The 103,578-nt window shown below is 46.6% G+C and overlaps 2 protein-coding genes across 2 annotated transcripts; one reads left to right on the forward strand and one right to left on the reverse strand.

The window, feature by feature from the left end:
- Nucleotides 1–215: 215 nt before the first annotated feature.
- Nucleotides 216–14,642, reverse strand: TGFB3 (transforming growth factor beta 3; the record flags this gene model as incomplete). The annotated part of the gene is made up of 7 exons (XM_082283084.1): nt 216–1,467; nt 3,742–3,895; nt 4,337–4,508; nt 5,301–5,408; nt 6,913–7,042; nt 8,357–8,520; nt 13,928–14,642. The coding sequence occupies 7 exons, from the start codon at nt 14,640–14,642 to the stop codon at nt 1,309–1,311; spliced, it is 1,602 nt and encodes a 533-aa protein (XP_082139210.1). The 3' UTR covers nt 216–1,308.
- Nucleotides 14,643–20,437: 5,795 nt separating this feature from the next.
- IFT43 (intraflagellar transport 43) lies at nt 20,438–63,852 on the forward strand (the record flags this gene model as incomplete). The annotated part of the gene is made up of 10 exons (XM_082282788.1): nt 20,438–20,491; nt 20,842–20,931; nt 26,735–26,764; nt 36,102–36,169; nt 48,563–48,595; nt 49,071–49,117; nt 61,007–61,079; nt 62,477–62,552; nt 62,897–62,959; nt 63,742–63,852. 10 exons carry the CDS (start codon nt 20,438–20,440, stop codon nt 63,850–63,852), a joined length of 645 nt encoding a protein of 214 aa, XP_082138914.1.
- Between the last annotated feature and the right edge of the window lie 39,726 nt (nt 63,853–103,578).

The following is a 103,578-nucleotide window of genomic DNA, read 5'->3' on the forward strand; positions in this document are numbered from 1 at the left end:
TTTAAACAGTATTGTTGAAAGTGTTTTATGTTTGAGGGGAGCTTTATATGAACCTGTCAAAAGTAGATGCCAGCAGTGATGTACATGTTTGAAGAACTAGGCTGGGATAGGGCACATATACACTGGCTACAGTTTGAGGTTAGTAAGAAATTTCCATTTTGGGATTTTCTTGCTGACCTAAATTCTATCTGTTCTTTTTAAGAAACATTTTGGAAAGGGTAAAAATTTTAGACTGAGTATGCCACAGCAGTAGCAGTTTAAAAACAGCAAATCATCTAACCCTCCAACAAACAACTTGCTTGTGAAAAAATTAGCATCTCCCCCCACCCCCCAAATATTTATTTTTTACAAAGTTTTTGAGATTACTATTTTTTAAGTCTTGGCAGGTGAGACCAAGTTCAGGTCATCGCAGAACAGGTGCAGAACATCCCAAGGCACCTCACAAACCACAAGAGCCCAGAGGTCCTCAGGGTGTGTCAGATCACAAATGAATAGGCCCAATATTCAGGTACCCACAGATGCTCCTGCCCTGACCCCGAAACTCTCTTAGAAACTCCAGGAAGAGTAAAAGAGCTGAATGGAGACATCAGTCCCTCTGCAAATGGATTCAGCACCCTTTTTCTTTGTATTTGCCCACCCTTGGTAGGCTGACTGGGAGCCTTGCAGTTTGCATTTGGAAACCAATAGCCAGGATCTGTCAACTGAACTTAAGAGGTTTGGCAGACACAGTTTCAGCTGCAGGATTCCTGGAGCACAGCTTTGAGGAGCAAAAGTCTAAGTGTGTCTCTGAGCATTTCTTCTCTTAGCAGCTTCCCTGCTTGGTGCATTTTCCTTCTCTAAGGAAACTTTCAAAAATTCCTCCTACAGGGAAAACCTTTAATACTTCAGGCTAATGGGGAGGGCTGAGGTCTTAAGATAGCTAAAGCAAGAATAGAAAACATCTCCCCTTTTCCATTCCCCCTTTCACCTGCTTTCTCATTCTCTTGCTTTCCCATCTCAACCACCCAGCATTCAAATACACAGCAGTTCTTCCACATTATCCTTTTCTTCCAACACCAACTGTCCAGACATTTTGGAGAGTGTGGCCTTTGTGTCACCACAGTAACTCCCAAAAGGAACATTACACTGCCAAGACGACCAAGGAGTGTTCCAGAAGAAATCCCCAAGGGCTGCCAGATTCTCAAAGTTTGGCACTCGGCCCTCAGCATGCGTAGTCTCTGACCCCCAGTTCTCTTTGTGTTAGCCTGGGAGCAGGAGAGTGGGTGCTGACAGTTTTTTTTCTTGGCTTTGGGTGGGCCAGGGGGCCTTTCAGCTGCACTTGCAGGATTTCACCACCATGTTGGAGAGCTGCTCCACTTTGGGGGTCCTCCCGACATAGTACAAGATAGTGAGTGGCTCCAGGTCCTGGGGAACACAGCAGGGCGAAGCAGATGCCTCAGGGTTCAGCGTGTTATACAAACCCAGCACCTGCAGGAACAAAGTAAATGTCGTTACAAGGTCAGGAATACATTTAAGTTGGTTGAGGACAGGAAGGGGCTGCCAAGTCAACAAGTCTCTAGGTGTTTGCACTGTGCTCATCAGAGGGTATTTCCCTGAGGTGAGTAATACTCCCCTATCACTTCCTGATCATGGCCTGCTTCTAAATGGTCTCACCTGTCCTGGCCTGACTCTTAGGAGTTTTTTGGGGTTTTTTTCTAATTGTAATACCCTTGCTCTCTGTGACTGATGCCTAAGGGTTGAAGGAGTGCAAGTAGTTGTCTCCTTTCATCTCTAATTTGGTACAGCAGTGTGTCACAATTTTTGCTTTTAACAAGGTTGGGTGTAACCAGCCTGAGGCCATGCTGTCTTGGATTCTATTAAAGAAACCAGAAGAAAGAATATCAGTGCTGCTTATTTCAACCAACATCTCCAGATAGCACTGGATGGATGCCAGTCCTCTCAAGTATCCACAATTCCCTCCCTGCTTTGAACTGTCTGATGCCTTCTCCCTTCACTCCATCCTCCAAGTCATTACACTATAATACTGGAGCCAGGACAGTGTCCTGTGGGACCCCACTGGATTCTTCCTCCCAGCTGGCCCCAGCCCACAGATGACTATACACTGCAGCCACGTAACCACTACAGAACAGTTGCCACATTTCTTGCCAGAGGTGACCACTTCTCAGCAGTGAGCATGATCTCACCTGCACTACTGTGGTCTCTTTAGTGCTTATCTGGTATAAATGACAGGGTCTGGCACATTGTATTTTAACTACTTTATAGTCTTTGGGGATAAGAGGTGCTAAGGATACATCCTGTTCTATCATCCAGATCCATGTAATCACAGTTGTTGTGGTACAAACTCTCTGGGATCCTAAGCAAAGTACCCCTGGCTGTACCACAGGGTATCATGTGCTCTGGGGCCACTACTCAACAGCAAGTTAGACAGGAGAGAAGTCTTCTTTTTGTCAGGTCTTTCCTAAGCAGTGCTGGCAAGCTGTCAGCAGCTGTATTGTTCTAAAGTTTTCTTCTATGACCTTAACGCTTGCTCATTTCCTTTCTTGCTTAAGATCATTAGGAGTCATTCTAAAGTCTCCTTTCTCTCACACTGATTCAGTCCAGTTACCTTCTAGAGAGCTTCTCAGGACAACCAGATGGTAAAGCTACATGCCCATTACCCTTTCAAAGCTGTTCATTCCCTTGCTTTGTCTTGTGCTTACTGCCCAGCATCTGTTCACTTCTTCATTCCCACAGATCAGCTGTTCCCACTGATATTAGTCCTTGAGCTTCAGTGAACCTTACTCCTATGCAGACTCTCAAGCTGTCAAGAAAATGTTAGCATCTTTTCTGAAATATTATCTTTACCAAGTTATTTATTCTTCAGCTGAATCTGCTTTTCCCACTAACTTTTTTAGTGAAATCTGAAGTTAATTTGGTAGTGAGCTGTTACATTATCTGGATTGCTGCCTTTTGTCTTCGGTGGGCAGAAGCACAGGATTTTCCTCCGCCTCTTCCTGCTTCCGCAGTGGACTGTCTGATCCTTTATCTGTCTTCTCCTCATGATACTTTTCCCATGCCTGTGCTATTCTATTACTTTTATTTCCTTCCACTCTAGCCAGGCTTAGACTGTATTCTTCCCAAAGACTCACCAGAGGTTATACCTAAGTTACCTAAAGATATTTGCTTTCTGCCAAGTTTTCACTCAAAAATCTCACTGCCTAGTAATTTCCTCCCTGCTGTAGTCAGGTAGGATTTATGCAGCTGTGAGAAAGGAGATCTTACAGAATGGGTATGTTCACTTCTGGAAATGGACATGGATTTCCCTACACTTTTAAGTTATAGCTGCCCCTTTAGGAGCAGTAGGCACATGCCATTGCACAACAGTTTTTCATGACAACCTGGCACAGAGTGTAGAAAAATCCTCTGTCCAGTGCAAACTGCAGGAGAAATTTACAAAGAAGGTAATAACCAAACTGATGTTTGATGTGAACAATTCAGTTAATACTATGGCTACTACCAGGTATACCCTAAAACCATCAGTCCTGCTGTTTCACATCTTACCCAAGAGACAACAGCATCTTTCTCATCAAGATTTGCCTGAAAGCACAGGCAGGTTTTTTTCTGCAGTTTCCTTGGAATGTTTTTCACAAATGCTGATCTGAGCTGCTTATGCTGCTTTGAAGAGACTGGATATTAATCAGACTTAGGGAGGAAGGGGGAATCACAGCCACAAGCCCTGGCAGGACAATATACTGGATGTACCGTGCTGTGAGTGGTGTCTGCGCTGCGAAGGTACGGACAAGGGCCTGAACAAAAGTTAGCGAAGTAGCCCTTTGGCTCGTGGACCCATTTCCAGCCAAGGTCCTGTCGGAAGTCAATGTACAGAGGACGCACACAGCAGTTCTCCTCCAGGTTCCTGAAACACAGCAGTGAAACACAGTGAATCTAAAGGGAGGCCTTACATGTGGTTCTGAGATGCAGCTTCCTGAGCAGGACTCGTACCAGCAGTGCCGGTAGGATGTGGTGGCTGTGTGTGCCAAATACCAGCAGCGGCACAGTGAGGCAGCAGTGGCAGCTCTCCCGCCGCCCCCGCGAGGCAGCACCCAGCTGCTCCAGCAACTGGCAGAGGGCTGCTGTGGGGCCCTGCCCAGCCTGCATTCCAGGAAGCCACTTGCGGGTCTCTTTGAACCAGTGGCTCTGCGAGATGCACACAGCAACTCTGCTGAACTGGCCAGTGGCCCTTCTGGCACCATGGTGACCCTCAACCCCCTTGGAGGGCTCTGCCTTTCCCAGTGGCAGGGAGTCTCGCCAGGCCCGCTCACCTCAGGCATAGGATCGGAGCAGGTTTCTCACTTACCGGAAACAGTAGTTGGTATCCAGGGCCCGTTTCTTCCTCTGGCTTCCCAACACAGGGCTCTCCAGTCGATGTGGGGGTAACATCATCAAGATGAGGTGGGGATTATGCAAATCTTTCTGCTTCTTCAGGCGTCCCAAGTCCCCACGACCATAGTCATCCTCACTGTCAATGCCTTCAGAAAAAGAGGATCCACAAAGAAGAAATCGGCATGGAAATGGAGGATGCAACAAGACCTTTCAATGCATTTAACACTCTCATGCTTGCTCTTGAACCAGGTTCAGGCACCATGTCCATTTACTACAGGACTTCTTCCCTCACAGGGACCCTTTTATTTCTAATGAATTTGACTGCCGCAGGCCTGAAATAGAGGGTTTCGGGCCACCTGTTTTACCATTTGCAAACTGCTGGTGGGGCCATTAATCCATCCCACTCACTCCTGGCTTGAGTCCCAGGACAGGCAGGAAGATGAATGGTTTAAAGAAGATGTCAGATAATTGGCACTCTGCAGAACAGCCTCAGAAATGGAGCCTGTGGGGGCCAGTGGCTGCTGCCCAGGGCTGCAAGCCAGGAGGTTCCTAATTCTTAGGCCAGCCAAGCCACTGACTCTCTGAGCCACCTCACACAGGATGCCTAACTTCCTTGTGTTTCAGTCACCCTAACTGGAAAGCAGAGCCTCTGTGGAAATCTGAGAAGGCATCAAGTTGAACTGCCCAGAGAGACACTGAAATATAAAATTATTCCTTTCTGCAGACACTCATGCAAACCCACCCAGCCTGCCCTTACTTCTTTTTGTAACCTATGTATATAGTGGATATACCCATATAATGAACATGCAAACCCAGATTTAAGACAAATGTTACACAATGTAAAATGCTCAAATACACAAAGCAAGACCTCATTTTTTCTTTAGATGCTTGAGGCTTTCCCTTCCCCAACAGCCTGCCCAAACCCAGCTCTTTATCACCTTTGAACTTGATCTCCAGGACTTCATGCAGATTCTCCAAGATGTCCCCGTTGGGCTGAAAAGTATGGCAAGGACAGTGTATGCTAATTTCCAGGCCAAGGTTGGACTCTGCAAAGAAGATGACTCTGTGAGAAACAGTCTTTCACAGCTGCTCCTGGCATAAGGAAGTTATAAGGAAGTTTTACAGATACTGTGTTAACTCCTAGACAGTGGGTTGGTCTCAAAGTCAGGGATGCTATCAAAGTTGAGGAACAGAAGCTGCCTTGGGAAGAATAGGAAGAAAAATCCACTAGTTTCACCTTTGCCAAAAGCCTTGCTCTTGCTAAAGTGAACATTCTGGAGAGGTAAGAAGGGTGCTGCTTGTTACTTTTTTTAAGGCTATTCAGCATCCAAAAGCATTTGTGAGCTTCAAGGAGCTCCCCTGGGAAAAAAAGTATTTTGAAAAGCTGGCCTTTGTTGTCTTTTAAATCAGTTTTGCCATCCTCAGTACCTATTATCTGGCTTCCACTTAGTGTCTGAAGGAGAAATCTGAAAAGAAGCAAGTTGGATATGGACAAGTAATTTCACTGGAAGCATTTTTCTCAGCAGCTGCAACCTCCTGTTTTGTTCAAGTGCTAGCAGTCTAAGTCACACAGACTTTCCAGAGGCAAGTCTACTTTCATAATAACTTCCTGGACCAGTCATGCTGTGTGGGCCTGACTAAAGGAACATAAAACTCTTATGAAAGCTCCTTTTTTATGTTGTGCCATGAATTAAAACATCTGGCTTCCTGGGGCATTGACAAGGTACCTAGCACCTTTTTTCCTCAGCACTATATATACTCTCTGATGTCTTGTCAGCTAGTGTGCCTGCCCAGAGCTTGCTGCAGTTCCAGCTCTGAACTTCAGCCATCAGGACACAATTTAGATTGCTTGAAATAGGAGGAGCCTGCAAGCTCACAGCTTACCCTTCCAGGGAGCAGCTGCTTGCCAGTACCTGCATTCCAGTCTTCAGTGGCACCTTCTATCTGTGAGGCCAATCCAGCCATCATGAGTCACGATGCCGTATGCTCCAGCTGTGAATGGGGTCAGTGTTCTTGCTGGGAACTGCCCCATAACTATCTGTTGGGCTGTCCAGTGGTGGTAGAGGTATGTCCTCTGCAGTGTTAAAGCTTCCATCTGTCTAGGTGTGTCAGCCTCTGGTATTTCCTCACCTTTATACCTGACAAGCTGTACACAGCTAAATAAACTAGGATCCTTGCTGCTTTTTCCCCTACTAGATTTGCTCTAATAGACATGAAAATTTAAACAAAATATTTGTCATTTTCTATGATCATTTAGACAAGCAGAGGGGTCCCTTCTGCACTTAGTGTAAAGAATTTCCTCCAGAGAATGAATCCTCATTCTGACTCAGCCCACCAAGCTACATGGTGGGGCCTCCAGGAAAGAGCCAGGAATCTAGCAAATGTCACACATTGAGGAAGCTCTCTGGAGGAAGGCTTGTTCTCAGACTGAAAGAACCTGTAGTCTGTGTGAACAGGGGAGTTCAAAGATTGACAGCTTTGAAAGATTGCTGTCAAAATTGACCCCATTTCTATGGGTGCCTTAATACCTGGTCCAGCTAAGACCCCTACCTCTGTGCAGAAGCCACTCACGCACAGTCTCGGTGACGTCGAAGGACAGCCACTCAGGGGAGCCCCGTGTCTGCACATTCCTGCCACTGAGGTACCGCTGCTTCGCTATGTGCTCATCTGGCCGAAGGATCTGTGTCAGAAGGAGCAATAGAAGAAATCAGCCAGTGCCATGCAGAAAGAGGGGATAGCTTTCAGTCTTTTCTTCTCCCACAGCTTGCTAAAAACTCATTCAGAAGGTTGGTCTTGGCAAGTGAGACACCCGGAATACCCTGGCTCAGGTGAGGACGACACACTTCACAACCAACTTGAACTCCAGAGATCTACACAATGCTTACTTCTATGTCCTCAGCAGCCTATCTCTCTCAGTTCAGAACTGTTTTGGGGCACACATCCAGAGGCAGAAGCTCACGGCAATTCATTTAATGGATGGGTTTGTTTTTGTATACACCTGTGAAATAAGGATTTGGATTTCAGAGTAGAACCACCAGTGGTAACTACAGCATCTTGCCACAAGTCACCTGCCCAGCAAGCCAATTTACTGAGTTCTCACTGTGGCATTTTCAAGTGTCCTACACTCTTCAACTTGTATCAAAACGCACCAGGGCTCTTCAGGTTTGGAGACCTTCTGCCTCTGCTCTGACATCTCTTCCCACTTCAGACAAACAATCACAGCACATTCAAGGTGTTCCTTCCTGCAGACCCCAGGTTGACTCCACAGACCACTGAACCTATGGAGAAGCTCTGAGATCACCTCCTTGTCAGTTGTGTCGTCTGGTGGAGAATTGCTCTGATCTCTGAGACTGGATTCCAGGACATCCTCAAGAGCTACCACCCAAAGACAATTTTAGCTGCACTCTTACGGAAAAGTGGACAGACATCAGCCTGTGGGAGTGTGATACCTGGATGCTAAACTGTATTGTTAGGTGGTCCAGTTCAGCCTATTACCACTTCCAAGCCAGAACCAGACCTTATTTTGTCAGAGTCCCTAGGTTCAAAGAAAACTCCAGAGAAGTACATGGATTAACAGGTGGCCTGAATTGTGCTTCTGGGGAGCTTCTGCTGAAGGGAACATTGAAAGGAAGCACTATTTTTCTGGTAAATCAATGACAAGACAGAGAGTTCCATCCATTGGATTAGCACCAACTGTACTGCAACAGTCAAAGGAATAAAACTGCCAAGGGTCCTACACATGCAGATGTGACAGAAGAGTCAAAGCTGCTCCACTGATGAGGGGCTCCCCTTCCAAGTGGGAAAAGGGTAGCACCACACTGTAAAGGGAAAGGAGGGTGACCGTATCACTGCATAAGGTGAAGAAACCTGGGTTGCAGCATGCACTTTCTTCTCTCTCTCTCTTCTCTGGCTCTGCACGTATCAGTTGAGACAACCATTAAGGAGTCAAGCTATTCTGGGCTGAGACACTGGGGAAGGTGATAACAATACTCACCTGGAAGAGCTCAATGCGTTGCTCACTGCGTTTGGAGCTTGGGTTGGGCACGCGCAGCACCCGAAACTCAGCTCGGAATAGGTTGGTGCTGTTCTTCTCTGCTGACGACACATTAAAGCGGAACACATTGGAGGTAACACCTTTTGGACAAATGCCCAACTCATCTAGGAGAAATAAGTATAGAAACACTGAGAACCACATCTCTGAGGGGCAGAATCTCCAATAAATATTGTTTGAGAAAGAGCTTTCCGGTAGAGACCTGTCATTCAAACATCTTGCCACCTGTGAAGCATGGCTATCTAGCTCAAGATAACACAGGAGAATTCACTCAAATTTGGTCTACACTGCAACATTTTGCAAACATTCCCACTACTGCCATTGTTATTTCAATGCCACAAGACAGAGAATCAGTAGAGATCAACCACAGTATGCTTATTATTATGTCTTCTAACTCTGCTCATCAGATGTTGCTAATACTCATGAGTTGGCCGCATCCAAAATGACAACCCCAGTCCAGGCAATGGGGCAACCTTACTTGCAGTTAGTGGGGCCTATTCCTAACAGCGAGGATGCTGTGATTCTGCTCATGATGGAGACATGAAGCCACATATGAAGTGATCCCATTACTGCTGAATCTTAGGTTTTACAAACCTTGACATTGCCTTCTAGAATGGAAGCCACCCAGTGTCAAAAAACACAAAGCACGAGGTGTTGAAGACTCTTTAAGGCAGTGACTATCCAATGTGTACTGAAAGAACTGGGGTTTAAAATTGGTTCTCACTCATGACCTGGGAAGGAATTCATTAATAGTACTGGGCCTGTGGAGATCACACACATGGGCAGGAAGTAATACAGCAATCTTCTGCTTCCATGTGTACCTGCTGAACAGAAAAACCCATTTCACAGATGCCTCAAAAGAGAGGAGGTAAAAGCTGTAAGGTACAAAACAGAGTCCTCAAGAGCAAATAACTCTTCAGTGTGACCATTCTGGTCTCAGGTAAATCTTTGTTGTTGCTGTTGTTTCTCTCCTATTGACTTGTTAGACTTCAAGGCTCTAGCATCATGAAAGCTTCCTGCAGACAAGACACAGCAGCTCTACATCCAGGTTTGTCTGCAGCCCTGCAGAGCCTCTCAGATGACCTCTGACTGTTGTCCAATGCAGCAGGAGGCTCTTATATCTGCTGATATTTAAGTTGCTTCTAAACAAACAAACAGAAAGAAACAGAAAGAAAAACTATCCCCTGTTCCCAGACACAGTTCCAGCCTGTGACAAATAAGCTAGAAGCCCTAGCTGGAACAACCTTCAAGTTACATTCCTGAAGTCCTGCGGGCCCCTCTTCTGATCCCACCATCACTATCTCCCCTGAGAAACAGCTTCTGAAGATAGGATAGTGTGAAACAGCACCTCAGCGCAGAGGTTCACCTCCCATGCCAGAATCTGATTTCAGCAACACTGATGTACGCTCATCAATGGAGATTAGGGTCTTCCCCTTGTGCTATACTCAATTTCAGCAAGCAGGACCCTGCCAGTTTTCAAGGATGTATTTTTAGGGTGCTGAAATTTTACTCAATAAGCTAACCAGATGCTCACATTGGGCTTTAATTGGAGGAGGTTTTGTCATTACTACTACTGAACAGAACAGCATTCCCATACAGGAAAGTCTCTAGCTGTTATTGAAGAGGTGGCTGTTCACAAATCCCAGGAGACCAGACCCCACTGCAGGCACGAACTCAGCCCAAAAACCCCGCAACACAAAGAGTACTTCCAGCCACACACAAATGCCTATTGTGGGGACTCCACCCCTGTGATCAATTCAAGGTTTGATGCTGCAGAAAAGTCCAGCAGAAAACTCATGTTCTCATTAAACCAAAGATCTCATTAAGTGCCCAAAGACACCTTCCTAGCTGAAGTCTAACACTGATTACTGTTCTGCGTCCTAGACCTAGGCAGATACTGTGTTTCAATAGCCCCCGAAGCCACTTTGCACGCCTAGCCCCATTAACAGTGCTGTTAACAGCCTGCCCTTTCATTTCAGACCTGACTGCCTGGCCATAAGGGGTGTCCCACTTAGCATCAGAAATGCCTTTTTGCATCAGACCACTGGTCAGTCTAGCTCAGTAAGTTTCCAACAGTACTGCTTTATCTGACAATCTATTTAGAGGCTGCAAATCTGGTCCTACAGCACAGTGCTGGTAAGAGACAACTAATGCTTTATCATATCCTTAATGTTTTTGGCTAAATTAGACAGCCGTGGTGGTAAGACATTACATCTATTGTATTTCACCTGCTGTCCCCACATTGCTTTCTACCTACTTCACCATCAAGGTGCTGGTCTTGGGAGACTTCCCCAGTGAAAACAGGAATAGCTCTTTTCCCTTCCCTAAAAGTTTCACGTTCCCTTTGCACCCTGGGAACAAGCCCTCTGTGATGCAGACATGGAGCTGTGTTCTGTGTTTCACTCTGAGCCCTGTGAGGCTGGAGCCTGTTTCTCATAGCAGGGGGTTCAGGATACAGGTTTCACTCTCAGGAAACTTGACAGCTTTGGGGCAAAGTACTTTTTTGCACAAGGTCACAGGCAGAGGCAGCAAGGGGATTTTTCAGGGAATTTGGTCCAGTCCCAGCTGAGGTGTGTTAATCACACTGGAATCCAGATCTGTTCACCACCAGCACAGAACAAAGCCTGGAGGCAATATTCCTTCGAGTTCTCCCAGTCCACAACTCTCAGTGGCAGTAACCAAGCCTGGAGACTGGGAATCTGTGGCACCCTGTGCACCCATGCCAGGCTATGTCTGGTATGACATATCCTCACAACTGGACCCTGCTATTACTGTGGAGTCCAGACAGCCCAAAGCTGTTCACTGCACCAATGATAACACCAGTAGCCTCTTTGTGTGGATAATGGGATACAGACATCAGGTTCTTTTGGGAGCTTCCACCTTCCTCCTACTGCTCTAAGTGAGGTGCAAGCTCACCACATGCTGCTGATGCAGCAGAAACAGCTGTTGTTTATGGCAAGCCCCAGGAAAGCTGATGGCTGTGCAGCTCAAGTTTGATGAGAAGGAAGGGCAGGCTGTCCGTGAGCAGGTATTGCCTCACTCTGTATTATACCCCTGAATCACCAAGGTTTTTCATGCCAAAGCTACATAACTTTAGAGAAAAAAGTTGATCCATCTGGAACTCTGCAGGTGGCAGGTTTGGAGGGAATAGATGTTTGGCTGTAGTGACCCATGACTTTAATTGCCTTGTCTCTCAAGCTGCCTTGGAAAATGGCATTTGTTTTTCCTCAGGAAGGTAAGAAAAAAAAAGCTATTTGCAGCACCACTGCAGATGCTCCCCAAGCTTGAACATAACCAAGTTGGTGGTTAAGGGAGTCTGATCCACCTGAGTTTTACAAGATCCCTGAAGTGAACGGCTGGTCAAAAGTGTGTTACTCTCTGAAAGAAAGTCCCTTTTAATTTAGGCAGCGTACCCGAGTCACAGGGGAAAAGACCATTCTGTGATTCACCAAGCAGCTCAGAAAAGGGATGGAGAACTTGGCTCTCCCCCCTGCTATTTTTGCTCCTCAGCTCTCCTCATGTTTGGGCTTGCATCTTTGAAAAGGATGGGTTCTGTGAGCCAATATGATGCTTGACTGGAGCTAGAACAGTTTGTGTGAGTGTGCACACATTTCAGACTTGTCTGTATCATCACTGCAGTTCCTTCAGTGGAGTAGTCCTCCCCTTCCTCCCCCCCTCCCCAGGAGACTGGCTTTGGCTCAGAGCATGCTCTTAGATCACCACCTGGCACAGTGACAGAGTCATGGGAAAGTTGAACACCAGCCACTTCTAAAGACACGGGGCCAAATTCAGCCATGGTGTAAGCGATGAAACTCCCCAGGTTTCAAAAAGAGCATGTCTCTTGACACCATAATCTGTCTGGAGCTAGTCTCTCCCAGTGGGACCAAATTTCAAAGTTCCCTCTTTCTCTGGGTGGTGGCATCTACACTGCCCGCTCCCAGACATTTAATCTCAGCACTACTTGGTCTTTTGAACCCACTCTCCCAGTGTCCAATGGGAACATGGGACAGGATCATTCATTTCCACAGGAATTTTCCCAAAGCCCCAATCCCTGCTCATCACTCCTTTTCACGCACTGTTTCTTCATTCCACTTTCCCCTCAATTTTAGCCAAATCCACACCCCTAACTTCATTTGCCACTGTGGTGCTTTATGTTTTCCCCATTTCCTTCCCCCAAAAATGCCACTGTATAGTGTGGCTGTACTATTTTGCAGACACTCGGTTTTCCCATATATGTTTACAATTTCACAAACGACACTTCAGCAGGTCAAAAATGCTGAAATACAGGTAACCTTTGCACTTTCTGTTCCTTGGATCTTGGTGTCTCCTGAGCTAAGAGCTGATCATATAACCATATGGAGTGCAGTCTGCCAGAGATTAAGTAAAATTTGTTGCATTACCATGCTGTAGTTTATTCCAGCTCATCATATGTCAAGATTAACATAAATCTGGCACAGTAACTGCATGCTGAGACTGCCTGCACCAAGTCACAGCTCCTCCCCAGAACTGCTGGTGTTCAAATCTTGTCCCCAGGACTGCACAACATCACAGGAGAACCCCCTGGAAAGTGGTATGACTTCTAATTCCAATCTTCCAATTCCACGGAACCCTAAACAAACCAAAATGACTGCTTGTGCCTACATGTGCTCAGCATCTGCAATCTGCTTTGGGTTCATGTCTGCTCAGTCTCTGTCTTTGCATCTGCTCAGCTTCTGCACCTGAATCTGTTTAGTGTCCACATCTGGGCCTGCTCATTATCTGCTCCACACCTGCTCAACATCTGTCACGTTTCCTCAATTGTTGTGTTCCCTTGGGGCTCCCTTTGGCATCACTGTCTGTTTTACACCTGCTCAGCATCCCTGTTTTCTTCCACTCGCTCTCTGAATGCTCACACTATCTGAGTAACACCTTCGTCAGTGTCCTCCAAGAAGCAGTCTCTTCAGCAAGTGCCTCTCCACCTTCTCTACTGCTGGTGCGGGGGCTGAATGGACCGGACAGGTTGCCTGTATCTCTGCGGCAGGCGCTGAAGCTTCAGCAGGGAGGAGGTGGTCTACCTGCTGTCACCCAAACACCAGACCTGCGCTGTCTCCCAGCCCGGTGCGCAGGATTCGCCCCGCCACCCGCACGGCTTCCCTTCCCCGCCTCGTCCCGATGCCAGGGCTCTAGGCACGGGCTTCTAGGCACAGGCTTGGCTCGCCGGGGACGGCCGGGGCCTGGGCCGATGCCGCTCCCGGACCCCGCCACCCACGGTCCCCGCTGCCAGCCGAGCCCCGCGCCGTCCCGCCGCCAGCCCGAACGCCCCCCGCCCCGCGGCTCCCGCTCGCCTCCGCACCCGAGCGCGGCCAGGAGACGCGCCCTCCGCCCGCCTCCGCCCCGCCGGGGAAGCGGCCCCTTCCGTGGGGGCCCGGCGCCCCTCGGGCCCGGCTGGCCGCCCCTCCCCCGCGCCGGGTATCCCGGGCAGTCTGCCCCGCGGGCGCGGCACCGCGGCCGGCACGGGGGGAGCCCCGCACTTACTGTGCTCGGGGAGGCCCTGGATCATGTCAAATTTATGAATCTCTTTGGCATAGTATTCGGATTCAGTGTTGTCCTGAGAGCAGCTCTCTTCCTTCTCCTCCTCCATCTCCTCCAGCAGCTCCCGAGTGCTGTTATAGAGGGCCAGGATCTGGTAGGGCACATGGGCCGGCCCCACGGTCTCCGGGGGGCTGGTGAGCCGCAGCTTGCTCAGGATCTGCCCTCGGATGGCCTCTACCCTCTTCTTCTTGATGTGGTCCAGGTCCAAGGTGGTGCAGGAGGACAGCGAGAGGCTCACGGTAGCGAAGCTCAGCAGGGAGAGCAGCACCAGAGCCCTTTGCACGTACATCTTCATGTGCGAGGGGGCGGCGGCGGGGGCCGCCGGGAGAGACCCCCGGGCGGCGGCGAGAAGGCGCGGGGGACCGGGCGGTGTGCTGGCGGCAGCCTCCCCAGAACCCGCAGGCTGAGGCTTGGCGAGGAGGTGCATGAACTCACTGCGCCGTGCGCGGCTCAGGACTTCCAGGAAGAGCTGGCAGCGCTCCGCAAGGAGAAGCGGCAGGCGCCGTGCCTCGCCGCGCCGCGCTCCTTCCCCATGCGCCGCCCCGCGCCCCGCGGAGCCGGGGGCGCCCCGCCGCGCCGCGCCGCCGCACGTGTCAGCGGCCCGCGCCGCCCCGCCGCCGCGGGGGGAGCGCCGCGCCCGCCCCTCTCGCTGCACCATTCATGCCCCCGCCGGGCCCCGCGCCCTACATCGCCCGGTGCCCGGCTCTCGGCGCCCGGGAGCGCGGCACCGCGGCGCTTCTCGCCCAGTCGGGAGCGCTGCCGCCGGGCCGTCCGCTGCGCCCGTGGGTTCCGCTGGCCGCCGTGCCCTGGTCCGCGCACCGACACCGCTCCGCACCGGCCCGCCCGCGCACACTGCCGCTCCCCCGGCTCCGACGGTGAAATTTTATACCTCCCTCCCATGACGTCCCCGGGACGGGGCTCGAGCGGGGGAGGGAGCTGCAAGCCCGGCCTTCGACCGCGCCAGCCCCGCGCTAATGGCTCCAGCAGCCGCACGGCCCCCGCCGCTTCCCCCTCCCCCCCCGCCCCCCCCACCCCCCCGCCGCCCCCCGCGCGCGCCCGGGTGCGGCTCGCCCCGCGCGCCCCGGGCCCGTCCGCGCGGGGCGGCCCCGCGCTCCCTCCGACGTGGCCGCCGCATCGCCCCGGCGGCGGCGCGCGGGCGCCCCCTGCTGGCGCCAACCGCCCGGCGGCGGGCGGGCCCTTCGCGGTGGTCCGGGCGGCGCGGGGAGGCCCCTCCCGCTTCCAGCTGCGAAATCCCATTAAAAGCCGCTAAAAATACCCCGAATACTTTCCTGGTGTGGTTTCTTTCCGAGGGAGGGAGGGGCTGGGCGTCGGAGTTCGGGCGCCGCGCTGCGGACGGGGGGCTGCGGCCGGACTGGCGGTCCCGCGGGCCGAAGGACGGTGGCGGCAGGGTCAGGGCGATGCCCCTCGGCCCTGGAGGCAGGTGGCAACGAGAGCTCTGGGCGGCGCCCGGTCACGGCAGCCCTCGCTGCGGTGAAAGGGCTGCGTCGGGCATCCGCTGCCCTCGGAGGGGGCCAGGGCCACAGGCGGGAGACAAAGCACCGGCCGTGGATGGGGTTATAATTCATAGCCCGGACCTGTTCGGGTCTCTCTCCCGGGGCGTGCCCTCACTATGGCCGCCCGTCACTCCGGCCTCCCACCTCAATGGCGCGGGCTGGGCCCGTGCCGGCTATCCCGAAGACCAGGGAGGGGTTCCCGGCCCGTGGAGCGAGCCCTTCTCTTGGCATCACCTGGGCCCTGCCCCCCAGCACCCAGCCCTTCTCCTGGGGCGAGTAGAGGGGCAGCCCCTGAGCTCTAGGCTCTTTGTGCCTTCCCAAGCCATGGCAGCTGCTCGCAGCACTGGCTGCGCTGCCGAAAGAGCCAGCCGACCCGCTGGGTTGGCGGTGTGTTGGAAAAGTGGGGCAGGGACAGCTCCTGCAGGACTGTGGACAAGGTGGGATCTGGGCAGAACTCTGTGGAAGCAAGTCCTGGATCTTCACGCTCTGGAAGAGGTGGGGCCGCAGCGGCATGTGGCCCCTTGGAGCGTTGGTGTCCAGCAACCGCAGGCAACAGTGCAGCTGGAGACATCTGGAAACACCGGGCACAGCTGCAGGGAGCTTTCCCTCACCTGCATGTTTAGGGGCCTTGGGCTGGGAGAGCACTGCAAGCTCTGAGGACAGCAGCTCACCCAAGTCACGGAGTGTGGAAGAGGTTGACAGGAAATCCATGGGGCAGCTGGGGTTGCTGGATGCCCTGTGAGCCATTTTGTGCAGCTCTGAGGAGATGTAAGGGTGAGCTGCTCACTGTTTGCTTGTGCTTTGCTTGGGGAAGAGGAATTGAGGCTTCTTTGATGGGGCAAAGATGTAACAAGACCTAATGGCTCCAAGATGATGTCAGACAAATTTTTACTTGAAGTAAGATGCAAATTCTGGCTGCTGATGTTAACTATCCATGAAATATTTTTATGTAGATTGGGATGGATGTATCTAGAGCTCCCCAGGCACTTCTGAAATGAATTTTGGATGGTTTTCCACACTGGGATCTCCTCTACCCTGCTGCCAGGTTGGAGGTCACACTAAATGCAGTAGAACTTATTGCTTTGGACTTCAGTAATCCACTTACTACAGTGCCGCATGGTGAGTTATTAGTTAAGATGGGGATAAGTACAGAAATTATAAGAAATTACGAGAGTTCCCCAGACGCTGGTCCTGGGCCCAGGTTTTATTATGATCTTGGCACGCCAAATGGATGTGCTGATGAAATTGGCTGCTTATTCAAAACTGGAGGCATTGTCATACAAGGGAGGACTGGGATATTCTATAGGAGAGGGTAGGCAATTTTGAAGGCTAATACAGGAGAAGTGGGATGAAATACAATAGTACAAAATGCAAGGTTATGTTGCTAATGGGTGAGATCAGACTTTTCTGTTACAAGTTGACAGTGGGGGCTTACTGCTTGGAAGCAATAGTGGAGAAGGATGTAGGTGTGGTGCTGGTTCCAGTATTGGGCCACTCACTTTCTGCCCCAAGTGTTGCTCTGTGGGTTTAAAAGAGTTGGGAATGCTCCATGGTCTGATGTGCTCTGGAAGCAATGCTGGTGGCTGTGAGCAGCAGTCATTAACAGGTTACACATCTTGTACATGCTAGAATCCAGCTAGGCTGAGGGAGAGCCTGACAGGACTACTGAACATGTGAGTATCGTAGGAAATGTTTCACACTTGGCGACTCTGGCTGGGGTTTGACAGTCTGAGCTGGGGCTGATGTAACACCAACAGCATCTGTTCTCATGGAGATCAAGACAGGCAAATGCATGGGCCTTCGCTGCTTTCAAAGCCCCTTCCACCTTCCACAGGGAAGAACCTCTTGTTTGAAGCTTTGCAATTGTTATGGGATTTTGTCCTGGGCCCTACAGAAATAAAAAATATTTGCAGTTGTTTCCCTACTCCAAAACCCCTCAGAGATGGGGTGGATACTTGGGAGGTGTGTGGAGAAAAAAAAACTGCAGAAAAATTAAACTGAGATGCTTGGAGCTGCCAGCATGCCACTAGTGTGGAGCAAGGCTACAGCAGCAGTCTTTGCTGAGTGCTTTGCTTCCCAGTGGAAGCTTAATATTTTAATGAATTGGCCCATATTAAAATCGTGAGTCTGGCTGGCTGGCTGCCTGATGTAAAGATTGAATGAGGAAGAAAGCGCAGTGCTGTGTCACTTGCTGCTACTGGAATTGCCTTGCATCCCATAAATCCTACTGCTGCCAAAGAGCTGCTTTAGAAAACCTTTGGCCACTCTGAATAAGGTGGTCATTGTGCTACCATGTGGGCTTCACACCATAGCTGTAGCTTTAACTACATGTGTGCCCTTGCTCTAAAGGGGGTCTAGGACCAGAAGCATATGGGAATGCTCAAGTGTGATTGCTTTCTCAGACTTTCTCATGGACAGGAGGATCAGACACAAGCTCTATTCATATGTCTGTCCAGTCAAGGACTAATCAACAGTAAACAGCACTAGTGGGGGACTCTGTTGGTCCTATTCTGCATGATCAGGTTTGTGTTGAAACCAGATGGAGAGAGTCCATGCCTAGATGTGAGAACTTGTCTGTGAAAGGAATGCTTGCTTAGTTCTTACTTGCTGTTCACTTGAGAGGGGGTGGCAGTAGTGTGATTTATATTGAGGGCAAAACCAAACAAGTAAGACAGACTGAGAGCTGAGAATACACCTGAAACTCAACACTGGGAAGGAGAAACCCTGGCACCACAGACCTGAACTGGACAGAAAGCAAGCACTGAAAACAGCTTTGGGCAACCACAGCAACAACAGACATTTGTCCTGGTACCTGGCTCCTTCTTGGCTGGTAGAGTGGAACCAGTCTAGGCCCAGGGTCAAATGCTGCCTGTGGTGTCACCAGTAGGACAGAGGAGAATTAAACTGTTCAGAAAAGGTGACCCCAATGCTTAAAGCGAGCAAAATCCACTTTAGCCACAAAATGAAATGACTGACAAAAACTCTTTTCCTCCTGTTGCCCTCCCCAAGCAGGCAAAACTGTGTCAGGGTAGGTGACAAACCCCATTGTAGTAAGTGGGGTCCAGAGGGACTTGAGGTAGGACAGATTTTAGGTTTCATTCTTTCTGCACATCTGCTCTTCAATTCTCATTGAGAATCTCTGAAATCAGAAGTCAAAATTCTGAGGCAAGGCTCAGTTCCCCAAGTCCTTACATGTTTTCTTTCTTGCACATGGACTACACCCTCCCTCAGCTGGCCTGAGATTTCTCTCCCTGGGGTAGGCAGCAAGCAGCAGAGTGTCTTGGGGGGAGCTGGAAAGTACAGGTGTAGTGTCTGGGATGGGGACCCAGGGGAATTATGAGAAGCTTGGAGGGGGCGTGCAGTTCCAAACAAGTGAATGCAGTGGTCACGTTGCCTCACAAGCTGTCTGTCCAGGGTGGCACCCTCTATGGCTCTGCCCTGCCTCTGGGAGTATCACCCTGCCAGCTACCTGTGTGGGAGCACAGCTGGCAGTGCACTCCTATCCAAGGATTCCTGCCCCAGGGATGCCTTCCTGTTTTAGCAGACATTGCTTTGGATGCTATCATGCACCTCTTAGGATGCTCTTTTTCTGAGCAAGAAGGTCAGTTGTAATTGTACTGCAACCCCAGAGCTACAGTCCCCTCTGTCTCCTGGTATCTGTGTAGCTGTGTTGTTGCAGCAGCTGTTTGGAGGAGTTGGTGAGAATTGGGAAATGCAGGGCCATATTCCTGTGGCCCTAGTGGCAAAGCATGGGGCTAGGTGCAAACTGCCCTACCTCATGAATGCTTGAATCTGCAATTGAAAGAGAAGAACAAAGTATATGGAAGATCATAATTTCATAAAGCCCTGCGAGCCTGGCTTCAAAAAAGGAAAATCATGTCTCACTTACTGAATTCCTAGAACATGTCAAGGTTTGTAAAGGGAGATAGTATCTTTTATTAGACCAATTGATATAGCTGGAAAAAACACACAAGCTTTCAGGCACAGAAATCCTTTTTGTGTGGTTTTTTCCAGCTGTATCAGTTGGTCTCATAAAAAGTTATTACCTCTGCCCACAAATCTTATTTCACTTAATCCTTAGATCATCACAGCACAAGTACGTGAACATGTCAGTAAGGAATGGAAAAAAGGAGAATTATTTGATACAATTTATTTAGATGACTTAAAGTTTCTCAGCCAAACCATGAGCTTCTACTAAAGCTAAGCAGATATGGAGTGAGAGCTGGTGCCTTTAGTAAAAAGTATTCCTGGGAGGCTTAAAAGTTTAGACTTAGAGTCAATTTTCATCATGGCAAAGTGTTAACAGTGTAGTTTGTGGTGTGGTACAGTTCTTTATTGTAGCAGCAGAAGAAATTATTTAGGCTAATGAAGATGGGTAAAGATTGTGAGGAATATGAGATAGCAGGAAAAAATATAGGCAAATGGACAAAGTACTGGAAAACTGAATGTTTATTAAACACGTGGAGCTAAAACCAGATCTATTTACAATTAATCTGTACATCTGTCCAGCCAAGAAACAGACTGGGGTCGTTTTATACAGCTCAGTGGAAATCTCCGCACAACTCACGGTTGAGAAGCATGTGTGTAATGATCGTTGTGCTTGTATTTGATCCTTGGTACTGCCTCCACCGTGGGCTTTGGGGACCCGCAGCTCCATCTGGAAAGCTGCGTTAGAGAGCCAGGGAGAACTGGGAAGAGCATCAGAAGCCATCAGGAGACTTTAGCAAAAGCCTTTATCAGGAGACAAATCTGTAAGGCTAGGATTATCTGCCTTAGTGGGAACTTAAAAAGTGTCTTCGGCAAAAAGCTGGAGAAGGCAGAGCGGTGCGGGGCTGCCGGTCGAGCCCGGCGGGGGCCGAGCCCGGCGGGGGCCGTGCCCGCGGTTGCCGGGGCGGCGGGGCGGGCTGTCTGCCGGAAGCACCGGCGGCCGCGGCGGCGGATGGAGGCTGAGCCGGAGCGAGCGGAGGCGCCGCGGCGGGGCGGCGTCGCCGGGGTGAGCGGGCCCGGGCCCAGCCTCTGCGAGCGGGGGCTCCGGGGCCTTGAGCCGCGGTCCGTTCGCGGCCCGGGGCGGGTGCGGGGCCGGCGGCCCGGCTGCCGTGCGGCGGAAGGGCCGAGCAGAGGGCCGCCGGTGGGGCCGAGCAGCTCGGCCGGGGCGGGCCGGCAGGCGGCTGCGGGGCTCACACCTGCGGCAAGGGATGCCTCTGCGCTGTGAGGGCACCGCGCCTCGCTGCGGGGCGGGGCGCGACGGCAGAGCCGTGCCTTGCGTTCTGCCGCCTGCAGTGAAACAGCTTTTGTCAGTAACTGTGTGTCCTCTGCTCCTTCGTGTTCCCCCCTGTACTACAGGTAATAAAGATGGGCCGTCGAGCCCGCCAAGACCTCTTTGGAGATGAAAATCTCAGCAGGAAGAATTCTCCGTCTGCTTCTCTTGGAGAGGTGGGTGTCCTGTCAGGATGACTTGTCTGTTATCCTGCTGGTGTCTCCAGTGAAGAATTATTAATTTCTTCTGAGATTCCTTCCTGCATGGTGTGTTTTGCGCTTTGAATTTTGTCCTTAGATTTGGGACTCGTGACTGCCCTGTCCCTTTCCTGGTGTTGCCCTTTGTATAATAGTTTCCACACAGGGTCCTATCTAGGGCTATGGCTTCTCATGTGTCAAGTGTGGGAAGTAGTATCATACAGGACTGGGGCCTGTCCCTCCTGTTCATGCATATCTTCCTGATATTTTAATTCCTAGAATTAAAATATGAGCAGGCACATAATTTTGTGACCAGTTTTGCCACCATCTATGGTAGCAAGTCAGAGTACAGGTAAATGGATGCCTTACTTTTGTGCTTTGCTTTGCTAGAGCCAGAGTATCTGACATGGTCTCTATCAAATTTGTGTAGTGAGGCTCTTTTTCCTTTCCTCTGTGCACGGCTACAAAGGTCATGCTAGGAGCCAGCTTTGCAGCATCTGAGACTTTTCCTTGTGGGTAATAATGTGCAAACTCAGCTCCCACTTGTCTTTGGAGGAAAACTTTGGTTCAGAGGCTGTTCTATCAGTACATCTTCAAATGGTAGAAGGGGGTCAGGAACCCCTCTTTCTCAGGAGAGTGAGGCAACATCCTCAAGATTCCAGAAATAGATCTGAACTGTTTCAATTCTTTTTTTTTTGCTTAGTGTTGCAGAATGCTGAAATTCTTCCTGGAAGCTTGCTCTTGGATGCTAGCATGGCTTCTCCACAGGCACCTCCTGCTAGAAGGAGCATCTCTCAAGAAATTACGTACCAGTTTTGCTCCCTGACACATACTAGATGGATAAACGGGTCATCAGACTTTGCTTGTTGACAGTGATATTTGCTTAAATGAGGTGATGCTTAACTTTTTGCAATGCCAGTCAATGGTCTCCAGCATGCCATATTCTTAGCTTCTTTAAACTGGAAACACATTCTGCTCTGCTGGCCACCCTGGCACCAACTCTGCTTCAGGCTACTCTGTTCAGAGCCCTGGGACCTTCTGTCTTGGAGTGAGTACTCCCTGATTCTCTGTGCAGTGACAAAGCTTTCCTATTACACTGAGTAGCTGTGTCCCAGACATCTTTGCCAACATGGTTGGGGGGCGATTTTTCCTTTGATACCCTGCAATGCTGTTGAAAAATAGCACTGCTACAGCTTAGCTTACCATAACACCTCATAGAGCAGGCTTTTTTTCTGGAGAAAGTATGCTCTTTTCTTTTGATAGGCATGACGGAGAATCATCTCCCACCTATGTATTCTCCCCTCGGGTATGCTGTAGGCATTCAGGATGGATTCTGTGAGGCAATGTGCAGAAGTCACAATTTAAGAAATAAAAGTAACTGTGGACCTCATAGGTAAAGAAAGTCTTAAAGAAACCAGGTGGTTTAAGGGCATGTAATCATTAGCTGGCCTCCAGATTAGGGTGGCTCGCTGTCAGATTGTTCTCTTGCTGGAACTGGCCATCCTAGTTCATGGGCAGATTCCCTGGTTTTAAAGAGACCAGGGCATTTTGTAGAGGTACAACTGATGGACTGTAACTTACTGCAGGTGTGCTTGTGCTTAGTGCTCATATCGCAGCCATTACAACAGCTGGGAAGAGATCACAGGGGCTCCAGGCCTTGGGCAACCCTGAAGAAGACTAAGGAATATTTACAGTGTTCTGTTTGAAAGCAGTGAGCTTTTCAGCAGCAGAAGGGTGAGGACTTCCACGCCTTACAACATTCAAATATGTTAGTACTGGGTCTTAACCACCAGAAAGAATAGTTTGTGTCAATAGTCTCCCTTCAGACAGATATTTGTTGTTAAATGTTTGTGTTAATCGAAAACCTTGGAGCTACTGGAAGAAAGACAAAATCCACTATAAATAACCCTCAGCCTTTTCCTTTGCTCCAAAATTGGAGGCTTTTTATACATGACCATATTTGTTACCAAAGTGAGCTTTTAACAGAACCAATATTGTTTTGTCCATCACCCTAGACTGGCAATCACCATTTACTTTTCTGGAAGCTTGGCCTTGGCTTGCTGTTAAGTGTTGGGGTCAGCTGTTAAAATGAATGTCTCATTCAGCCATCTAGTCACCTTGAAACTTTTGTAAGAAATCTTCCCAAAAGAAATGCAAAATTAAAAAAAACCCCAGTCCTTTTTAAATTTTTTTCCTGGAACTGGCAGTAGTGGAGTAGACCCTGTGTAATTAATTTCAGCATAGAAGGTTTTATTCTTATTACTAATGTTGAAGACAAAGATGTTTGTCTTAAACCTTTGCCATATTCAGACCCCTCATATGCAGTTTCACATTCAGGTTGGTGATTTTGGCTTCAGAGGTTCCTCAGAGTTTTAAAACTGGTTTAATTCACCTTTACTCTTTTTAATTTTTTTTTTTTTTAAATCCCATGCCAATCCACCCAGTTTCCACCCATTGCAAATTTCTGGTATGAGCATACCATTTGTGCTATTGTTCTGGTCTTTTCATGGCACGGAGAAGCATCCAGGAAGTGTTTTCCAGTCAGAGCAGCTTGCTTGAAGGAAGCAAAAAGTACCTCTCTATCCATGTTTCAATATTTGGGCTTATTACAAGGAAATTCACTTAGAGGGGTGAACAATTAATGTAATTTAAAAAATCTTTGTTTCAAAGTCAATAGGCAAATCATCTGACTTGGAGCATAGATCTTATCAGGTTACTGCTGCTCTCTGCTTGGCCTGGGCTCTCTCTTCCAAAAGAGACTCCAGTTGCTATATACAACAAATGTTGTTAAAACCCCCTTCCCCAGGGCATAGTTGTAATGTCTTGTGCCTTGTAGCCTAATACAGTTCCCCCACGCTCTATGAAAACACTATGATTAGTATTTTTTCAGTGCCTGTTGTGTGTATGTGTCTCCCACAAGAATATTCTTAACTACAGCAGCAAATCTGTAATTCCTCTGCCCAAATCTCTATTTGATAATTCCCATTCTGTGTGGAAGTACCTGCATTATCTTCGGATGTAGAAGGGGCTTGTGAAAGGTCACAAAGCTCACACTCTGCCATCTGACATGCAGAGCATTCCTGCCTTTTCAGAAGTACAAGTACTGACAAACAACACTGCAGCTGTGTGTTATTTCACCAGGCAAGAAGGAACATGATTATTTGCTGTAATTGGTGCAGTCGGCACCCTCCTGCAGCAAGGGCTGTGCGTGTTCAGAGCTCCTTGGCAATTCGGCAGGCGCTTCTTGGGCACCCAGGGGAATATGCTGTAAGTGGGAATTCCTAGAGATAAATCTGCTTGCTGCATGCCAGAACTCCACATTTCAAACATTTCATAGGGGTAATTTATCTCTTTTTCCATTGAGAGGCCTTTCCCATCCCCTGGCTTGATGTGGTACACTTACTCATCTTGATGCTATCAAGTTTCTGACAGAATGGGAGAAACTCAAGCTAGTCATGTTATTTGTATAATGGGAGGGACAGATCATATAATGAGATCTGTTAAAGATCTTTGCTATCCCATCGTAACAGGACTTCTGGACACTTTCATAGAATAAAAGTCAAACCTTTTTCCTGGCTCTAACATCACTGCACCCAACAGCCTGAATGCTGGCTTGATGACATCCATCAGAAGAAGCTGTTTGGCCAGGTTTGGAGCTCTTGATGAGATTGATTTGGAAAGCTGAGTGGAAAAGCCTTTTTAAAAAATGTATCAGCAGATTTTTCCTTTCCTGTTTCTTCTCTCAGGACGAGCGAACTATTTGCTGTTCTGTAAGAAATCTGTATGCAAAAATATTTTACTGTTATCCTACTTCCACAGTCTATATTCTCTTTATCCTACAGTGATGTGATTCCCTTGGGACATTGTCCAAGAGTTCCCTGGTTTCTGCCTCTTACATTCTCAGTATGATTTTGCCAGTGTGTCTCTGGCAACACTCGGTAGATCCTTTGAGTGGAGACTGCTTTGCTAGGCAATGGTCAGGCTAAAGGATGAAGGTTTTCCCTATTTTGAGAGTATTTCCACACAGGTAGGACAAAATGACTTTATATCAGGGCGTGCCCAAAAATCAAGTTCCTTGCTGGTTCTCTCCACCATATTTTACCACAGCTTGGAGAAAGGCTCTGTGCTTTCATATGTGAAAGTATGTTCTTCTCTTGTTGTCCTAGCTGGTATTTGTAAGCTTGCTCATGTAGTTGTGGTCCTTGGGTGGTAGTTGAAAAGCATTTCTTGCTGTAAAAAATACCTTATTCAGCAGAGATCCATGTAGACAGACAAAAACTTGGGCCCCCTCCGCTGCATATTGGAAGGATGTTCCCACAGGTGAATTTTGCAAAACAGCTATCTGGACTTCCACCACACAGTTTACAAACACTCCTGGCAGTGATTCTTTAGGCTGACATCCAGGCATTGTTTAAATAGGCCTCCATTACCTAACCCAAATGAATTTAAAAAAAAAAATGCTGAGGGTGAAACCCACATGGAAGATTGCTCCAAGAAGTGGTTATTTAAATGCTTTCCCAACATGTGTTGCCCAGCTGGATTTTCTTCTATGCTAGTGCAAGTCTCGTACCACTTGGGCTCTGTACATCCAGAGAATCTTAGGTCATGCTGGACCCCACAGAAGCCTTTCTGCTTTTGGCTGTGGGAACAAGCAGGCCCCTGGCTGACAGATACACACTTCCAACAGATTTTTACCAGTTGGGCAGATCTGGTTTCATTTGTGCTGCTCATTGGTATGGACATTTTTGTACCTCAGCTGCCCTAATCTGCATGTAGGCTCCCTCTGCTCTTGTCATAGATCATAAGACCAAATGACAGCAAAGACACAAAATGAACTCAGATACCAAACTGCTTCCAACAGAAATATATGCAATTTATGAATCACATGGCTTCTGTGTCCTATGGGAGAGATGATGCAGTCCAGAAGAAAAGTCAGGTGGGTTAGTGGAGTTTCCAGCCATCCTATGCATACTCCTGGTATAGGGTCATAGGTCAATCTTGGATACTCTAGATTCTCCCTCTGAGCTATTCTGAACACTGTGATTTCTAGAATAGTGTAGAGATTATTGGGTTCTTAATTGCCTCCTCACATTTGGTGCCTAACAGCACTGGTTGTTGCCACTGCTGGTGCTGACAGTCTGCTCATCTAAAAGGCTCTTGACCAGTTTGCAACTTCCACAGTGACTAACAGGCTGATTTCTTGAGTTACTTATCTACCCCACAACCAAGCTGCTCCCTTATACTACAGTGTTAGCTAAAGATCATCTGCTGAAGCTAACACTGTTGTCAGCTATGCCTATCTTATGCTAACTGCTACAGCTTTTGCTCTCGGGGAGAATCTGAGGTTGCTTTGAGAAACAGTAGCTTCTGAAAAAAGGGCTGTAGCCTGCTACAGTGTGTAACCCCTGGTATGACTGGTCCAGCATCAATTCTGGTCTCTGGCATGGCTGCAGTGACTCTCCATATGAATCTTTCTAGCATCCTACACACCTGAATAATTTGGGTTTTATCATGCTATAGGGAGAATGAACTAAGTCTGTATCTTCTTGCTCACATTTTTTTTTTTTCTTCTTCTTCAAGTATCACAGTTGGTATATGCATAAATGACTGGATATAAAATGTTACAATGGTGGGAACAACTTTGTGCTTTGTCAAGTGAATAAGGTTGCAAAGCATGTGCTGCAGGACAGCCATAAATGTCAATCTTCAAGCTATTTTGTGCAGGCTTCCATAGTGCTTCCTTTTAACTTCTTTCTCTCCTTTTCCCTCCTGACCCTTCTAGGATGAAGACTCTCAGGAAAAAGTTGACCATGTAAGACTAGAGGCTTTCTAGGTAGATGCTGGCTCCTCTAAAGGGGACTAGTAGGATTAACCTGTTATGTGTCTGGAGACTACCTTAAGAAGGTACTCTAGTATTGGAGAATAATATACAGTTTGCTTCGGATGCAGTGCCTTTCCTGCATCCTCTGTTTCTGTTGCTGACAGGTTTTTAATTATCTTTGTAACAGCTGCTCTTATCAGCTGCTGCATCTTGTTTTGAGGTCACAGGTGTGTATGTGGCCACTGGAAAGATGCTCTATTTTCATTTAGAAGTCAGGGCAGCAATTAGCTAATAGAGTACAAAACCTGACTGAACCTAGATTGCTGTCCAGTATGGTTAGCTTGCTCTTGTAACAGTTGTCTTCAGGGATGATGAACTCTTGCTGGTGCTCCAGAGGAGAAGGCCAGCCAGTAGTAACAAGGACATGTGCCTTTGTATTTTCTATAAGTCTTTTTATTGCACCAGCACTGAATGCCAGAATCTGTATTAATAGGATGTCATAGTGCTTCTTACCAGGCTCCTAATACACATGGAGAAGAAATACACATATCCTTTCTGATCCTGTATCAAAACTAAAATACATCTCAGCATTCATTTAGCATTAGAAGCCAGGATGATCCCATTTAGAACAACTTGAGAACTTCTACCTGTTTCTGTTGAAATGTTTGGGCTAATTGCCTTGCACTTTTCCTAACCATGGAATTGGTGTTGCCCAGTTTTTCCTGCCTAGAGTTGCTGTCTGTATATGTAAGACAATTAAAACACCCTCTCCTGTGCTCTTAATTCCTTCTGCTGAAGGACCACTCCAGTACTAGTAGCATAGTAGATTCATCTGTGAAATTTAAAGCCCAGAAAAGAAACCCGTATCACCCATCTCATTAATTCTAGCCTCAGAAGGATATGCTCATCACAAGGAGTACAGACTATTCAGATTAACTCAGTTTTCTCTTGGTAGTGCAAGAGATGATATTGTAAAAAAGATCCACTGGGTTTATTTGGCAGGGATGGATGGTTCAGGACTATGCCCAGAGCACTTTTCCATTTATCAGGCAAAGAGACCTCCCACTGATGGGTATAGTTTTGGGGACTGGTTGCCTAATAGAAATTTTTACTGATAATTGATCTAATCTTCCCCCCCTGCCTCGCTGGAACCAGTCCTTACAGTCATTTCTCTGGAACTAATTCCACCTCCATACAGTGCCCTAAATCATTGATTCCCAAGGTCTGCTGTTGAGTGCTGACTGGTCACATGCCACAGGCGCCTTCTTGCTTCTGGCTGCTAAATTTCATTAAAATAACTATACTGATGTGACTCTTCCACATGAACAATTGTTGCTTCGGGGATGTTATGCAATGGTGCCTGGCAAGGAGATTTTACTTATTATTAGGGGATCCCTGCTTTGAAAACCCTCTTGTTTGGGTAATTCCTGTCCTTTATTCAGGCTTATGCTCTTAAGCATCACAGTCACACTTTATAGTATTTTTCCATTTGTAAAAGTCTGTAAATGGTATAAAATGGTCAACTGAGTGTTCAGAACTCTGACTGATCAGTAGGCTGCTTGTAACTTAATACTACTGTATGCTTACAAACTTCTCTAAATTGTATCATAAGTCTCTTCCAAATCAATTGTTAGTGGAACTTTATAATATAAAGTGTGATTCAAATCTTATTGTGGTATATCCCTCCCTCAGTCATTGCCTGGCCAAGCTGAAATACTTGGCTTCTTGAATCATTTGTCCGAAGTTGGCCCCTTCGTCCCCCTGATGGCTCATATAACCCTTCTCTGAACTCCCTTTGGGCTTTGCTGAGTGTTACAATCTGAACTCTTCCTGGATTTGGTCCCTTTCCTCTTGCGGTGCTGAAGATAACTTTGTAGCTGCCTGAATGCTAACAAACAGCCCCATCTGGGTTGTCGATGTGAACATACCTGCTGAAGTCCTGCCCTCCAGCCATCTGCCCGCTCTGAAATTTGTTTTGCATCCTTTGGCAAACCACTCATCTTGCATCTGAATTTTTGCCAGCTGAATCACTCATTTGGCTGCACCTTCCAAGACTGCCTGGGATATTTAGCCAAAGGCTGTAAGGCTGATCAATGGTATAATAAAGGGTGTATCCTAATATTTCAGTTAATTTGCAGAGGCAGAATAAGCAGGAGTATGACTGTGGTTGTGAGCCAAGATTTTGCTGCGTTCTTTTCCTGGCTTTGCCATGGATTTGCTTTAGGGCCTTGGAGAAGTCCCTCCACTAGTTTTCTTTAGTCCCTAACTGAAAGAAAAGCTAGAGCTTTATGCAGAAGCACTGTGGATATTCCCTAAATAGACCCACAGGGGGATTTAGATGCCTTATCCTCATAACAAAATCCATATCCTGTACTGGGTGCCTGCATAGTATGTAGATAATCTCAGGATGGGCTGGTGGATCTATTGGGATGGTAAAGAGTGGCTGAGAATGGCAATGTGTCTGAAAGCCTGTCCTTCTGTGGAGTTCTGGCCCCATTCTGAGAGTTCTGGGGGCACATGTCCTTGCACTACGAATGAACGACCCTGATCCCCATCCTGTGTTTTCTAGCCTTCAGAAGTGGAGCTGGGCTTTTCCTTGCCTTCAGAGACCTCCAGGTCCTGAATTAGCAGATGTTCATTTCAGTGTTGGAACCTCATGCTTTAGACAAAGAGATTAAACCGGCCATCTCCTTTCTAAGCTGGGAAACACTGATGTTATTGTCCTCTTCCTTCTCTGAGAAAGATGTAGCAAGTAATGTTTTCCACCTCTGTAGAGAATATTATATATAATGACAAGGCTATGAGCTGTTCTGAGCCTGAGAAGGTTCTCAATCCTTTCTCCTGAAGCTGTTCTGCTTTGCAAATGGAGCCAAAAGAATTTTGGTACTGTAGGGAAGGACTTTCTAACTGAAGGTAACAACATTTGAGTGGGAAGACATTTGTTCAGCTGGGAGACTATGAATGAGTCCAGCTGGGACCTCATCCTCTAGTTGTGCTTTGGTAGACATGCCATAGGTAGTCTCAAGGTCCTTCATGGACTAAAACCAGGGACAGCACCTGATTCCTGACCCTTATACAGGTGGATGCTGGCCTCTGTGGCTCTATATCACTTGGTGTTTGAGTGACAACATGCTTTAAGGCAACAATTGGAAGGAGGATTTGAAGATCTGACCTTTCCAGAGGGGGCACTGAAGTCCTTTTGTAGTTCTAGTTGCCAGTGCTTTTAAAACATTTGGGTGGGAAAATGGGCTGTTGCATTTTAGGTTAAGACAACATGTCAGAAACAATTGTTCTCATTGAATGTTTGTTGGAAGAGCAACTATAAAAAAAATATAAGTACCTGAAATATAAAGCCAGTTGTGTTCTTACACTGCTAGGTCACCCAGTTGGGTGGGGTTGTTTGAGTGAGTGTACTTGCATCCTAAAATACAGTGCAGAATGATGTGGAGATCCCCTGGTGAGAAGCAACCCGCACTCTACCTGGGGAGGTACCAGCTTGGTTACCAGAAGTACCTGAAACAAGACAATTTCCAGACTTGAGCTGACTCACATGGATCCTGCTTGCAGGTGTGTCTGCACCTGTGGTGTAGACATGGCCTGGGGCTTGATATGATCAGGGCCTTTAATCAGAGCGGTATTTTCCTGACCCAGTTCTTACCCTTGCACCGTGGTTGGCACCCAGCTCCAAACTATCATTCCATTGTCTGGTCTGGTCTGGATCTGTGCAGGAGCCACCCCCCAAGTGCTCTCCCCAACATTCCCTGAAACTTAGAAACATGCAAGTGAGGAACCCAGCACCAGCTGTACTCAGCTGAGTGTTGATCAGGAGACCTTATTTGTGTAAAAATAATCATAATGGTTTGGGCACTGTCCTTCCACTCTGGTTTAGAGAGTTCATGACCTAATAAGTCATAATTGTAATGCAGTCAGTTATAGTAATTTCTGTATCTACAATTTGCACTGCAATAAGATCTAGAGAGTGTTGGTGTATGGCTGGAACAAAAATTTCCTATTGCCAAAGACCTTACAGTCTGACTGCAATATTTTTCTCTAGCATCCTGTTCTCCCCTGTGATCTTCAGCTTGTAGAGGAGCCTTCATCAGGGGTAGCTGCATTTTCTGTATGGCACATTGCCAGGGTTTTGCGTTCTTAGGCATGCAGTTGGGAGTAGGGTGGACTGGCAGTAGATAGCTCTTGAAGCAGTTGGCATTTCTGAGAATCTGGGAGGGTTCTCTGAGGCAGAATTTCCTGTAGCTATTGCGCATTGTGAATGCCCTCCCATTTACGTGTTCGTCCTGGGCTGAGAATTTGTCCCTCCATGTCCCAGAGCTGTCATCTGTTTTGATTCTTGCATTATGCTAATAAACACCCTCCACCAAAAGGATCCAGCATCCAAGCAAGCACTGGGTTTTTTACCTACTTCCATTTTACAGGGTTTGCATCTTTTTTTTCCAGAGGTCTTCTGGTTGCTTGTAGAAATGCTGGACTCCCAGCCTGTTCCTGGGGACCTCTCATCTGGAAGTTGGCCAGATTCTCCAGGAGGAATCTGAAAAATGCAGCTGAACTTTTGTTCCCTAATTAGGCCAACTTCCCCAGTGTGAGCCCCAGCACTGCATGGCCTGGAGCTCCCCAAGGCCTTGCGCAGCCTCTCTCCCGTGCACCCCGACTGGCTGACCGGCAGGGCAGTTATTTTCAGCTTTCTGAGCTTATCTCCTTGCCTTTTGATGACATCTTCTGAAACAGCTTTTCTAGTCAGCCATGTTTCCCAGCCTTTCTAGTAATATCCTGCCTGCTTGTCTACCTTGAGGTGGATTAGGGACAATCTCATATAAAGAAATTTATTAAAAGCTTTTCCTTTTCCACACATTTATTTCATACTCTGGTGCTCCTGGACCCACCTCAAGGCAACAAAAGAACTGTAGGAGGTGGGAAGGTGGATGGGAAAATGTCTGACCATATGTAGCATAAAGTAGTAGCAAACTGTTTGAGAAATGTTCGTGTCTAGGAGGGCTGGAGGGGCACTTCCCTATAACTATGGGTTGTGAGAGGATTCTACCTGATGACCCCTTGTTCAGAGAATCAGATTGTTGTGTGCTGATTCACTGTTTTCCTGCAGGGGAGAGCAGTAACTCCTGAGACAGGTTAAGGTGCCAAATGCTGCAAAGGTGACAGCTTTCCTCACAGATGCACATCAGCTGACAAATAGCTGGTCACTGTTTTAGGAGATCAGTTCTTGATAGCTGGTTAACAATATGAACTGCTCCTTTACCTGCTGTGATAGATGGCAGAGAGTATTTGAAGCCCCCCCCGGAACTTCTTCTGTCTCAATAACACTTTCTCTAGTAAAGTTAGTGACTGTGAGAGGGACAGTTTGTGGATGAAATGCAAATCCAGTATTTTCTGCTAGGTATTTAAGACATGCAGAAGCCCTTGGAGGGTATTCATTAAAATCAGAGAGCCAGCAGAGATGGGTTATTCTTTGCAAAAAGCCCAGGCTTGCACTGATCTTGGAATTGATGTGTTTTTGATATCATACATGCTCTGAGATGAGTATAGGTTGTTTTATGTGGCTGTTTAGGAGCAGTGGGGCTATTTGACTTACAGCTCCTTAATTGGCAACAATCAAAACTAATTCATCAGGCCTGGTTGTGGAGATTGGCTTTTCCTCAGTCAGGGGAGCCTCTGACACCTTGCTGGAGAGGAGAATCCTTGAGACTGCCCATACTTCTTTCTTTCCACTCCATGTGCAATACTGGACAAAAACAAGACACCAGCATACTGTGGAAAATCTCACCATGTTTGTATATTGGAAAATATACATACCTATAGATCCTACGTATTTTAGGAGAAATATGACATGATAGAAGAATTGTGTGTCCTCTGTTGCACACTGTCAATGTCATTTGAGTCCCTGCATCCCTGCACGGAGTGCTCAGTGTTTCAAAGGAGTTGTCATGTTGATGAAGTTAAATTAATCCGTATTTCCAGACCCACCTGAGAATCTGAGGGACTTAACATGCCCATGATCTACCTCTCTTGTGGTAGGTCCTAAAAGAAACTTTGCTGGACCTTCAGGATTCAGAGAGACACAGGGTAGTTGCTTCCATGAGGGAAGCAACATCCAGCTGGCACCTTCAGAACTGCAGATGTGATCTGACAAGTAGCCTGGAAATTTCTGCTTTAATGGGGAAGCCAAATTAGAACTCTGCATCTGTCTGATAAGAAAGGGCCTGAAAAACTATAAAGAAGAAGGTAGAGTTTCTACTTTAATGAAAGAGAGATGGAATTCAGGCCAGTCATTTTTCAAAGGAGGAGATAAAATACTGATTATGGATGTAGTATCAAAGTGTTGGTATGGGAGGTGGCCTGAGAAATACTGGAAAAATGCCATCACAAAAATGGTGAGCTGAATTTTTGAGAAAAAAAACCCAAAACCCCAAAAAACTCAGACCATGGCAATTTTCCTTGAAAAAGGGGCAATCTGCAGAAACTCAAGTAGAGGAGATCTTCTGGAGATAAATAACAGACAAAACCAAAGTGGAAAGGCAAATCACAGCAAGTAAGTGATTAGTTAATGTTGTGAAAGAGACTGAGCAGCAAGGGCTGAGAGACAACACTTGTCAGGAGCTGGTGGAATCTCAGTGTTTTGAACACTAAATGGTTTGGATATATAGCTTTGCATTTGGGAACATACATACGAATCTTGCCTAAGGTATAACAGTAGGTACGAACAAGTTCTGATCATTTAAATCCCCCAGTCTTTTTCACCAAAAAGGTGTGTTTAGGAGCACATTTGCTGAATTACAGAATGACTGTGCACTCTGTTTGTGCTCTGATCCTTCTGGTGTTGACATTCATCCCACTTTCTGCCTCGAGCTCTTGGCTTGCAGCTGCAAAGTCCCTACCTGTCACCATATTATGGCAATACATGACATTGCATTCTCAATTGTAAATTATGCTGAGGTTTTGGAAATGTGAAAGTATATGAAAGTAAGTTTATTTACTTGACAAAAGTGTATGTGGCATGTGACCTTATTACAGCACTTTCCAGGCAACTAACAAAGAAAAGCTATTTCTCCTCAGCTGACAGTTAACATTGCCTTTCCTGTTGCTAGTGCTCCTGTAGGCAATTCAGAAAGAATTATTTGATTTATTGCAAGAGGAATAAAAGACCTGTAGGGGTATATGAGATGTTTGTCAGGGTGTGACAGACATTCAGGGTTGCCCTGTGTGTATGATCAATGGGAACACGTTATAACATTGGCAAGACATTGGAATCAAACCTCTACATGTCCTCGAGTCATGCCCTGTGCAAAGACTGGGGCAGTCATTGTCATCACCCTCTTATCTGGTGTGCCCCACTTGAGTTATCTTTGATCTGAAGGCTAGTTTTGATGATGAGTAAATTAAATTGCAGGTGCACTGAAATGCCCTAGAGATGCTGCATTTTCCCTCAGCCTTATGGCCCAGGCTCTTCCGTGTCATTTGTGTATCTCCATGCACCTTTCTGAGGAGTTGTGAGGCTGTGTGTTAGAAACATGGCTTGCTGGCTTTCAGAGGGATACTGTGAGGGGAAAGGAGGTTGTTTGTGTGGGAAGAAGTGTGTTTTTGAGTTAGGGGTGTGTGTAATGGGAATAGGCATGTTTATGTGGGCATGCACACCCATATGTGGTGTGTGTTCCCGCATTTTCCTGGGCTCTGGGTGTGTCCAGATCAACTGAATTCAAAATGCTCCTTTTTTGGCACTGTAGCCTCTTTGGTTTGGCATCTTAAGAATCTGGGGGAAATCATTTAAAGATCAGAAAACTCCATTCACTTGGGCCCCTGAAGGCTTCACATTCTGTGACATGGTCATTCCAGTCGACTGAGCTCTGTCCCCTACGGATGAGCCCATATAAGGAGGCTGTTTCCTGCATTTCACGCTCCCTGCCTGTCCCTCTGCCCTCCTGTGCTCCCTTTGCCGAAGAAAGTTGGTATTTTGGGACTGCAGCTCCTGCCTCATTCCTGCTCCCTGTTTATTTTTGGAGGATAACTATTTTTGCTCCTATCAGGGAGCTATGCAGGGTCATGCCCCCTCCCTGCAGCAGGCAGAGGCTGCCCCTGGCAGGGTCTCTTAATTTCCCACACTCACAAACAATGCTTCTACTTCAAGAAATAAACATGGGAGACCCCTACCATCAGGGGTTAGCTCGACCCTGTCCTCATCTGTGGCAAGAGGTGTTTTGCCTTTAGCTCAGGGTTGACCCCACCACACATGCAAGGTCCTCTCTGAAGTCAAAACTCCTCAGGAGTCATCCCACTCATTCACTTTCTTAATAAAAGCTGTGGAATCCACCTGTCCCTCCGCAATTCCTTTGCAGTTACCATTTTTTCTCTGTTTTGGAACAGCTTTTACCCAATCATTCTTTCTCATGATGGTCTTTTCACATGTCCCTGTAATCCATCTTTCCTCACTGGGCACCATCAATTGGGAGCTATGTAAACTGGGTTCATCTTGCCTCTGCTTTCATCATTGCCTGCCATGCAGAACACTGGAGGCTGTGCTGTACAAAGTGCCTCAGGCTGGGGGAACCAAGCCCAAAACTGTAACTGGCAACAGGTAGCTTCCAAATAGTGGGAATTCATTGCCCTGTTTGAAAATTCCCATCATAAGCCCCACGCTGAATTCCAATTTTCTCTTGCCATATGGCAGAGTGTCACACAAGACAGTGCAAGAAAATAGCAGGGGGTGTCTTTAAGCTCCAGATGAACTTCCCCTTTAGATTTCAGTGGTGGCAGTGGTGGGATTCATCCCAAGTAACTCTGGAAGTGTTTGGGTATGGCTGACTGTATCTGAACTTGGCATCTATCCTCCTATTCTAAGCAGTGGACAAAAGCAGACTTCTTAGGAACAATTCCTCATCTAAAACAAGATGTCTAAAACATGCTGTCTCATACCCTAGGAAAGACATAATGTGATACCTCCCACTGATATGTGGGCAACAGTGATGAACAAGTTCCCAGTGAACCCTATTTTGCCAGGAGAGCACATCCTCTGTGGCTCAGTCTGCTGCTGTACTGTGTGTCCTCAAAAAGTCAAAGGCACACAGACCTGAAATTTGTCAAGATACTGATTAGGGTGATGCATCTTTTATTTACAGACATGCTTAAAAACCTGTCCTGTAGTTTATGTCTTCCTTTTATTTTATGAATAAACAGCATTTTAAATACTACCTCTCCATTATTTGGTAAAGTGTTATACATTAGTGTATGTGGACCTGGTGTCTCAATTGGCTTGACTTTGCCTTGACTGGAGCTGTCTGTAACATGTCTCTTCTCTTTATTAAAGGTCCCACCACCTAAACCACCACGCCGGCAAGGAGGCTGGGCAGATGATCCTGTTCTGGCACCTACCAAGTGAGTCCTCACCTCTTTTCTTATTAAGAGGGACTTAGGTGTGCTATAAAGAAACATGACTAGTTGGACTTTGCTGTCCAGACATTGGAACAGTTTTCCTGGTTCTTTTAGATGGTCTCTGTTTCCAATACCAATGTAGCTTGTTCAAGCCATTTGAAGTATTGCTCTTGCTTGGTTCCATTGGCTAACTGACTTGGCGAGGCTTAGAACTGTGTACATGTCCCTGTTTGCCAGAGGCAGTGTATTCCTTACCTGGTACAGTGCCTGGAAGCAGTCAGGAACATAATAAGCATGTTAAATGCAGGAGCTAAGGATGGAGGGATTTGACTGGTTCCGTCCTTTCCAGGAGAGTGACACCTGACAGCACCACACTGACAAGAGTGCAATGAACACATCAGGATTTAGTGATCAGCCTTGACAGTAAAGGTGAAATTTGTCAATGTTTATGTGTGTATGGGGTTATGGTATAATGGAGATGGATGGAGATGGTCAGCAAGAAGAGGTGGGAGAAAAAAGTATACAAATTGTACAACGTATGTTGAGAAGCCTGGTGCTTATGAAGGACATGTAAGACAAAGGAAATACCTGGACATGGTAATAGAATAGGTATGAAAATTAAAGGACAGTTCAGACTGGGAGGACATTACTTGCTTTCAAATATTTGTGGTTTTCCAAGCTGAGAAATATCTGCTGATGCTGTATTTCGTATTCACAGAGCTGAAGGGCTCAGCCATGGAGTGGTGTGAGATTGCTTGTGTACTTAAAGGCCTATAATAAAAGTATATATGTCTTAATATATACTTTGGAGGACTCTGATTTATGAAAAGTTATGTATTTTCTGAAACTGAGAATGGGTGAGGACATCCAGAAACCTGTTATACAGTCAGTATTTCTTGGGAGGGGAGAAAGGTGGTCTGTATTCTGGGTTAGCCTTTCTGGAAAACAGAACTTTCCTGGGAAAATTAGCACTCTGTTTGTCTCTGAAAAATAGTCTGGAAATCTGGAGACTGGAATAAAGATCTCAGCCTGAACTCCTGTTGCTCTCCAGTTTAACCAAGATAATGGTTATTTTTCATAGGCTGGCTGCAGCTAGAAATTGCCATTGCAAAGATGCATCCACCTCAGGGTATTAAAAAGTGCCACCAATGATACTGGATCTTTGTGGGACCAAGCAGAAGCTTTATGGAAATGTGACAGCAGACAAGAAGGTTGAATTTAATTGTTTAGGAAAAATAAGTTACATAGTTGTTGGTTAGGTGAAGGACTGGAGGTAATACATATGCAGGGCTGTGCCTAATGTGCCCTGAAGGACATTGAACAGGTTCCTAATGTAACAGCACTGTGCCACGTGCTACTTTACCATGTTTTCCATTGTTTGACATTAGCTTTATCCTATAGATTTGCAGCAGTAGGTGTAGGTGGTGCTTCCCCAGCATCTCAACTGCACGGGTTACAAGGCATTGTAGGAGTCTGGAGTAAAGGCTTATGTGATGTTGGATGCAGTTCAGCTGGAGAAGCAGAACAGAACACGTAGGGTTGCAGACCTTTCTGCCTCTGAGAATCTGCACGTGGGGACATGAGACCAAGATGTGCCCCTTGCTCAATCATGCATGTGATATGTCACACCTGACAGTGTTCATTTGTATTAAGGGTTTTTGGAATAAATTTTATGAAGAAGTTTGCTCTGACTTTCTCCAGTCATATGAGGTACAAGGATTTTGTGCAGCTAGTTTCCCTGTCTTTTCTTTTGTTCAGCTCTGTATTCTCCCCAAGCTGATCTCTCTTCTTCTCTGCCTTAAGAAAGTCTGACATGCTGGCCTGTAGGGCTTTCTTTGTGACATATCCCAGGGTAAAGCCTCCATGTGAAAAGTCTGAGTCATCGACTGATGTCATACCAGTGTTGCTGTAGCTTTGTTGTTTCTGTTTTCTCAGGCTTTATCTCCCCACAGCTTTTCAACCAATTTGAGTCAGTTTGGAACCCCATCAAGTTAACTTGCTCCAAATTCACTAGTGTAGATGGAGTTAGAATAACATGCTTCTGTTGATATATCTGATTTAGGTTTAAACCCTTTTTTGCCAGTGTAACTGAACCTACACTTGGGAATTGTTCTGTTAGAAGTAATTTGATTTTCAGACTGACAATGTTAAAATCTGATTTTTTTTTCCTTTCACTTAGAAAGGAAGGATGAGCAGAGTGGCTACAGTTACATTTTCTGTGTTGTGTAAATATATTGTGGGTCAGATGGGATACTGTACAATGATCTTGTAGCTATTCATGTGTTATTCTTTCTCCATTTGAAGTCAGCTTTTAGTTCTGTTTCTGACAGATTCAGTCAGTTACAACTGCACATATGTTGCTTTTTCTGCAGGGATACTTTTCTGCCAAATTTCTAGTTCACAGTCTTATCAGTATGAAATGATCACTTGAAACTGTTCTTTTTATTTCCATTTGGCACATATTAGAGTAGAATTTAGTTTGTAACCTGTTTTTCTACCTTTGTGCTCTCTTTTAGTCCCTTACCTGCCCAGCTCATGTCATGCTTATATAAACTTGTAAATATTCTCACCATCTTGCTGATTATTTCCATCAGAATGCTGCTCTCCCAGATTGTTGCATGATAGGAAGAGAAGGAGGACTCTTAAAGTTTTCCAACCTAAATTATATTTTAAATTAATTAGCATGGATGGTCTGTGAGATACAGTATTTTATCATGAGCTCCCATAGCATTTAAAGTATCAGATATTTAAATTGCTGAGAACTATCAAAATTATCTCTTTTGCTCAAGTTTTCAAAAGCCAAATGTGGGAAGGTTACTTTGCACTCCCAGTAGTCTTGTAGAAGAGCTGTCATCACTAGGAGTCCCATTTTGTAAATCTGGGTAAGATGAGGACCACTGGTAAGTGTCTGAGTAAACCCCCAGGCTGGTCCTTTGCAAACAGCAAATAAATGGTGCAAAGTAGTGACAGAAAATTCATTTTTCCATATTACCAGGGCCATCTGTACCTGAATCTACTGTATCTAGTTAAACATGTACTCAGAAGAATCGTTCTGTGAGAAGAGGCGGTCTCATTGCTGCCCCAGCAACATTCTAGCCCCAGTATTAGCAGAAAGGGGACCAGCCAAGAACCTGGGCAGCCACTTGGGTCCCAGTAGCCTGCTGAGATAAATAACAGTAATTACAGCTGGGTTTTGCTACAGAAGCAGCTCTCTAACCACTGGATGGAGCCCAAGTGCTGTTCTGAAAGCTGTGCTGATGTCCCTAATGACATCAGTGCTGACAATCGTGACAAGCAAAGCAGAGGTTTGCTGTCAGGTTATCTCATGCGTCAAAAGGAAGACACACGAAGTGCCTGCCAGTGGGGAAAAGAAAAGGGAACTCAGTTTTGTATACTGGTGAAGATTTGAGAAAGCAGGGATGCTTCCATGATTCATTTAATTCCAACATCCTCTGATCTCATCTCTCTGACTTTCCTTATAGAATTTCTTCCAGTTTCCTCTCTAGCAGTATCTTAATTTCTTTGCTTCTTGGGACTCAGTTTACTTGGGTGCTTGATCCATTTGGTCTTGCAATGAGCCCTGTAAAATTCCTACAGCTCTGGGCAGCAGCTAGGGTCATTGAGGAATAAACACAGCTTGCTTCAGGTGGCCCTGCAAGCAAACACTGAAAGTGTTGCTTTCAGTAGGAAAGTCCCTTCCAGTGCCTGCACATGTACCTCGTTTCTTCTACATGGATCATGGCAGTTTAGCAACAGGTGCTTCAGCTACAACTGCAATTTCCCCTTTCTGACTGATAGGCCACACAGAGTTGGGATAATCAAAACTTGTTTAGGAAAATGACCATGCTGAAGTATTTTGGAACAGAAGTGGTACAGTGGTACAGAGTCCAGGAATGCATTTGGCAAGAAGGTGAATATTAAGGGCCTCTAGGAAGGAAGGGGATGCAGTCGGGGTGACCTTTAAAACAGGGCAATTCAGCCTCTGTGTAGATATCATTTAAGGCTCTGAAGGATGGGCAGTGGTTCCTCCCTGGAGCTGGAGGAAAGTTATTTAAGAGATTAAGGGGCTTTATGATTCAAGGTCTCTAGAGATAAGTAGAGTTAAAAACCTCCTGTTTCAAAAATATGGGCTTAAACTATCCTGTATTCTCTCTATAAGAAATGACCCCTGAGAGTGCCTGGTTTTAGAACCTCTAGCAATCCCCGTCTTGCAGCTGGGAGTAGTAAAGTGCTCATGAATTTCTCTATCTGGCACAGTGGGGGAAAGCTTGTGTCATTGCTTCTGTCCTCTACTCCCAATCCAGCAGTGTTGAGGTGAGTCTCAGTCTGGGCTTTCCTGTGACACTGCCATGTTAGGAGCAGAGCCGGACTCCCGGCTGCATGGGAGATGTCAGCCTCACTCTGCAGCTTGCAGCCATCTGCGGATGTCCTCAGTGAAGTGAAGAATATAGGCAGAGAGGATCAAGGCTGCCAAGTGAGGGGGCACAACTTAGAAGGAGAAGAAAGAAAAGGAAGTCTGATTAAGTTTTGTCTTGAAGTGTCTGTTTTTGGGTTTGTCCCTGCATTGATCTGCAAGGGAATGAGGCAAGTAATGGCCCCTTGGGGACCTTCAGGACTTTCCTCTCAATGTCAGCCGTCATTTTCAATCACCCTCTCCCTCCCAGCCATTAATTTTGGCCCAGGATCATGGGGACTTGTCCATCTATCACTCCTAATTGACACTAAATGATCTGTCAGTTTATTGATGAACGGCAGGAGTGGAATTGTCACAATATATTTTACTTTCTAACAACTCCTCCTGACAATTTTACCTTGTCCATCTCACTCTCCTCACATAAATCTCCATTGGCCTCTCATTCCTTCTCTTGGGCTGATCTGGTGCCAGCCACCTCCATGCCATCGGCACGCATCAAGGACATCAAGATGGCGGTAAGCTGCAATATGCAGGCCCAGGGTGGGTTTTTTCCTCTCTCTCCCTGCCCCCTCCTCTTTTTCTTTCCTTTTTTTTTTTTTTTTAAATAGGCTGGATGTTCCAGGAATGCTAACAAGCTCCTGTCCTCTTGTCCCTTCATGTCATTGCTGGGGTGAGCTCTCCTTGGTGTTTCTGTTTAGACTCAGTAAAGATAACTGGCAGAAAAAGAAAAGTCCCTAAAAGACAGAAGAGTCACCTGAGAATCTCAGTGCCCTGGCTGTGACAGGGGATTTTTAGTCCTTTTAAACCTGCTTAGTGTGACTTGCAAGAATTTCCTGCAAGGGGAAAGTGTTAGACTTATGTCCATTTCTGTCTTTGCAGTGCTCATTTTTCCTTCCCCCCCCCCTTTTTTTCTTTTCAGTATTTTTTACCATTTTTTCTTTTTTCTTTTTCCTTTTTTTTTTTTTTTCTTAATTTTAACCTAGATTTCTGTTTATTTTTTCCCAGTTAGTGAAGTTTTCTTTGACTTCTTTTTCTGGAAAGGTACTGGGCAGTGGAAGGTCTAGTAGGATTGCAGCTTCTTGCTCCCCTAGAAATGAAGCCTGCATGAAAAAAACAGAACAGCAGTGTGGCATTTTTGGTAGCAGTCCATGTAAGCTGCTGAAGTGGCAGGGTATTCTCAGGGCGAAGTCTCTGACTTTTTTTTTTTTTTTTTTAATTGAGAACAAAGCATTTTCTTCCTTATTTCTCTGCATCTCCAAGAAATTTCACAGCAAATTTAGGGGATGCTATTATTGCTGTCCCAAATATTTCTATTTTAAAATAGCAAAACCTTCTTGAAGAACACATGCAACGTTCAACCCTTTTGTATCTGTCATAGCCAAGGCGAAAAGCTTGTCTGGCCATTGTAGGTCACCTCTATATTGGCTGTGAAGTCTAGCTTAATGCAGTTTACCTGTTGAAATGGACCTGACATGACCTGATCTACTTGCTTGGCCCTATTTCCCCCTCCCCCAGCCCCCTTCCCCATATAACCCCTCTACTATTCTCAAATTCTTAATGCAAGTTCTTAAAGTACCGTCTTTCAGAAGCTGTTGCTCTCAGATGACAGAGCAAGATACCATTCAGTAATAGACACCTAATTCTAATATTTTTCATATAAATGTTTTCAGTGAGGCCAGTCACGAGTGAAAGGTCTTTGAACCTTGTAATCATGGAATTGTTCTCTATTGTGAGGTTTGAAAAAAACGCAAACAAGCTTAAATACACTTCCTGTCTCCTTTAGCAGTCAGTTCTTTCCTGTAACCATGAGGATCCAGAAGTGTGCTTTTTTCTTTAAAAGGCAGCTGAAATGCTCCTGTAACCTCAAGAGTCATTTGGTGTGAGAGTTGGACTTTGTGCTTACTGGAGGCCAAGAACGTGATCACTTGGATAGGAGCCCCTGTTCTCAGGGACCAAAGATGTGTGGTGGATACCTCTAGAAACTGCAGCACTGTTTTCTGTTTTCCCACACAGCAGGAATTTGTGTTGAGTGTTGTTGTTTTTTCTGTTGCTCAGTGGGAGCTCTGAACAGCTCTGCCGGTCAGCTCTCTACCAGTGAGCGAGAGGGGGAACCCTGGGAACATCTGCTTCGGGGATGATGCAGTGAGCAGGCTGAGGTTCAGTGATCCTTGGGAACACTGTCAGCTTGTTCTTTTGTGCCAGTTCCTAAAGTCCTGCTTGCCAGAGCTTTCCTCCTTTGTTGTTTCTGTTAAGTAAGCCCACATATTAGGACTTGAGGAGAAACAAAAACACTTCAGCTGGAGATTGATTAAGTGCCTCACAAGTCCATTTCAGCTGGCGCTGGCTAGCAGCAGTGTCTGTCAGATCCTATCTCACAGAGCATGCCTGCTCATTGCTGCATCCATCCTCATCCGGAGTCATGCTCTGGGGCAGTGTGTTCAGCATGCAGTCTGGCAAATGCAGGGGCCAGAAGGTGGATGGTAGGGCCATTACAGTTTAAAAAATGTGTGTCTGCCCAAAACCCCGTTGTGGTGATACAGCTGGCCATGCATTCCAGGGCTAGGAAGTGGAGGGCTGTGAGGTGACATCCTGTGACAAAAATAAAGGCTCATAGCATGCTGAAATCAATGGCAAAACTTGCCTCGATTGTAGGAGATGTGAAGATTAAACTCCTTAATTTTGTAAAGGAAAACCTGGCTTTTCCAGGCTGCCACAGGCCAGGAAGAGAGGGTGGAAACTTAAACCAACAGATTAGAGCCCCAGGGAAGGTGCAATGGAATAGCTGAGAAGAAGCCTTGTGGTGCTTTCCAGCACGGGCAGCAGTTATAATTTACAGACAGCCTTGGTGAATGTGTCCTTTCCTGTGCCACAGCAAACAAGCAGTGACTGAGACCCACACTTGGAGAGCCCGGAGAACTATCAGTTAGCACTTGTGTGTCATATTGGATGTGTAACTTAGTTGTGCCTTAGGCTATTGAACAAGCTACAACTCCTAGCTCACCGCCCACTCACTGTGGTGATGGGCACCTAAGGAACACTTGAGCAAGAGAGTACAGCGTCTTTTAAAATCTTTTTTTCCCCCTCCTCCCTCAGGCCTAGACCTGAATTACAGTCTTTGCCCGAGAGGCAAAAGGCTTCGTGCTTCCCTGCGGGCTGAGCCAAGCCTTCGGTGTTGAGGTGGGTTGTGGTTTTGTATGGAAGCACTGAAGCAGAACGCAGGCCGCTGACTTGCTTCCTGTGCATCCAGCCCGTCTCTGCCCGCCCTTTGATTGCCCTGCTGTCTCCAAACAAAATGTATCTCTGATCATCACGACCTTCTCCTTTTTTCCACGTTTCATTCTTTCAGCAAGAGGGCAGCTTGGAGCGGCTTTCTGGTTCCACGCGATTCGTAGAAGTGGTTGAGGCATGCCAAGAAATAGGCCAACACACAAGGGCAGATGAACTTCTTCCCCCGCTGCCCTGTCAGATGAAATCAGCCCTCGGTCGGGACTCGCGGCGGGTGCCGGGACAGCCCGCGGGCGGCGGTGGCGGCGGTGGCCGCTCGCTGCGGCTCGCGGGCCAGCCCGGGCTCGCAGGCCCTCGCCGTGCCCGGCAGGGGGCGGCCGCGGCCCGGCAATGCTGCGGCTGTGGCGGCGGCCCCGGCCCCGCGGCCTCGGGCGGAGCGAGGCGGGCACTGCCGGGCCGGCGAGCGGGCTGCTCGCGCTCCCAGCCCTCTCTCCTCCTCCGCTACGCCATACCGGGCTTTCCCGTCCGGCCGCCTCCGTATGCATTTTAGCAAGCTGCTGTAATTCCTTCCCTTTTCCTTAGCTGTGCTGCCTGCCCCCACACCTCCCCGGGCCGCATGAGAACCTCCGATCCTGCACAGTGAGCCCCTTGGAGCCTGGCTGTGGCGCGGTGCAGGACGCAAGTGTGTCTGGAGCTCTCAAGAGCTGTGGACATTAAAAGATTTCAAGGACATTTCTTCCCATTCATACCAGTTATGTCCTCTGCTAAAATAGGTTAACGGTGTCTAATTAACCACTGCACATTGTCATGCTGCATAAAGATAGCATCCTGGCTGTTCTCTGAGCCCTGCCACTTTATCTCCATTTAGATCTCCGTGGTAGTCCATTAAATGAGAAAGAAACAGTTTAACAGAGATGATGTCTACATTGGAACTGCCTTTCACCCTTCAGCACAGAAGCTGCAGTCAGCTCAGCTGTACATTGGGGGGTGTGTGGGAGTAAAGTCTCGGGTTTGAGGTTTAACCCCTTCTCATTAATGTGGACGAAGGATTCCTCCTGGGCAGAACTGAGCAAAGACAACACTCAAGAACGAGATCAGATCCATATCCTCTGCCCCAAGGCAGAACTAGGAGAGAAACAGGTATTCTGTACTAGGAGTTACATACCATGGGGTTACACAAGGACTGTCAGGGTCTTTCACCCAGTTTCACAGCTATTCAACACTCTGAAATAGAGAGGGAGGGGTAAGCAGCTGGCCAAAACCAGAGGGAATATTCTGGGATTATGGTTATGTTTGGGAGTGCTGATGGCCTCTCAGGGGAAGGGAGTTTTAAGGGAACTGTCCAGGCAATGGAGTGAGTGCGTGTTCTTTACCCCGGCAGATGCAATGGACTTGGGAGCATAAGTGAAAAAAACAGATGTATCCCTGTCTCACAAAAACGGGGAGTGGCTGGTGTATAATACATCAGACTGAATGTATTTCTGAGCACTGCTCCTGGGATTGTATTGTTTTGTTTGTCTTTACTCGAGTGACTGTATCTGTAGTTCATATTCAATTGCTCATTTTGTAGGTCCTTGTTGCTGCCCTCCCTGGGCTGTGCCTGCTGCTGCAGCAGACAAAGCAGGGCAGTGCACTTCGTGTTGGTGAGAACATGAGAAAAGAGTAGGAAAGCTGTATATGGCTTGAGTTTAGCCGGGTTTGTTCCATGTGTGCTTTCACTCACCACTAGAAAGCTCACAAGATGATTGAAGAGGGTGCTGTGTACCCAGACCTGCTATTCCTGAAGGAGGAAATGTTGGTCTCAATGTGTTGCAATTGGCATTGGTAAGATGAGACTATTCTTAGGAAGGGGTACTCCACAGTCCTTAAAGCAATGTAATATCTTCATGAAGAAATCCTGTGAGGCTTTTCATAGTACTTGGAGGGCAAAGAGACAAGCAGGTGATTGGTTCTGCAGGAATACTGTTCCCATGTGTAGCTTAGCCCTCGGCTAAGTTTATGGAATGGACAGAACTGAAGGTGGGGCACCTTTTGAAGATCTATTAATGATTTCTCTTGCTGCCTTGAAGGTTTTTAACCTTAGGACACAAGACAAAGCTTGTCTTTCCTCTCAGAGTAACTTTGTTAGGTAGATTTAAGTAATGTGATTTCACCAAAAAAGCAAAAGACTAGTTAAACAAAAAATGTTTTGTGATTTTTTTTCCTCAATCTGAAACAAGAGCCAAAAAAGTAATTTGGCACAAACAAAATGAAAGGAAGCCTTATTAAAAAATAGAGGAAATAGTGGGTTGCCTGGTATCTTCTTTGCTCAATCATTAAGGCCATGGAGAGTGTAAAACATACAATTCCTTACTGTGCTACAGAAGGTTCATACTATATTTTTGGGATTGGTTTCTACATGTGACTTATCAGCTGGCTTGAAATGCTAGTTTCATCAAATAATGTTATACCAAATCAAATATTAACAAACATATCTGGTACAGGTGGCTGGAAGCAGATGTCTTTACTAAACAGAAGAGCAGTCATTTCTAGCTCCTGCTCCAGTGCTGTCGATACATAAATGCTCTGTATAAACCACAGTACTGTCAGCGTGACAGACTTGCCTCACCCAGTGCCACCACTGGGATCTGTGGCACAGGGACTAAGGTGTTTTCCTGAGGGTGCTGACCATGGGCCTGCAACTTGCCCTGGAAAGAGGAAGGAACAGTCTTTTTTGACAGGAGAGTTCTAACACCTGGGCTCTGGGATTAAAGGGGCTGGTACTATTCCCCCCTTCCTGCTGATGAGTTTGTTCCCCAAATTACTATTTTTTCCAATATATAGTGCAGCTGTTTCATAATGAGGTATTTGCTTATTGTCCTGAATAAATCCTTTCCTAACAACAAGGGAAAGTTGAGAAAGCTTAAGTCTCAGAACATGAGCAAAGCAGTCTCTGCCTCTAGGACTAACATGACTGCCTTCCCTGTGGGCCACCTGGGTATCAGTCATGACAGGGAGCTTAGGAAGAAGAAACAGAATTTGCTTACAGGGATAGTAGGAGTGACCTTTTCTCCTGGGAAATATAAACATGTGGAGTGTTTTATTCCTGCCTGGAGACAGGAGAAAAGATGTAAGGAGTGTGAGTACTGAGCAAGAGAATGTTACTTGGGGTTGGACAATCATCAAGAGTAACAGGATCACGCCAAGAAGATGTTAAATTGAACCCCCAGGAAATCATCTCACTGTGCAAGGCTGTGCAACACCATCATTTGGGATGTTTCAGCTTGGAGAGGGCAAGGCTATGTGGGAACCAGTTCTGTGAAAGCATAAAGGAGGAATAAAATAGGAGAAATCTTGCATCATCTTTCTACCTCTATCTTCTCAGAGTCTAAATGCCACTGAGCGCTGGTGGAGGGTTCTCTGAAGCTGTCTGTGTCTTTCTCCATACTATCAGGAGGTTCACAAAAAGTGTTTTGTACTACCACTGAGGAGAAGGATGGAGCTGGACAGTTCATCCTCACTGGAAGAGCTCTTTCCTAAACTCCCCAGTTCTGTTGCATTTCTGCTCAGATGCAGATGTCACCACACAGCTGCAACTCTGATTATAGCAGTTGATATTACTGGGCTCAGATCACTGATTCAGTGTAATCTTTAGCTTCTCACATTCTGCAAGCTCCAGAGAGAGCAGTAGAGACAAAGGACTTTCTTCTCCTTGTACCTCTTCTCCATATAGCTAGACATCCTCTGTGCCCTGCTCCTTGCTCTTAGAAGAATAGATTATTCACAGGAGAGCTAGATGAAGACTGTAACTTGCTAGAACAGAGAGCAGATGAAGAGACGCCTGTGCCATGTCACAAAGTGCTTTGAAAAGAGCAGTGCAAGGCAGGGCAACTTTTCTTACATCTTGGTGTGTCCTGGGACAGTCCATGTGATAAGGAAGAGCCCCGTGTATTCTTTGTCATGGCACCCTGACTTCAGGGGAGGGGAGAATATTTATTCCCAACACACAGACATGAAACTTCACTCTGCAAAATGGCCAAAGCAATCAGCGAGTGATGGAGTATCTGCTAAAAAGAAACCTGGCATTTAATTAACTTTTCAAAGTGCTGGTTCAGCAACCTCCATGTTTTACATTTTGAATATTGAAGAAGCGTCCCTAATCGGGACTGAATTAGTTCTGGGGTTGCCGCGGTGGAGAGCAAGGGAGCTGCCATTTGCCAGTGCCTCCCCACCATGTTATTATTATGAACTCCTTTTAACTTCGCCAGATCAATCCTGATATTTTGTAGCGACTGCATGTCTGACCTGAGCTTGACCAGCTCAGGTGGGACTCCTAACCTGAAAGGCAACCAGACAGTCTTTATGCACAACCAGGGGGAGGAAGAACCTGTTGACCTCACAGGAGTAGGTAGACAAGGTATAGCACCTTCTTCGTTTCTTAATGTGCCAACCTCTCTGCTCAGGTATGGACAGCTTTACCTGCAGCTGATGGCAAAGGGGATAAAAAAGTATCTGAGAAACTAAAAAAACAGGGAATATGGTTCTTGCCATATCTGGGCATGGCTGTCTTTTGGAACCAAGTGGTTTTGTTTCAGTCTGTCGCACTCAGGGGCTTTTTGATACACTGGCTTAATAGTCACTCAGAACTCTTTAAGGTGTGATGTGTTCTATCAGACCTGGTGCAGGAACTGTTTTACACAATAACAATTATATAGGGAAAAGTAAAGTTCTTAATTTTCTCTAGCCTTTCCTAAATATAAGTCTTCCTTGTCTTGCAGGTCAGGAAGAAAGCATGCAGAAGAAGTAGAAGAGTAAGTTCCCATTGTTACTGAGATTTCTTCCATAACTTTTACATCTGATCTGATCATCTGACCAGCATACCAAGATCTGAAAGTTGGGAAGGATGCAGAGCCTTTCACGAATTCATGTCATGTGTCCTGGGATGGGGCAGGGCTGGTCAGTCTATAGTTCCCTGGATACGGAGTAGATGATGGCTCTGTCACTCCCATAAAATAGAAAGAAGGAAAATGAGAAAGCAACTGCTTTCCTCCCAGACCCACCCCAGGCCCTACTGTCTGCAGCCTAGGGGTTTGTCTTAGGTACCTCTTGCTTAAGATGAGATTTCTGCTGAGCTCAGCAATGAGGGGTATGGAAGATCAGTCTGCAGGCTAAGCATACTTGGGAACTCTCTCCTTGACAGGCTATGAAGCTTATGGGGAGGAAAGGGGCACAACAAGATGTTTTTCTGGGCTTGAAATTGAAATTCTTTCTTGTGCTTTGCTGCAGCCACCGTCTCAGACAGCAGACCGTGGAGGCATCAGATGATGGAGGAGGTAAGGTATCACCTACTTGACTGCAAGAAGTGCCTTCCTGCATGTCTGGGGGCTCTCCAGTGAGCAGAGGCATCTTGTAAGAAATTGCAAGGAAATGAACCACTCTGGGGGTAAGCAAATGTGGGAGCTGCTTAGGTCTCCCCAGATGAATGAGAGAGAGAGAGTAAAGGAGATGGAGAGGGAGGATGAAGAAATGAACCTGTAGTCTAACTCTGGTTCTTCATGAACACAGAATTATAGAGGACCCTTGGCAAGCAGGAAAGTGCTGAGGACACACTTTTCTCTGGAATTACTTCCATAGAGAATCGTGGACTGGGGCAAAAAGAGAGCTAAAAGCATAAAAAAAGGTTAAGAGTGGAGAAAGAAGTCCCTGCTCTCCTCTGGTTTAGGTGATAGTATGCTCTGCTTAAAGCATCTGTTATCTTTTATGGCAATATCCTTGTTCCCAACAAGACAAGCACCACTCTCCTGGGGTCTTTGTTGTGGTTGAATTCTTAATTTAAAAAATCTGCTTGCCCTAACCCAGGATCATAGATCATAAGCTAAACATACACTGGTGTCCCATCTCATCCCTGTACAGGCTGCTATGAAATCTACTGGACTCCTGACTTAGCACTAGTTTTCTTTACAGTGTATATTACCAACTCTTCTAGGACTGGATGAGTCAAGAGAAATCTCAGGAAAAATCCACAGTGTGAATTTCAAGACAAGCTCTAGACAACGGTAGGGAGCATAGAAATTCATTAAAGCCTCTAGGAGGTACCTCAGTTTTCAAGGACTAAGAATTTTATACAGTGTATAAAAAGTTGCACCTGTAAAATATCACCAAGCATCAGAACAATTATCTGGAGTCACAAAGGATCAGACATCAGTGTGGCTAATGAGATTAAATGAAGACTTATTTGGGTCTTCCAGACAGATAAAGCATTGCAACATATGACTGCCAGAAGTGGCACCTTTATAGCACTGGCATCTTCAGAACAGACTAAATTTTCCCCCTGGGAAGTTTCTTGGGCTTCTTAAATTTCAGCGTATGTCACTGAGGCTGGTAGTCTGTTCTGAACAGCTCTGACTGTTTGCATACATGCTGTCCTTTTTGTTGAACCTTGGTCATGTACTTGGAGTATGACTGTCTTTGCTAACCAGGCATAAAATGCTTGCCACGTTTGTTTGTAGCATGTGACTTTCAGCACTTCAAGACCTTGGGTAATAAATATAGCATAGAATTGATGCAGAGCGTGGTATGAAGACATTTTGAATCCTAATACACTTCACTTATTTATCTGTGCCTAACCTAGGCACAGATTAGCAGTTGAATTTGGATTGTTTGCAAACTGGAGTTTGGCTTCGGATTAAATCCATGCATTAGAAGAAGGATCCTGCAAATCTGATACGGTTCCTACCCAAGCAGTTTCTGGTGCAAATATGCTGGGTTGTGGCTCTAATTTGCATATAGAAAATCTCTAAATGGATGGTGCATTGCATGGTTGTGGTCCTATTTTCACAGGGAGATTAAGAAAACTATTCTGGGAGAGGAGTTTTCCATGTGGGCTCAGCAATTGCAGTGAAGAAAAGTGACATATAAACAAACTCCAGAACTTGAATAAAGTTACTTTTTTGAATAAGCAGAGAGATACAAATAAGTGCCTAGTGTAGAAGGCAGGGAGTAGCAGTGGCTGTGGCTGGGCAGTAAATTGAGCTGTAGCAGCCTCGCCTTTGCATAGAACTGCACTTGAGTTTGTGTCCTTAACTGTAACCGTATAGCTCCGATTCTAAACATACAAAAATCAAGACATTGGTGTATGGATCCCCAAGGATGGGTCACGGTTATTTTGTGCTGCATAATGTGTTAGCTTGTACACCTTAATATGAACAGGCGCGGTTGCATAACGATTGCTGCTGTCAACCAATACATTTGGATCGCCTTCCTTTAACCTATTAGAAAGCTGAGCTGTACCATTCCATTAACATTGTTCGTCCCCCATCCAACCTTTTCATTAGAAGAATGAAGGACAAAACTATATGCCCTTAAAAAGGTGTTCCTGTGAATTTGGAATGTGCTCAGTTGTGATCTTTTATACATTACTTACACCCAGAGACTCCGAGTTTGGAGTCCATTTGAGAATGTGTTAAAAAAGTATTGGGTCTGTAGAGAACCCAGTTCAGCATGTGGAGAATAGAGGGAAGTTTGTACAGCCAAGTGGAGGCTTTTGGGCTTGATATGCCTTGTAGTTTCAGAAATAAAAGTGGAAATCTTTCACTGCTCCTGGCCTGTGTATGAAATAGCATCTGATTCCTTATCTCTGTGGGAGTTTGGGAGAGAAGGACAGAAACTTCTTAGGCTGTGTGAAACGACTGAAACAGTATGGGAGATGGTAAGTGGGTGGACCAGACAGGGACATGCATGGAATGGTCTGCAGTTTCAGTACTTTGTTACAGTTGCACGGGGAAACCCAGAAGGTGGAAGTCATCCATACTGCACAATATAATATCCTTGAGATGCCAGCAGTGAAGAACTTTGGCTCAGATCATGCTCAGAATTCATTTTCTCCATTTCATATTTCTCTAGAGTCAAGGACAAGACAGCCCCTTTAAGAGGTTGCCAGTATTGAGTTATAGGAAAGCAAAGACTTGTGTTTGGCTAAAAGCACCATTTGCCCCTGTAAAACTCCAAGCTGGGAAGACAGTTTTGAAAAAGTGCAGTGTCTCTTCAAAAGTAGCTCTGGAGCATCTGGTTGATGTCTACAGCACCCACTGTGATCTTAGTCCCCACCCTCCTGAACACATGCTGGTACTCGTGAGTACTCAGGCACAGCAAATGGATAACGCCTTTGTTAGTGGCTATGTGCCCACTGGACCTTGGCATGGGGGACCAGGTCCTCTGCATGGTGAGAAACCTGCTTTTGCAGGATTTAAAGCATCACACTTGAGGAATAATAAACCTTCACAAGCAACACAAAAGTGCTTAATTCCTAAAGGACAGGCCTAGTTAAGTCACTTTTGGCCAGGGGCAATTGGGGGCTTAATGCTTTGTATGTAGCAATTTGTGCAATCTGAGAGAGAGGAGTTTAAGGGTAATTGCTCAATTTTCTGTCCATGTCAATGGGGAAAATGAGCAGCAGGGACTGAGCTCTGTATGGCAGGGAAACTGCATGAGATAGGAGATGTGAGATTCTCAGTGGAATTTAAAAGGTGCTATCTGCAGAGCACTGCTTCCTTTTCTGTAGCAGCCAGGAGCTTCTGCCACGTGCAGACTATCCTTTGTCATGAGGTGGGAGGGAAGATGGGACAACCAAGCTGAAGTTGATGGGCTTTCCCTTCCCTTTGCTCCTTTCTCCAGCAGGGCACAGAGGGCTTTGCTCTGCTTGTATGTCTCTGGCACAGAGCTAGATAGGGCTGTTTCCTGTCGGGATGAGAAATGCTAACATTCCTCCCCCACCTCAGCAATCTGATTTATCCTTTGGCCAGAAGTTTCTTTGTTGTTACTTTCTTGTCCACCAGTTCTGCACTGCTGCATTGCATTCCCCCCGATGTCTTTCTCCTTACTACTTTGCCCTTGGATTTTTCTCCTCAGCACTTTATGGGAACTTATTAGCTAAGGCTGTAATCCCTCTCCCAGCTATTCCCACATAGACTATTGCCCCATCATCAGAAGTTCCTTTCTGCTTTCTCTCTGTTACCCTTGGGATGCATAGCTCCTAGGGCTTTTCTTGGAAGACTGGGATGTGATGTGTGATTTTCTGTCTGCAGGAACAACAGCTTGTTATTTTAAAGCAGATAGTGTGTGTGAATGAGACAGCTGATTGAAATGAAAGCCTGACTGTGCTACACAGACAACCCAAACCTGACCTGCAGGTGAGGAAAGCTGCCAGGAGACAGTTACTAGATCTGTGCCCTCAAGGCAAAACCCCTTTCTGCCTGCTGGGAAGCCTTCTCAAGGAAGCAGAGCAGATGATTAGACCTCTTTATGCAATGTCAAACGTCTAGTAGGACTTCTTACCCTTCTGGCATGTGCCAGCAGCTCCTTTGCATTTGAGCAGGATGAGAGACCAGACTCTGAACAACAGAGGAGGAAGTGGGCAGATGCCATGGTCCCCAATCCTTCTGGGCAGTGATACCTATCTGTCAGATGGGAGGTCTGTAATTCACAGCCATAAGATATCCAACACCTCTTGAGCTGCATGCGAATATGCACCAGTGATGGTATTGCTCCAAACAGAGCTGAGAATAGACCACAGTGAGGGTTATTGTTCGCTCTATCATTCCTGCTCAATTTTGCCAGTTGCTTCCCTGGTAAGCTGCCATTTTTACAAAGCACTCCAAGTGCTGGTGGATTCCAGAGGCCATGAGCTGCAAGGATAGCTGCAGTGGGTAAGAGGGGCAGAATGAGGGTAATGGGAGGGCAGAATTTGCAGGAACAGTCAGGGATATGGCCAGTGGGTACTTCACAGGCTCAGAAGGCAGTGTTGGAGTGATCTGGGGAGAGCTAAATGGATGAAAAGTTCTGAGCATTAGTGAAATGGAGACAGAGTGAAAGACATAGTGTTTTGGAAGTGGTATGAATGGGCTGAATAGAAGGTTTTGGGGTAGAGAGTGTCAGTGGTTGTTGGGTGTCTGGGATTCTCCATTGTGACTTTGTGTGTGGCTCTGTCAGCACACCACAGTCCTCCCCTTTGCTGCTCCCCCAATGCACTACCCTGAGTCTCTGTGCAAGGTCACTGAAGGGCAAACTCAGCCCAGCCTGATGGTTTCCACTGAACTGTTGGTCCAGGCCAGTTTGAACTCCTCCAGTAACACTGGCATTGTGATCTAGAGCCTCTGGTGCTGGAGGAAAGCTCTCTCTTGAGAGCCACAGTGGGCAGCGGAGAGAAGAGTATGTCCCAAGAGTATGTCCCAAGAGATTGTCTGAAGTTCTGTTTGAAGCAGCAGACCACTGGCCGAGGGACAGTGGGCTCCTTAATTACAAGGAAGCACATACAGCTTGTTGGGGACTGAAAATGACACTGTGGGGAAACATCTGCTGCTGCTAAATTCTGCGATATGGTTGATACACAGTCATATTGGGTCTGTGATTGCTGAGTCCATAAATGTAGTTGACGGACTAGGTTTACCTAAAATACCCTTTAAGAAAAAGCTCTTGAAAGATGATTACAGAATTGAGACACCATCATTTAAAACTGCCTGAGGCAAACTCCTTTGAAAATTGCAGCAGTGGAGGGACAGAGAGAGAACCGCGTAGCCCTTGATTGTAGTGTCGTTCCCTCAGGACCCGTCCCCCCTCCTCCTCAGTTTCTCATCTGATATGAGAGAGAGCAGCAGTAAGATTCCTCATCTGTCTTATGAAAATCCGATTCTGAGTGGCTCTGATCAAACCCAGCTGGCTGTCAGCAGTGGTGGCCTTGTGTGGAGGGAGGGAGGCTTCTGAGGAGTCGCTGGATGTGGAAGTGTCATGGGTGCTGCCGATCAAAGAGGCATTTTTTAATAAATATATATAAGAAAAAATAAAAAACCTAAGGATTTAGCATAAAAGAAATGTAGTTTGTCTTGTTTTTCCAGCATAACATGAAGAGGATGAAATAGAATCAGGCACGCCTGCTCCTGAACATACTTCCACAGGAGCATCCTGAGAAGCTGCTTTCCCTGCCCCAGTAATGCTCTAATGCAAAGTCCCTCATCTCCAGCGTTGTTGAAGAGGGTTTTGTGTTTCTGAGTTCACCACACCCTCTCCTGAGAGGACATGAGAAGGACACCTCATGCCTTCTCATCTGCTGCCCCACTACCTTCTGAGTATGTTTTAGCAGGGGAATACTGCAAAGGAACAGGGAACAGTCTTTAAAAAGAGGAAGACACGTTACTGGAAAGGAGGGCAGTCATAGCACTCTGTCAGGGGGTTGTTGGTAAGACTAGGAGCTGTGTTACCACTCTAAATGCTGATAACCTCAGGAGCATGGTGGACTCCAGGTCTTGGGCATGGCCTCCAGTCTCTCCCGTCTTCTGCTGATGGTGAACAAACCTATGCATTAAGAGATTCCTCACCTTAAAAGCCATCAGTGTCTGCTCCTACTTCTTGCATAAGTACAACCATGCACTACTGCTTGTGAAGCCCTGCACTGAGCCCAGTGACTCATCTGACAGGGCTGTTCTGTGCCTCTTCTCCCACTTCAAATGACTGAAACTGGGCAGAGCCTTTGTGTCAGCAGCAGCCTTGGGAAGCAGCAGACATGCCTGATGCCTGTCCCCTGCAAGCTGTCAGGTGCAGAAGAAGCCATGCCACACCAAGTAGTCTGTGAAAGCACGACACTATTGAAGCAAGTAGAATGTCTCCCAGACCACCTGACCCTCCAGCCAGTCATCCGTTTAGCTGAGATGCAATATTATGCAAGGCAAATGCATAACCTTTTTAAGGCAAAGCTGTAGGGTCAGTACTGAATCTGCTGTATGACCTTCCCTAGATCCTGTGATTCCTCTGGCACCCGCTCACAGGGTGACTTTTCCCATCAGCTTGGCCAGGTTGTGCTGTTACTATTCTCTTCTCAGAAGGGTGCTTTGGGACATGGGACACTCAGCTTATCTTCTGCTTATCTCAGCTGTTGAGACAGTGCCCTGGTAGCTGTAGTACTGCCTGCTTTTCACTCTGCTGCTTTCATCTCCCTGCTGGCTGATCAGGCAGGTACGCTGCTCCATGTTGGCCTACTAGTAGGGCAATTTCAGTCAGGGAAAGACATCCCTATGAAATTAATGTCCAAGCATCCAAAGAAGCGTTCTTTATTGTCTCCATTTGCCTGCTGCTCTCCTGAGAAAGCTTCCAAGAGGCTTCAAGCTTGTTTGTGTGCTCAGCAGAAGCTGTCTGTGTCCCTTGTTCTTTATGGTTTTTTGAAGGTTTTTTTTTGCCTGTTGCTTTCCACTTTTTTATTTTCTTTTTTTTTTCTTCTTTTTTTTTTTAATTCTCCATTTTTCCACTTAGAGAGAAAAATTATTTATTGCATTGAGATGTGCTAATTAAAGCCATTTTCTGGTATTTGGTTACTGAAGTGTTTGATGTCTCTCTGACAAGACCATGAAATGCACAGTGTGTCCACAGGGACAGAATTTGCTGAACACGGTGCTTTGTAAATGAGGGGACACAGTGTCGCAGCAGCTCATGAATATGAAACGCCCATGATGCTACCTCAGTGGACTTGGGAACACAGATGAATCCTGTCATGTGCTAAATGAGACCAATTTCTTTCACTTAACTTCATCTTCAATCAGACCTTCCATTTGCCTGTTTAAAATTCCCCAAACGTGATGCAGAAGGTAACAGCATTCAGTAAAACAAAGTTTTGCAGCAGCAGAGATATTGTAATTATTTCAGTTTTACATTTTATGAGCAAGCAACATAAAATTAGTTTCATTTTTATACCTGTTTGGTGGTAAGAGACTGTCAGCTCCAGAAGCCACTACCCTCTTTGTGTTCTCTGGATATGGTGGTGTGTGCACAGGGAGGGCAGCACAGTCCCCACAAGAGTGTCCATTTTGAACTGGCCTTTGAAATACTGACCCAGGGAAAGTGGATCAGACTATGTGAGATGGAGTCTTCTTTGTTTATGGGTGCCAGGATGTGGGCTCAGGGTACTCTTAAAGCAGCTTAGGGAGTAAGCAGCAACCACACTCCAACTAACTGCAGGCCTGAACTGGAACGTGGTTTCTAGATCCAGCTTTGCCAGTGATTTATTGTCTGTCCCTGGAAGAGATTCTGTCTGTCCCTTTTTATGCCATCTTGTATCTAGCAGACAGCTTAGTTCTTTGGAGCAAGGATCAGATCTTACTGTGAGTTTACAGGATTTTAAGAGACCCAGACTGCAGGTATTGCTACTAAACCAAAAATCAGCTCTGCTTGGTAGGGGAGGTGCAATTTACCAACTTTCAGGAGCAGCTGAGTATTAGATTGGTACAGATTCTTCCACCTCCTGCTCATTGTTTTCTGTGGTTGTCTTCTTTGCCTGTCAGTAAGTTACTTGCTAAGAAGTAACATGGTTAGTACATGCACTTTAATATGAGCACATAAAGCCCTCCTTTCTGTATGACTTGAAAAGCTGCTGTTCCTTTCTTATTGTTTGACTGTCTGCATGTAGCATGGGTTGCCTTCACTCTTTCCCCTTCATCTTCTCCTCCTCCCATTCACACACTTCTGTCTTATGTCATTGGTGCCTTGTCATAACTTAGTCACGAAGCTCTTTTTGTGTAAGACCTAGCTAAGTTCAGCTATTGAAATAAAATATTATTCTTAATTATATGCTGGGGCTTAAATGTTCTGGGACAATCAGTTTTGTGCAGTGACTTAACTCCCCAGTTAAGCAACATTTGGTGCTGGTGTCTCCTGCCCTACCATAATTTCCATACGAGTACACTCATTTTGGTTTTATTGTTTGTTTACTTGTTCATAATAATCTGGGAGGTGGAGGGGAGTTTGCATTTGTCATCTAGCATTTGGTGCCCACTCATCTTTGCACAGGTCGTTTGTTCACTTCATTGTTCACTACATTACAGTGACTTGGTGTCTGTGAAGGTGTGTTCTTTTGTGCAGTCATTTCTGAGGTTTTTCTACATGGGCATGAGAGCCTGGCCAGTAAAGTATGTGTCAAGGTTCTGCACCAAAACCACAGGTTTATGGAAAATGATCTGAAGCCCCCACACTATGAACAGGAGAGGCAAAATGTGGGTAACAGAGCAAAGCACACAGGGTGGGGGGTTTGTCATGCAACTTTGTTGTTGGGAAAAGATGCAATGTGAGATTGGGAGGACATTCACATACATTATTCCTGTGAACATTTCTGCATCTACTAATGTTACATGTAAAGCCTCCCTGCAGCTAGTGGGAATATTAAAAGTAGAGCATATGCCCACTCTCCTGCAGCACAATAGCCCGTGTTGTGCTCTTCTCCCTGCAGCAGACACTGCGCTGCAGCTTAGCTATGTTAACAGAGCTTATAGGAAAAAAAAGATGTGAGTCTCAAGAAGAGCAACAAAACCATTATTTGGCTGGAGAATGAGGGGGTAAGGTTGAGCCCTTGGTGATAAGTCAGAACTGAGACACTTTGTACAAACTGTGTACAAACTGTACAAACTGTACAGAGAGAGAAGGGAGAGGGATTGTGCAAAAGTGGCACCATGGGACTTGGCAGAGGGAAGAGGTAATTATGAGTAACAAGTGAAATAAAGACCCAAATATTTCAGGAATTATTTGCCCCTGATAGCAGTTAGCCCAAGGACCTGATATTTTCTTAAAATTTGTGACATTTCTGTACTGTTTCCTGTCAGTCTCACAGTCCTAAAGGGCATTGCCTCTGCCTAGAAATGGGCAAGGCATCCACACTTTGCAGTAAGAACAAGCATGCACTGGCCTTTGTTGGAGGGGCTAGCAAGAGCCCCCAGAGCTTTTCCAGCTCTTCTGTCTGAAATATTTTCAAAGTGTCTATAAAATATTGGAGCCTTGAATTTCTTTTGGAAAGAATTTCCAAGTGATCGCCTGAATTTTGCTAATACAGAGTGGAGGTCATGCTCTGCAAGGGGTTTAGAAATCTCTCCATGGAATTCAATGGCAATGAGATAAAATCAGCACTGAAGAACCCAGGAGTCTTTGTGAACCTGCAAAATGGAAGGGACATCAATGATCAGGGCTCAAATGATCAGGGCTCAAAGTTTACAACTTTTTTTAGTGTAAAAATAGATCAACAAAAACAAAAGAGAACTGGGAAGAGGAGACTCCTGAAATAGCTGCCAAAATGAGCACTGAGTGAAGAAATTCAGTTTTCTGCATACACCTTTTACATTTCTGCTGTCAAAGATGGATAAGGATCTGACCTTCTCCTGCTCCGTGGGTGAAGACAGCTCTGTTCCCACGTATTTTAATTAACTTGTGTTTGCTGAGAAACGTTCATAGTCTCATCCTAAAAAAGATACATTAGTTCAGGAGAGGTTAAATGGTTCTCATTTCCATGCTCATTTTGCTGGACTTAATAGGGCACCTCTGCACAGGGCTTCATTCCCCGCTTTGGACCAGTCTCACCAGTTGGTTCCCTCCTTGGTCCGTGTTGCTTATATACAGGGATTTTCTCACACATTATCCTTGAGCAGACTTTACCAGCTGCCTACACGTTGCTCTGTCTGTCCCCTTTGCTTTTGTCCCCTAAATTTTGCTACAAGTTTTACCAAGAGCTGGGAGCCTCTGCAGGGAAGAACCAGCAGGATAGCAGCTTCTACCAGCTATTGTCCTCGCAAGCAGAGGTGGGGAGATCTGCCCCAAATTCCCAGCGATGCACAGGTGAGACGTGCCTCCTCTGTCTTAGGGGCAGCCTAGGGGCTGTTGCTGCAGTTTCCCTTTTAAAAGTCTTTGGGAAGTTTGCTGCAGTTGGAAAGCCTCTTCGCAGGCACCTGCTCCTTGGGCGGCTGGGGAGCTAGAAAGCACAGCTCTGCTGAGGCCGGCCAAGCTGTCACTCCTTTTGCCGTGGCCAGGCGCTCGTGACAGCCCCTGTCCCGCTCAGCCTTCCGCCAGGCAACCAATTAGCGAGAAATCCCACTGTGTGGCCAGCTCCGGACGGCCACCGCGCCAGGGCCCGGCTGACCCGTGCCCTGCTGCAGCTGGGCCAGGGCCATCTCCTGGCCAGCGAGCGGGGGCACCGGCGGACGTGCAGCAGGGCAGGGCAGCTGAGAACCTGCGCAGCTCTGACAGGTGGCTGGACAAGGGGCTTCTCGGGAAGGCCCCGCCCAGAGCCCTCGGCACCATAGGTGGGAATGTCTCTCCAGCTTCTGAATATTCATCTCAGCCTGGGCTGCAAAACGGGGCAAAGCCAGGCTCAGCTGCCTGCTGCCATCCAGGAGTAGCATTGCTGCACTGCTGGCAGAGCTGGGAGCAGACTGCTCATCCCAGTGCTGAAGGGGCCAACTTTGCCTGCACACTGGGCAAGCGAAACCTTTTCCCTAAGCCAAACCAGCTTCTCCATGGTCTGAGGGCTTGGGGTCTCTGGAGAGCCTTGGTGGTCTTGAGTCTTTAAAGGAGCTCTGTATTGCTGTACTCTGTTCTTGCTTTGTGCCTCCAGTTACTTTGCCTTCTCTTTCTCCTTTTTTTGCACTAACTTTTTGCAGTGCTTTGTCAAATGACAAACTGTGCAATACTTTCAGAGCCTTGCTTCTTTAGCAGGATGCAAAGTACACTCAGTTCTTCCTTCTGTTCTCAATTCTTTTGTTTCTAGCATCCTTTTTAGTTGGAGTAGGCATAGTCCTTGTGCTGGGAATACCCAGTGACCTTCAGCCATTCCAGGATGACACTGGAAATCAGGAAAAGGTTTGTGACAGTACAACTAGATGTGTTCCCAAGTGTTTGTATCTGCTAGACCACCAGCACTTCCTTCCTGAGGAAGGTCACAGGCCTCTGCACAGCATGAGACCCCAACAGCAGCTTCTTCAATATGTAGTTTTATGTGTATTCTCTCAGTTTCTGCCCCACGTTTCATTTTTAACAGAATCTAGGTGACTGGTGTCTGAATAAATGATAACACATAACAAGCAAATTCTTACCAGTTGATGATGGCAATGTAGGCAGCAAGGTTTAGTACAGCTGGCTTCTTTCGCTTCAGGGTTGTGTTCAGATGCATAGTCCATGGCCTATAGAGCCCTACCTGGATTAATCTGCTCCTCTTGCAAGATTTCTTGTGACCCCAGACTTCAAAGTTTTATTGCCTTGTTTTAATATTAAACAATGTATTTTTAATTATTTCTAAATAACCCTTTTGTGTTTTCCTCTAATAAGAAACAGGGAGCTTTGTATCTGTGAAGCAAGAGAACCTTTGTCTTCAGTGAGAGGAGAGCACAACACTCCCCACTTACTGCTGCTGCTTTCTCTTGTTGCAGACATTCCTGTAATCCCTGACTTGGAGGATGTCCAGGAGGAAGATCTGGCCATGCAAGTGGCAGCTCCCCCCAGGTAAGAGCACTGCCAGGTACCCTCGAGGCTTTCATCAGCAGTGCAAACTGGCTAGTGAAATTAAACCCATCTTACTCATGCTCTTTGGATGTCAGCAGCAGTGCCGTGCAGCAGGATTTGATGCTGTGTTTTGTGACAGTAGGGCTCCAAGCGGAACAGTGCAAACTGCTTGTTTCCTATTACATGGAGAAAGCAATTACTGCATATTCTCTCTATATAAAAAACCTACATTAGAATAATGTATTTGATGCTGCAAAATTAAACTCTCAGAAGTAGGGAATTTCTTGATTTAAGGTTGCCTGCATAACTCAAACGTCTCCAATACACATGCATTATCACACACACTTTGATTATGATGGTCACAGGCTGCTTTGCCCTCCATAGGATATCCTTCTTACTCAAGTACGTAGTTAATTTGCAAAGTACCATCCTGTTGTTTGAAGGTGCTATCACAGTAGCCTTGGAGTCAGCTCAAGGGAGAAGGTTTTAAGAAACGAAAGTTTTTGGGGTTTTGTCTTAAACATACCAGGAAAGTCTTCTCTCCTCTATTGGGCCTATTGCCAAGGTCACAGACTGGGATTTCTGTTGACCCTTATTTGGAAGGGTGGGATATCTTACTCCTGGCCCAGATGCCTCTCTCACAAGTGTGGAGTAGTTACTGTTAACAAAATACAGCTGTTAACAAAAATAATTGACACTTTATAGTAGTAAATTTAAAATTACTGTGTCTCTCACTGGAGTTCATTTCTTTTTGTCCTTTTTTTTTTTTTAATCACGCGATCTGTATTCATAGTTTTCCTGCAGTAGAAAAGACAAGTGATTTTCATGGACAAACACAAGCAAATGCAATTAATAGAGGTCTTTTCTATAGTGTTGCATCACCTGTGAAGGCGAGTGTGGTACAACAGTGTTATCACCCCACTACACCATGTTTTCCTTGGAAGGCTACTTTTTAAAAAGTAATATTTGATAGTTCTGTTACAGCTCAGACTTGAAAATCCCAAAATCTCTACTATTCTGTAGCTTGTATGGTGTTGCTCTCAGAGGCTCCTTTGCTAAGGCACTGGGGCTGTTTGAATGCTCACTACGGTCTTCTTTTCTTTCTAGCCCTTGCAGCTAGTCTACAGATCTTCTTTTGGCATGCTGGTTTCTCTGAGGGAGTCCATGGTTGTTCCACATCCTATTTTTATGCATGTGCACAACCTGGTACATAGATTTGTCAATGACTGTTCATTTGCTGACTGAACTGTGCTTCTGTCTGGGTACATCCATCCCAAGGGTCTGCATGGGGGATGTGGACACTCAAGATGGCACCAGACTACTGTTCATGCCACCCTTCTCCTCACATGTGCTTCCACACTGACACAGGCTTGTTCTCTGACTCTTTCTGGCTGCAGTGTGCAGGTGAACCGTGTGCTGACCTACCATGACCTGGACAAAGATCTAATGAAATATGCTGCCTTCCAGACTCTGGTAAGTGGATGTTGCTATGGGCTGGCCTATGTGAGTCCCTCTCCTTCCGGGCTCATGTCATCCTCCACAGTGATACTCAGCTGCACAAAATACACAGACTAATCATCCAAAGAACTTGCAGTCTCCCTGTAAGTCTGTTCCTCTCTGCAGCATGGCTTTTGTACTTGTTTGTGCCTGTAAATAATGTGGATATGGTGTCTGTTGCTCAGGTGAGGTTCTTGGAGTTGTCCTGAACAAAGTGACCCTTATGAGACAAATGTGGTGACGTCTAACAAATGTATCTGGTGAAATAATCATGTCCATTTTCTCAGTGTCTGTAAGATTGTGACTCTCTATGTTCATAGGATGGGGAGGTAGACCTGAAGCTCCTCACCAAAGTTTTGGCTCCAGAGCATGAACTACGAGAGGTGAGTCTTTGTTTTGTGGAAACACCAAGGTAAAAGCTTCTTGTGTGTCTCAGACTGTACTAGGAAAGGAAGCCATGTCAGTGGAGTGGAGAAGAGATGTGAGGAGGAGCTGGTCCAAGCTGTTGGAGGTTTGATTTCCCCAGCAGATGATTTTTAAGATAGATAGTGCTTTCTTGATGTCAGTTTATGGCATCGCTATGATTGGCCCCCTTCAGTATGAAGGAGCTAGTCAGGAAAATGTAAAGGGCCTAGTACTGTCAGAGATACCTGCAGAACCAGTGCTTTGTTTTGTCCTTCGGTAGCCACCATGAGCTACAGGTGGTTCTACAGAAAAGTACAGAGGGACAAAGGCAGAAAGCATTTGGGGTTTGGGCAGGGGGTTTTTAAAGCAGGACAGAACAACCTCAATACAACTGAGCTCAGGACTTGCAACAGAGGATTTCTGCAGCTTTGAACTGCACATGCTTCAGTAGAAGTGCAGAAGAGTGGAAGGGCTCCTTTCTACGCCCTGCCTGGGAGTGTCTAATATTAACAATTATATTAACAATTAATGTCCTTTTTGGAGTTTTGGAACATGAATAATTTTGTCAACGTTTTAAAATTGTAGCAGGGATTCACATTTCATTCTGGCTAGTATTACTGTTCTAGCCAGCTGAATCTGAGACTTCCCTGGTCAGGGCAGTTGCCTTTTGGTTTCTCTCTTTGCTGTTCTGGCATTGTTCAGAGAACTTTGGGTGACACCAGTAACATGTCAGCATGTTTGTCTTTTTTCCTCTTGGTAGGATGATGCCAGCTGGGATTGGGACCATCTCTTCACAGAGGTGGCCTCAGAACTAGTGACTGAGTGGGACGTGGGACAGTCGGAGAGGGAGGACCACCTCAGTCTCCCATAGAGCTCTGACACACCAGACGTCTCATACATCCATCCCCTGTAAATAGTTAAGCACTTTAATTTTCTATTCACTTGTTTGTATTTGAGAATTTATTTCAGACATGAAAATAAATAGGACCTTGCTTCATAGAAAAATTGTCCTGGGAGAAGTTTTGGTTATTTTTTAATAAGAACTTTTGTTCTCATAAGAAATTAAGAATTCTAAACACAGTAAAATATTTACTTACAAACAGTCATTGCACCTCAATAGCACCTCTACAGATAACTGCAGTGGTCAATCTTTCCTCTGTGGGAATGCAGCCTGTCTAGAGTGGACCATCATACAATGGAGTGTGGTTTGCACTGATGGCTGTAAGAGAAGCTTAGGCTGATATGACTTGTTTTCATAGGACATCCAGGTTACCATCTTCCTCACAACAGACACCTCAAGTTGTCAGGATACCTGATTTACATTTCATCCAGCAGCCTCCAGCCTTTCCTTGTTAGCTTAACCTCTCTCTTACAACATTACCTCTGTATTGACTCAGGAAGCAGCATCACCTATTAAACTGCCACTTCTTACAGCACCTATTTATACCTTGAGGTCTCCCAGCTAAATTCTGACCAGGCATAACCTCACTTAGCTTTTGCAATCACATGAAACCACAGCCCGAATGGAGATCACTTCAGGCAATAGGTAGTTTGCAAGGAAAATGTTTATTCCATGTGTGTGAAAGAATGGAACCTGATGCGCTCAGACAAGGTAATTCCCTCGTGGGTGTCTCCTTGGAACCAAATAACTCACTCTCATTGTCATCTAAAGAAAAACTCATTTAGCTGTTAATACCTTGTCCCTGTAGAACCGTGGTCATTATTTGCGGGAAACAGTAACATTACTTCTAAACCAATGTCCTTCAAAGCCTTGTCCTGTTGGAGAATCTTGCTATGTTTTTCTGGGGAGTGCAGGTGCTGGGAGGAAGCTTGCTGTGCTGCTTTTCTTTGCTTGTTTGGTCGGTCTAATAGAGTACTGCATTCCCACTTTCGTGACAGCAGGACAGGTCAAATAACTCACTGTGAATTCAGTACTCTGCAGAATTTCAGATGAGAGTTGGTATGCCAAACAACTTTACCAATGAAAGAGAAGTAGTTAGGCCCCAGTCTGGGACCACAAAAATAAGGGGAGGCTTATCTCTCTTAAGGAGACACTAAGTTTTTTACAACCAAGACCTGTCTCCTATAACTAGAAAACTAGGTGAAGCAGAAGCTTGGGAGGCCATTGTATGGAAGATAATCTGAAAGTCTTTCTCTGAGCAGAGAAACCTGTTTTGGTAGGAGCAGAAACTTCCCAGGTGAGCTAGTGTCTACTTTTCTGTGACATTTATGATTCCTGGCCAAAGAGAATTTAGAATGCTTTGTACATCCCAGGAAAAGAAATTAAATTCAGCAAACTAAAATAGGTTAGTAAATCAGACAACAAGCCAGTCTGAGAGGAAAAAAAATGAGTGCTGTTGGCTACCTGTCTCAGCTGGGGACCCTGGGTGGGGATACTCTAGGGTGGGAAGCAGGTGTGTGTGAGCCAGGCCTGTGCCCAGTCTGGGACTTTGGGAACCCAGCAAATACCTGAGCAGAGCTGGAGAGAAGGGCTTGAAAAAAATGCCAATCTCATCTATTTTATGTCAGGAAGAGATAGCTTTGATCATTTAGTCTCACCTGCTATAGTATAGGCCATGGCAGAGACCAGTGAGATGGGGCTGAGCTTTGCCTGTCTTTTAGAAAGGCAGATAGTATATTTAAAACTCTCTCCTGGTTAGTTTTTTTAATAGATGATCACCATTATGGTTTAAAAACTGCTTTATTTCTAGACTCAGTGAGTTTCATTTTGTTTTTATTGAGCCTGCTTGCTTTCACCGTTCCACAGCCATGCTGTCAGATATTTTCTCCTTGCTTCAGTATTTATGTGCACTGGGATCAAGTTGTCTCTTTAATTTCCTTCAATAAACTTAATAGACTGAGACTTGTTTCCATGTCTCTTCAACTCCTTCCACAGCTGGCAGAGGGGAGGTGGGTGTTGGGCTCCTGGCCCTTCTCCAGTAAGCTGTTCCCACCCACCTTCCTTCCACAGTTGCATTTTGGTTGCAGTGTTGGGAACATGAATAAGACCTGTTGCTTCTTCTTTCTCAAGTCCTGGTGCTGTCACATGCCTGTTGCTGTCTTTGCTAAAGAGAAAAAATGAGCTGCTCTTTCATGGTGCTCATGGTGCTGCACCAGTGTGTATTGGCTGTGACAAAGCTGCCTCAAGAACCCGCATTTCTGACAAGTCCTGTGGAAAGAGCATGCAAGAGAGGAAATTCTTCTTGTAGACTGCAAAGGTGTAGGTCTGGTTGGTCCTCAGGTGAGATAAGAAGTGAGAGCAGTTTTCAAAACAGTGCACCCAATTCCTAGGAACTCGGATCAGCCCTCTGGGCTGTGCCTGGCCAAGGCATCGAGCAGTATTCCCTTGCTGGTCTCCACAGACCCTGTATTGCAGAGGGGTAATGCAAGGTGCAGTGGTGTGCTTAGGGCTGGATAACAAATCTTTGGCAGAATCCGGGTTAGAAATTAAGAACCTCCAGTTCCCAGTTCAAACATGGCTTTCATATACCTGGCAAGTGTTTTCCATTTTCGATTCAAAGATGGCAATTCAACGTAGAGAGTCTTGCTTAGTCTTTGTTCCGCTCTGTACTTACATTGCTGAGGAAGAGCTGCAAACCTGTCAAAGTGTGTGTGTCAACAGCATGTTTAGCTCAGTGAGCTGGCGTGAGGTGTCTGCCCAGGGAATTGCTGGGATTCTGGATGGGTGTAAATATCTACCTGCAGATAGCTTCTGGCAGACTCAGAGCTCAATAGAGCAATACTGGGCAAATGGTGAGCCTCATCATGGGTAAAGTAAAAGAAGTGCATAAAAGAAAAATTAAATCTAGGTGCTGTCAGTGTTAGAAATCTCTGGTTTTGCTTGTAATAATACATACGACATTTATAGACTTTCTTTGTTGAGATGCCTTACTAGGGTGTGGTTTGTCAGTGATGGGGGAATATTGGGGCTGAGACAGCCTAGGCAACACTGGAAAAAAAAAAGGAGGAAATAAAAGCTGAAAAAAAGCCAGACCCAGCAGCTTTCCATTAAAGAACCTCTTAAAGGGACTCTGGCTGGCTGTTTTATTAAGTGTGACAAAGTGATTGGAGGTGGGGGGGAGCTCCTATGTTAATAAGTTGGAAAGGCACTGCCGTTCCTCTCTCCAAAGCATCTCAGGGAAAGTGGAATTAATTCATGGCATATGCTCCCAGCATCTGCCGCGGTGACCCGGAGTGGCGGGAGCCGAGTGCCAGGCAGTGCGAGCCAGAGCCTGTATTCCCAGCTCCTCTCCCGGGCCTTGCGCAGAGCCGCCGCCTGTGGCTGGGCGTGGGGGCGGCGTGGCTGCTCCGGTGGAGCACACCCAGCTGCCAGCCTGCCGGCTGGCCCGTGCCGTGTCACAGCCCAGGTCACAGTATTTCTGCCTCTGAAGGAGACATGCTCTAAGCTTGGGGAGGGAGAACGGGATATTTGGATATAAAAGAGACCAGTTTGAATGGAAACTAATCCAGTTTGTCTCAAACAGCCTAAATTCCTCCCACAGCATTCCCTGACCAAGACCTGCCTTCTCCAGCCACCTGACTTGTTCTGTGTCTTACTATGAAGTTCTGAGTCCTCAGTTTTCCTCTTCCTTCTTTCCCACTGCATCTTTACAGATGATTTGGTCCTCTCATTGCGAGTGAGTACAGACATTATATTTGGTGTTAGATGGGATTTCATTCTCTGTTTAATGGCTTCTGGGAAATAATTTTTCACACCTTATTTCCCCTTGACTGACCTGGACCACTAGTACAGGGTGCTGTGGTAAACTTTGCCTGTGCTTTGAGATCTGCCTGTGAGCTTTCCCTCAGGAAAGGGCACCCAGAGCCAACCCTCCAGGCTGCTCTTTCTGCAGCCACATCCTCCCACCTTTTTGGACAACTGCCTGGGATATGGGACACTTTCATGGCCTGGAGAGCTGACAGACCCAGGAGAAACTGGAGTGGTGGGTGATCCCCAGGCAGGGCAGAGATGCCCCACGCTGCTTCTGTGCTCTCCCAGCAACTGCTCCTTGCAGCTTCTCCACTTATGCTCCCTTTTGAAATGTGGTTCCCCAGTCCTGGGCTGTGCAGGGATGGTGTTGTGTTGAGTGAGGGCCAAAGCAGGGCAACACGGGGGATCCACAGCTGGCTGCCCTGGTGAGACCAGTCCTCTCAGGGCCATGCTTTATTCAGAGGGATGACCTGCACTCCTGGCAGTCACAGCATAGGAAGCATCCTGATTGATTCAATCATGAATGCTGTGTGGAATGGATGTCCAGAGCTCCTGAGCCCACTAATCCCTCTGCCATGATCCCTGGAGAGATGAAACATTTCCTCTTAGTGCCCTGCTACTTGCATCTGCCCCAGCAGGCTGCTCTGCACAGACCTCACTGGGACCAGAACAGCTCCAGGCCATGGGCCCTCTTATCAGGCTCCATCTCCTGTCACTTTCAGGACCACTTCATTATCCTTTTATTAGCCCTCTTCTCCTGCTTATCGTTATTAATAATCACACTGGATCAGCTGGAGTGCTGACAGCTGCCCCTTGTCTATTCTTTCTGTCTATTTTAATCCTGCCTGCTTATCTGAAAGAAACCTGATCCTTTTTCTTTTAATTAAAGAAATTTGGTGAGCCAGCCCCTCCTTCATGCAGAGATAGGACTGATCACACCAGTGATATGGAGGGAGCAGGAAAAGGGGCAGATTACTGGGTGACAGTGTTTTCCACAGCCCAAAGATATGGGATGTCAGAGTAGAGGCTGGAAGAGATTAAGGCACATGTGCTGTGAGAAGAAACAGCACTGGGTCACTGTGAGGTACTTATTTTGGGGTATCTGTGTCTGGTCCAGTGTATTGATGCAGGGCTGTGTGACTGCACTGTACCAGTGCAAGACAAGGGAGGCCTGTTCACCTTTCTCTGTTTAGTGTGGATGGCAATAGCAATGCCAGGCTCAGCCTGTGTGAGTGGCCAGGGCTGTTGGGATCACTGCAGTTCCTACAGGGGCTATAGGAGTTTGTTTCTCAGTGCTTTATAGTGCTGCCAGAAGATGCAAGTGCTGGTCTTCACAGTGATGCTCCCGCTTTGTGCTCCCACAGGCATTGCTTCCTGGGGCCAAGGATCTCATTCTAGTCTCTTAAAAATGCCTTGCTGGGCAGTTTGCTTGAGCTGAAATATTTGTGTTGTCTGTAGGGACAGGTCGCTCCAGAAAGGGCTGTGCAAATAGGCTGGGAGAAATTGTTGTGCTAATTCACACTTTTATGAACCCATAAACTCAAATCTGCATTCATTGCAATCTGCAAAGTGACTGGAGTGTGGGCTGAAATGCTTAGAAAGTGTTAATCAGGGGTCCGTAACAAAGCAAAATGCTCTGAAGTGCAGCAGCAGGAGCTTGGCCATAAGCAGCAGGAGTATTCAACCTTAGCACTAAACAGGCCGATTCTTTGGCTCTCAAATGCTTCATTTCAGATGCACAAGTTGCAGGTTGACTGGATGCGTATGCACCCTCTGCTACAGAATATGGCAACTGGCTCAGATTTGTAGGGCTGCTTCACCCGAGAGGCTGTGAACCCAGGAAGGGTATAGGGCAGAACTTCCTGATGCTCAAGTGAGAGTATAGCTCTGAAATCCTGTCAAGCAGAGCCATGCTGGCTTCTGTCCCTGGGCTTCTGTTGCTTGTGAGTATTGCAGCTGACTGGGATGAACATTAACCTGCAGTTCAAGTGTTGGTGATGGAACTGCCGCCCATGTATGTGGCTTCATGGATCCTTTAAAAATATGTGATTCTCTAGCAATCACAGGCAAGAATTGTGTATAGTGACATTTATGCTATTGCTTTCATGTGAAATGTCCTGCTGTTTACAGAAAATGTCTTCATCATTTCTTAATGTTGAACAAAATGTTTGAAAGATGAGAAAATGCAGGATTCACTTGTCTAAACTGACATGCTAGTAACTGATCAGCTTTTATTATCTGACCCTGCTCCTTCAGCAAAAATCATTCCTCTTTTGGACCCAAGTAAGGAAAATTCTCAGGTTGATTTTTGGCCCTGAAATGATGAGGGACACTGTTTTTGGTGTAGTGGGACATTTTGAATCAGCCAAAAGAGATGGACTTGCAGTCCATGTGATAGACTGAAGTCTTGCTCTGATCATTACCCTGATCAGCAGAACTATTCACAAAGTCAGGAAAATGCCTTGGGAAATTGCCAAAGAATTTGATCCAAGTCAGGCAACCTTCTCAGTGCGTGGAGTTCCAAAGCCAAATTGGAGCTAAGCTTGTGGCTCCCTGTGGCCTGTGAGGTTGTATGGACAAATGGCTGTAGGCTTGGTGAATCAACCTCACAAATAAATGGGCAATAACAGTTCAGGCTATGGTAGCTGTACCAGAGCTCACTCACTGCTAGTCCAGATAGCAAATGCCATCTAACCCAGAGGGATGAGAAGCAGCCTGGACTTGACCTGCTGAATGCTGTAAATTCTCTTCTTTAGGATCTGAGCTAGTTCCTTTAAAGCCTCTCTAGTACTGCCCCTCTGTATTGCTCGATGCCCCCAGAGATACTCTTATTCACTTCTATGGCTTTCAAATCCATAGTCCCCAAGACTTCTGTGTGTCCCTGTGCATCAGGGATTGGATGCTCTTCATTTCATACAGAGGGACCAGAACTGTAAGCTGATAATTCAAGTTCTTCGGGGTCCCACAGTCAGACCGTGACACATCTAGGAACCAAATCCAGCCCCTCTGAGCATCCGTCCTGTTTCGCAGCCACGTTACTTCGCTAACTGAAATTATGCACAAGGCCAATATACTTGTTTATTTTGATTTTCAGCCAAGAGCTGGTTTCAGGCTACAGATCTCCTTCCAGATTTTCATAAACACAAAGTAAATCTTTATAGTCTCTGTACAAAACATCTTCCTCAGGAACAGCACAGCACACTTCCCACCTTGTAGTATGCCTGGTAAGATAGGAAACTGTAATCATGTCCTGCAAAAACTGCTTTCTACCATAAGGCTGCTCCGCTTAGCCCAGAAACAGCCAGGGAAAGGGATGAGTTGTGAACTATTTTCCAGTGCAAACTCTGGAAGTCTGAAGCCAATAGGGCTCTTCAGCCTGCTGATGTCTCTCTCCACAGAGAGGGTTCTGCTGCTGAGTTCAGCAGATGACCACAACGTAGGGATTGAAAATCTCCATGCTGAGAGATGCACAGGCATTCAGAAGGGCTTTGGTAAGTCACACAGTAGCACACTGCCTTAAGATTAACAAGCAAATGTGGTGGGGTTTTTTGGTTGGTTGGTTGGTTGGTTTCTTAAGTCACATGGTGGTCCAAGAGCCGTTAACAAAACTATGGGCCCTGCCGGTTCCAGGGCCTGTAAGCTCTTGTCAGAGGGTATCCCAGCCCCAACATAGTTCTTAATCAAGTGGGACTGGTTGTGGCACTGTCTGTGACAGCTTCTTGTGACATAAAACAGGCAGAGAGGGAGCTCTGTAAGATGCCTATGACTTGCATGACATGCAATTGAGTATAGAGTTTGGAGAATACTGTTCAGTAAAGGCAATGTCACCTTACGCAAATGTACCTGGAATAGTTGTGTCTATGTGGGTCTAAAACATCCATCCTTAACTTGTCAGATAAACAGGCTTTTTGTTTACATGAAGTGGACATATATTGTGTCATGCTGGATACAGGACTTTCCTTGGGTGGTGGTGTCCCTGTGCCATATAGAGCATACCTATATCTCACCAGCTGAGCAGGTTCTGTCTTGTTGGGCCCAGGCATCTGTTTGTCTATCAATATAACGTGCACATGCACCAGTGATGGCTGGGGTTGGAAGTATTTATGGCAATTAAAATGTTTTGCCTGGAAGCTGTTTTGGGGCTTTTTTGAAGTGAGGATTTTCAGACTTCAAGGTGTTAACAGCCCCTCTAAACGGTTTTGTTTTTTAATTGCAGCAAATGACTGTGGAGCCATTAAACATTCGCCTCTCTGCAGTTGTTTCTAAGCCCTTTCAGTCCTTCTTCTATTTATTCTGTTTAATTCAGTCAGGTAGCTTCAGGGCAGTGAAGATCAATACTTTACTTTGATAGAAAAGAGTCAGGTTTGAAACATAGAGATAAAACTGACACATTTTGTATAAATTTAATTAAAAATGCACCTTTAGTGGCTTGTTGCAAGCACAAAGCCAGCCCTCCATCTAGCTATCGCTCTCTCACTCTCTGTCTCTCTCTTCCCTTTCTTGTTCCTAACAGGAAGATCTCTGAATCTGCCTCACCAACAAAGCATCTCGTTTTATGATTTTTGTCTTGAAAGTTTAGCACTGAGGGAGCAGGATAGAAGGGATGTGAAATTCTAAACAGACCTTCTGCTCTCTCCCTGGTCCCATTCCTTTTGGTGGTGGTGATTGGGGGGACAGGGAAGGAGCCAGCCCCCCAGTGGAGAAAGGGGGGGGGGAAGAGGCAAATTTTTTTTTTTTTTTAAACCCAGCAGATTGGACACCCTGGGGCACTTTCTGTTTGGATCTGTAGCTTTCCTCCATTCCCACCCCCTCTTCTTGCTTTGTTAAACTGAGAATTATTTTTCTGACTACATGTGCATCCCTGATCCCACTAGGACAGTGCTGGCCACAAAGCAGTGTCTTTATTCTCTCTTTCTTTTTCCTCCCCTGCTCTCCCTCATTTCTTCCCTCTCCCTCTCTCCCTAACCCTGCTGCCAGTGGGCACATTTGTCTTGTGTTTTATAATATGGCCCCTTTCACCCCCTTCCCCTGCATCTCTCCCTCTCTCTCTCTCTCAATCCTGTTTGGCTCAGTTCATTTTTCACTTGAGTGCCTTTCCTCCCAGACTCCCCTCTGCTCTAGCCTCCCTCTGCTCAACACCAATAAAACACACACAACACAGGTAGAACAAGGTGCCAGGGCTCAGTGTGACAAACGACTCACACACCACTCAATAACCAGGGCTGTAAATTGCCCTCTCTTCACCCTCTGCCGCCTTCTGGGGACAGCAGCTTGGCTGGGCCCTTGTGAAATGGGCTGTCCTGATACAGGGTGGGATCAGGAAGTCCAGTGGGAATTGGACACCACCACCACCGGGGCAGAGACTTTTCCAGTGCTGTCTTTTGGGGTTGTGGGATTTAGTGTCTCTGATTCACTCCCCATGGGGCCAAGCAGCCCAAGGGGCCCCAGGGACTTGTTGGAAAATGGGAGTTTTGCCACAAAGGGGTGCGAAAGACCTGCCTGACCTACCCACCACTTAAATAAGTCATATTTTGAGGCCAAGAATTTCAAGACTTGTTCCATCCATACAAGCTTTGGGAGGGTTTTAAAGGAAGGATGATTCCTGAGGGTCTCTCTGTGCCTGGGCTGGCAGCTCTGGCTGAGCCCCATATTACCTCTGAGAGCTGGGCCTCCATGGCTGGTGTTCCCTGTGTCTGCACCAACCCAGCTTAAGCATCTCAGACACCTACGCCCTACTGCTGATCCATGGCATGGCCTTCCCTGGGAAACGACATCGCCCTGGCTGTGCACTCACACTGCACATTGTGTTGCTGAAGTGCTCACATGGACTTGGTGCTGTGCACTTAAGTTTGAACAAACTTACAGGAGGGAGAAGTAAACCACCACCTGAGAAAAATAGACCACCTGCCAAGGAATAGGTAAGGGCAAAGTGGGTAACAAAATAAATGTGAACAGCACCTCTCACCAGCCATCAGCACCTGCAACTGGATTCTTCCTGTGTCTTTGGAAGCCCCATCGACAGCAGTGGCATTAAAGAACACTTGGAAAATCATTGGTACATTATGGATGGTGTGGAGAAAGGGAGTGAGGGGACACAAAGTAGGTGTCATTAGGGGAGGCTGGACAGAAAAAAAGGAAAGGATCTAGAAGCTAATAAGCTTGACACTCATGTACAGGCCAGGTGAGCTTGTGAAGAAGGCTGAAGGACAAAGAGGCACAGCTGCATATACTGAAGAAGAAGCAGCAAAACTTAATTGGATGATGGGGCAAAGGAGAGGTGGTGTCTGCCTGCCTCTCCATGGGCCCGGGTGATCTGGGGGTGTGTGTGTGGTTGTCTATAGGTCCAGCTTGAGGCAGAACAGGGACTTTCAGATCCAGATCAGATCCAGCTGCTGCACAGAAATGTACTCTTTGAATTCCACTGTGAATTTTGCTTGAGAATCAGAAGATACTGTACAGGTGGTGCTGAGTTGTTCAACAAGATGCAAAGTGGGGTCCATACCCAATGGATTTCAGGTGCCAACCCCTCTTGTCTTAGGTAATTGCCATCTCTGGCAGATGTGCATGTTTCCTGTTACTGGTTTCATTTGGCTCTGGGATTCCTCACCATCTCTTGCTGAGTTAATTTGTGGCAGTAATATATGTAGAACTTCTAGCCTCGTACCTGCAGGAGGCTGCATTTCAGCTGTGAGTGAAGAATGCATTTTGTAATTTTTTTTTACTAGTACTTTAGCTTGTCATTGTAAAAGGAAAATACTCATCTTTGTATTGCCCTGTGCCTCAGCCTGTGCTGGTCTCTCTGCTCTGCAGCTCAAGCTGCTTGGTTTTACCAGCAGTAAAAGCAGAGAGTTTCCTTGCTGAGCTGAAGAGCGATGAGTTAACTCTGTCAGTGTGTCTACATAATACCAGCGGGAACACCAGTTAAAGTCCTTCTGAGTGATTCGTGGAGGTGAGTGCTGAGGGCTGGTTTCTCAGGGAGTGCGCCGGGAAGGAGCGTGCCGCACAGTGCACAGTCTGCAGACGGACAACTCTCGCATCTGTTGCCTTTAATCACGGCAAATGAAAGTTTCTAAACAGCGGAAGATGCCAGGCTTTGTGTTCTGCCACCGGAGCTGCCTCTGCGCCGCCGTCAGTGCCGGTAATTGCAGACAGAAGTTGCTTTGTGTTAAAATGGCATCGGTAATTGAAACGGAATTCAGAATCAGGACCCTGCAGGCACCGCTCGGTGAAAGAAGAAAAAAAGATCGTTTGGGTCACATCTTTTGTAATTTGCGTTTAATAATCGTACCAGGAGGTACATACAAAGGGAGAGGAGAGATAAGACACAGCCCGTTCCCCCTCCTCGCTCTGCCTTGCAGCCTTCCCACGGAATGGAGGAGCCTGGTGCCCCCCCCCCCCACTCGCCTGGGCTGTGTGGTGGGAGGGCTGCCGGCTCCCTGCCACCGCGGCTCGGGGCTGCTTGTGAGGCCAGTACTGCTCCCTGGCAGCCAGGAGAGAACGGTTCCTTGGGTTCGTGTTAAACTGGATGCTCAAGTTCTGGTCTTGTGGTTAGGCTGAGGATTTATGGGCCCAGGTGGCTGGCTCTTGCTCAGTGGACCTCGCTCAGCTCTGCGCATCGGAGGACACTCCACTGGTTTGCAGTTTCTGAGTTTCCCATTGAAATGGGATCCTTCTGGTATCCTTCAGTGGGCTTCTGCAATTATGCCTGTACAAGTATATTCAGGCAAATGCAAGCTGTAGGATATGGCTCATGCTGAAATGTCCAAACTTCTCCCACCACAGCACAACAAAGTCTTCTCTGTTCTGCTTCTGAGAAATGGAATGTTGCCTGTGCTCCCCACAAATTTCAGCCAGGCTGTGCCTGAGAAGGCACAAGCTGGTGGGCACCAGCACCGTGCCTGGAGCCTGCCCGTGCACAAAAAGCCCCAGTACTAGAGCCTGTGCCCTGGTACATTCACTAGAGTGGATGCAGCCTTGTGATTTCCTTCTTCACCTGTTTGGTGAGTGACTTTTGATCTCAGGATATTGGAGTTACCAGGGAAAGGCCAAAAGCAACAAAAATATTGCAGAGATGCTCAGGAGAAGACTGCTGAAGAAAGATCGTGTCAAAGACTGTGAGGAAAATGTGGGTGCATACTGAGTGCAGGTAACTTCTGTTGGTTTTGGCTTCATGCTGTGGTTAGTTGATGCTTGTTTGGCCCTAGAAGAAGACGGATGCAGTCTCTTTTTCCTTTGTGTTAAAGTGCACAACACTGCTTGTGCTGCGGCCAGTGCTGCTCCCAGTCTGCCTGTTAGAGCAGGATAGTGTGTTGGATGGCCCTTTGGACTAAGCTGGTACAGCCTGTTTCTCTCATGCTTCTGGCAGCTTGTCATGGTGTGCTTCTGCTGTGCTTACCATGGAGGTTGGGTTGAAGGCCCCAGAGAAGCCACAGCAAGGTGGTGATACAGATCTTCACTTTCAGCCTCAAACTGTCCAGGGACATTCAGCTGCTCTTACTTACAGTGCCATAAGTGTGCACTCATAAGTCTCTGCTCTGAAGACTGCATCATCCAATACAGGGTTGCCTTGTTCCCAAGCCCCTGATCCTGAAGGAGCTAAACCTGTCAGATACCTCCACCATAATCTCTGGGGTGGTCAAGACCTATGACATGTCATCTAGAACATGAGAACCAAGAAGATCTGGTTCTATGATCATATAGTCTGCTGATCTGCCCTGTGATTTCCCTTAGCTTTGCCTCTGTTGAACCTTGCTATAGTGCAAATGTAACCCAGATTTCTTCCTCAGTAAAAAAACCCAGCACCACTTTTATTTCTTGTGCCAAACCCAACCACAGCAAACACACACCTAAGAAATGGCAGTTTCCATTCACATGTATTCCACTTTGGTGTTTTTAAAACCCAGTGACAACCTGGGAGCTACTCTAAATCCAGATGAGATGAACACAGATGCAAGCAGAAACAGTCCATTCTACCCTTGAAGATTTAGTCTCTTTACACTAGATTTCTAGTCCATTATGGGGACCAAACTCAGCTCTGTTTACCTTTGTTGGTGTCCTGTTAATCTCAGTGGAAAGGAGCACATGTTACTGCCTGGATTTATTTCATGCAATTTTCTCTACCATTTTCTCTACCATTAGGCTTGGCTTAGGGACAGGCTTCATTGTCGCCTGTGAGGATACAAATGAGACATCTCCAATGTCCAGCAGCTCCCCTATGCTCTGTATTGGTGCTGTAACCTCATGGTGTCCCTTGCACACAAACTCTGCATTTCTTCCTTAAGCTGTTCCTGGCAGCTCACCATTTCACAGTTCTTGCCTATGGCCAGGAAGAGCATCATCTGTCAGCTACATCTGGAGCTGCCATCCTGCCTTCTCCCAGAGAGCCCAAGGGGTCCTTATCTGAGGACCAGAGCAGCAGTCATGACAGGAGAAATTTAGGCTGGGGAGAGGTACCTTGACTTCTTCTAGTTATAATTCCAAGGAAGAATCTTGTTAAAATTTAAGAGCCGATATCTTGATTTTTATTTAGCCGACAGAAGGCTAAACATGACTTGGCATCCCCCTGCTCAAATGTTGTCAGTAAGTACTCAGAAGTAAATATCCAGACACCTGAAATCAGATGAGGGAGAGCATCTGAAAGAGGTAAGGAGTTTCTCATCTTGGTGGAGAGAGTGTCCAAGCTCTGTGTAACTACATGCAGACACCCAACCTTTCCCTTTTGCCTGAGCAACTAAGGCTGTATTAGCCATTGGGTGGAGCAGCAGAGCTGATGGGGATGTCCCTAATTGGCTGAGGTGATCCATAAAAGGAACTGTGGATGCTTTGGCCTTTTCTCTCCAAGCCTTCCTCTCACTTCATACATGGCAAGGAATTAGCAAGCATCACCACGTTAGTCCTGTTCCTTGCCAGCATTTCAGGAAATGACAGTGTCACAGCCCTGCAAAGATACCCAGGTGAGCTGCACTGCTGCACATGCATGGCCTTCTGGCTGGGCATGTATGTCCTACAGTGTCATCAGCCATGGTGAGGTGCTGTGGTGATACTCCCCTACTGCTTTCTTCTCTCCTTGGTTCAGTCCCAAATCCTCAGGTCCAGTTTTGGCATCTCCACGCTGTTCCTCAATGGAGAAGTAGAGATCTTAGATGGGTGGTCACATGTTAGGTGATAGAGAGAAGACAGATCTTGAAGAAGAAATGAGCCCTTCAGGCTTTGCATTGCTTTAGTAATGCTCTTGGGAGGCTGTTTTTGTGGACCTGCTGTTTGGCCCTCTGACAGCTGTGTCTCCTTTATGCTGTTCTGTTAGAGCTCCTTTTGTGTGTTGCAGGAGATGTCGTTAGGAGGAGAAGGCCACAAGACTGTTGAAAACATCTTTCCGGTACATCTTTCTCACACACCCCTTCCATCACTACCCATCCCCATACAGGGATTACATTTGCACTTCATACACACTCACCTGGGAACCCCATACACCCACACCTACACACACTGACACAGATGCACCAGAGTCTTATTTTCTGTGTTCCCCGACCTTCCTTTCCTTCTCCCATCTGTTTGTTGAATAATTCCTGGCTAAGTAACTTTCTCTGGGCAGCCCCTGGGCTGGGCACAGGGACTTGCCCCCTCTCCCCCCTGGCTGTCCAGGGGGCTTTTGAACATGTGTTTCTGGGAGGCAGACACCAGCTGGCTGGGTGACATTTGCATAGTCAGCTAAAAGCCCACGAGCTGAGCTGGGAACGTCTGGAGGAGCCCATGGCAGGATGGAGGGAAGAGGGAAGCGCTGGTCAGCTCGAGGTCAGCTGGAACAGATTTCTCAACAAACAGACAGATGGTGAAAGGAGATGAGGGGTGGGGGGAGCATGCAAAGGCTCCTACATCAAATATATAAGTCGCTAAATGCAGTGTAAGTGACCAATGTGCCTATGGGCATGGTAGTCACCATGCTGCTCCCTTCCAGTCCTATGGGCTGCATGCATGGGGTGAGCACAGGCTCTCATTGCTCTTGGTGCCAGGAAGGGGAACAGGGTGGACCATGGAGCACGGAAGGGGCAGGGAGAGGCATGGGACTCTATGGGGACCCAGTGCTGTGAAGCAGCAGCAGGAGCTGGAGGCTCCATGCAGCCTCCTGCAGTGAGCCAAAGGGGCCCTGTGGCCGGAGCTCCATCCAGGCACCAGCAGGGCTACCATGACTGTGAGGACAGACCCCCAGTTTGTCTAGACGCACTGAGCTTACAAAGCATCACCCAGCTCAGCACGTTTGGGACTGGGATTTGTGCAGTACCAAGCACAAGATACCCTCATGGTACAGACCCCCCCATCCCTGTTGTTCCTGCCTGCTGTTTGCCCCGCTTCTCCCCCCAGTCCAGCTAATTTCATTGGACTGAAAATAATAAAGCAATCTGTATGATTTTGCTCCTACAAGGACATGTCTTTGCTATTCCAAAATAACAGCAAAACATATTTACGAGCCCCTGTGCTGCCTTTGCCCTCTCTGCTGATCACTGTTCCCAGCTGCCTGCCTGCTTTCATGCTCTCTTCCGTCTGCACAGCCCATTCCTCAGGACAGAAAATACACTTTAGTTTTTCATCCCATGGTGCCTTTTGGAGCACTGGAGAAAAAAGCACTCCCTTAGCATGGGAAGTGCTCAGGCAGAGAGAACTGACTTCTGTCCCCAGTGCTTAGAGTGGCCACAATTGAATACTTCAGGAAAAAAAGGCCAAGAAATGCTATAATGCACAATTAGGGGCTAAGCTACCCAGAGATTACTGTTTTCCTCCTTCCAAGGTATTTAGCAGTTGCCACATGTCCTTGACCAGGAAAGTTCACAAATTACATGTTGTCTTTAAAATCCTGGGCTTACATCCTCCACGTGCCATTGGCAACTGCTAGAGGCTAGTTACGTGCTGTAGTAAGAGGTATTCCCATTACATATCCCTTTTTGTTTTATTCTTCAGAAGAAATGGAAATGCAATGCATTTGTGTAATTTTTAATGCACTTTGAAGGAATTGGTGGTTTGGTTTTTTTTTTCCTAATGCTGTTGCCTAGATGGTGCTAAGTCCTCTCCCGAGGGATGCAAACACATGTTACACATGTTCCCCATGATGAGTGCAGGCAGACAGATGTTACAGGAATGCGTAAGGAAGGCTGTCACCCAGGGCCAGCTAGAGTGGGGAAATTGCACATAAACTCCTTGTGTGTATGATCCCATCCCATGTAAAGGGGGTCTGTACGTTAAGCAAAACTGACAGGGTCCTGATGGCATCAATAGGCCTTAATTGCCCTGGTCTCACCTGGGACCCACACCCAGACCCAGGAGCTCCATTTAAGCTCAGCCTGGGCCACTCATTGCCTTTCTGAGCTGTGCTGTGGTTCTGCTTTTCTCTAGCCTGGCCTCATCTCCTGACCTCGGACCTATGCTGCAGCAGTGTCTTCAGCCCCAGATCTTGCTGCTCCTGATGGGACTCCCTGGATGAACCCTGGGCCTGGTTCATGACTTTGCCATGCTGGGGCCATGGATGGGCCCTGTTACCAGCACCCAGATTTGCCTCTGAGCACCTGCTCCAGTGCTGCAGGACTATGCCTTGATCAGTGAGGACACTGTCTGGGCTGGGATCATCCTTGGCTATGATCCCATGCCAGAACTTCATTGTCACTTTTACCTTGTCCTGGCTCAGCTTCATCAGCAGCCTCTTCAGGATGACGATTTACTTTTTTTTGGAAGTCCAGGTAATGGTGTCTCTTTTCTCACAATTATATTCAGAGATTTCTAGTAGGTTAAGGATGGCTGGTTTTCTTTTAAAAAAGCATTTCTGACTTGTCCTCAGTTTCCACTCCTTTTTGATCTTCCAGTTTGAGTTTGTTCCCTGTAGCCTGGAGATGCTGATGGGCAGAAGCCACTTACAGTCTAGGCTGTTGTGGGCATCAGTCAATGTTATAATCCTTTGCACTCTGAGCAGTAAACACAGAAATTCCCCCTGACTGCTCAGATCGTGCCTTCAACTTCTGCAGTTAACTGTAGAGCTTTTTAATGTAAGAACACCTATCAGGAAGAAATGCATCTTACCTCTCAACAAGGCTGCCTGAATTTCTAACCTATCGAGTACTTTTTTTAACCCATTGTGTATTAAATAATTGACTCCCCCAAAGTACCAGGTAGTCTTAACTCATCTGAGTTCCCTTTGCATTTGATCTAAGTGTCTCTGTTCTGATATACTGGAAATGAGCGATAGAGATGTTCTTTGCAGTCAGGAAAGTGTCATGCATGCCTGTTACAAGAGAGAAATAGTAATTGCTATTAGATCTCACTATATATGAAGCAAAAGGAAATGTACTACTGTGGTTTTTCTCAAAAGTCTTGAATTTGGTCCTCAGGGCCTTATTTATCACTTGGAAATATTCACATGCCTGTTGGGATTTCATCAGAACACTTGCAAATCCCCAAAGTTTTCTGAATTCTCGCAGAGGAGGCTCTTCTGTCTCAGATGTAAGCTGTTCTGTTGTTCTGTGCCTCATGTTTGTCCTCTAAACAGGGAAGAGAAGTGTTCAGTGCAAGTGTCCCATGCAGCTGTCAGAAAGGTGCATTTGTGCTGTGTGGGGAAGCATGGTGGGATGCAGCAGGGCAGAGCAGGGGTCACCACACAGGCCACTTATTCTTGTTTGGGTCAGATGTGCTCCTCAGTCCGAATGCACCTCTTCACTCTGCTGCACTATCTGAATTACCACCAATGAAGTATGCAGGGAAAGAGAGAGTTGGCTTGTGCCAGCTCTCTCTGCATACACACATGCCCGCACACCCTATCACAAACCCTGCCAGCTCCCGGAAATCTGAGTGTTTGTGTACCTCCGGACTTAAATGTGGGCTTCCCACTCTATGGGCAGCTGCTGCCAAATGCCCAGCTCATGTTTTGTTTTATGAATCCCTTGCTTCTATGAGGCTTTATTATTATTATTCTTTGAGCTAAAATGGATCCATAACCTTGTGGGACAAGGACATTGGCCTGGCTGGCAGCGTACATGCTTTCTTGTGCTTGTGCTCTCCCTCCCCTCCACAATTACTCTTCATGCAGCAAAGAAAATAAAGCATTCCAGAAAAATATGACTTCCCTTCTCTCAACAGGAGGTCACCAAGGCTTGAGCTAGCACAAGAAAAAGAAAGCCCAGAGAAAGAGCTGCTGCTTTTTGATTTACATGCTGGCTGGGCAAAAGGAGAGACTGCTGAGTGAAAGGAAGGTACTACGGGAGCTGCTAATTGAGTAATCGCAGCACAGAGCTGCGGAGAAGATAGCAGGAGCAGGCAAGAGAGACTTTCTCTCCTGGCCAGCAGGAGCCCTTGATTTCTTTTCTTGCCGTGGGTTTGAGAGCAACAGGACAGGTCTATGTATCTGTTTTTTGACATTGCATAGCACAATCACTGTTCCTCTGCCACAGGCAAGTCTGCCCCTGCATTTGCCTCTTTTCCTCATGTTTCCTTTCAAGCCTTTCTCGTACCTGGAAAGTTTTATGCACTAGCTATATGTCTGAATAAACAAACACTTCTCTTGGCTCTGTGTCCAGCCCTTGCTACAAAGAGTTGGGAAGTTGAACAGCTTGCCTTCTCTCTGTGCTGGGCATGGGATGCTCATCATGAGCATACCCTTATGCAGACTCCATCATCCTTTCTGTTCACATCTGGACACTGGGGTTTTGAGGCTGAATTCAGCAAGAGCCAAAACCACTTCTGCTTCCTGCAGCTGAGTGCAAGATGCTGCAGTTTCCAGGGTTGTGCAAGGGGGATATGACATCTCCTGGTATGGCTGGGCTTGGACAGGGACCTGCTGTTCCTTGCTCCTGCCTCTGTCCACACTGAGCTGGCAGCCACTGAAATCCCTGCTTGAATGCGAATTTCAGGCACATGTTCCACATTGCCACCGAGATGAACATCATTTCCCAGCACTGGCAATAATCCACTCCCCACATGCTGAATCGTATGCTTGATCCCAGGACCAGGCTGGAGCTCAGATAGCTGCAACTGGAGAGGCAAGGTGTGGGCAAGACCTGAGCCCATGCCACTTGCCTTTGTCAGTTTTTCTGAACTCCACAAGTCTGGCGTAATCATTCCCCTGAATCTGAATACTACTCCTCCACCTCCTCCATGGATGAGCAGATATTCTTGTGATAAGCCTGTGTTTTTCTCCCACTCAGGAGGAAGGCTATTACTGCACTAGTCAGAGCAATCGAGACATTTGTTTCTGGCTGTGAGGGATGCTCAGAGGGGGAGGACAGGCAGAGTCCCTCCAGCATCACTAGAGGTCTCTCTTTATCTGTATGTGCTTGTCTGCAGGCCAATGGGAGAAAAATACACTTGCTCAGAATAATTTCTTTATCTGCCTCTTGACATGTCACAGCCCCGTAGAGCATGCAAACCCAGGGAAGTCAGAGGGCTGAGTTCTCCTTGGCTCAGTTTCTCTGAAGAGTGTCTCTGTCTGGGATCAGTCTTCTGCTGATCAGTTCTCCCAGGCTCCCATCTTCTCCCAGCACCCTCCTCAGCACTTCAGGGCTCTTCAGCTGGGTGGCATCGATAGCCCTTTGCCCTCGGTCAGCCCACCCAGGGTTAAGAAGTGATTTGCCAAAACCATGGTCTGAGCTTTCTAGGGTCTAGTGAAGAGCTGGTCCTCTCCTGACTCCTCATCCTCTGGACAGGCTGTCATCAGAGTCTCAGCTTGCCCTTCTGTGCCCATGCCTCTGCAACTTCTGTGTGCTTGATGGGTGCTGCAATCCATCCAGCATCCCAGCAAAAAGCACCAGCAGCAAAATACTGATGTTGTTTGGAGTTGACAGCAGTGGAAGGAGGGAAATTGTGTGACTAGTGCTAAGATTTTTGGATGATTGGTTGTCTGCTTTCCCATGTCTCCCTTCATTGTAACAGTGGTGAACCACATCCTCAAGCAAATTTTGCTTTGCAGGCTACCTGAAGCACAAGGCCTTCTCAAGGAGCTGGAGTATCCACGTTTATGAGAAACACTTTGGTCGGAACACTGTGGCTTGTTTTCCATGAGCTGTTCGGTGACAGGCAATGAGCCACAGCGTGGTGACTTCAGACACAAGCACTTCCCTTTGATGTGAGGGCCTGTGCGCAGCACTGTGGTGAATGAAGCTTCAACTGCTTTCTCAACATAGGAAGGAGAATTTGCTTCTATACTGTGTTTTTGTTTCCAAATGTAGAGATATGCAGCAGCCATCACTATGGTGCAGGCAATGCCACAGCATCAGAACCCCTCCAGCAGTTCTGTGGGGTGATTTTGTCAAGGGCAGGAGTTACCCAGCCTGTAACCAGACTCCTAGCAGCCAGTAGCTAGCCTGGCCATGCAGGCACTGAACGTGCCAAAAGCAGCCTTTGAAGTGTGCAAGTAGACTTCATGTGGCTTCCATCTCAGTCCTGCTGGATGTTGAGCTTGTGTACTCCCTGAATGAAATTCACTAGTAGCAGGGGTGAAGGATGTGCTGCAATTTTTCCTAGTTTTGCCCAGCTCTTGTGCTCAGCTTCTTGTGCAAGGTTCTCCTTTATTTTCTTCCTTTTATTTTTCTTTTCATTTTTTAAGGTGAGAAATGGATGAAATGTTTGCGCTTAAGTAAGACACTGACAAGATGAGATAGACTGCAAAGCCAGGCTGTTCCTCAGAGCTCTGTCAGTGCTCCCACAGTCTCTCCTGAGCTGCTTACTCAAGAGGTTTAGCCCTCTTCACTGACATAGCCTTGCTGCCAGCCCCCAACATGACCTGTAGCCCTTGGTGGCAGTGACTTAGCAAGAAAAGCCATGTGGATCTGGAAATCTAGGCCTGGTGGTGGGAAGTGAACTTCAGAGAATCCCTGCCATGGCCTGGAAAGGTGAAAGTACTGTGGACACCGGTGGTGCAGTCTGTTTGCATGTAGCTAGAGATACTGATTCTGGGATACTGCTGGCCTTTTGGAAGCCTTTTAGATGAGATCTTTGTCTTGTTTTGCATTCATCAACTGCTCCCCCTGATATATACTTGCTAACCTTCCACTGAGCAGAAAGATGGACAGTTCAGGACATGGCATATGAGTAACTTGGGAAACATGAAGAAACAGCATGTCTGCAGCTTTCTTGTGATGCATTTGACTTCTGAGCCCAGGAAGACAATGGTTGAAATAGACTGGTTCATTCACCCATTGTTTTATTTTTTTACTATCTGCTCCTCTGCTCTAGTCTCTTGTGCTGTGATAAACACCAGCAAAACCAGTGAGATTGCAATATCCCATGCCAGGAATATTTTCTAAGAAAGAGCTAACAAATGCCTGTCTCTCATGGATAGTAAAGGTAGACATACCTGAGTCCTGCCAGCTGCTTCTCCTGGCTGCACATGAATTATTTTTATTCTACCCCTTTGGCAAATTTGCTAAATTGCCCACTGCTAGCTTTGTGTTTTGCGTGGGCTCTTTTATGAGGAACACTGCAAGGGTAGACGGAGTTAAGTGTTCTGAATGCTGGAATCCTGTAAGTGTGTGAGCTCTTTGAGGTCTGATGGTGACAGTGATGCAGAAACCTGCCTTACTGCACTGAAGAGGGAGAGAAATGATGCAATAGCTGTGCACTGCTCCTCTGTGCTTGCTCCTGAAAGGGTGAGATGCAGTGGACCAGATTTGGTCTTGCTGAGTCTCTGCAGCCCAGAGAACTGCTCCGAGTTGGCAGCAGAGTGGATGCTGGGATGCGCTACTGTCATTTGTCTTTCTGATAGATTTTCCCCTTGGATAATCTCTGTTTGAGAGAGCTCAAAAGAGGAAAATGCTTCCTAGGGCAGCTTTTCTTCTGCATACATGTAGCCTCACTCAGGTCAATGTTGAGCACATTTACAGAATCAGCCAGCTTAGTAAAGGCTAAGAACATAAACTAGATCTGCAGAGGAGGGGAGTGCTTTGGTTTCCCAGGCAAGAATTCTTGCACAGAGGCCACTGTGTAATAGCCAGTCCAAACATACCTCCAAAAGAACCTCTGGCAGAACATCATGTCAGATGGCATCCTTCACTGTCATGTGGATTCCAAACTTGGTGTTTGGCTACAGTATGCATGGTGAAAGAGAGTCAGTGCTTGAGATACAAAGATCATCTGAATTTGATGCTTGGGAAATGGACAGCCTCCCAAAGAGGGAGAAACCAGTACATTAACTGAGATCCAAAACCCAGAAAGGGTGGACACAAGGGATGTGCCACATCAGTTCTTTTTAACATGGTGCACTGGTATGTAAAACCTGAACATATTTATCCTGTGACCTCTCATCCACCAGGGAACTGGAAAAATTGAGCAGATATATTGTGACCTGGGGAAAGAGAGGATTGTCACCCACAGACCAGGCACTTTCTTTACCTGCTTTCAGTGCAATGTGGTTTATGTACAGGTATATTAATATACCTATTATGTATGAGAGAAGCAGAAAGAATGACACCAGCTGCTGCTGCTGGTTTCAGTGGGATTTAGGAAGCCTAAAAACCTGGCTGTAGATATATTTAACCCTACTCTGCTGTGTCCTTGCATCTCAGAGATTACCGTACATGTTTGCAGGCACACAGGCAATTATCTGCCTGCATTTCTCTGTGTGCTCATGTGTTGGTAGCATCTCCATGCACCCGAGTCTCTGCCTGGGGGTACAGTACAGTGCTGTAACCAGGAATGTCCTGGAGCTGAAGCTGCTGTAGTAATTACAGCAGATAAACTGCTCTGCTTGAGGGTTGCTGTCCACACCAGACTGCAAGGCAGGCAGCCTGGCTTTACCACTGAAGTCTATTCATTTTAATAAGAGGGACACCCTGTGTTATTAAGAAGAGTGTTTATTACTGTCGCAGCACGCTGACAGCAGCTTCCATCATCGTTAAAAGGCAGATGGGGGGGAGGAGGGTAGGGAGCAGTGTGCTCCTGTCTCAGAGGGTAGGACCCAGCTGGTGAGGAGGCTGGGGGCTTCAGGGCTTTCCCCTCGGCCCAAAAGGAAGTTTCCAGTGGAGAAGAAGCCTTCAGGGAGGATGGAGAGAGAAGTGTGGGGCCCTGTTCAGTCCAATCCTCAGGTTCCAGCCTAAATAAAGTCTGTTCTGTGTGAGAGAGAGTCTTATCTGCCTCATGCTGTGCAGGGACTGAGAGACTGCAGGCAGTGGTGGGGAAACTGAGGAAGGCAGCAGCACTGGCTACTTGCTGGGAGAGGAGGGTGTAGGATATGAGTAGGATACTGATGTGGCTGCTTGGTCCAGGAGAAAGGTCTCAGCACCTTTGTGCTCTCATTTAGTGGTGGCACCGGCACTGAGCTGTATGGTTTGTACAGCCCTGTCTGGCCCCCTCACCTGGGACATGTCAGAGGACATCTTAGTGTATAAAAGCAGGCTTTGACTCAGGGAATGGCAGACCTTCACCCATAGCTGTCTGGACACACTTCTCATTTTAGCAATTGTCTTATAAATGAGATATCTGACATAATGCTGGAATTTGTAGGTCTCAGGGAAGAGTAGGAGGAGTTGGTCAAGAGCTGGTGCTTATGCACAGAGTGAGCAGCCAACATTACTAGATGGCTTTGTTGATGTTTTCACTGTGCAAATGAGACCTGAAGTTTAGAGAAGCCACTGGCAGTGCAGGACAGGGGACGTGGCACCAGTGTAAAAGGTCTGCACACTGCATTCCCACTCTGCCCCCAATGCTTTCACATTTCTGAGTACCCGAGACATGGTAGTTCCCAGATATAGATGTTTATGGAGCCAAATCTCTCCTGGTTACTGGGATTCCCCTTTCTTGTTTTCAGTCAGAAACAACTGCACCCAAAGCTGGAAAGGGACTTCATTACTCTGTTCCATGATGCACAAAGGAAAGTCATCAAAGTTTTTGGCTTTCAGATGGAGAGCTATAATTTCAAATACTACTTTGAAACGAAAGAAAGAAAATGTACTTAAAATTTCCCTGTCTTCCTCCCACCTGTTACCCTCTCCCTAATTTCTTCTCCAGTATATTCAAAACTACCCCCAGTTCTTCTCTCTGGGCTTCCTTCTCATTTCTGCTCCTTCTGGCTTAAAATTCCTGACTTCTGTTCTCTGAAGATTAAGTAGTAGAGGAGTTACAGCACTACTAGGGACATAAGCTCTCCCTTGCCACTTTCTCTCCTGAGGAGTACATGGTCGAGGGGAACAAGACAACCTGAGTAGTGACTGTCATAGGATGGAGTTGATGATCTTTCTGGTGCCTTTTGTCCACCGCAGCACCTGTCATAGCAAGAAGAACACATTCCCTTCTGTGCTCCGTATAAAAGTAAAAGGTCTCTACAGTCCCAAGAGGATCAGTTATGTCCCTGCAGAGGTGTGGTGGAGGACCATTCCTTGGTGGAAACTCCAGATGTCCTGTAACTTTATAATGGAAGCAGCTGACTGATGTACCAGTGATTTCATCCTACCAAGCAACAGGTGAGTGCGAGGGAGTAGATGGAAAAGATACATAGCAGGGCAGTCTGCAGGTGAGCAAGGGCTGGTGGGAAGCTTGGAGGAATATGCCAGTTAGGGAGAAGCCTGCATCCTGAGCCAATGGTGGGTGCTCTGATGTGCAAATCCTGCTGCAGCCATGCTCAGAAGAGATGGGGAGGGGTCCTTGTTCTCTCTGACTTAGTGCCTTGCTCACTGTGGAAGCTTTTGCTGGTCAGATGCCTCTGATGGCTGGGGACAGGTCTGGCTGCTCCCCTGGCCCTTGCCCACCTCGTTGAGGCTCTCCAGCCATGTGTGACATTAAGGCTCCTCTAGGTCTCGGCAGGTTTCACAAGGTTGATTGGGACCGGCGCGTGTCACTCTCGGCCACTTCCTCATCACCATAACTCTGGGCTGAATAACAAGAGGCCGAGAATCTGCTAACGCAGGCCCCGGCAGAGTGCCCCATCACTCTCTTTTATTCGTACTGGAGATTTATGCTGCCTATCTCCCTTCCCTTTGTCCACCAGCCGGGCCCTATAAGTCATGTCCCTGGGCTGACAGGTCACGTGTCCCGTGCTGCTGCCCTGTCACAGTGACTGATGCCAGGGGGTGATTAAAAGAGAGGAGGGGTGAGAGGTCAGCAGCAGGCGGCATGATGCGAGCGGGGGGATGTAATTATCACCCCTGTGACATACTGCTGGGGGCTTTCATGGATCGTCACCCGGGCTGGAGGTGGGGGGGGCGGTGCTGGAGCAGGGAGGGGGAGTGGATGGACACAAGGCAGGAGTGGGCAGTCGGGTTATGGGAGGCAGGGGCTTTCTGGTTTTGAGAGAAACCAGAAAGTGTAAAGCCCTGGCTATTCCCCAAACTGAGACCTTGTGCCCTGTAGAAAGACAGGAAATTTGGAAAGCTGCTGGCATCAGGAAGCAGCCCTCTGTTTGGAGAGGCTTTTGGCCACTTAAATATGTTTTAAGTTCCCTCCACTACTGCATCCCAACACTGAAAACACACCATAGACCAGAGTGCCTTCAGACATTCAAAAATCAGATGCATGAGTGCTCTTCTGGGTATGATTTGACGGAGAAACTGGCAGCCCCGGTAACCCAATGCCTTGTGCTGGCACTGCTCATTTCCTTCTGCAACTCCCCTGTCTGGAGTCTTTTGTGGACAAGATGAGGCTTTCTGGGTGAATAGTCTCTCAGATACACCATGCAGTCTATAGCTTTGGATGTCCTCTTGGAGCCCCAAGGTAGAGATGGGATTTTCAGCAGAGCAAATAATGAAGAAAAAGTAATTGAAGAGAGACTGAAAGGTAAATATCTCTGTCCTGGAAAAGAGGAGTTTGGCTGGAACAGGAGAACAACTATCATAAAGCTGTATAAATTAGAGAAATAATTTAGATTCTGACAATGGGAAGATTAAGAATGCTGGCTGGCACATAGGGGCTGGAGAGGCTAAGATAATGCTGAGAATTGTCTCAGCAGTGAGCATAGTTCTGAGAATGGTTAGACTCCAGCACTGCTGAGCTTTGGGACAGGAAGTGAGAAGAGAGTTCACTGTTTCTGTCTCTAGTCTGACTTAGGTAATTCCAGGGTATTAAAATTTTGCTATTTTTTTGTTTGTTTGTTTGTGCCTTCGAAGGTTCCATTGCTTAAACTTGAATTTCTAGTTTGGTCTTGTAACTGGGAACCACTTCATCAAGGTGTTTCGTAAGCTAGGACTTAAATACTCTCAACCTCCAAGAGTATACATGAGACCACTTCCAGTTGCCATGGTTTCACTGGCTCACACTGTCTTGGTGAGCCATGAAATAGCATAGGTATCTCTCATTATAAGCCTGAAGTTTAGCATTAGGCTCTTGGACTGTGCCTGGGAAGATGGTGAAGAACATACAGTACTGTGCTGTCATGCTCTCAGATCTGAGAGATGCAGGAATGCCCCTGCAGACTAGGCAAGTGTGGTTCATCGAGGTCAATAGCCATCCTCTAAGAGGAGCTGTCATCTGTGAGTCACAGCAAGATTCATGAGACAGGCAAATGTGCCCCATCACTAAGATCTTCCCCTAAACTTTTGTAGTTGGATGATGGTGATGTGGATAGCTGTACCTGGTGCCATTTTGAGCCTTTGATTAGTGTTTTTGACAGTACAGGGAATGACATCTCTTCATACTCGGGGGTGAATATGTACATCAGTGCTGCTCTAGTTGTCTCTCAGAGGCAGAGATGGAACTTCTTTGTGAAATTTCATTGGCCAGAAATAACTTACGTTTAGAGGAAAAATATCACTGATTAAGCACATCACTGATTAAGCTAGGGTAAATATTATTCATGCAGTCCAAATTAAAAGATAAGTGTATTCTAAACATTGTCTTTCTCACCAGCTCTGGACAGAATTACTGCCACACCTCATTGAACCTCAGAACTTAATTTATCACTAAATTGCCTAAACTTAGAAAGAAACTCAGCAATATTTGCAGTAGGTAATCTTCAGGCTCCAAATTGCCAGGCATCCCTGCCTTTCATGCAGAGAAATGAACATTTCCTGCATTCCTTCAGACATATTCCTTCAGATTCTCAGCAGTATCATGGTGCACGTATAGTGTCTCTTCTCTCTGCTTTGTTTCGTCATAGCCATGATGGGAGTCATAGACAGGATTTAGCTAATGCCTCATATTATTATCATCATTCATGTGCTAGTGTGGCTCCACTGTAGGTTTTCAGACAGGTGTTTATTTCTGGAAGGGACTATGGTTATGGGTAGTCTCTGTCACTTTGCCAGAATCTTGTCATTGTATTTGCAGATTCAGAGGAAATATAAAAGGAAGGAATGCTAAAAATTCATCTAATCCAGCCAAAATATACTTACATGATTCCTTCCAAATGCTTCCCTAACTTGGTCTTTAAGAAAAATTATGCAAACTTGCTAAAAAAATTATTTCTAGACTTTACTACATATACAACTGAAAAGATATCTGAGCTCTCTAAATCTCCCTTGATGCAGTTTCAGGCTGCAATTTCTTCTACTTTCCAAAGACCCTGCCTCTTTAAAGCAGCCTGCTATGGATTTGAAGATTGCCATCATGTCTCCTCCAGTCTTCTTTTTCTCTAGACTAAACAAACCTGGCTACAGCCTTTTCCCTGCAGACCATGTTTTCTAGATCTCTGATCATTCTTTCTTAACTTCCCTGTGGCCTTTTGGATTGTCTACTTTTCTCCTTGAACTTCAGTGCCCAGTGAGGAACAAGGAAGGGCCAAGAATTCCAACAAAGATCTTAGTAACACTAAGGAGAGCACAAGGATTAGAGGAAAATATTATATTTTACTGGAAATCAGCTCAGAAGATATTGAAAATTAGAAGGGTGGGAGCTGGGAACTGAAAAGGATGAACCTAACCAACATGGTGTCCACTGAGTTACCTCCTATTCAGTGATGCTGCAACAGAAGCCTTTTTTAGTGTGGGTTAAAGAAATCTTGTCGCTTAAAGTACTAGGGACTGAAACTGAATGGGGTGGGGAAATGAGAGACCAAGAGTGATAGAGTAGAAAGTTACTTGGGTTAAGAAAACCTGTGTGAGTACATCCAAGATCTTTCGGAACTCTTAACTCTAATAAAAAGTGGGATTCCTTGTGTTCCTTTTCTAAAACAGTTCTAGGTAGTGACATTGGCAGGAAATGTTAGATGAACTGAAAATTTTAAATCAAGGAGGAGTTCCAGATGTGAAATCTGAGTATTTGTGTTGGAAACCTGGGTTGTAGTGCTGATCTAGGTTATTACATCATATGAAATAGAAAGACCTCTTCTACACCAAACAAATCATTTGTAATCTTGCACACTAAGTGCAAAATGCCTTTTTTCTTTAGTCTTCAAACTCAGATTCATTCCTCAAAAACATTTGGTGAATTTCAAACAGCAACTACACTTGAGAGAATTCAACTGCAACAAACAAGCCGTCAGTGGAGAAATGGGCTAAATTTGGCAAATAGAGTATTTGCTGGATATTGCTTGCTTAGGTTTACAGGGGACTGGAAAGGACATGCCAAAACAGCTGTTCCTAGTCTTTGCACAAAAGATGTTTCCTTGAAGAAGGCATTCGGAGTCTCTTATTCTAGAGCAGAAAAGACAAGTGAAGGAAAATTTACTGATGATGAGCTCTGGCAACAGTGGTGGGAGGCAAAAGGATATGGTGGTTAACAGAGGGACTGGATGATGATAGGCAGGGAGAATGAGAGCAACAGATAGGAGTGGGAGACACCAAAGGGGTGGGAAGCATGGGGGAGGAGGTGAGGAAGTGAGCCAGGAGAAGACAGCGTGACTGTGTCTGATCTACACTGACGAGTACCAATGTTAACTGTCACCTCTCATCTCCAAACTAAATCACGCCTGGAATTGGAGGCAGCAAGGAGCTGATAGAGTCAGCCTTAGAGAGCCGACAAGTCAATCAGAGCGGAGATGCGTGGAGAGACACCAGCTTTATAGGGCTCAGTGCCTTCATTCATCGCAGGATTTACACCTGTCAGGCTCCCGCGGGGGGAGCGTGCTGGGACTCACTTTGGCACCACTTAAAATGGGACAACAGACACATTACTGCAATCACCCTCTGCTTTCCTGTTCCCTGGAAGGTGTGTTTTATATTACAGGGAGCTTAGCTGCCTTTGTGAGTTGAATTTGAAGCTGAACACACCTCTTGCTATGTGGGAAAGGACTGCTTGCATTTCAGCAGCTGGAGGGCTATTCCCCATGCAAACCTGCAATGCCCCAGACCAAAGAGGGAAGGAGGGCTTTGCAGGGCAGGAGGAGATGATGGGGTAACTGTTCACTAACCAAAATGCTTCAGGAACTATGTAGGCTGTGCAAACCTCATTACCTGAGTCTGACATGATATCTATTAGAAGAGGTCAACAGAGGCCAGAACAAGAGATCAGCCTTCCTGTATTCTTCCCAGCTCTTCTCAAATACCTGCAGTGCTCCATAAAGACTCTCCTCTCCTTTCAAAAGAGTGCCCAGATCAGAACTCTTCCCTGCTGGCTAAATCCCGGGTACCAAAGCTTGTGATACAGGCTTTGAGCTGCCTGATCTCTTAATCCAGCTGTGTGTATTCATTTGAAACTGAAAGCAGCTCCTTTTTGTCGTCTGCTTCTCAGCATTAACTTCTCTTTGATGTAATTCTTGCTTCCGATGCTCTCTCCCTTCATGGGGAAGATTAGTGTGAAATTGGCCTGCTTCTCCAGAGACTGCAGTGTTAAGCCTTCAACACTTGGTCCTTATTGGAAATCCTTAACCCACATCGAGAAGAGGGGGAGGGAAGGAAAGTGTAGGAGTTCCAGATTTGACTCTGCCAGAGCTCTGATGCCTCCTTTCCCTTCAATGTTTTGGGAGTGGGGAGCATGGATTTTGAAGGACATAGGGATGTTCTCTGAGTGATCCATGTATTTTAAAGCAGGGACTAAGATGCCATCCTAGCTGCTAGGGATATACCCTCTCATGTTCAGAAGTGAGGATGGCAATGCAGGGGTAATCAGAGGGAACTGTGAGCATGCGAACAGTATGCCCAGGTTGGTCAGAGTGACACGTTTCGGGAGTTAAGCCACAAAATTGTTGCTAATCTGCTTTGAGGAAGTACACTTGGAGATGGATTTCCTATGCCCATGGGGTGGGGATGCAGTGCAAGAGAGCGAATTTCTCTCTTCTTGGACAGATGTCGCTGCAGGGTTGCCTTAGACTTCATCTGAAGTTTTTCCTCATGAGAAGATTGATGGGCTCAGTGGGGAGAGACTTCAGTGAGCTCCAGTACTGCATTTCCTGAGTATCTATACCTTAGACAAGTTGCTTGTGAGGGTTTCCCTTTTCCACAGTGACAGGACAACATTTCTTGCTCTCCCTTTCACTCTGCTTCTTGCTCCTGCCTCCCCCCATATGTCTGCTCTCTGTTTTTCTTTCATCATCCCACCATTACATGAACTTCTACTTTATTTCACCAACCACTTCCATCAGCCCTTGGACCTCTGCCTGCTCCTTCCTCCTTCATCAGGCTCTTCTGCACCCACTGTTCCTCCTAGTGGCTCTTCTCTACTCACCACACTCTCAGGTCCTGACTTTTGCTGCATTCCAGCTCCACTATCCCCTCCTGCTTGGTCCTGCTCCATTGCCCTTCCCATGAACACATGGTGCCATTATCTAAGGAAGGGCCTTGAGCACCCCCTTGGTTTAGCCTTGTGCTTCCTCTTGCTTGGTCACCCCCCTCCCCTACCCAGGTCTGCAAATCACTCCTTCCCATGTCAGCCAGCAAATTGGTTTATCCTCCCCCCATCCCAGCTTTCATTACCTTGCCGAAATGAAGCGATATCTCCTCGGTGGAGGCTTCCCGTTGCTGCAGCCAGTACCCAAATCATGAGAGCTGGCATAATAAATGAAGACAAAGTGCCGGCGGCCCGGGCCATCTCTCCCACTGCGCCACTAGCCGCTGCCAGCTTCATTATTCGCTTAAGTTGCCGGAGAAAATTACTTAACCCTGACCCGTGTATTAGGGCCCTGTATTAATGCTGCGACAGGCATCTCTTACAGCAAAGAACAATTTATTAGAGCCGAAACAGGCTGCTTTTCTCTGTCATTTTTCCAATCTGAGCTTTGAACACACATCATTAAACTTGTCTGACTCTCTCCCCTTCTCCATCATTCCTTTTTTATTTTTTTAAACAGAAAGTGCTGTAGAGAATAGAGATTGTTCTGAACTCGTTGAGTGCCTCAGACTTTGCCCCCTCCTTTCTCCCCTTATGCTCTTTCCTCCAAACGCAGTCCATGGCTCCATCTCTCTCTGTCTAATTCACCCTTACTCTTCTCCCTTTGTAATCACATATCTGTTTCTCAAACTCTTCTTCCTGAAATTCTCTCACATTCTCTGCTTGCTTATCTGTCCCTCTTTGTATGGTTGTCTTTCTTTTACTCCATAACTTTGGCTAATCTTATTTCTTTCTCTGGGCCAAACTGGAAGAAATATGCTGGAAAGTGCATGTTCCCAATGTCAGAATAGGGTCTGTCCCTCTTTGCCCTGCTCTGGGATTTCCTGGGATAGCAGAGATCATCAGAGCATGGAGTTTTCCTATGAACTCATTTTCAGTACTACCACCCTCATTGCCTTCTCTCCAAGGACTCACCTAACCACTGTTGGGGCTTCTATATCACCCAGCAGTCCCCAAGCAATGTGAGCACCAGGAAGGGTTTCAGAGGACTAGCTGTGTGGGAGGCAGGGAGCTTTCTTCTTACTTGCTGAAATATTTCCAAATGCTTTGGTGGCATTCAGTTATACTCTCTTCTTTAAAGCTGACTCTAGTCACTGAATTGACAGTGCACAGCTTTCAGTTGGGATGGATTTAGCTGGAGGCTAACCATGCAATCTCTCCTCTTCTCTATTTTCTGATGGGCTACAGAGGGAGAGAGACAGACAGAGAGACAGAGACGGAGGGATGAGAAGCAGCCATACAAGCTCTTCCTCAGACCTCACTGCTGAAGCCTTGCAAAGATGGTGACAGAATACTGTCTAAGGAAGAAAACAGTCAGTAGCAGATGGTTTTTCAAATACCTGATCTTCTTTGTTTGAGATGCAAGGCCTAGGCTTACCCACTTGAATGAAACCTGGGCAATGTGAGTGCAGAATGATAGCTGAGACTGGGTATCCAAAGCTGGAGGCTACCAGTTTATAGCAATCTCAATGGAGCCTCAGCTGTTTAAGGCTTGGTGAGGGGGCATTTCGGTTCAACTGCCAGGACTGAGTGCTTAGCCCCTGGGTCAGACTGCCTATTGTACTGTTGTAGTTTGTCTCCAGAAACCCTCTGGCCAGAGGTCAGATTAGCTGAGGGGCTGGCATGAAGACTATGTTGGCCTTATTATCAATTTTACCAGTCCAGAGCTACCTCTTAATAAAGAGGAAGATTCTGTATGAATTAGTTGACTGGTGATACTAGAAATTTTAGTCTAAGCCTTCAACATCATTAGAAGAAGACAACATGAGTAACCCAGAATTTCAATGCACAAGCTATATATGACAAATGTTCTTCTCCATTTCCATTTTACCAGTGATTTGCACGAGAAAACAGCAAGAAATGTACACTTTGTTAAAAAAGGCTAAATATACAGACTTTCATAAATGATTCTGGCTTCAAATATTTCTAACTCTGCTTCTGAACCTACTCTTAGCTGTTTGTTAATGATTTGCTCATTGACAACAATTTTCTCATGGGAATAAGTGCATGAAGAGAACTTGCTAAGGACCAAATGGATCTTGGTGACCACCATGCCCTCCAGCTAACTTTCTATGTGACCATATATTCCTGGACATGTCCTCTATTTGTCAGCAATGAAACTTGATGCTAAACAGGAGGCCTTGCCGTATGTGGAGGGTCTGCTTCTCTCTGCTTCTGTCTGGATTGCCCTGAGGAGCTGGAGATTACTAGAACTCAACACATGGTCATGCATAGAAGGGATTAAGCTAAGTAGGGGTAGGAGATCCACCTGGTTTGGGAGTTGGGAGAGATTATTTGTGCTACTGTATGCAGAACTTTATACACTGTGACTGAGCACTTCTGTCTGCCTTCACGGTCTCTTGTATGATCTAGGTGAGAAATATTTCTGGTTTTACATCAATTTATTGTGAGTCTTATGCTGGATTGAGTTTCCTGCAGCGTATAGAGGGGGACAATCTGCCCCTCATCTTGAACCTAGAGGAATGGCTTTTGTCAAAGGAAGAGGACAGTTCAGACCCCATAGTTTTTTTCAATCTGCAGCTGCTCAGTTGGCACTTTGAATTCTCTGTTGCAGATTTTCTCTCCAATATGGACCTCACCAAAGACCCCTTTGTCATCTCAAAACCAGATTTTTGACAGTCTCAAGTACATTATCAGCAATAGACTAACAATCAAAAAAATCATACTAACTAAAGCATTAACTAGTATTAGCTATGGGAATAATAGGTTATGTTACTCTAATTTAGCAGAAACATTATTATCTTCCTGTCCACTCAAAATTTGTCTGGAATACCAAAGTTTTATATTCAAAAATGAATGAAAATTAAAGTGATGGGTTTTTTCATAGAATCGTTCACGTGCAAGGTGGGAGTTCACCTTTTTATCCTAGTCTCATCCCCTAGTGTTTATGTGGGGGCTGGATGAATTTTCAAGGCTGCTTACCTTCACAAAGAGGGAGAAAGTTATTTCTAGCAATGTCAGGAATCAAGGGGATTCTGTAGCTATTTGTCAGGGGAGTGATTGTGAGCTGAAGGACAGCAAATTCATGAAGACATAAACATGGTACATGAGATGGCTTGGGGGCTGGTGGGCTGTACCACAGCAGTGATACCTCTAAAATAGAGGAAATATCTCAGGAGACACAGAAGAGTGGTGCAAAAGCTGGATCACAGTATGGTCTGGGGTAGTTTTCCTCCCCTTGTACACCATTTCTGTGAGTGATTCGGTCAGAGGTCTTAGTTTTTAGCCACCTGTTGAGGGATCAGCTAATGAGAGACTCTAAATAGCCATGCATGACCTCCTCATCTAGCTGGGAGGGAGGCCAATGCTTGTGCATCTTCTTTAGCCATCAGGGAAAGGCATTTAAGACGAGCTGTCAGCTGGGCCTTTAGGAGCTGAACAGTTCCATTGGGCTTTTGTTTAGAGTGTGCAGGCTCTGCCACCACATAAAGCGTCTCTTCAGCCACTAAAACTGCTGCTCTGTGGAACTTCTCCAGTGCGTTTTCCTCAGATGTGAGTACGGGGTCACTGCGGCTGACATGGAGAAGAGGGGTGGAGGAGATGGCAGGGAGGGCGAAAGGGGATGGTTGGTTGGTGCAGCTGCCCTTCTGCTGGGAGTCCCTCCCGAATTCCCTGCCACTCTCCTGCTTAGCCTGATAGCTTCTCCAAGTTCTCTAATCACCTTCTTGCTGTAATGAGCCTCTCATCTCACTGATGGAAATCAGGGTATTTGGTTATGAAAGGGACACTGTTAATAACACGATCTCTCTCTTCCCCACTCCATCCCCCACTCCCCCCATCAGCCCCCCTTCCAGTTCTCCACACAATTCTCTCAATTAACGATAGGCAGAAATTAATTTTTCCCCTGGACTGAAACAATTGCTTGGCGGAGGATTGCCAGCTCGGCTCCAGATAGGGACCTTTCCCAGCAGAGCCCAGAGAAAGGAGGAGAGACCGAGGCGATAAGCAGGGCCCTATCAGCAGCCACAGGACACAGTAATACAAATGTTATCCTTAGAAATGTATTTAAAGAGGATATGTTTATAATTCGAAGGGGATTGTCAGGACTGCTCCCCTCCCCCTCCCCACAGATCCATGCTGCTGCGTTCTTCCTTACCACAAAGTGCTCTCAACCCTCCAAAAGGCTTGGCAATGTCAGCACCCCAGGCTCCGCCAGCCACAGTGTGAGGTAGGAGAAGGGGGTGCCTGGGTGCAGTGCTGGGAATGGCTGTCGAAGGCCACAGCATGCAGCAGGCAAAAGCCAGGAAAGACAGCAAACAGGATCTTCTCGAGGGGCAGGGGCATGCAGCAGTTCTACTTGGGTTTTGAGCAACAAGAGGCAAGGAGTCAACAAATACAAATACACTGTGCTAAAAAAAAGCAGTGGTAGAGGAATGAACAGGTACATGGAGATAAGGTAGTCGAGTCCTATCTCCCTATGTACTTAACCTCTCCCTGCCCTCGAGACCAGCTGCAGGCTGGTCTGGAGGGCAGGGAGAGGTTAAGTACAGCCTGGGCCAGGGATCTAGTTGCTGTTGCACATGACTCAGAAAATGCTGTCCTCTTGGCTGCTTTCTAAAGCTACACATTGATGAATCCCATATGTAAAATAGCTCCATGTTTAAAAAAAGCCATCTGACCCAGCCCAACCTACAGATGCCAGCCAACAAGTGTGCTCCTGGCTGAAACACCCAGCCCAGTTCACACACCCATTGAGCAGAGCACCTTCTCCTTCCCCTCAAATAAGGAATGACAATGCACTCAATAAGCCCTTCTGGCAACCCCTGCCTGCCCACTTCATGCAGACTTGTGGCACGCCCTGCAGCTCTATATAAGACCTGCTGCTCTTCTTTGTACCAGTTGATCTCACTGCAATGAACAGGCAGATTATAGCAAGACTCAAGGTCAACAGGAGAGGAACGAACAAGAGAGGCCATAGAGTACTTTCAGGAAGCGAAACCTGGAATCATTATAACTGCAAAAGACATAATTCCAGCCTCCTCAAGGTTTTACCTGTCCTTGTAGGTGATCCCCACACCTGGCTGTGCTGGGTTGCTTTGTGGCCTATAGATTTTGACACACTGCTTGTTCTTGCTGAGGGCAAGCTAGCACTCAGTTCCTGCCCAACCACATTAACATCCACAGTGCTCCAGCCCTCACCATCATCACTGGTACCACTGCCTGCTCTCTGCTGCCATGGCAAATGTACTTCTTTTCTGAACATCAAAGCATCCTCAGAGGATTTAGTCAGGTCCCTGTGGCTGGCTGGTAGACTGCTATGTGCCCCTCTGGGTGTCTCTGAGGTCACTGTTTTTACACCAGCAATAACAGGTAGACAGGCACTCCAGTAAGAACCCAGATCATTCCAGTCCTACAGAAGTCCTTCATCAACTGGCAAATAAAGCAAAATTATGAAATAAAACATGCTAGATAAGAGATGAGTAGCTTCATGACCAGATTTTCTGTTGCATGATTAAGGGGAATCCTGTAATTTATTTAGTGGTCCTTCTTCCTGCCTTGCTTGCCCTCTGTTTCTCTTTTTATTTAGTTCTTGCTTTCAAGTTACAGCATTAACATCCTTCTTGCTGTCCTTTCAATGGAAGAATCCAAGTAAAGCTGATTTCATTTTATTAATTTCTTTCTGGGGGAACTCTGCATCTGTGACACCTTGTCTCTCGCCTGTCACAGTAATAATCACGTTTGTTTTATGTTGCCTCACACCTATATTTAGTGTACTCTTCACAGCAATCAGGAGTTTGACTTGGTCGTATCAGCAGGAGTGGCACCTTGTCACAAGTCCCAACACTGTCTCCTGCACATGGTAATTGTTCAGACAACTGCTAGCAGTGATGGAGTCCCCATGAATCCTCACTGAGGTAGGATCTGCGTTGCTATTCAGTGCTCAGCACACTATACTGGAAGGAGGGTTCATACACACCAGGTCCCACAAACCTTCTGGCTCCCCTCACTTCAGCTCACTCTGTCTTCACCATGCAGACTTTGTCCATCCAGTGCCACATGTGTGAAGGCAGGCACCAGTCCCAGAAGGTCTAGAGCATCTACTGGGACAGAAAGGGTGGAGGAGGATTTGGTAGACCCTACTGGCCTTCCAGTACTGCGGAGCAGTGTTAGACCAGAGAAGATCTGATTCAGTGAGTCTGAAGAAAAGATACGTTTTAAAATACAGAACCAATTTGTTGCTGTACAGTGTGAAAGCCTCTTTCTTTTGCCGGGTGCAAGCAGACTCTTTTGGCCTCATGTAGAGGTGCTGTGGGAAAACAATAAAACCTAAAATCCAGACCACATTTGATGGGACTAGGCTGACTCACTGCAAGATTAAAATACACCTTTTACAGACAAGCCAGCCCCACTTTCTGTATTACTTCATGTTCATAGCTAGAAAGTTCTTTCAGACATCCCTGTGTAGTGTATGAGGGACACTGGAAATTAAGCGCAGGCCTGTCACAGGATGTTGAAATACAGGTCATCCCTAATCATTGGGATGATCAGGAATCCTTAAAGTCCACATTAAATGGATACCAAAGATGCTGGCAGCAGATTACATAAATGTAGGCCTGAGTTTCACTGTACCCTCAAAGACACTTGGGAACCAGAGCGTATTAGGGAAACACCACCTGATGCTTGTAGACCAGTAACCAGAAATAAACTGACCCTGTCTGTCCAACAAGAGTCCTGATGTTGGGCCAAAAGCAAGAGCTTTGACTGTAGAGAAAAAGTATTTACTGCCATGGTCTGTAAAAGAATGCAGACTGGATATTTACCCTGCAAATGACACCAAAAAAGTGAAAATATCAGATTTCTTTTGGTTTTTTTCTTCTGTCTCTCTCCACTCCTGCCCTGACTCCCTCAGCAGCTTGGTTTCTCCACCCATTCCTAGTGCTGCCAAACAACTGCCTCAGATCGGTACACGGTGATATTGGTGGTGTTGGGGTAACCTCTGTCACAGGAGCATGTGGTGTCTCATTTTTCCAGGCCCATGGTAGTCACTAATTTGGACTGTTACTGGCTTCTTTGGCAACACCCATGGAATGACATGGGAATGTGAAGCTAGGATAGGACCTACTCTGTAGGGGAAGGACACAGAGCTGTCTCTGCAATTGACTGATTTGCTTGAGCTTCTGCATTGAAGTTCCTGGGTTCTCCGCGTGTTATTTGCTCCCTTCCGTCAGCATTTCTCACTATTGCCAAACTGATAATCCTCAATGAGGTTGTGGAGCCACCTATCCTGGTGATAGTAGAATTCTTCCCTTTTTCCATCATATTTGGTAGTACTAAAATATTCTTAATTGATAGTGGCATGCCCAGTTACTCAAAAAGGGCTACCATGAAAGCTATCACTAGATCAGTTGCATGGCCTTTACTAGCAGGGTTTTGTATGAATCCAGTGGTACAAAACTCCAGGAAAAGAAGCTGAGCTCTGTAAATGTGTTTGGATTGTCCTCCCTAGCTATGTTCTTGGGGCTGGTGTTCACTGATTGTTGCCTCACACACCTAGCCAGAGCCTCCACGACAGCCTCCTCCCCCTCCTTGCCATTTTCACCCAGCTTTTGTCACTGGGCTGTCCATGCTGAGCCAACCTGGCATTGGTCACCTCACACAAATGTCCGTGTTGGGGGACTGGCACCTCCAGATGGGAGCAATCCAAGATAGATTGTACCAGATCACAGGGAGAAGTTCCTAGGAGGGTCTTGACATGTGCAGAGCCTCCCCGATGCCATTTCTGTCACTTTCAGGTGCTGTTTAAGCTTGGACTTGGGAAACGGGGCTTTGAAGGCATCTGGGGGAGCGTTCTTCCAAGACAAGTAGACACAACCAGTTAGTCACACTAAGGTGCTGGTGAGTGTTTGGCAAAGATGCACAGAGAAGGTCTCTCGCTCTGGCCAATGTACACCTATTTCTGGTAAGGACTGGATCTCTCAGAGACGGTACATCCCACCACACCCACACAGCCGGACCAAACTGTCAGCCCAAGATTGTCCAGTGGGCAACATGCAACCTGACAGTCAAAGTCTTCAGAAACTCCTTCCGGGTGTTGGGGCGGGAGGGACGCGTGGCAGTACAGCCTTGTCCACCATGCACTTCTCCCTCCCTCTCTCCCTCCCTCCCTTTCAGCCCTGTCCTTTCTCAATACCCAGGAAAGATTAACTCCTCTTCGCACACCAGAGAAAGTTATTATCATTAATGAAGAATTAAAAGAGAGTGATTAATAAAGGGCCCTTATCTGGCCATGAGGAGGAGGCTGGACAATGGAAGGAAGATGGAGAAAATGAAAAACAATAAATATGAAGCGTAAAAGGAGGCGAGCACTGCTCCCACTTGTTAGATCGCAGCTGCATCTCCTGAGGGGGGAAGGCTCCAAATTGCTAATTACTGCCTCTGAAAAGACCTCGCTCTGATATGTTTTCTGCTGAAAGGTTCCCATTAATGAAGCAGCGATGATGCCGTTTCCCTTTGACTTGCCTTCAATTCCCTCCCTGAGCTTCCTCCCAAGCCGGGAACAATGAGGCCCTGGGAGCTCGCGGCTCCCACAGGCCTCTCAGAGACTAGGCCGGGGGCAGCCGAGTGAGGGGAGCCGAGCCGGCTGTGAAATATGGAGGGGGGAGATAAGGCAAAGACAGAGGAAAGAGGCTCACTCCCAGGAGCCCAGGGAAAATTTGCAGTTATTATGAAGGAGATGAGACAGATTAAAAGCCCTTGTGTTCTGTGCTGCCCTTTTATTTAGTGGCTTCATCTCTGAGATGAAAGAAGTTGGAAATGACTTTCTGCGCATTTTGCTGCAAGAAGCTTCACGGCACATTTTTTGACTTTATTCCTCCCTTTGTCTCTTGTCCCCTTTCTGTCTCTCTTTTTCCTTTTAACCCCTGAAAGATTTCGCTGAGAAGTGCCATGGGACTAGGCAGAGCATTTGCTGGGGTAGAGCAATGACCCTACTGCTCTCCCCATCCTACTGGGCTGTATGGCTCCTGCTGGCCACCTGGGAGGGAGCTGGGCCAAGGCACTGCCATGACAATCTGAGAGCATCCAGCCAAGCTTCCTCTCCTGCTTGCCTCAGAAATGTCCCTCACCACTAACACACTCTCTCCTGCCTCCAGGCCCAGCAGCAATTCAGCACAGGTGACCACAGCCTCTGGGCAGGAAAAAAAACCCCATCCTTAAAAAGCCCAGTGATGGATAACAATCCATCTGGGATAGGAGTGCTGAAAATTT

The sequence above is a fragment of the Coloeus monedula genome, assembly GCF_965178545.1.
Source record: "Coloeus monedula genome assembly, chromosome: 6".
NCBI classification, from domain to species: Eukaryota; Metazoa; Chordata; class Aves; order Passeriformes; family Corvidae; genus Coloeus; species Coloeus monedula.